Genomic DNA, 141,868 nt, shown 5'->3' on the forward strand with positions numbered 1-141,868 from the left:
ACTTCTGGTTGCATAAGACTTTTGACTGATTTTCTCTTTTCTTTTTACCTTGCACTGGTAAAATCAAATTTGATTCTAGTACTAGTAGTCTTTTGCCTTAGATTTGTACTTATATGCTTTGCATTAATAATAACATCTTTTGCCTTTCAGAAGAAGGAATAATGGATTGCATAAAATTGTGAAAGCATAATACTTCCAGTTTTATTGGGAAACTGCTGTTTGGTGACTTAACTTATAATTACTTTCGTGGAGTAATGAACTCCTAGATGTTGTTGCTTTCTGACCACTTTTCTAGGAAGATGACTGGTTTGAACACAATTTGGGTCCATTTGTGCACTCTACAACCATGAAAATTACAAAGTCCTCAAGGACAGTGACAGGTGGCCATCTGTTCGGCCACAGGATGGTCTAGTTGCCGGTTGGGCACATAGAATTGAGAAGTGCACCTGTTTCTAGGGAGCAGTTTACCCTGCCAATGTGGGTGGTGGCAACTGGGCAAGTAGTGTAAATGTGCAATGTATTTAACATTTTGTGAGGCTGGCGACAGTTCTCAGGCAGAGGCTCTGCCAAGTGCTGACCCCTCATTTTCTCCCGCCTAAACCTTAGCCAGGAAAATAGTATCGTAATATACTAGTAATATCGTTTAGGCGTGTGTCTCTTGTGGTCCATATTTTTCAGAATGCCTGACATGGCGTTCCTGAATCCTGATTTAAGTGTGCTGGTCCACAGCTATCACATTGTTCTGTGGTTGCCGTTGAATTGAATCAAGATACATTGAACAGTTTTCCATCAGCAAGAGCAAAGTATCTGAAGTCACTCAACTGCAACCAATAATTGAGAACTTTCTAGAAGAAATGTGATCATATGTATTACTGACTAGTGTTTCATGAATAGATTGCACTTGTTTTACTGTGAATCACAACATTCATGAATACTTTGAGGATTTTTGTACTTCCCATACCTTTCCCAAATGTAACTAGATTTACATTGAATCACACAGCAGTCTACCTTTTCTTTAGTCACAGTTATTATAATACCTCTGTATCAGCTCACATTTCACTATCATGCATATCTTTGTAGATTGCACTTGGTTGCCAAATAGTGGAATCCTGATCTTGCAGATATCTGATACCATGATTTCGCAGGACGGCAGGAACGACTTTCAGTTATGGAGTCGAACTTACTCCTTGTTTTGTTCATGATACGGTTGCTGATACGGTAAGCACATAAAGTTCCGTGCTGAAAGTTACGTGGAACTGCATGCCAACGTCGGTCCACAAACGAATCTGTCACCACATTGCATGCATCCCACAGGAACCTGTCATTGTTGTGGTGAGCTAATGCATTGAATCGGATGATACAGGAATCTGAAACTTGCCCGTCCTTTCCGGTTTCTTGTGGTCGGTTTTGGTTCTCCCGGGCCGTGTGGGCCTGCCCTATGAGATCAACTCTTAGCAATTTGCGAGTGGTAATATCTAGCTGGATTGAAATATTTGATGCGTTTACCTGGCACTGGCAGGTCGGTACAACAGATGTATCTGGCATAAAACTGCCAACGAATACATTCGCTGGCTTGTGAACCTACATAGCCCCTTTTGATAGGTTTATTTTCAACTTCTCTATTAAAAAAAGTCAAAACTATTCAAACTGCTAGCTTCTGACTCTGGCTTCTGCTGCTATTTAGCTATTTGTGGAAGTGATTGTGGTGACTCTGGCTTCTGCTGCTATTTAGCTATTTGTGGAAGTGATTGTGGTTGAAATAAATTAAAAGCTGAGAAGCCAATTTTAACTGGTTTTCTAACTTTTAGGTGTGCTGAGAAACTAAAATTTTATTTAAAGGACAACCATCAAAATTTAACATTTATAACAACTCTTAGTCAGAAGCTTCGAAACTATAGTCTATTCAAACGCAGCTATAGTGTCAAGTCCTTTTGGGCTGATGTCTGGATAGGAATTGGATAAAACGAGGCGATCAAACTAGCATTGTATCCACAGGATTTACGCCACTCGGACCGGAATTACATGATCTCCATTTTTCAGTGTAGTGGTATGCGCCAACGTGAGGCAATTTTCGACTTCTCTCTGGTGTAGACAACAAAAGCAGGGCAAACTCAGTGCTAAGGGGATTTTTTTAATAATAGTATTTTAATGGAAAATTATAAAAATAAAGTTCAAAAATACAAAAATACAAAAATAGGTGCTAGTCGGGTACTCCAAGTGTTGACTAGCCACTTTACGGCAATCGGAATGCCAACATCTCATGTAGCACACATGTGACCGTAGGGGAAAGAGAGCAGGGTAACAGAGGTGCCGATAGATCTCACTTTATAGGACAACAAAGGTGCCGACAAGCCTCCGCACATGGCTAATAGCCTATGTGGGGCTAAGTTGGCTACTTGTTGGTATTCCGAGTGCCGACAAAAGTCTAGTCGGTATTTTGAATGTCGACATGTATCTAGTCGGCACTCGAAGTGCTAATTAGCACTTGTTTTTGTAACTTTTCATTTTTAAACTTTATTATTATAATTTTTTATTAAAATACTATTATTCAAAAAAGATTCGGCTAGAAATTAGGCATTTGGAATGCAACCCTAGCCTGCCAAACATTTGGTCATCTTGTTTCATTCGTTGCCGTTTGGATTGATGTCAATTTTTTTGGTTGTCCATCTAACGCTACCCTCGCTAGCTATTTTCTTGCTAACACATGCAAAAAGCTACGCCAAAATTTTCAGTTATTTTTCGTCATCTGCTTTGTGGATCTCATATATCAGTGAAAGAAAAATTTAAAATTAGATATTTTGTTTTATTTCGAAATTCCCAAAATTTATAAAAATTTGACGCAATTTTAATCTCCAGACGTAATCCAAACAAGCCTTTGTACTTTCCCCTCTGATAGATTTTTCAACAGAAGGGTCATTTTGTAACTGCACAAAAAAGTGGGAAACCAGGAGGAAGGTACGTCGTACGTAGCACCGAGGCTTTATATCGAGGGTAGAAATGACATTTCCCTACTCATGCACGTGCGCATATACAGTTACCATCCAACATTCCGGGGTCCACTACCTATCCCTGACACAACAGCGACCTGACCTGTCCGACGGACCCGTCAGTCACCGACGCGCCGGTCCACACGCTCCTGGACAAGCCAGCCATTCAGCCAAGCAAGGGGGACGTGGCGCGAGCCCACGGCGGGCGCGACCTGACCGGACGAGGAGCCGTCCGCGTCCCCAGCCCCAAAAATATTAAATGCAGCACTGTTGTAGAGAAGACGTACAGAATAGTGTTTGGAGGGTCGTTATCGGTTCTTATTTGAACCTAAAAATCCTAATTAGTAATAAATATAGGATAATTTTTTATTAGATAAAATTCACTGCTTTAATATTTACATTAAGAACGTACGGCAACCATCTAACATGGTGTTTCAGGGTATGTACAATGCAAGGATGTTTAGATAGTCGTTTATAGAGAGAATAAGCTTAAGAGTCTCAGTGTGCAATGGAAACAATTATGTTGTAGCGCTTAGATATATAGTTTGATAAGTTTTAAGTCCATCAAGCTACCACCACAATGCATTCTCAACGATTTTTTTTACTCGGCTGAAGCGCTTGCTGCTCCGAAAACTGCTTCCCGCATGAGTTTTTTTTCCAAACGTCGAACGTCTCCCCAAACGGCCACTCAGAAATTCTGCATGACAGATAGGAGCGTTGTACGTGGCCTAAGGACAATAGAATTTTTTTTGGGACCCGCCCCAGGCCCGACACCGCGCCGCGATCCGAGGTATTTCTTGCGGCAAACCCGCAGGGAAACCGGGATCACCACACGCGCGCGCAGGAGCCCGACCCTCCCTCGCGGCGCCGGGCTGGTTGGCGAGGTGGCGTGACGAGCGGATCGCGCGACGCGACCGGCTCTGGGGCCCGGATCACCGATCAGCGTTTGCCGGTTCGGGTGTGGGGGTGATGGTTGGCTAGGCTGCATTTGCATGGGGAGGTGGTGATCCACGTAGCGGGCGCGCGCGCGCGTACGTACGTATGGCTGCGGGGATGAGTGAGAGACGGGTACGTGAGGATTGGTTGTCGGTTCTTTTTTTTCTTTCTTCTTTATCATATTTTTCTTTTTAGGCAGGCTAGTTTGGTTGTTGCTTTAGCTTGTAGAGTTTTTTTTACACGTCTCGACCGGTACACCTTTATATAAATATATACACATGTATCAACTCCTATATTTAGACATACACATAGACCTATACACTATACAATTTAGATAATTGGGTTCAATGAGATCGATAAAACCATAAAAAACTCCCCAAGCAATAGGCGATAAATTTTATGTTAAGGATGAGCTCAGTGAGTCATCTAGGTTGATCCATAAGACTGAAAAAAAACTTGAGACTCACAAGCTAACTCAGGCTCATGGAGGTTTGGCTCGGTTCAACTCGGCTCATTGTCCAAACGAGCCGAGCCTCAGCCACCATACTGGCTCGTTGTCCAAACCAAGTTGAGTCGAGTTAGCTCACGAGTTGCTCGCGAGGCCAAACGAGCCTATGCTCTTCTCCCTCCTCTGTCCCTACTCGGTTACTCCCCACGGGAAATGACACTCCCACCCTCGGCCTCACCTCATCTTCTCCCTCCCGAGCGGGTGGGCGACGGCGACGCTATCGCTAGGCGCCGGCGTGGTCACCATTGCCAACTACGAGGACCCCACCGCGACCCTCAAGATCTGCCCGCATGGTCGCACCTGTCATTGAGCAAATCTTCCGTGCTACCGCCCAAATCCGTTGAGTTGAGCATCGATCCACCCCGCCCAAGCCACGAGAGCCGAAGGGGAAAGATGCATGGGGCTTCTCTGACTGGATTCTGCCGCTCTCCCCGTCGAATCCAGCCACACAACCATTGAGAATGGATCTTCCGTGTCTCCAGCGTCTCCGTTGAGTTGAATATGGATCTTCCGTGTCTCCGGCGTCGAGCTCCACCCATAGGTGGCCGGTGGAGGCTACGCGTACGCGATCGAGACGGAGTTGGGAGCGTAGGCGGCCGATTGGGTGACCTCGCCGGAGAGGAGCTCGGAGAGGGGGATGTGGACCTCGCCGACGTTGCGATCGCCCAGGGTGCGCTTGACATGGAGGAGCATGTGGAGGGAGCCAGCACCGAAGGGAGCCCGTGCCATGCAGGCCGTCGTTGTTTGGCAAGCTCGTGAGCCCTTGTGAGCTAGCTCGAGTCAGCAAACAAGCCAAATTAAACTACCATTTTAACTTAATTTACAGATCAAGCCGAACCAACATTTCACCGAGCTTTTACGAGCGTCTCAGCTCGTTTACAACCCTACCTGAGTGGATAGGCTACCAACCGACAGCACTACCACTTGACTGAGCGCTCGTTCGCATAGCTTGTATAGTTGTTGTCCTGTTGAGATAAAAAAATTAGGACTACTCCGTAGTAGACACATTATATATAAATGCACCAAGCGGAAGATGATCCAGTGCTCCTATGCATATGCTTATCAGCCTGACGAGAAGTCCCAGATAGACGGCCATTTCCGTTTTTAAGATGCAAATATGCAATGCTGGTCTATTACGGGAACCAAAATATGATAAACATTTCAAAAGCTATGGCCCAATACAAGACGAACAGTGAAGGCAGCCGAATGTTCTCCCACTAGACCAGGTCATTTTTTGAGGAGAACTGGAGGGACCTGGTCATTGGCAGCAAGAGTTCCTACTTGGCTCGCTTAGCTCCCAGATAATATCTTAAAATAATATGTTATGTTCAGAATTACTGTTCAGGCTCGTGAACAGTACCACGCAGCCAGAAGTGTCCAGAGTCCGTTTAGATGACGAAGTCTAGCCGGTTTAGGAGATAAAATTAGTCCAGTTAGTTTAAATCATGATAAGAATTAGAGATAGAGTTTAGAGAAATAAATGAGTTCGAATTGGGACACGTAGGCCAGCTACGATACTCCTTAGCCAGTTATATATGTGGTATTGTGTTTAGATCAAATCAAACTAAACAAATTAATTTAATTCTTAGTTCTTTTCTCATATGTCTCTTTTATGGTACTAAGTTTTTCTAATTTATAGTTTAATTTCTCTCCTAACCGTTGATATTATCTAGCTATCCTCCCGATAGATATTTATTCTAATATAATATCTCATTTAGATACAATACACTCATCTGCTCTCCGACTTTTGAGCGTTGCGTCCCAACCAAACCATCAGGAGCAAAATTTATCCATCAGGAGCAACATTTATCTGGCATAATATAAGGTGCAGGTAAAGTAGTCAACGTGTTTCACATGCGCATGGCACAAGCAATTGGCTTGTTTTGGTGTTCTAGAATACACGACGGGATCCTTTGACATTGTGCAGTAGTTACTGACACGTGAATCTCATACGTCTGGATCCACGTACAATGACCACTGTCCTCGCTTCCCTAGAATACACACAGCCGCAGATGCTGAACCACGTCATGTTTCTCCAAGCTCTGCCGTGTTCATCCTACGTCCACGCGACACGTACGCCACGAGGCCCAGACGCCACTGTCTAGAACTTAAAACGAGTATGCTAATTAATTAATTTGGTTGGCTATTGCCTCTCGAGATTACAGTCCACATGCTCTGATCGACCATTTGGGAATCAAGGACATAGCTGGCCACACGTACGAGCGCCGTGCCTAACGAACTCATCACGTACACTATTTTCTCTTAGTTTGGATGGTGTCAGCCATGGCAGGGTGTCACCTCTCGCGCCCTCGACCTTCAGCAGGCTCCATTGCTAGATATTTTTGGCGTTCTTCGCCATGACGTAACTACAGAAAGAAGATGAACGAAGGCACGGCACCGTACGTAAGCATAAATTACCCGTCGATCGGATCTTCGAAGGTGATGTTATTTTAGTCATCTATTTTTTTTTAAAAAAAATATCGGATGATAAATATAAGCTGTCCGATCACGAACAAAGTTCTAAAGAGCATCTTAACCTTCCGACAGCTCCTCTAACATCGGCTCACCCCGATGTCTCCTGTGTTGTATAATATGCGATAAGAAGAGTATGGAGTCCAAAATTCCATAAATAAGTATATAAGAGTTTGATAGTGCAACAATAATACATATGATCTTAGTGAAATATGACAGAGAAACTGAAATAACACATATCATAAGTAAGACATAAATTAGACAGCAGATGTAAAAATTAACTAAAAGTGCTCTCAGAAATGAAGCAACAATTGGCCCCAGAACTTTTAATGTTCTGTTCCCAAATTGTTCTATAATAAACATCATGAATGGAGCAAAATTTCAGAGTGCCCCAATAGCAGGTAGAGTTTAATATAGTTCTCAAATATCTAGATCATCATACTGAAAAGGACTGTACAGATCAAAAGGAGTTCTCAGTATTTCTCAAAGCTAGCAGACTACTGCCGCACAACAGAAAGGCATGAACCAACTATCAAAAGACAGTACTACACCGCTAGCTCCTCAAGAATTAATGCCAGAGAGAATTAACAGAATTGAGAACATAAGAGCACACATACAGGGATCACACAGATATGATGTGCACTTAAATACAAAGCCAACAGATAACTTGAGGTACAGAAACAGAGTGTCAGCCACTCAAAATAACCTCCAGGTAAAGGCCTTGAATCACAGAACTAGATTTATCTCATATCACAGCTATAGAACTCAGAAATTTACTCTATGTCTACACATATTCATCATCATCGAGCAACAAAGCATGCACATCTGAGCTGTCCAATTTAACAGAGAAAGAGAGAGGAGATTTGGTATACTCACAGTGATATGCACTTAAACAGATCAATCAGAGAGGCAAGGCACGGCTTAAGTGCCGCTGTCCCAGAAATCCAACCACCCACCGTTGCCGCCGGAGTGAGGATGACGGAGATACAGTACCTCAACCGCACAGCCACCGCAGTGCGGGCGAGCCTCAGCTTTGCAGCACCGATCAACACCTAGAGCAGATGCTCCTCCACTTAATCCCCCAAATACCGAAGCACAAACTCCAGAGAGAAGAGATCTCGGTTCCAGATCAGGAAATCAAGCCAAATCAGAGAGATTAGTGAGGAAAAATCAGTGGAGAATACCCTTTTCCCTTCTCTATTCCAACGAGGGGAAGGCTGACCTTCAAGTAGGCACGAAGACGGCGCCCTCCAGCCTCCCGAGCCCGAAGGATCCAGAGACGGTTGCGGCGCCTCCCAGCATCTTCACCAGCCGAATGAACCCCGTGCCCAAACCCTAGCGCCTGCCGAGTCCTTGAACCCGTCAAGTAATGGGTCCGGGCCACAAAGAGAAGAAAGGCCAGCCGGTCCAAAACGAAAACATTAAAGTTCTCATTTTCCTCAACATCCTGCTCGTCTTAACTCGTCTCCGTCACTGGATCCACCGGCGACGCCCACCTCTGTCAGACCGTCTTCGCTCGCCACATCCCGACACCATCCATCGCCTGTCCTCCGCCGCTCGTGATCGGCGGCGTCCCCGTAACCTTGCCACTCCACCCCGTGCCCGTCTCCTTCAACGGACCGATCTCCTTTCTCAGAAGCTCTTCTCAGTTCGAAAGTCAAAAAACCGTCACCAAACAGTTGCATGATCATAAATGTCTAAATTTTAGAGAAAGTGTGATCTTCTAAAGAGGAGTAAACACCAGAATGAAGCAGATCGATCAGAGCTAGCTGCGCGCTGCTTGTTTCTCTGTAAAATACTGTTACAATTTACAAGTAAATAGAAGTGTGTTTACTCGATCCAATCCTAAAAAGAAAGGGATGAACACCCAAATAAATCAAGTGGCCAAGCTTTTATCCAGAAAAAAGTATGATCACGATCAAAAGGCGAGACTAGCTAGATAGATCGAGCCGAATGATCCGAACGCGGATAACATTTTCTAAGCAATAATTCAGGCGGGATCGAGATTCCCAAATGGGATAGGTTTAGAAACCGAAATAAATGGGGAGCCGGCTAACCTTCCAGGACAGGCGAAGGAGTAACAAAATCCCGGGGCCTTCGAGTGGACAGGGATATCGCTGCCTCCTCCCCAACCAACGGCTCGTGTTTGCCCTGGCCTCTCACCTTGATTATGCCACAAGTTAAGCGTACTTATTTATCCGTCGTTTAACCGTGGCCGCTTAGATAAATTCTAATCAAACTTTTAAAACTTCAACTATTAATAACTTTAAAAACACTTAATTTGAAAATATAAAAATCATAAATCATTTAGATATTATAAATATATTCTAATAAAAAGCAGTGATCAAATACAAACATTAGATACTATATCATATTCGAAAGGTCAATTTTTTTTTTACCGGAGTGAGCAAGGGCCATACGAAAAGTACACCTGAATGCCGGTGTGATGTCGCAAGTGACAATTTCTCAAAGGCCAAGGCTGGGAAAGGAAGGGGGACTGAATTGGATAAGCTCGAGAACCTCGAGATTTGTCATGTCGTCAACTGCAAGCACAAGCTACGATTTTTTTTTTTGCTGTTTTAAATGATTTATTCATACGACTGTACATACATACCAGCTCTGGTTTAGCTAGATCTTAGGCGGTTTACACATGGTATATGGGCTCAAAGTTTTAGCCATTGTACTGAGCAAATTGTTACCCATAATTGCATAGGTACCATGATATGATCATCGTAGCAGTTGGAAAAAAGAGCTCAGGAAGGAATTTTTTTAATATTACATTTATGTACGAATATTATAGAAATAGTATCGAGAACTAGAAAAGTTTAAAAGTAATACTTATTCACCGTACCATACGACGAAAATATAATTTTTACTGTATGATATGACGAAAATTGTTGATGTGGCGTCAATGGCAGCATAGAGGTGCATGGCTCTAGTTACGAGGCAGTTTTCGCTGTACGGTTTAACGAAAATTAGTTGTCGTCAAACCATACGGTGAATAGGTTTTTACGTCGTACGGTACGGCGAAAATAATATTTCGCCACATCGTACGACGAATAGGTATTTTGTTTTTAAAATTTTCTTGTTTTCGGTACTATTTTAAAAATTTCCGTAAAAAAGATAATATTAAAAAATAATTCGCTCAGGAAGTAGCTCGCCCTAGAAAAAGCAATCCTCCGTTCGCTGAAATATCGTACCACACACGGTGAATACGGTCACAAATGGAGACCACAACACAAAGTCACAAAGAAGCGTTCAACGTGCTGGACTACAGTCCAAATATCCCAGAACCACACTTGGCACATTCTTTCCATGTCCCAGGGAAAAAAAGAATAAAAGGTGAACGGAGAACTCCGGCAACGAAGCGAGAGAAAAGTCCAAGAGAAACTTGCAATTTGTACGTGTGGTGGCCGGTGACTGAACATGACTAGTACGGAGTAGTAGCAGTCAGTAGCTGTCTGGAGCTAGTAGCCTAGTATGACGGAAAATAATCATATGGACCTGTGTCGTGTATTTAGAATCAAACCTAATTTATAGGTGATATGTAATAAAAATTATTATAAAATTTATAATAAAAATAAAGAAAATTATATATGATAAAATATGAAAGAAAATAAATTATAACACATCATACTCACATTATGAATTATATCTACACCTAAAATACATAAAACTAGATCTCATACGATTATTTCCGTGTACAACCGCTCTTCGAGCCGGTGGTCGCGGGGCCTCTTTAAATACCGGCCATACGCGCGCCCAAGCCTCCAAGTCCAAAGCCCGCTTCCTCGCCTCCGCCGGTCGGTTTCCTCCTCCTGTGCCGCACCGCCCGCCGGTTTCCCTGAAACGCCTCGCAGTCGCCAGCGAAGACTTCTTTACAGCAGCGTCCGTCCCGGCCGGGAGGTGGTCATCATCCACTGGACGCCACCGTTGCGGAGGTCTTAGGCTACGACACGCGCCAAGGCTCCGGGGTCTCAGGAGAAGACTCGAGAGAGGAGGAAGGGAACAAAATGGGTGGTGGCGCGGTCGTCGACAAGTGCGGCACGTGGTGCGAGCTCTGCGGGGGCGCCGCCACCGTGCACTGCGCTGCGGACTCGGCGTTCCTCTGCCTGCGCTGCGACGCCAAGGTGCACGGCGCCAACTTCCTCGCGTCCAGGCACTTCCGCCGCCGCCTCGGCGCGGCCGCGGACGACGCGTCTCAGTCCGAGGCGTCGTCCGCGTCGAGTAGTTCTTGTGTGTCCACTGCCGACTCCGCGGAGTCGACTGCTGCGGCGCCAGCGCCGGCAACGGCCGAGGCGGCTGGGAGGGGGCTCAAGCGACGGGCGCGCGCGGAGGCCGTGCTCGAGGGGTGGGCCAAGCGGATGGGCTTCGCGGCCGGTGCTGCGCGCCGGCGTGCGGCCGCGGCCGCTATCGCGCTCCGGGCGCTGGGCCGGGGCGTCGCCGCGGCGCGCGTCCCGCTCCGCGTCGCGATGGCTGCCGCGCTCTGGACGGAAATCACCTCCACCGCCGCCGTCTCCGGCGGGGATGCCACGCTGCTCCGGCGGCTGGAGGCCACCGCGCACGTGCCGGCGAGGTTGGTCCTCACCGTGGCGTCGTGGATGGCGCGCGCCTCGAGCCGGCCGTCCTCCGACGACGCCGAGGAGGGCTGGGGTGAGTGCTCCTGATCCGGGCCCACGGCCGGTCCGGGTCCACTGCTCATCCATTGCTGTACACGAGCTGAACCAGTACCACCAAGCCTGAGATAGAATGCAACATGTGGGCAACGTTTGCTTGTTCTTTTCCTCCATAATTAAGCGATTAATTAGCTGCGAGTGGCCAAAGATGGTTCTGGTTAGGAAGGCCAAGAGAAGTCCAAATGGATGGTAGCCAGTGTAAGGTGGTGGCTGCACAAGTCTCTTCTGATTAACTATAGGTGATTGGGTTTAGACTCATGTGATATGAAATGATGTATGTTGTGGGGCAAGGCAACGAAATGGTTGGATATTTTCTTTTATTATTCTGTGACAAATGTGCGCCTGGACGTTCTTCGATTATATTTATTTTTTATTCTAATTATGAATTCTAATCTCAAAAGTAAAAACAAAAATAAATGATCACAACCTAAAAACCGAATCTTATAATTATAAGTCAAATTGTGCTATAAAATCTTATGATTCATAATTTGATAGGAATAAACTTCTCTATGAAATTTAGATATAACAATCTACGTAAAAAACAAATTGGGGTTAAATATCGTTAGTTGCCTTCAATGCAAGGGTCTTCCAAATGCTCTCTCATCCACGTTTTTTTAAAAGAAAAGGCATGCTGTCATAACGTAGCAGTGCAGGAGGACCCGCCAAGCCAAGCGCTGAGATGCTGCTGGCCGCCACGGTCCGTTCCGACTTCCGAGCACCTACCGCTCGAGTTCTTCCCCCTTCCGTTCCGCCAATCGCTGCCGAACCGTGCGCGCACGGGCACGGCGCACCTCCCCTCCGCTCCTGCTGAAAAAAGCATGCCGGCGGCTGGGAACCACACGACAAGAGACGGCAAAGTGGAAAACGCGTCGCCAGCTCGCCATCCCGGGCGTGCTTGACAGAGTCGCGTGCGCGAACGTATGGCAGACGGAGCGCGCGCGCCGTGGCTCGGTTCGACGTGTCGAGTCCGCACGATAACAAACTAGCAACAATTGGAGCTCGGTTAGACGGATGGGCGCACCTAAGCCGCATCCATTTTTTTACACAGAGTATAATAAAAGAAGATTAAAAAATTAAATTTACTAATTTTAAGTATCTCAATATTTATTTATAAATTTATCATGATTTAACATATTCATTTAATTATAGGAAAACAATGGCACTTTAATGTATGTACGTAATTTTAATATGTAAACAACAGTAATATAAATCTAACTAAATATTTTAAATAATTTTTTAGTTTTAGATATTTTACTATGCATCTTAGATTGTTTCAGCCGATTTATCAATATAACTATTATTCCTTTTGCTATTTTTCTGAAATTTCCTAAAAAAGTATATGTACACATGTGTATATATATGTATACATATATGTGTACATTATGTACATATACATATACACATACATATCTATATCTGTATTTATGTATGTACATAGAAGTGTGACCCACATAAACAGTAGCTATAATACCTTAACCTCTTAGAATCCCTCCGAATCTTGTCCCTTTAATATATGTGATAGATTCTCACCACAAGAATATCAGGTAGTAAAAAAGCTAAATGTATAATGTGTGGATCATGAAGTTAATAAAATATAGCTAGTTAGCTGTGAGAGTCAACTAAATAATTACAATATTATCTATAACATGACTAATCTTAGTCGTGGCAAATTTAGACGCAAACCAAATAGACCCTACATCGCTCGTGAGGGTTGACTGAATATAAGGCCACATGATGTAGAGGATGAGACCATATACTTGTATCTGTCGGACTAGACTGTAACAGTAGATATGAGCAAACAAATACGTTTTTTAAGATTATATGTATGCACTAAACCAAGCTAGAAAAGGTTCGATCAACTAGAAACACCCTTAGTTGCTACACGATTTTTTTTTTATATTTTTTGTTTCAAAATTTGCAAAATTATATGGCTATTTCAAAATATTACAACAATAAGCTATTGTTGCCTGTTCATCGGACGAGAGTAACATCTCACCCGTTCCTTGTGGGCCCCGCTAGTCAGAAGATTAAAAAACGTAGTGATGCCACGTGTCGCTCGATGAACGGGCGAGATCTTTGTGTCGCCCATTGAACGGAGGAGAGCAAGGTGTCGCCTGTGCTACCTTTTTTATTTACGGTAGAACTTGCATGCACTGTAATGTTTATATTTTAGATTTGTCCAGTGTTATTAGATGTTTACATAATATTTTGGATATCCGGATTTTACGGAAACGGAAAGGTGAACATAATGATTTTAATAGGAATTGCGACATACATGAACGATGGTATGTATGGTACACAATCGTTCTAACCTAAACAGGTATCACATCTGAACCTAACATAAATTAGAGAATGTAAATAAAATGATTACAGCATATGATCTATTGAGTGGTACATAGGTATTTTCTCTTCCTCGTCGCTTCTAGTCTTGCCTCACGCGTTTGACGTGCCATTTTGCGCTTCCTCTCCCTCTTCGTCTCATGCGCCTCCGTCATCTTGTGGTTATGCTCCTCCCTTATCTTTTGATGCTCCTCCTGAATGCGTTTGCCCGCAGCCTTCATCCTCTCGTCACCTTCATCTCATAGAAGTGTCTCCAAGTGGTGTGATACTAAGTGTGAAGGAGTAACACATCCACTTGCGACTACTCAATATCTAACCACTATGAAAAGTCACATAGTGGTGGTAGAGGCTACAACGGTGACAAAAATATTAAATGGTAATTCTTAGTTGTATTTGGAGTAGTTTGGTCATAATGGTTACTAGGCGGCGAGAGGCAATATTGTTGCTTTCCTGCGGTGGATCATAGTCGTAGTTGTGGCACATAAAGAACCTCCTTCCATAGGTGTCAGAGAACTCGGATGAGTTCATCACCCTATAAAGATCTTCACACCAACACATATGCACTTCAACCCCATCAGGCGCAGTATCCGATAAGTATTTTTTAGGGAAAAAATCAGATGCTATTTTTGTTGGAGTTGTGGAGGTTGCAAGATAGGAAAATAAAAGCATGCTCAATCCCTATCTACATATGTCTTTTTTGAGTTCATCACTCCCCACAAACATCAAGACCACAATCATCACAGGCATTTATAAATAATGATCACCAAATATCACCCTTCACACGAGAAAGAAAAGTATTCACATGAATGGTGCTTGTGCAACTTACCGCACAAGCGATGTTTTATACGTTGTTGCCAACATATTCACTTCTCGTACCATCGTCTTACGGGACACCCCATGTAATTGCCACATAGGTAGACGACCATAACCCATATCATATGGTAAATGACCATGACCCCAATCACATAGTAGATATTCATACATTATTGCTAACGTATTCACTTCCCGTACCATCGCCGTACGGGGCACACCAGACTCCTATCTCAACCTGGTTGAGCCCCCGATATCTATTACCATCGGGATGTATCCCTTACCTTCTTACCTTTCATCGATCGCTCGATACAACACAATGTAGAAACAACACAATATAAGTGCAACATACAACAATACATTACACTTAAGGGCATAGCATAGCTTACTTAATCGTTAAAAAGTTTGCGAAAGAAAACTACTTCTTATTACATATTCTTACTTCCACCGACTTAAAGCCACCCATGATACGGATCCCGAACAAAGTCCTCTAGAAATTCATACAAGAGGTGACATTTAGCAGAGCCTGTATCATCAATTGCATCGGGCTACGTGAGATGCTGCAATTCACCTAACAACATTTCCCTTGTAACGCCTGAATCGTGGAACTTAGGCACTTGCAATCCAAGGGATGCTCGTGCGCCTCGGCCACGTGGACGAGGTACTCGTATGCCTTGTACCATCGAAAAATGATGTTTGATATTTCCAAAACTTGTTCTTTGTATACATTCATCTTTGGATTATATGTGTACTTAGAACTTTAAATTTTGTCAAATATAATGATCTAGTGAGATTATCATCAATTACTAAAATAGGGGAGATTGAAAGTGCATCTAGCCCCTATGTGTGGTTTTGGTAATTAATAACAATACCTATGGACTAACAATGGTGTTGAGTTTGTTAGTAGGTTATTCCATAAGTGATGCATAGATGAAAGATATGCATGAGCTCTAGGTGAATATGGAGATTGAAAATGTATCAAGATGAATGAGCTCTAGGTGATGCTCAAGTAAGTTATGACAATGTCTATGGACTAACAATCATATTGATAATTGCTATTAGGTTATTCCATATGAGATGCATAAATGATGAAGCATGGATTCTTTGAGAAATACCATGAGTTCAAAGAATTGCATCAAAAGTCATTAAGATTTTAGTAATACTCATAAGAAGAAAAAGAAGCTCAATAAGAATAGCAATAAGCTTGAAGTTGTAGAGGTCAAGTAACTAAAGGTATGACTTGTTAATAGAGTTTTATGGACTAACCCATGTGCTATTTATTTAAGAATGAGTGGGGGTTAGATTCTATATGAAGATTGATAATATGCATGAAGGCTAATAAGTTACTTGTGAAGATCAAGTAACTTAAGGTATAAAAGTTGTCATTTAGGTTTTATGGACTAACCTTTGTGCTTTGTGCTTGAGAGTGAATTAGGGTTAGGATCCATAAGAAGGTATAAGTTGAATTGAAATCATATGTGCCAAAAGTGAAGAACAAGAGTGGACTCCATATTTGATAAAGTGAATTCCTTGAAGATGTCGAATACAAAATAGTTTCTATGGCAAGACGGTGAAGGGAAACCAAGACTCGACTGCGATGGACCATCCGTTGTGAAGGGCAAGCAAATGGCTTGACGCCGAAGGACAAGACAGTGGTGAGGAGCGAGTGAAGGCTTTGCACCGATGGACCGTGCCAGCCCATGAGAAGCTATGGATAATTCACATCAATCATATGAAGAATCAAAAAGAGATAAAGTGAAGAATATATAGAAGTTGGCAACCCTTAAGGTTTGAAAGAAAGAAGCGGTTCTTGAAAGTATTCAAATGCTCAAAGTGGTTCAAATGTATTTTATCTTTGAATTTGAGTATAGGTATGCCGCACTATTAAGATGGATACAACGTAAGCTAATTATCGTGTCTTAGTGCTCAAGAGTTTCTATCCAACCCAAAGTGAGACTTTGTTTTTAGAAATCTGAAGCGGGAAGTGTGGAAGTGTCTGAATTGAGTTTCAGAGTGTTCCTAATTTGATCATATATGTTTTAGGTTACGAATTCAGTTGGGATGTGTATCCCTCTTAATAAGCTTTCTATAGAGTCCAAAATCGTCGAAATCGGGCTCCATGATTAAAAGCTATCGTCGTTTTTCAGAAGTCAGTTGTGCTGAACCCGGATACTCCGGGGTAGGCCGGATACTCCGGGTTGTTCGGAGTCTTCGGGTGAGGCTCCGCCAGAGAGTCTCGGGTTGGGCTGTTTCAGTTGACCCGGATACTCCGGAGTACCTCGGATACTCCAGGTTAGGCCAGAAAGTCTCCAACGGCTAGTTTTTTGAAGTTGGGTATTTATATCCCCTGACCCCCCTCCTTTGGGGACGGCTAGAGCACGAAAAAGAACACTTCTTAGAGCCAAAAGAACCCCTTCCTACTCCATTTTAGTGAGAGATTTGAGAAGAAAAGTGAGTTGGGTTGTGAGATTGGAAGATTGAGTGCAAGTGAGCTAAATCCAATCTTGAGCACTTGAGTTTATCAGCAAGAAGTTTGTGAAGCATTTGTTACTTTTGGAGGTGAAGCCTCCTAGCCGGCTAGGTGTCGCCGGTGAGCTCCCGTACTTGTGGTGAGCCGCGGGAAAGTTTGTGAAGGTCGATCTCGCCTCCATAAGGGAAGCGATCAAGAGTGGATCGAGAAAAGCGGTTGAAAGAGATCCGTCTCGTTGGAGCTTCCTCAACGGAGATATAGGATTCACGGTGGTGAATCTGAACTTCGGAAAATAAATTTTGTGTCTCCTCTTTTGTTCCTCTACTTTTAAGTTCTTGCTCAATATTTGTGCATATTGTTCGATCTACTTGTTCGGGTGTATTTGATTGTAGGTTCTCCGTGGATCTACGTGGAATCGAACACACAATATCACTTGGTTTGAGCTAGAACTCTTTATCCGTACTTTAAATTCAGTTTCGAGCTCAGTTCTGTACAGAACCCGGAGAATCTGGATTTTCCTGGAGACTCCGAACCTGTACAACCTGGAGTATCCGGACTACCCCGGATGCTCCAGATTAACAGTGATTTCAGGCGTCTGAACAGTATTTTCAGCCCTTTTTCAATTTAAGTTTTATTGCATATCTCTCGCTAGATTAGAGTAATTTTTGTCACATTAGGATTGTAATTTCCACACTTATTTAGAGTGATTGTGCACTAGTTGAGCCTAGCATATTTAGGTTTTTTACTTGTAAAAAATCCATTAATTTATATTCCACTGCAAGTTTAGACCAACGGTAAAAGGGGACGAATTTTTGCAAAAACACCTATTCACCCTTCTCTAGGCGACATCATTGTCCTTTCAATAATGCTATTCAATTTGAAGTAAAACTAACAAGTACAAAGACTAACTCAAGATAGTAAACAAATTGCTCGAAGTTGCATAAGAGATAGAATAACCAAAGAGGAAGACACAACGAATTTGTTCCTGAAGTTCAGATCCTTGAGGGGATCGTACGTCTTCATTGAGGGGCTTGATCGCACTTGAGTCGGGTCTCTTTCAACTCTTTTTTCTCATAAGGTTGCACAAAGCACTCCTCAGCTCCACTTGGTACTTCTTTCCTTTTGGAGGCGGAATCCAGCCTTCACAAACTCCTCACGGCGCACCACAAGTGAATCGGTAGCTCGTGAGTGACCCATAGCCGTCTAGGAGACCTAAATCTCCAAGAGTAACAAATGCACATGAAACAAAGCTTGGAGATAAAACCTAGTGCTCAAAGATGAACTTGAAATTGCTTTCACTAGATCTCTCACTCAAATCCCTTTCTCAAGATGTAGCACAAAGCAAGGGAGAGGAGAGGTGAACTTTAGGGCTCTAGAGAGGTGTTTTCTTATCAAGGCAGCAACAGCTCAGAGAGGGTAAGGCAAAGGGGTATTTATAGGGTATCCTCCAAAAACTAGCCGTTATGTACTTTTCCAGCCCATATTGGAACTTCCGACCTTAAGATCAGAACTTCCGATCTATTCAAAGTAACTGTTATGCATTACTCTATCCAAACCGAAACTAGAAATATACACACATCGGAACTTCCGACTAAATACATCAGAACTTCCGATTCAACAGAGAACTTCCTGAGCGCTCAAAATTTTACACGCCGAACACTCTGATCAACATCGGAACTTTCGATCCAAAACATCAGAACTTCCGATTCAATATAGGACTTCCCAAACGCTCAAAATTTTAACACGCCGGACACTTTGACATATATCAGAACTTCCAATATGACCTATCGGAACTTTCGATATCAACAGAACGTTTTAAAAATAAGTATATATGTTGTGGATTGTGTATCTCATTCTAAGGAATAACTTTGAGCACTAAGATCATAACAAAGATTTGAACGTTGCATCCATCTTAATAGAACGGTATTTCTATACTAAAATTAAAGTAAAATACTATAACTATAGGAATAATCATGCACCATCTTCTTTATTCATTTTAAGGAATCATCAACGTCATTTAGCTTTTATTACCAGGACTTTTACCTATTCAAATACTCATTGAACATATTAGTTCCTTAATCGTTTATCATCAATCATTAAATATGATGCTTACGATACATGATTAAACTTATTAACATGATTACAAGTTTAGAACGTGACATTGCTCTCTTATCCTTCCTCCTGCTCTCCTCATACTAACTCCCTTCTTCATCAATAAATTCAGTGAACTTCTTGGCTGGACTCTTGCTAGGGGAGCTGTAAAGGGCCCTTAGCTTTTGAACATCTTTGCCATCAACACTTATGCCACCAGATAGAACTACATTGTCATCAAGGTTCCACGTCAAATATCTCCACATATAGTTCTACCACTCCAACTTAGATATGCAATCTGACACACACACACACTATATATATATATATATATATATATATATATATATATATATATATATAGGAAAACTAGTATGTACTCCTGGGTGTATGTACTCCCACCTCTCATATACCACTTTTACACATGTGTTATACTTCTTTATCACTTTAAATATACTTCATTAGTAATTATAAGATACTACAATACAAATCCCACGAAATTTTTTATGAAATTCCATGATTTTTATCTTAATTTGCGTATATACTTCTTTTATGTATAAAAAAGAGTATATAGCAAAAATGAAAGGCTAACATTGAATTTTTTTTCATACAACTCATATTGGAGTATCTTAGAATTAGTATTAGAATATACTAAAAATAATAAAAGAGTATAAAGTGTTTGTTTAGGTGGTATATTGCATGTGGGAGTACATACTTCTAGAAGTATAGAATAGGTGTCCTCTATATATATATATATATATATATATATATATATATATATATATATATATGCATATCTTGTCATCTGGCAATTTTCTCAATCCATTGCTAAGCTGAGCACGTGGAAACAACCACTGGAAATTCACTTCATCTTCTGTAGTCAGAGTGACATGATCAGCAAGATGACCTCTGACCTCAGGTAATGACAGCTTGTCCTTCTCCACATATGACATCTATGTACGACCTCTCACGTAGCACACTGGGTTAGCGATAAATAGTGGTTAGTGCACTGTTTCACAAAACCATAGGGGTTACGGGGTGGTTTTGTAGTTTAGGGGTAATCCGATCTCCAGGATTCCTTAGGGAGTAAAATGGGAAATAACTAGTCCAAAGCCCGTACCGTACATCAGAGTCCGGCCCACCTCTTCCTCCGCACCCAGCCACCGCCGACGACTCGGCCTCGAACCCGAACCCAAGCCGCCGTCTTCCCCCTCCCCTTCCTTCCTTGCTTCCCCGGCCGCACGCCGCGAGCGAAACTGTAATCCGCCACCGCAGCTCCGCCATGGACTCGCTCCTCGCCACCTACGCCTCTTCCGACGACGACGACGACGAAGCCCCACCGGCTCCCACCGCCGCGGCCCGGGCCGGCGCGAAGCCTCCCTCCACCACCTCCTCCGGCGGTGGGATCTTCTCCTTGCTCCCGCAGCCCAAGTCCACCCCGCTCTTCTCCTCCCTCCCGGCGCCCAAATCTGGCCCCACTTTCGCTGCCCTCCCGCCCCCCAAGTCATCAGCCTCCTCCGGAAACCCTAAGCGCGTCGTCCAGTACCGTCCGCAGCCGATCCGGCAGCCCACCGGCGACAGCTCCGACGAGGAGGAGGACGACGCCAAGAAGCGCCGCGCCAGCGCCGCCGACGCGCGCCCGCCCGTGGCTGCTGGCTCGGGACCCGTGTCCTCGTTCCTACCGCCGCCGAAGCACTCGCTCGGGCTCGGCGCCGGGGCCGGCGCCGGCGCCAGGAGGTCGGCTATAAATACAGCTGCGCCGGAGAGGTCAAATCTTGGCGCAGTTGTGCCTTCACGCTCGGCTGCCAACACAGGAGCGCCAGAAAGGCACGACAATGATGCTGCCGATGACAGCGATTCAGAGGATAGCGACAATGACGATATGCCTGTGCCTGAGCAGCAGGATGAGGGGCACGAAGAACAGCAGGGTTCTGATGCTGGAGCTGGACAGCAACAGCAGCAGCAACAAGGCTATGAGGCCTATGCGTGGGATCCAAACTACTATGCTCAATACGGCGCAAATTATGGCTGGGATCCGAATGGCAATGTGAATTATGCGACTGGAGCGCAGTATGAGGCATATGGAGGAGAGCAAGGTGGTGGGTATGTTCATTCACACGGAGGAGAGCATGGCGGTGGCTACGAGCATGTGGCGGGAGCACCATATGGAGTAGATTATATTGGAGGGTATGAGCATGAAATGGCAGCAACGACATTGCCACCGGTTCAAGAATCGGTACTGCCACCAGAGTTGGGTAGGATCGGAGGGAAGAGAGGTAGGAATGATATACCGGCGGAGATTGTAGAGGTAAACCAGGCTGAGCTGATGAAGAACCGACCAAAGCAGGATAAGTCCAAGCTCACTGGATTGGCCTTTGGTCCTAGTTACCAGGTACAGATCTATCACTCCATGCTAGGTATTACTTCTGCTGAGCACATATTAGGTCGCTATTAACTCATTATGCTTGAACAGTTTCACTAGCCTAGTATAAAATCCAGTAAATATATCATAAAAGTGGGATGTGTGTGCTAGATGGTTAACCATCTGCTCATTGCTCAAGACCTGAACACTACTGCTATGAATTATCAGCTGGCATTACATAATTGGGCTCCATGCTTAACTGACAGTCACACAATAGTATTTAAGCAACATCGTCAAGTGCGATACAGGGTCTGATGTTAGTCCACAAGCAATGATTCTTGGAAATACGTGCAAGCATGCCACGCTGTTTTCATTTTCCATTGCGAATTTAATTCTTCAGGAAACAAGCAATGTACTTTAGTAAATATATCTGTTGGGCTGTAAGTCATATTTCCAATGGTTTGGTTGCCAGATCTTTTGTGGAGCAAATGGCTATATTTTGTACTTTAATGAAGTGAACAGTCATTCTATTCCTCGCAAAAGAAAAAATAGTAATTCTATTCACAGTTAATTTTAGAAAATGACTTTCATGTAAATAGGTATGCTTGTTGAGCTTGCTTATAGTTCATACAGACAGATAGTGTCTGTTTATGGCTAACACTTTTTTTTTATGGGCAATGATACAGCTTCACGCTCAAGTAAGCTGTATCATCACAAAGAAAAAAAAAAGTGAATGATGATTCCATGCTGCACCTTTTCAATGGATTTGCACAAATTTGAAGCGTTGGAAGGGTTAAGTAGCTGGAATCCACCCTTGGTTTGTGTTTTACAATTTGTGCAACTCAAGAGGTGCACCTATTAGGTCTGACTGCGTTAAATAAAGTATCTGTTACTCCAGATCTAATGCTTTTGAGACCTTTCCTATGTGATTTTGGGTACATGGAGAAAACAGTGATGCATCAAGACAAGCTCGGTTTAGGCCATACAATAGAAGACAGTTGAAATAAGAACAAGCAAGACATGGTCCTAATTTTCTTTTATTTGGTCAGTGAACATAGGTTGGTCTTTGTTGTAGTATGAATGATGGTATTAGTGATAGGATGTAAGTAGGACTTCAGGTTCAGGTCATATCTATCTTGCCAGTTTCCAAATTTATATCGGAAGGACTTGATCGCCTTAATAATATACATGAACTGAAGTAAACTAGTGTAAATGGGACAGCATGTATCACTGTATGGTTACGCTGTTTTGGTAATATGGTATTTGTGAATTTAAAAAGTAAAGATTAATATAGGATCTCACGGTTCCCAGATGAGAACCATGTTTTGCAGATCCAGCATCCCCTAGTTCAACAGTAGGCTTGTTTTTACTGAATTTAGTTCACCAGCGCAAAATATTTCTGTTCATCAGTGTTCATTCACTATTTCTTTTTGCGTGAAAAATCTATTCTGCATCAATAAATCAATATGGTTATGGTACTTACCCAAGATTTCTACCTTGCGAACAGCCTGCCCCGTCAGCGAAGGGAAAGCCATCCAAGTTGCATAAAAGGAAGCATCAGATTGGTTCTCTATTTTATGACATGAAGTCAAAGGAGATGGAGCTGGCCGAGAGGCGCTCCAAGGGCATTCTTACGAAAGCAGAAACTCAAGCGAAATACGGCTGGTGAGCATGTCAAGGAAATTTCAGGATACCATTATGTAACGTGTCGGAATTGAAATGTTTACGAACGTTGTTGTGAAATTTTTTGTTGTAATAGTTATGTACGATGTAAACCCAATGTGGAATAGTTAAATGATATATCGATATTTTGGTTGTCCGGCTTTTCCTTTCAACTCTCGTCTCCAGCTTGTGGTTGTGTACATGTTGGTGAAATATCTGTTCCAAGTAGGTAGCGCCTAGGCGGAAATTCAGCAGCAGGATGTAGATACGCTGGCTGACTTATAAATTTGGAGCATTGCCTGCCTCACCTAGTCACCTCCAATTTCTATTTCTCAAGTGGCATACTGGCATAATGTTGCAAGAGGTACTTACAAATATTAGCGCACGCGAACCCCCATTGGATCGCAGAGTAAAGAGGTTATACATTGCCTTAAAATATTTCATAAGTGCACAAGAAAATCCGCAGCAACTTCAAAGTGAACAAAGAAAAAAGAGGCATACAACATCAACCAACGCACGATTGCAACCAAGAAAAAAATAGATGTCACAATGAGTCAGCAATGCAGCAAAATGGTACTGGAGTATTATATCGCAACGCACTTGTAATCTGTTACTGAAAACGTCTTTAATCACAATGCATGCACTTCTCAAGTTTGAAGTTGCTTATGATGAGATGCCGAGGAACATAACAATAAACTGGACAGTTTCCTGCTGTCTGAGTACAAAATAACCCATCAAATGAACATTGACTCCAGGAGCTCATCAGTAGAAGAAAATAGAAGCCATCAGCTTGCATGGACCCCAGATAAGCCACGAGTCCTGAAATACGTAGAAAGAAAGGGTGTCACAGAACCGCTTTTAATTGGAAGGTAGCTGAACCTTTAGATCAGCACCCTAGTGATGCATATTGTCATAGGCAATACACAAACGAACAGGTGCAGCTATCATCTGCTTGCACTGGAAATACCATATCTTGCCCAAAACTGCATTTTCACATCACCGAAATCTGGAATGCATCTCTCTAAAGTTGTAATAACAAATAATCATGCAGTTAATCTATCCTAAATAATGTTTACCAATCCCTTGTAATTCATTTTGTTTACACCACAAGATTCCAAAGCGGATCTTCTCAGAATGGGACTAAGATAGACATACACAATGGGAGCAGCAGCATTTAGGTCTCCTACACAAATCAGATACCTATTTTCTGCCAAAGCACCACACTAGGCTTTTGTGGCTATTACCCAGCAAGCTCTTAAGTTCAAAACAAACCTGTCTATGTACTCCATAAACAAATTTATTTTCTCATTTCAAAAGTGAACCAAATATTCTGCGAATGACTTGAGATAATTTTTGAGTGATTATAACACCAGTTCAACAAGGCAGTAAATCAGTTTGCAGATTCCGATCTTTCCATTTGAACAGCATATCTTTAACTCTTAGGCCCTGTTTGTTTCAGCTAGAGATTGTGGATTGTAGGTTTTACAATCTCTAGCTCAACCAAACAGGCAGCTTCTTGCCACAGATTGTAGCAATCTAGATTCTAGATTGTCACAATCCAGCAATCCATCTCCCACCGGATTGTGAAGTGCGAAAAGACACCTCTGCCCCCCACCCCACCCCCAGCCTGCTCTCGTTTTCCTGCCGCTCTTCGGGCAACGACGACGATGCTCACCGTCGGATGTGGGAGACTGTCCCCGAAGTCGATGGTTAGGTGCTCCTGCCAGTGACCGAGTTGGCATGGACAAGGAGGCGGCGCGGTTGAGGATGATGAAGATGGAGGTGTGCGCGCGTGGGCTTCGGGATGTAGGGTGAGGCTCTCCCGAGCCGAGGTTGTGCCTGAGCGGGCTGTCAGTGAGGAGGGTAGTGGTGGCGAAGCTCAGCTCTGGTCGGCGGGGAAAACACGCATGAGCAAGGGGCTGAGAGGAGAGATGAGGTGATGGAGGCCAGGTAGAGGAGCCCATGGCAGCTCCTTTGCGGTGGATTTGATGAGCTGGGGAGGGGGGGAGCTGCCACAGCTGCTGCTCTGTGCCTGGCTGAGAGAGAAAGAGATGGTGAGCAGAGAGAGTGGCGGGGTGAGGAGGCAAGGATAAGGACAGGAGAGGAGAGAGGTGATGTAGAAGATGACAGATGGGTCCCACTCGATCCTACACAAGAGCAATAATGCAACCTCTTCCCTCTCTGCTAGAACAGTGCTAGAACAGCAACTATAAATAGCAGAGAACCCATTTGAAAAGGTTGCACCCTAAAAGCCTATGAAGAAATCGTGTTTTTCATAAATATTCTACGAGTCCGACCGAATGTGAAATGTGTCACAGAGGATAAACAGGGCACCCAAAACAGATGAAGGCATTACAGACTTTTAACATCCAAAAGCAGCAATCAAACACCGCCCCCCCCCCCCCCCCCTTAAAATCCAAGTTGCCAAACAGCTATCACAGCTTTTTGACCCTTAGCTTTTTAAGGGTCCACAATCTACAAGCTACTTCGCACAATCCCCAGCTGAAACAAACTAGGCCTTAACCTAGCCCACAATCATACTCAACAAGATGAGTAGAGCTAGTAAACTTACATCCACAGTAGAGCACACAATGCAAGATGCAACTACCATCTACTGAATAGTTGACCAATTAAGCAGGACCTATTGATGTGATATGAAGAGGTAGTCAGAGAGCTAAGTTTCCTGAACAATTACACAATATAGATACGCAAAAAGAGAACACCATGATTAAGGAAAGATGTGATGCTAGTAAATCCAATGAATGCCAAATTTAAATATGTATCGGCATTCATCAACTAACACAACCTTTCCACCCTAAACTAGCGGAAGGGGAAGAAGAGCTAACACATTAAAATAGCTTACAAATTCGGGGTTATGGGGCATTGTCCCATTTCGCAGTCCTCGCTCTCGCATCTCACACGGACATAGAGAGAAACATCGCACTATCACAATCAGTCGAGCACAAACGCAGGCAAACAATCATCGCAATCACTAGCCAGCCCAGGCAATCACGTCTCACAACAAACACCCGAATCTATAACCAGCAGGAATCCGCATCTAGGTCTACCAACCGCCAAATATATGACCCTAAGCTCCTCCACGATCCATCCATATGCGAAATGCGATTATCCGCGACAAAACGTATTGGAAAGATCCACCTCGCACATGATAAAATCGGATCAGACTAGATGAGACGCGGAGCCGCGGGCTCACCTCGGGCGCGGCCGGCGACGGATCTAGTGCTTCCCGCCGTGCTTCTCGAGCTCCTCAAGGTGGGCGAGGTGGGCGCGCTCCCAGGGCAGGTTGACGAGGTAGGAGAAGGCCATCCCGCCGAAGCAGACGTGGAAGAGCGGCTCCGGCGACCCCGTCTCGATGTACTTCTCGATGTAGCGGTCCACGGCCTGGTCGGTGCTCTTCTTGACGTTCTCCCAGGTGAGCCGCGGCTTCAGGTGGCCCGGTACCTCGCGCACCTTCATGCCCCGGATCTCGTTGTACAGGGCTCGCAGCGCCATGGGTGGGTGACACGATCTCCCGCTCGCTCTCGCGCTAGGGTTCGCTCGTCGGCGTGGGCGGGTAGGTGGGGAGGAGGATGGGACGGGTAGGGAATTTGTTCGGGTAGTGGGACTGGTTTTGGGCCGGGCCGGGCCTGGATTGACTCGTGCGGTGCGAGGAATCGGCTTTATGGGCCCATGAGTGGCATGCGAGGGCCCACCTGGCAGGGAGGGTGGAGGGCATCTTCGTCGTCGTCCTCCTCCCGCGCATGCGGGCAGATACAAATGGCGGCAACACCTCCCTCTCTCTCGGCTCCAACACCGACCGCAGGCTAAAATTAGCGAGAGACGTGTGGTGGGTGAAGCAGGGGGCGTGGCGGCGATGTGGCATTCTCGATTGGGAGGAGGGGGAGGAGAGAAGAGAGGAGGAGGGAGAGAGGGTGCAAAGTGGGTTGGGTGATCACGACCTGATGGGGTCGTGGCGCAAGGCCTACGGCGCCCTCAAGGACTCTACCAAGGTCGGTCTCGCCAAGGTCAACAGCGACTTCAAGGTGAGCCATGGCGACGAGAGCGATCGCGGGGGAATGATGCATCATTTCCCCTTTCCTCGCTCTCTTTGATACTGATTTTAGACAACGTAGGAATGAACAGAATGAGGAATTTTGGCTGGTTTATTGTTGTTGGTTTCTATCGTACTTGATTTCCGATTGCTGTAACCTTGATCGTCGTTATTAATTTTTGCATTTTTCTTTATTATTTGGTTCATTAGTGCGTTTATTTATTGTGCCTAGGGATTAAAATATCAGGAATAGCGGGAATTTCGAAGATAAACGAAATATCTTATTTTGAAATTTTCTGTCACTAATATGTGGGGCCCACATGACCGAAATTTTACAAATTTTGATCTTTTCGTCGGTGAGCGAAAAAATTGTAAAACGAAATTGAAATCCCTATTTGTGACTATGACTCTGTGTCCTGAATGATTTGTGTGGATTCTGAATTCTCCACCGATTTACGTAAAACTGATATCAACATTCTCTTCGATAAATTATCATTGATTGTTTGATTGGTCATTGTTTGTCTCAAACAAAAGGAATTGGATATTGCGATTGTGAAGGCGACCAACCATGTCGAATGCCCTCCCAAGGAACGGCACGTCAGAAGTGAGTGCTCATCCTGTACCTTAATTCCGCTCGTACCTTGAATTTGTCAATCTATTCCCCCGGCGCAATTCCTGTACTAGTCTTGTAATTCCGCTTTGCGTCGCAGAAATATTCTTCGCAACCTCAGTAAATCGCCCTCGCGCAGACGTTTCGTACTGCATATATGCATTGGCAAGAAGATTGTCCAAGACAAAGAATTGGATAGTGGGTGTTGTCCCTCTTTCCTCTTCAATCTCCATGTGTAGAATTTGTACCGTGGACCTTCGTTTCATTTCCTTCACACATATTTGATGGCGTCTTACAGGTTGCTTTGAAGACATTGATAGTGGTACATAGGCTTCTGAGAGAAGGTGATCCTACATTCAAAGAAGAATTCCTTGCCTATTCATACAGGGGAAACATTTTGCATATAGCCAATTTCAAGGATGAGTCGAGCCCATTAGGTTGGTTCTGCGTCCTGCTGGATTACAAGGGTGGATCTGATTCAAGGTTTCCTCCCAGCAAATGATGTCAATTCACCTGTCTCTAATTTGGCAGCTTGGGATTGCTCTGCATGGGTTCGCACCTACGCGCTCTTCCTGGAGGAACGGCTCGAGTGCTTTAGGGTTCTAAAATACGACATCGAAACCGAGCGCTTGGTGAAATCTCCCCAGTGTTCTAGCAAGGTAGTTTTGTCTTTATCAATTTTGCTAATCAACATTTTAACGATATAGATACTTTACCCCTTTTCAAAAAAAAAAAATCTCATGAATGTGCTTTAATCCTGACACAAATACAGGCACATACTAAAACAAGGACCTTACCTTGCCCTGATCTTTTGGAGCAGTTGCCTGCACTGCAGCAGCTGCTTTTCAGGCTTATAGGCGTCCAGGTTTGACACGCCCATGCCCTACTGCTAAGCTCTTGAAAGTTGCAAGCTTGTTGAATGCATGTTGTTCACTAGTTGCATCCCTGTTTTCACCATTGAAGCCTGAAGGTGCTGCCTGCTCAAATTACCTTATTCAATATGCACTAGCCCTGGTAAGCTGCAAACATCTTTCTTTTCTTGCAAAGGTTGTTCCCATTTTGCAAGAGATATTTTTTGTTCTTATAGATCATATGAACGTCTTTCATTTCTTAGGTTTTGAAGGAGAGCTTCAAGATCTACTGTGTAATTAATGATGGCATCATCAATCTTGTTGATATGGTAAAGTAGCAATTCTTCATGGCATCCTACCACATGAACCATGGTTTTCATTGTCGATGAATCATAACCATAGTTTTTTTGTTCCAACCCATCCGGTGCAGTTCTTCGAGATGCCAAAGTATGATGCTATCAAGGCTCTGGCTGTTTATAAACGAGCAGGCCTGCAGGTGTGTCAATTTTGGTAGCCGACTGTTCTACTGCATTTAAGCTTAGCATAGCAAGCTCACCAAATTCTTGTCACAAGAAAATGGTATTGATTTTTCGAATTCACAGGCAGAAAACCTTGCTGAATTCTATGACTTGTGCAAACATCTTGAGCTTGCCAGGACATTCCAGTTTCCTACTCTCAGGCAGGTTAGTACTTCTCTACATTTTTCCATCTTGATTTAGAGCTGATGCGAGGCTTAACGCTTAAAAGTCTCAATCGGCACAAAACGAAAACCTCAATCGGCACGAGATGTCGAAAATATTCATGGGACAGGCTAAGGCATATGAACTGCAAAAATCTCAGTGATTTGTGGAGTTCTAATGTGCATTCATCATAACTGTTCTGCAGCCACCCCCATCATTCCTAGCAACAATGGAAGAGTACATCAGAGAAGCACCCCGTCTCTCAGTTAAGAGTGTGGTGAGTGCAGCTCTTTTTGAGAGAAGAGTACTAGAGCAGTTCTTTGTGCTATCGTGTTTGTAACTCTTAATGCTGCCAAAGCAGGAGAGTGAGGAGAGGAAGCTACTGACCTATAACCAAGAAGCTCCAAAGGAGCCCGAAAAGCCGGCGGAAGAGGAGAAAGAAGAGCCTGCAGAGCCTGAACAAGAACCAGAACCTCAACCTGAGCCAGAATCAGAACCCCAGCCACTGGAAACAACTGGAGATCTACTAGTATTCTCCTGGCTTTTACCGGATCCGTTTCTGCTCAACACTAGTGTATGTTTATCTGAATCTTGTCCCTTTATGTTCTTGGGTTTGTGCTGTATGCAGAACTTGGATGCAGAGGTGAATCCTTTGGTCGCGGAACTCGAAGAAAGCAATGCATTGGCACTTGCCATTGTGGCTCCAGGTATACTAGATCACTTGGATCAATTAGATCCTTATGCTAGCTGTTCCTTCTAATAGCATCACAAGTAGTATTGTTGGCACATTGGATACCTAATTTTTCAATAAATTTTGGTCTTCATTGCTGCTATCAAGTGATGCAATGAGAACGAAATGTCATCAGTTGCTCTGGTTTTGCAAGTAGGTGATCAAAACAAGGCCTCAACATCTAAAAATCTGTTTGATGGCAACACATCTGGATGGGAGCTGGCACTGGTCAATGCTCCAAGCACCCATACTAGCCAAGCAGCCGAGACTAACTTGGTATGTACAATCCTTACTCCATTAGCTGCTTTTCATTATCAATCTGGAGGAAATTTAGAGACATTGCTCATGAGTCATGATCAACAGGCTGGAGGCTTTGACAAGCTATTACTCGACAGCCTCTACGAAGACGAGGCAAGGAGGCAACAGATCACCAGCGTGACCTACACCGGTAGCCTTGGAGCATCCAACCCGTTCGACACCAAGGATCCATTTGCCATGTCCAGCAGCTTTGCGCCACCGTCTAATGTTCAGTTAGCAATGTTGTCTCAACAGCAGCAGTACTACCAGGCACAGCAGAATCAGCAGTATTTCCAGCCACAGCAACAGTATTTTCAGGCACAACAGCAGCAACTGAACCAGCGGCAGCCAAATATGTACCAGCAGCAGCATCAGTATTCTGCACCTCCCTACGGACCTTCAAATCCATTTGGTGATCCTTTCAGTGACCTTGTAGCAATGGCTGCTCCAGGAAAACAAGGCAACTCAAGTTTTATCTGAGCTGGTCACTCCTTTCTGGTCATTATCACTTGAGTAGAGCAACAACCTGTACAGCTTGAGTTTATTTGCTGGATTAAGATGTTGTATATTAATATTTTTTTGCAGCATCCACATTTGGATATAACATGACAAGTACACGTTCTATAGTATCATATTTTACTACATTGAAACTTATGCATGAACAAGAGGCTCACTGTATACTGAAACCATGCAGCGATACAGGAAAGAAATTGCACAAAGTAATGGTACACTCACCATGATCCAAAGTTACTGCACACGTTCATATCAATGGCTTCAGAGTGTTATGAAGAACATTCCCCGGCAGAGGTGGACAAAAGACGCAAGCTAGAAATGTAAATGTCGACAAAACTCAAAACAAGATCAGGTTAAACTATAAGGTGGTACTCATTTCATAATCACTTCGTGTCTACAAAAGAATGGATCATATAATAACAGTTCAAATTGACAAAACCCCTGTTACTCAATAAACAGGAATCTAAGAAGATGGGACCGAGGAGGGAAAGTGAAGTGAAGAGCTAACAGAAACATACAGAAGGCACAAGAATTACAAGGAGGGCAGTGTCAATACTACGTAGCACCTCAGCCCTACCTAGGGACTCAGAATTACAAGACGTCACTATTGCTGCAGCAACGGCCTATATCTGGCCCTGGATCTGTGTTAACCGGCTAAGTATCAATTTCACAATTTACATGAAACAGGAAAAAAAATCCTAGGGGAATACTAGGCCAAAGGCAAAGAATCATGTAGAATTCAAGCGTATGTGTAACTGGAGAATAGCTTCAGTAGGTTGTTCTGAGCTTCTGGGTAAAACTTTCTAGCAAAAAGGTAGCACGGTCTTTTTGTTCCGTTCCACATACATGGGGTCATTGTCACAACTTTCTGCAATATAGATAAAGGAACACGTCAGCATTCCACATGCTACAACACCATATATTCAATTTGAAAATTTGTTGAATTATTTGAGTGGAATATTCTGCAGAATGCCAGCTAATGATTGGGATCAGGTATTAACGCATCATCCAAAAAGAGTAGTCACATGCATTTATTTCGAAATAAGTCACCTTTGCCTCTCACTTAACTACCCAAAGACTAAGGCCAAGTTTGATTCCTTGAGTGCATAGCACACCCAAAAAAATGCGAAAACAAAATACTTTCAGGTGTTCTTAGATAAATACAGTACCACAATAACCATCACCAAATCCTGGTAATAGCAAATTCCTATGTTATGCTTGGGAGATAAGGAAGATTTGATATGGTTACCTTATCATCACTTGTGATGTGGAAATTCTCATTGACAGACTGCACAGAGTAAAGCAAACAAATCAGTATGGAACATAAAGAGGACAATTGGCAGAAACATGTCCATTTAGCACGATAAAAGCATACCATTAAGTTCTTTAAGAGTTCAAAAGTAACATCTGCAGCTCTATATGACCTTGGATGCCATTTTCCTTCAGACCAATCAACATGAGTCACTGACCAATTAGCAATTCCAGCAGGATCTACCATCTGAAGATAAAAGTGCAACTACATCAGGACCCGGGAAAAAATGAAAGGTAAATGTCAATTTAAAAAGAAGTACTGACATTGAAGAGGGTTGGCAAATAATGCTCATCAGCAATACAGTTGCGTCCCTCTGCTGGCTGCAAATCACAAAAGGAAGACATTGCTTAGTTAAGTTTTAAGAAACTGTAGGTTCTAGAAACAGCTATCATGTAGCATGGGCAAAAATGCTGCCAGCCTGTCATGTGGTTATGGAACTAAGCAGCAGAAGTCTTTTACCCAATTTTCCTAATATCAGGTTATTATCCAACTGAAGTTTCCTGATAATACTTCTAGATTACAGATAAAAAAAAACGTCCTAGCTCTGTTATCAACTTCTTTTTACAGTTAGCATACAACATGTATTAGAAATGGCATAATATGCATCTGGTTTCATTCTATTGGCAAAATCCTTGAAGGAAGGGAACATACCTTGCAATATAGCTTGAACTTATTGTAATAAAGGTTGTCTGCCAGGATCACTAAAGCATGTCTTCGTGTTACAGCAAACCACTGCAGCAAGCACAAAAAATTACTCAGCAAAGCATGAAAAAATGTAGGTGATCATCACATATCAATACAACTACCATGTCCTGGTTCCTGAACTGGTTGGCTTTTATGGCAGAATAGAAATTATGAAAATATGTAAACGAGTGGACTTTGCCACTTTGGAGCAGCAACATTATGTAAAATACTGAGCTATTATAGCAAACATGTACCTGGGCACCCTTCCTGAAGTCCCTCTGTTCTATTTCAGGAAGCATTTCTGTGGAATACCTTCCACTTCCATGTGGACCAGGATCCAGGAAGCTGATAACATGGACAAATCAGAAGAAACACACGTGGACATTTTTTCACTCTCAGTCAATGAAGTTATTTAAAACTGGGCAGTGATCATAACTCCTTGTTCTGATCTTTTAGATCAAAATATACAGCTATGTTTTCTAGACTATCCTCTGATATCATATATTCATTTCTTTTAGTAACAAATGCCGGTGAAAAATTAATTGTGAAATACAATGTGCATGATGCAATGGAACTATTCCTGGTTACCGAATTCACAACAATTCCCATATTAAGATTCCAAGTGTATTTGGTTATTTGAAATAGAGGTGTGAATACATGGGGGATTTAAGCAGAACTATGTCCTCCGATGCTAGTTTTTATATATCTGTATTTTCGTCTTCACATAAGGATACATTATGCGTGGTGGTTCTCTTACCAATCAATGAAGCTGACATTTGATCCCATCAGATAATTATATATGTAATCAAATGTATGCAGTGGAACACAGCTGTCACTCAAAGAAAATGTTCATTAAAATATTAGCAAAACAAATGAAAAAATAACTCTTTTGTGTGTAAAATAATTCAAAACCTGTCAGAAAGCAATACGAAAAACTGATTATCAACATCTTCCAATGCATTTGCTAATAGCCTCTTCTCTGCGTCAACCATCGAAATCCTCCCCCATACTACCTGAAATTCAAAGACATCGTAGTGTTTCAGTTCTGCGAAAATAGATAAGATGTAGCACAAATGACTAGAATGATGTGTAAGAAAAAGGGGAGTTGGATGCAGAAGAAATGACAAGGATCATTCGTATTAGTGAAATTTTAGAAGTTGAATCTTAGTTCTTTTGCTGCAAAAGGATACTATGGTCTTCTTATCTTAGGAGAACCAACCCCATAAAGCCTATAACAAGTCAAAGACAGATTAAAAGGTTCCCTTGCATTACGTTCATTCATTGTAAAAGTAATGCCGCTTACAGCTTGAAAACTAATTCAGTTGCTATTAGATATTTCGGATCTCTAATTAGTTCACTTTAATCCTACTGTAGCTCCGAAAAGCATGTGAGACAAACTCCAAATGGTCCATACATCAAAATCTTTACTCTATACATGTCATAATATAGTTTATGGTCAGACTAGACTTGGCTACCAAGCAAGATGGACAGCATAACTGAGCTCTTTTTTCCTAGTACCTCGGAACAGTTCAAATTATACCTACGATAGTTATCTTGACTCAAGATTTTGCGTGAACCATCTGGTTAGTTTATGTTGTGTTGATCCTCCATTATCAAAATGGGAAATAGTCAGTCTGTTGAAATCAAAAGAAATTTAATCTGGAGTGACTGTAAAGAGTGTGATTGTTTCAGATAAGTATTATCCATGTCCTGCCCAATAGAAGCCCAAAACTAACAGCTAGACCCTAAGAAAAGTTTCTTGCTACCACATGATGGATTTATATTGTTTGGTAAGTTCTTAATAAAATACGCACTCAAAACAAAAACAATAACAATTTTCTTCTTTTTCAACAGCCGCAAGAGCTGTAAAGATACGATGATACTTTTTATTGATTGTCACCTACTAATAGCATGAAATAAGATAAAGAAAAATAAAACATATCCAAAGTAGTAAGTTAGTACCTTTTCACTGTGAATTTCACGGCCAACAAACAGAGAACTGGAATGTACGGGTTTCTCATGTGATGCATGGATGTAAATGGAATATCGCCCATCATGACCCTGTATACAGAAGTCCAATCAAATTTAAATTGACTATTTGATAACTAGAAGATGGTACAGGCAGACATGAGACAAAGCTTCATGTCCATTAAACAAAAAAGCAGGTGATGAGTATATATGCACCAAACCTGTAAAAATTTCTCCCACAGTTTCTCAAAAGGCAATGAACCTGGTGTCAAGAACATAAAGGCAATCTTTGGATTCTTTGACACAGCCATAGGCATGGAAAGGAGATCCCTAATAACCACAGATGAAACAATCTCTTCATCAGTTCGCTCCCGGGCCACAGTAGGGAGCCAATCCTTGAACGGAGTACAGACACTCGAAGCAAAGAAGTAGCACGCGGTGTAGCGCCGTGGAGGGTATACATAGGCCCCCATAAGAGCAACGCAAACCAATGACAATAGCACAATGATCCACATGGGCTTCTTAGCTGTGCCTCGGTGGCGCAGAGGGGGCATGGCTGTCATGTCCTTGCTGCTCCTCTGCCACATCTGCGATACTTTCATCTCCTTGCCATTGGCAAATCAGAACCAATACCTTGTGATGACAGCCTCCACCAATACTCCAAGACTACATGCCACGCAGCAACCTCCAAACAGGGTGAATAACACTAAGCCCCAGAGTGGCCACCTTCCTGCAATGCAAGGTATCCACATCATTGATCCATGGATCAAGAAAGCTCTAAATCACACATCTGATACGTACAGTAAGGCAACTGAACAAGATGCAAAGCTATAAGCGTACAGCAAAACCACCTCTACTTATCTTAAGGTTGTTCTACGAGATCTGCTACTTGTCTTACTTCTGTTACTGCTCTGACGGTCCTACTTGCTTGGCTTGAGACTAGATACGGCGCGGTTTAACAAGATTTGGACGGCTCCAAATAAATAATTCTAAACAGTTCGGTTGTCTCGTCGATCAGAACAACAAAAACATTAGGCGATCCCCCTTGCCCAAATCAAATCACGCCCACCAAAGGCGGTGGAAGAGTCCAAACAGGTGTCTCTCAAAAGTCAACTCCTAACCAAATCCCACGCCCCCCACCGCAACCCGCACCGCATTCCGAATCCAAGCCCAATCACGACAACCCCAAACGCACCAAATCACACGCCCACACCAAAATCGCCTCAAAATTCACGAGGAAAATCGAAACTCCACGACCACAACAACACAAGCAAGCGTTAGAACGCAGCAGGGTGGACCCATCCCCGGAGCAACCCGCCCCAATGCGAGGAGGCGAGCAGGGAGGCCCGGGGCAAGCTCAACCGGCGCGGCGACTTACACTGGTCCGGGCTGGAGCACGAGGAGCGGCGAATCCGGCGGGGCGCGTCCCGGGGCGACGCGGGCGGCGGGATCTGGGGCCTAGCGCCGGCGAGATCGGGCTAGGGCTCGCGCGCGGCGGAGGTGGGAGACGAGGAGGAGGTGGTGGTGGAAGGGGAGGAAGAGGGGAGGAAGGAGAGGGATTTAAGCAGCGGGATTAATTAACGGCGGAGTGGAGTTAATAATTTGTTAAGGCCTTAACACTCAACAGGGTGGGTTTCGCTTTCCACTTCCAACACGGCCGCTCAAGACCGGAGAACAGCGACTGCAGGAAGACAACGACAGTAACTAGTGCTAGCCAAGGGCCAATACAGAATAAAAATGTAGTTAGGACAGAGATATTAACTACATTCTTTTTCACTTATCATTTAGAACACCGATACGATCTTTAATATATATATATTAATATTACTTTTTATAATTATTTTTTAATAAAATTTATTAAACATGTAAGCATATAAAAGTATTTTTGTGGTAACTCATATCATTTATATATATCAAATCTTAACAATTTTATGTCTATTAATAATCAAAGTTTTTAAAATTTAACTGCACATATTCTAAATCATCATGAGCAAACTAAACATGTATTTATCAGGTAGTAAGCAGCCCGTACGTGTCATTGGATACTTGGTTGTGCTCGGATAGCTATGACACTGTAGTCTATCGATAACCTAGACTATTTGTAATGTTTTAGTGTCACAAAAGGTTTATAGAAAAAATAGCGATTTTACTAGAGATGTTTTCTTGGTTGTTATTGTCCTTTTGTACAGACCATGTTGGGTTTGTCATAAGATTAAGTACACTAAAAACAATCTGATATGTCCAAAGTTGTAAGGAGAATTTTGTAAGGCCGCAAACTATTTAGTTGAAAGTGGAATGAGAACACGTCGGACATGAAATTTATCTAGGAGGAAAGACATGATGGATGTGAGAAATACTAATAAGAGTTATTCTATTTTTTATGAAAAAGATTTATTCTAAAGGTATGGTCCTGTGATAGTATAAATTTGGGGTCAAGCTTATGAGTATGTGTAACACAGTGGGAATAGAATTTTGTTTTCTTTTAACCGTTCTTGTCCTTGGCTAGAGTACTTGATAGTTGAATCATTTGATGCGCCTACGCCTTGCCGTGGACGATGAATCATGGCACGGCCTAAAATAAGGATTACCGTTTCTCCTAACATGCTGAGATCAAGCATCCTAGAATTGAGTACTTAAGCACTCAGATCCTAATGCCCGGCAAGTGTCGTGTATGCATGCATGAGTCCAAACTCCGAACATTATTTCGATTCGGGGTTTTTCGGGAAATAGCAAAATAGGTGCTCTGTTTGGTGAACAAAATAGCAAGAAACAAAAGGCGATCTCAGTTCATCAGTCCTCACATACGTCAAAAGAAGCATCCAACCAAACGTGAAGGATTCAAGGAATGTACGTGCGTACAAATATAGAATTGTCGATCGAGGTAAGGTCGGATAACGAAGCTATCTCTCACTTGACAGTTCTAAGAGGGATCTCAATAGTTTCCCTTCTATATATTTGATGCGCGTTGAGGGAATTCTTGTGGAATGGAAACCCTCCTCTACTTGGATCTAGTCCAATAACCTGTCGATCCAAATAATAACACGGCAGAACAGGTCGAACATGCACAATTGCCCATGTACACGGTATTAAAAATGCACAATGGTTAGGCATACTAAAGAGTAAAGATACTTTCTGAAAGAAGACAGGTCATCTTGGTTAGCCACTCAACTCAAGTCTTGCCCTATTTTGACCCAGCCAGGAAGAGAGAGAAAATGTACAATATGAATTCAGTAATTGACATGGATTGTGAGTTGTTTTGCAAGTCAAGCACTCAGATTAAGTTTACTTGTATTGTATTGTATTTTGTAAGATAAGGGATTGAAAACTCCAAGATCAAGTGGCGCTATTGGATGATGATGCAGGTCAGTGGATACGTTATCTTCTTTCGAGTAAAGTGGATTCAAAATTCTGTACACGGGTGACAAAAAGTTCAACAGAGGACACCGATCAAAAAGTTAGAACAATCCAGAGTCCAGGATAGAGTGGGAAACATCTTCCAAAACAAGGGAACCAACATTTTTGTTGCAAAATGTACAGACGGTTTGTCTCCACGCGATTCGCATATGTTTGGCAGTACCTAGTGTCGTTCCAATACTAACAAAAAAAAATAAAGATGATATTCATGTTTAAATACATGGACTTATTACAATGATGGTAGCAATAAATGATACATCGAAAGAAATGGTGTGTCCATCGAGCACTGGTGACCAAAACAGAGGAATGACAAAACGCTGGCGCAGCGGTGGAGAAATTCTCTTACATAGTCTCAACCTACAACTTCCGTGTCCTTTGAAACATCTGGCAGTCCTTATCGTTTACACAAAATATACAACAGTTCACCGTGCCTCATCTTCTAGATTGCGGAACCCTGTGGTAAGGTCATCGTACAATTTCTTAAATTTGGCGACTAGAGCCTCTTCGCCTTCCACAGGATCCTCAAACTTTTGGGATCTGTAATATATATAAAGGATTGTTAATGATGATGCCGTCAAGATTAGTTTTGAAAATAGAGTAGAAATACTTACACTAAGCGATAAAATAGATCACCCAAGCGATGCTTTATGACACTGTAAGTTATCTTTTGGCCATCGACACCAGCTGCCCGCTCCACAGCCTACAAATGATACAAACATATATAACATATAAGAAACTACAAAAGCTTATCTCGCATGCTATTTGTTAATTCAGCTCACTCCAAAGCTTTATCATTTCCTAACCATCCATTATAATGGTGTCATGAAACACTTGAAAAGTAGATGTCAGGATTGGGTTTTCCCTATAAAACTCATAAACTTGTGATTGAAGATCTTATTTAAGCGAAAAAGAGTTCAAAGCTTGTTAACACCCAGAAATCACAATTGGGTCCAGCATGAACAAGTGTGGTTCCTATGGTGCATCTTATTTCCAGGCCAGTTCTGCGCCAATGTATGTCCAGGGACTTGCCCCCCCCCCCCCCCAAGGGACCAGAGATGAAGTTTTGTGCAATAACCATAATCTGTTATGGTTCCTCCTTCATGCACTCAAATGTATTTTTCTCATTTAAGTCTTGACATAAATAAAATTTGAGAATACTGGGAGGTGGAACAATATTAATTTATGTATACGCTTGCATGCATCAGCGACAATAAATGGATACAAATTGTTCAGAAGTTTGCCATTATTTTCTAGGTTATGTCAAAGCCACATAGCTTCAATCAGGAAAAAAAAATACTCAAAAACCATAGAATTACTGGCACAATCAGTAGAGAGCTTACCTGATTTGCCAATGTGTTGAAGTGAATAATGTTGCGCATCATCCAAACAGATTTGTAGAATGGGCAGAACTTATCATATCTGTATTAAGCAGCATATTTGCATGGTCAGAATTAATATGGAGACAAACAGGGCAGTAAAATGTGTCAAACTAATTAGGGCAACACTCACGGTGTAAATGCATTTTGCGCCAGATAATCTTCTCTCAGAAGCTTTGCCGTCTCCAGTGTAATCTTGTCGGTTTCTGCCAATGCATCTTTACCAACAAGCTGAATATATAGAATAGGAAGTCAACAATCAAAATCGAGGGCAAGTGCTAGTACGAAGGCTTTAGGACACAGAATTATCTGTAGGCTTTAGGGCACAAAATTAATGTGTGAAGGCATATAGAATTTTAGTCAGTAGTAGACTGCATGACACTATGACAGAACACCATGCGCAAACAAGGCAACATAATAAAGATCCGAAGGTTAAAATAGCATGAAATTCTGTGAGAGTAAATGATCTATGACGCAAAAAAAATACCTGCACAATTTCATTTAGATCATCCTCCCTCTGCAACACTTCACGTGCTTTTGTTCTAATATCGATAAAATCTGAATCGAATTTCTCATAGAAGGACTCAAGGGCCTGCAAGACAGATAATTGTATGGTCACATAACATCAGCACTGGAGTCATGCACAGCAAACACTAACACAAGGAAATGCAGCACCACAGATATCTGAGAGAAAAAAGAAGCATTATGGTAAATAAACATGTTCGCGACAGAAATGCAACCAATAGATCACCCTTGCCCACTCAATAGATAACCAACAACGTGATCAGTGGTTTGTTTGTTTCTTCTCTTGTGATCCATATTTGCATGAAACTTTTAGAGATAACTGTAAACTATGAACAGTTTAAACAAATTAGGGAATAAACCTTGGAGTATTTCGAATAGGAAATGAGCCAATTTACTGATGGGAAATGCTTCCTTTGAGCAAGCTTTTTATCTAAACCCCAGAAGACCTGCAAACCAGAGCAAAACATGGTTTAACAATTCTGAAACAATAAACACTGTAAATCATGTTTGACCAAAGGATTGGAGTAATTTGGCAACTTCCTTACCTGAACAATACTGAGGGTTGCGGAGGTAACAGGGTCTGAAAAATCACCACCAGGAGGAGAGACAGCCCCAACAATTGTGACACTGCCGGTCCTATCTGGACTCCCAAGACATTTCACCTTACCAGCACGTTCATAAAAGGATGCCAATCGTGCAGCCAAATATGCTGGGTAACCACTATCGGCAGGCATTTCAGCCTGGACCAAAGAAAGAGCGCCATTAGTTAAATAGTCAAATAGAAAGGATGTGAAAAATAATTAACACAAACAAAACAATAGTCCAAAGTATTTCCATATGGTATCTAACTGCTTTACTAGTTATATAGGTTTTTCCCAACTTAACATGCGGCCATCATAATCATTCTTATCTCTTAATTTAGTACCACTATGTAAGCTTGAATCACCAATTAATCGCATAGCATTTACGTTTGAACTATGTACTGATGTTCCTATAAGTTATTTTACAGATCAAACTCGGTACATGGTTAAATAATGGTACCATAAATAAGGTATCATAATGAATTGTGACAACAGACTATCATAGTGGGGGGGGGGGGGGGGGAGGGGGGAACTAAATAAATGTTTTGCTAGTGACAAATGAAAGATCATGTTGGCACAACACTTGATGAACTGAGAAATTCTATTTTACTTTCCATTCCCGAGATTCTGTAATTTTGAAAGATAACACTTTGAAGAAAAATGGCATGTAGCATAGGAGATGAGCAACATACCAAACGCCCTGAGATCTCACGCAATGCCTCGGCCCATCGGGAGGTGGAGTCAGCCATCATACTGACGTTGTAGCCCATGTCACGGAAATACTCAGCTATCGTAATTCCTGAGGGAAAAAGATACCATATAAGACTGTTATAGAAACTCTACACTGAACAACAACAAACAGAGATACAGCTGACGGCCTGACACAGAGGCACCTGTACCATCAAGACTTTCTCCTAAAATTTACGTGTAATACATAGATCTCATGAATACATGGACAAATTGCCATGAAGTCATATTTCCGATAATTAATACATTTGTTACTGAAATACTGTATGCCAAAACCACAAACTGGCAAGATCAAAATGCGCTGCAGTGTCACAGTCTCACAGATGCCTACATGGCCAAGTGTATATCAAGGCAATTGGGGCATTACCTGTATAAATGGAGGCTTCACGAGCAGCAACAGGCATGTTAGATGTGTTAGCCACCAGTGTTGTTCTCTTCATGACTGACTCTTCACGGCCATCAGGCAATGTCATTGTCAACTGGGGGAAGTCCATGAGAACCTCAGCCATCTCATTTCCTCTTTCACCACAGCCCACATAAACCACAGCTTCGGAATTGGAGTACTGTAGATGTCATTTGGCTCAATATAAAGATGTGGCCATCAAGACAATAAAAGGAGTATCTCCTTCATCTATGACAGCAGGAGCAGTAGAACAACAACAAAGCCTTAGTCCCAAGCAAGTTGGGGTAGGCTAGAGATGAAATCCAGAAGATCCAACTAAAAATATGATGAGAAAATAATAATGATAATAAAGGTACTAGTAATAGTAAAACATAAAGCACGAGCAGTAGAAAATAATGGAAAAACAATTATCACCTTGGAAAGTGCCTGACTAATGACAGTTTTCCCACAACCAAACGCTCCTGGAATAGCACATGTTCCTCCCAAAACTGAGGGGAACAACGCATCGAGTACACGCTGGAATCATTTGAAAGTAGACAAGACTTAAGATTTAGAGGGGCAGGATAAGAATGGAAAGGCATCTGAAAATGTTTAGTGATTTCAAATTTTGAACAAAGACATATTGATAAAAATATATTAAACATTTAGTGATAGAAATAAAGCTCAGGGCAACTTCTATACAAACCTGCCCTGTTAGAAGAGGTGTATCTGCAGCAAGCTTCGACGCAACAGGCCTTGGTGAACGCACAGGCCATGTCTGGAAGGAAAATGAGTTAAACATATTAAACTAATGCGTCAACCCTCAGAGAGTTCCATTCACAAAGCAATTAACTTTTTTACCTGAAGCATGGTAAATTGCTTTTTGATGCCCTGAAATTCCAACTCTAGCACTGTATCCTGCACAAAAAGTAATAGCAAGGTTCCAGATAAAGTTGAGCAAAGATAGAACACACCAAATCAATAGGACTTAGCATTCGGCAAACAGCATCAACTAACCTGCAGGCTGTACTGACCAGCTGGTGCAATGTAGCTTACTTTCCCCATGGAACCAGGTGGAAGAGCAACGTGGTGCTGCATCAATGTGTTCTCAAAGACAATCTGCAATACAGTCAACAAGCATTAGCATGTAAACATGTGTCAATAACTTGCATCTATATACCGCAAACTGCTAGCATTCTGCAGAATAATAGCCATAAAATGGAATTCAACATCACAAGAACTTACAGCATATAGATCTCCACCCGTGATGACATCTCCAACACCTTGACACAAAACGAGAGAACATGTGTTCAGATAGCATCACAGAGCACATACAACTTAAAAGTAACATAAACAGCATGCCCCCATTTGGAGAATTGCAGGTGCTAGTGTGCTACAATAATGCATTACCTAGCTTCTTTGGCTGAAATTCCCACAACACATCTTTGTCAAGGGCAGGAACTGAAACACCACGAGGAATGTAAACATCCCCTGATTTAATAGCAATGGTTTTTAGAGGGCGCTGCAAACATAACAGAGGAGGGGTGAGGACAATAGATAAGAAGTAACAAGAGTTAACGACCGGAAAAAATGAGCCTTATCATGTTCAGCTTACCTGGATACCATCAAAAATGTTTCCGAGAATTCCAGGTCCCAACTCAACCGAAAGAGGCTGCATGGGAATAGCTATTTTGTGTTAAAAACAGCAAGACGAGGACCTTTTAAGATAAAGTAAGATCAGAACATAACAAAATTGCACCTTTCTTGTTCTCAAAACAGGGTCATTAACCATCAGTCCAGCAGTTTCCTCATAAACTGTAACACATAAGTGACAGCATTTGTGAAGTTTATGTATGATATATTGTTCAACTGGGAAGAAGCTATTATCACATCTCATGAGTGAATAATTTACAAGATAGATGCGTCCTGATGCATACCTTGGATCGTAGCTGAATCACCCTCAAGACGGATAATTTCTCCTATGAGATTATCGTACCCAACACGAACAAGCTCATACATGGCAGCACCGCCCATTCCATCAGCCACGACCACAGGTCCAGAGACCTACAACAACCCGGCATAAGGGTCAATAAACACATCATGAACAAAGTAAGACTATCTACACATGTAACTGAAAGCAGAATATCCCAACCCTGCCAAACAGATAGTGGAGAGCTAAGTTCAGAAGTAGGATATACAAAAACTACAGCAAAGTACAAGCAGGCGCATTATGGCATCAGAAGCTCAAAAACGCGTGTAATTTCTATCGAAACAGCAAAGTTGTGCGCATCTCCCACTAATTCAGCTCCGACAGTTCGTAAGTGTGGAAGTGGTCAAAACCCATGAGACGACTCCTAATCACAGCAGCCATAATCCGCACACCACAGACCAAACAATAGCACACTAGCGATCAAAATATCACCACACAAATCTCCAAACCCATTGGACCAAGCTAACTCCACACCAATGCGGGCTAGATCCCACCACCCCTTCCAAATCGCCAGCTGCGCGTGAGAGATCCACAAAATCAGTTGTCGCCGCCACCCGAATCCCAACGAGACCTCGCAACTAAATCAAATCTGGCAGCAATTCAGCTCGATCCGATCACACCACATGCCGCACACGTAATCCAGAGATCGCGCGGAACAAGCAGCCGGATCTAAGCGGGAGCAATGCGAGCAGCAGGAGGGGATGAGGGGGAGGGAGGAGCCGAGGAGGAGGCGCGGACCTTGCGGACGTAGCCGTACTCGCTCTCCTTCTCGGAGTCCTCGAAGGTGGTGACGCGGTCGCCGTACGCCATGGCCGGCGGCGGCGAGGGGGTCGTCGGCGTTCGGATCGCGCGGTGTCGCGATCTGGACGTGGAGGGGGAGACGAGGGACGCGGACGAGGTGGATTTCGCCTTAAATAGATGTCGTCGCCAATTTTTATTTTGTTGTGTTTTTTATGGAGTATCGTGTTGTGATCGGATCATGATCCGACAAGGACTTTGGTACGGTTACTCTGTGTTGCAGCTGGAGTGGCTGATTCGGGACGCTGGCATGTGGGCCATGGGATTTTATTGTTTAATCGTTTTAAAATTTGTTTGAAATGTACAAGAAAAAAATCATGTGAATTTCATATCGCTGTATTAGATTGATGTTCTGGTATCTAAATTATTCTTTTATTTTCTTAAGCGTCATTCCAAGTTGTATTTTGCATATACCCTCTCCAGTCATAAACACATGTCATTTTAGATAAGACACGATCTTCGATATATAACTTTTACTAGTATTTAATATTAAAATATATTTATAAAATACATTAAATTTATGATATTATTGTAAAATTACAAATTTAAGTAATAGTTTCACAAAACTATAAATTTAGTGCCAATTTTATCGCAAAACAACATATATTTGGTAAAATTATCGCAAAACTACAGATTTAAACAATATTTTCACAAAACTATAGACTTAGCATCGATTTTATCCCAAAATTGCAGATTCTAGAGGAACTATTCTCAACCCCGTTACCATGACGATCGGGCCCTGCTTGCAGTCTCATAACTGCTTACAGCTCATGAAACGGACTGTTTGTGAGCTCATGTGACTGCAAGCGGGGCTCATTCGTCAGGTTAGCAGGTCTGTGATAGAATATATAGTTCTACGATACAATCGGTGCTAAATTTGTAGTTTTTCAAACTATTGCTTAAATATGTAATTTTACGATTTGCGATAATTTTGCTAAAATATATGTAGTTTCATGAGCTTCCGGACGGTCCGTTTCATAAGCTAGCAGCTGCTATGAAACTGCAAACAGGGTCTGATCATTATGGTAACGAGGCTGGAAATAGCTCCTCTAGAATATGTAGTTTTGTGATAAAATCGACGTTAAATCTGTAGTTCTGTGAAATTATTGCTTAAATATGTAGTTTTACGATAATTTTACCAAAATATATGTAGTTTTGCGATAATATCGACACTAAATCTGTAGTTTTATCAAAATATTTGTAGTTTTACAATAAAATTGGCACTAAATCTGTAGTATTGTAAAACTATTATTTAAATTGTAGTTTTACAATAATTTTATCACAGTAGCTATAGTTTTGTGAAATTTTATGAAAATGAACCTTGTGGAAACAACATGATTTCACTATCCTTTGAAAACTACATAGAATACAAATTGTTTGGAAATAAATAATGAGACAGTGTTATTCACTTATCCTCGTTCATTGACAGAACTCATGTTTATTGTTCAAAAAAGGTGAAATTGCATGAGTCTCTTCTTATTGAAAATTGATTTTATACCTTGTCATCATGTATAAGTTAGAATATCTCCTATTGTAACACCAGCTGTTTGAATTTTAGACCTGATGCCCGTGATGCGTACCTTAGGATTTGTGATGTCCTCCGCGAACTTATATATAATGTAAGATGTGAAAAAAATATAAATTGATACTTTTTTTGAGAGAGAGGAATTGATACTTCAGTGTGACATGACAGGACCGCAGGGGTACCTTTCATGATTTTTCTGTAGCAAAACCACATGGGAACTGTCAAAACGACACATGCAGCTGGCGACATCAGGACCAGTTTCATAAATTTTTATAGAAGTGTCTAGTTGAGTATCTAATTATAGTAAATTATATTTTGTTAGTTTTTACGATATATTCAGTTTTTAATTAATTTTATCACACTTATAATTAAAAATTTATTAACCATATTTGATTAATTCTAAACGTGACAAATATAATTGTAATCCAAACAGACCCTTTGTTTCATCGCCACGAGGTTGCAAACAAGTTCTCGAGTCTAACAACGAAAGCGATACTAATTCACTGTCCCCTTTGCTAAAAAGCTAGGCTAATCCAAGCCCACAACACTGCTAGAAACGCCGGCTACATTTACAGCAGGCGAAGGTTACTGGTGATTTCTTACCGGAGGCGTGCTACATGAGTGCCATGGGAAAAGGCCTGGCGTGAGAGGACGAGAGCAAAATGTAGCCATAGACAGACTCGCCGGCACCAATACGACCAGCACTCAGATCAAGATCCCTTAAAGTTGAAGTCATCGTAACATCGTCGTTTACGTGTGAGATCTAACGTCGTTGCTAACATATGAGTCTGATCTCACACGTCAACAACAACGCGCGACGTTAGAGGATCCTAGTCCCGGTCACTCTCAAGTCTCAAACAACGGAGCTTCGCATACAAACTTCTCTCTGAGACGCGCGGTGGACCGGCAACTCATCCTTGGTTGCATTCCGCTCTCTGTCTCGTTTTCACACGCGGCGATCCACGGCCAGCCCTCATCTGACAGGGCTAAGAGCATCCTAGCGGCATCTCTATCCCGCCCGCCATCTGGCTCGTCGTACGAAGAAAATGAGTCTTCAACAGTCTCATCATTTCACTCGACATCCCTATTCACTAGCCATCCAGTCGGAATGGATCTACAACATGTGCACTTCGGTGGGAGGAGAGAAGACAACAGGTTAGTCAAATGCTTCAAAACTCTATTCATTCTCTCCTCTTTTATAAATTCAAAAAATAACTTTATAAAGCTTCTAAAATCACGCTAATTTTTATACTAATAGAATAAATAACAAGAACGCATTTTAACTGGTTCCAATTAAAAATCTCTTACAAATTTTAAATGAAAATTCCCTAAATTTGACTATTTTTTTACTTTGCTTGAATTTTTAGGTATAAATTTAGTTCCTAAAAATCATGAAAAAAATCATAAATATTCATCTAAACTATTGTACTAATTTATAGCTATTGCAAAGAAAAAATAGCCATTTAAAAAAACTAGCCGCTACGAATAAAATATAAGGTAAATGAGATATGCAAAGTGTGATTTGGCTAGTCTGCTATAGTGTGCAGAAACATAAAAAGGGAATTTTTTGAAATAGATAGCTAAATAAAAATATAAATGATAAATTGTGACTAGTCTACTAGAGATGTCTAAGTCGTCAAAGCTAGAGGCAAGCAAAGGGTTCACGGTCAGCCCAAGGCTGATCTTAAAGCTATGGATGAGATCTAATCAACGCTAATCATATATGTCTAGTAATGAGTATATATAATAATATTTTATTTGAATAAAATTCACTGTCTTACGATTCATATTGAGAACATGTGACGACCATACAAACGTTGTTGTAGGAGGAGGTGACTGTAGCAACATTGCATATATTTTTTTCTAATTATTAAGCTTGTCAAAGAGGTAGTGTGAGATCTCAATTTGCTGCTTCTACTTATATGATCCAGAGACCTGGTGCACTCTACGTTCACGTGTGTGTCTATATAAGAAGTATGTACTCTTGAGAGTATATTTTTTTATTTAATTCATAGTTGATTCTGCTATAACTGAAATATATACTACGATACATATACTATATTTTAAGATGCATATACTTATTTATAAATAAATTATATAATTTTCTAAATATATATATATATATATACTATTTTTTTAAGATGTACATACTTTTTTTCTAAATATTCATTGGAGAAAAGGTATGTATACCAGGAGTACGGAAAAGGCTTCCGGTACCAACTGTCTCAAAGATGATGCATGGACGTATAATGTATGAGAGATTTTACATTGTCACAAACCGCTATGATTTTTTCATTGGACAAAATATTATGTGTTGGGAGCAAAAGATTACCTCCAAAATTCTATTTGACTTAGCAATGACAGCAGGGCACATTTTGGAAAGAATACACCTAAAACATTCCTATTGGAATATTAGTAGATATGGTTTCAACTTGAGCTCACCAAAATCCCTTTTGGTTTCCTGCAACTGCAAGATTCTGAAATCCATACCAATTTTTGCTATGGCGGCATGGCTCGAAACAAATTAGTGACGAATAATCTTCTTCCACGAATCACCCATTTTATATAGGCAAATACTTTGCATATCTACCATGCATGCCACTCAATAGGTCACTCTTCCAAACGAAGGAATTCACGCATGATAAAGGAGAGCGTGATGGCCGCTGCTCAGGGACTCGGATTTTTTATTTTTATTTTTATTTTTTTTTATTTTTGCGGCGGTGTGGAAGGTTAAGGAGAGCGAGCGGCGCGGGAGGGGCACGATGGCGAGGCGAGCAGCTTCGGCCAGCGCCAGCGTGGAAGGGAAAGGAGACGGGGCGGCGCGGTAATGGCGGTAGGCGCGCGACAGCAAGGAGGATGGAGGAGGCTGGGTTGGGAAGAGAGGGCGTGGAATTGTTGTATCATACTGACAACTGGGCCCATATCAATTTGGGAGATTGTGTTATAGCTGGATTGTTGGAGGAGTAATCTATAGTATTGCCTATACGTGACATGAACTTTTTTATAGATAGCATGCTAGCTTCATTGCTGGAGATATCCTAAGAGGAGAGGATAATTAAGTTGTCCAGGTTGATGATGGAGAGGCTATCTAGGGGAGAACTGTCGCACTGTAAGGGGGTGGGGATGGCCGAGCTACTTGTTGTCGTTAACTCCACCCCTCCCCTTCCTTTGTAACCCTACGGTCCGACTGCACTAGGATGCTAGACATCGGAGATGAAGAAGAACATCCGTTTGAAGCAGGCAACGAGTCTACCAATGATGGAAGGAGCTTGGGGCATGGGGAGCGATGGTCAGTTGGGCTTTGGCCTTTTATGAATTGGTGGGTGCCGAAGGGGTATGCTCAGCCTCTCTCGAGTCTTGATAGTTGCTGTTCTGCGTGGTTGCGGATGTTGTTTGGCCTTCAACGCCTTTTGTTAAACTAAAACGATATTTATTTTGGATTGGATGGAGTATTTGTTTAATTGAGGGGTGTTAGCATGTAGTGTAGCATGTTGTTTTTATATCTTTTAGTGCACGTCAAATTACACGGTGAAAACATGTTATTTAATCATCATATGGGAAATATCAACTTGAATATTCTACTGTGCTGTTGATTTACTATTTCTACACTAATTTCTATGGTTCAAATATAAATATGGTATGCGTATGCTGTTTGTCGTCTCCGTCCCAGTTAAAATTTTAAGTTGGTTCATCACTGAGACTATCTGGATTTAATTTTTTAATTTCACGGTTAAAATTAGATTTCTTCTCTTTTCGGGACGTAAATTTATTTGAAGCAGGCATTTAGATTCCCGTTGAATCATTCGGTCCAGAATTTTACTGCTCTTTAATCAAGGGTTCAGAACTCAAAAACCTTTTTATTTTATCACAATCTAGTAAATCACTCTTTCCTTTTCTCCTTGATAACTTGGTGTCCTAATTCGTAGCAAGATTGAAATTCACCAAAGTATCAATTCCATAGTTCTTTTTCTTGATTATCATTGCACAAGCATATAAGAAAGAAGTAGTACGAAGGAAGTAACATCAAGATTCCTCGTAGCTTAAGAGTTTGTTGTGATTGGGATCACAACCAGTGAACAATGCAATAACGGTTAATGTAATAATTGTTTCATATTTTTACAAGGGGTGAGTGAGGTATTGATAGGCGTATCTTAACTATTCTTATTGTTATTACATATTTGTTCATTATCCATAGGAATATTTATACAAACGGTAGGGAATATTCTATAGTATCATTAAGGGTGTTACGGTCTTTGTCTACATGCATTGCTCTAAGTAATAGAATATTGAAACATGTCTTGGGGTCCCCTATGGGACCCTTATCATTGGGACTGCTAGCGATTTCTCCTTGAGCCACCCACTCGTCAGGTTCCGTCTGGCTTGTGGGTCCCTTTCTAAGCTAGCTTTCTCTCTGTTACTAAAGGGTCATGCGCTGCCTCCCTTCGGTCTTAGGATCTATACCAGATCCTTCGTCCTTCGAGCTTCATCGTAACCCTTCGACCCTAGGGCTTCGCTATATTCTTTACCCTTCAGGCTTAGTCGCACCCCTTCAGTCTTGAGGCCTCACCACGCTCCTTACCCTTCGGAGTTCATCACACCCCTTTGGTCGCTTGGGCTTCGCCTCTGAGCTATGTTTCTTGAGTTGCTACATCTTATCAAATATAACTTCTGCAAAACACTAAGAGAACTATCCTACTTGATCTGAGTCTCTCTATTATGGTTTTTAGGATTTGATCATTATGATCAAAGTCAATGAACAGAGACGACGGGGAATGGTTCCCCATTAGAGTTCTTTATATTTCCCTACCTCATCATTGAAGTGCAGAATCTGATAAATCTTCCATTATTTGTAATGCACAAGTCAGAAAAGAGCTCTTAATAAGCAAGCACTTTCAGTTACCTCAACCAAGAAATGTTCTTTTCTTCATAACCCTTTCCAAATGGCCCAATACCTGATCCATATGCATCAGATACAGAAAGAACCATCACTGCCAGTTTCTCATCTTGTTCCTGCTCCGATTCAGGAGGAGCAAGCTGCTGCAATGGGCTGCTCGTCGTCGAAGCTTGACGAGGAGGAGGCCGTGATGGCCTGCCATGATCGGAAGAGCTTCATCAAGAAGGCGATCATGCAGCGGAGCCTCCTGGCCTCCTCCAACGTCGCCTACGTCCAGTCGCTTCGCCGCGTCTCGATGGCCGTCTTCTACTACTTCACCGAGGACAAGCACCTCTACTTCCTGTAGGAATCATTATGCGTGCATCACCCAGGCTCGCCTAATAAAGTTCTTGTCATCAACTGCCTGAGTTCCTGAGGGGCTCTGGTGCATCCGTTGGAGCAATGGGAGCTTGAAGCCGATGAAACTGCCACGGTTGACAGATTCCTCAAGCTGGATCACCAAATTTTCCACCCTTCGTCTATCGATTCGGTGAACGACACGGCGATATCGCCGTAGCCGGCAAGATGGGACTTCTTTGGGACCCTTTCTCTTCACTGACCAATCATCACCGGTATGCAAATTACGACATCGAAGGCATAAAAGTTGATCAGGAAGATGATGAGCAGATATTAGAGCTGGAGGAAGAGAGCGGTGACGATGGCGATGATGATCGGGAAGGCAAAGCAGAGGGAAAATAGGAGAAGGGTGAGCAGGCAGAAGCAGCAACACCGAAAGTGGAGCCGCCAAGGAAGGATGAGAAGGTGGATCATGTGAACAATGAGCTAAGAGTGCTGGCCAGTGCTGAGATTGAGCAGCAGGGCACTCCCGGTTTCACCATGTACCTCAATCGGCCCCCGACGAGCATGGTAGAGGCCATGAGGGACATCCAGGGCCATTTCATGAAGATTGTGGACACTGCCAATGACATCTCGGTGTTGCGGGAGGTAGTCCCCTATCAGAAAAGAGGTGATGGATCAGAAAGATGCCCAACACAAACCCACGCACGCGCACCGGTGCACAACTGCACAGAAGAAGTCCGGAGAGGATGAAACAACTAGCAATATTTTCGTGACATGGAACAACTGCTTGCTGGTCTGTTTTTCTTATATTTATAAGCTTAAGAGAATGTCTAACTGGTTACATCTCAACTGAACGAGAGTCTTCTACTCTTGGTATAGCTCATGCGTACTCTGTTCTTAGTCTCCACAAGTCACTCTGCTTGCACCAGGTTTCACACCCTATTTTACTACAGCTAGTACTAGCTACTTTGACTTAAGTTGGCAACACCAAGACTGATAATAAATACAACATGTTACATGATAATAACTAGAGGTAACAAGATTATTCTAACAATCACCTCCCTAATCTTATTCTTTTCTTCTACACATCACACAGTCCCACCTTATTCCTCATCTCTAGGAGCTTTACTCGTCCCAAAGGCTTTGTCAATATGTCAGCAAGCTGCTCATCTGAATCCACATGTTCTGCTGCTATCTTATTCTCCTCAACATAGCTCTTGATGAAATGATACCGAGTACCAATATGCTTGCTTCTCTCATGATACACAGGATTTTTGCAGAGAGAGAGAGAGAGAGAGAGAGAGAGAGAGAGAGAGAGAGAGAGAGAGAGAGAGAGAGAGAGAGAGAGAGAGAGAGAGAGAGAGAGAGAGCAGACTTGTTGTCAACTCTCAGTTGAATTTTATCGGGTCCTTTCTTCATCAAATCTCCTAAGAGCCGGCTGAGTCAAATGCCTTGGCAAGCCGCTGAGGTAGCTACTATGTATTCGGCTTCACAAGATGATAGCGCCACCACTTTCTGCTTTTGAGAGAGCCAAGTGATCAGGTTTAAGCCAAGAAAAAACACCACTCTAGTAGTGCTTTTTCTATCATCAACATCCCTAGCCATATCACTATCACTATAACCGATCAACTCAGCTTCACCTTTCTTCGTTCTCACGTAGAAACAATCGAGATTCAATGTTCCTTTGATGTACCTATGCAGCTGCTTTACTACTTCCATGTGTTCAGAAGTAGGCTTCTCCATAAACCTGCTAAGTATGCCAACTTCATATGCTATATCTGGCCTGGTATTCACCAAGTATCTCAAACTACCTATCATGCTTCCGTACATTGTTGGATCCACAAGTGGATTTTGACTGAATTTACTCAACTTCAGTCTTTCTTCCATGAGGGTTTGTGCTGAGTTGCATTCCACCGTTCCAACATTCTCAAGTATCTTTGTAGCAAAAGATGACTGACACAAGAAAATACCATATGAATTTTGATGTACCTCAATACCAGATAGTAGGTCAGCTTTCCAATGTCACTCATGCTGAAAAGATTTTTCATCTGCTACTTGAACTTGATTATTTCAGCAATACAAGTTCTTGTGACAATTAAGTCATCAACATATACACCAGCCAACAGTAGTGAGTTACCATCTCTTGTTTTGTACAAAGCATGCTCAAGTGGACTCTTCTCAAACCCGAGAGAAATCAAAGTTCTGTCCAGTTTGAAGTTCCATGCTCTTGAAGAATGTCGCAACCCATGCAGTGTTTTTTTTTCAGTTTCATCACCTTGTCTTCCTCTTGCTCAAAACCATGTGGTTGTGTAACGTACACCTCTATGGCTAAATCTCCATTGAGAAAGGTCGACTTAATATCTAGATGATGAACTTCCCAGACTTCCTATGCAGCTAGAGCTAAGAGAAACCGTTGTCTCAAGTCGTGCAACAGGCACAAATACTTCCTCAAAATCTATCCCTTGATTTTGCACATACCCTTTTACAACCAAACAGGTTTTGTATTTCACAACTTCACCTTGAGTATTCTTCTTCAATTTGAACACTCATTTTAATCCAATTGATTGATGTCCTTGAGGCAGATTTATGAACTCCCATGTTCCATTTCTCTGAATTGAATCAAGCTCTTCAATTATTGTTGTGCGTCAGCTCTCTTGCTTCACTACCTTAGCAAAATTTTGAGGCTCTTCTATCTCCATAAAACAGGGCCAGAGTGATCTGTCCCCACCTCACTTGTGACATAGATGTCTTGGAGGGGATGATAACCTTGTGGTCCCTTTGTTGAGGATGCTGAGGTAGGAGTTGCTGCTGCTTTGATAGGAGTTGCCGGTGTAGCTATTATTGGAGATGCAGGTTCGCCTACCGAGATAGACATTCCTACTGATGCAGTTTCTATGGACGACGATGGTTAATTCACAGCGATAGATGTGCCCGGCTCTGTTCGCTATGGCATCCTTGGGCATATACTTAGGCATCCACCAGCGATTTCATCGTCGCTAGACCTTGTTCTAGTTACCAAATGATGGATCAGAAAGATGCTCAACACAAACCCACGTGCACACACACCGGAGCACAACCGCAGAGCTTGTCAGTCTATTTTTCTTATATTTATAAGCTTGAGAGAATGCCCAACTGATTACATCTCAACTGAAATAGAGCCTTTAAATCTTGGTACAACTCATGCATGCTCCGTTCTTAGTCTTAGTAAGTCACTATGCTTGTAGTAGATTTCACACCCTATTTAATTATAGCTAGTACTTAGCTACTTTAACTTTAGTAATAATAGGATTGATAATAAATATACCATGTTACATGACATGACAGTAAACTGAGGTAACAAGATTATTCTAACTAGAGGTACGTGCTCTTTTTCTGCACCTTCTCCCAGCAGTGAGTTAGGACATGGAGGACCGTTGCATTGACCATTGTTATCTCCTAGACAGTTCAACCACCTTCTCCCAGGGATGACGGCGACGAGCAAGGCACCGCCGAGGTCCCGCCTGAGCCATTCGAGCTCTTCCAAATCCACAAGGAAAGCCTTGACAGGCTCGACGAATAGGGGAAGAGGTTATACGAAGAAGTCAGGGTACGTCCACACTTCTCCCTCGATTCAACTCTTGTGCTGATCAATGAGCATGAGCTGAGAATTTCTTGACGCGAACGAAAGGCAGGGGAGCGACTCCGGCTGGCGTACGAGAAGAAATGCGCGCTGCTGAGGAGTCAGGACGCCGATGGCGCCGAGCCGTTCGCCATTGAGAGGACGAAGGCTGCCATCAGGGACCTCCGCACCAAGCTGAACAAGGCTATCTCGCACCGGGTGATGAAGCGCACGGCCGACGAGGCCAGGGCGCTGATCTCGTCCTCGTCCTCGGCCGCCGCCGCCGCAATCGCTCGGCTGGACTCGGGCTGCGACGGAGGTTTCAGGGGTCCGGCTCCGCCTCCGGGCCCGACGCGCGCGGCCTCGGCCGCGGGCGCGCTCGGCACGGAGCTCCGCGGCTGGCGCGCGGCGATGGAGGCGGAGAGTGCGTACGCGGCCGCGCTCTGGGGCTGGGCGCGGAGCTGCGTCAAGGACGGCGAGGACATACCGCGCATGATCGTCTGCTGGGCGCGGGCGGTGGAGTCCGTGGACGTGGAGGCGGCGACCAGGGCCATCGCGGCCGAGGCGTCCGCCATCGCGTCGGCCGCGAAAAGGCAGCGGGGCGGCGAGGAGTGGTTGAACGAGGAGGTGGGAAAGAAGAAGGTCTGTGTCGGGCTCGCCGCGGCACTGGCGGCCATTGCCGAGGCCGGCGGCATGGCCTCTGCTGCTTACAACGAGTTGGTGGTGGAGATGGAGGAGAGGGAACGAGAGAGAGATGGCGGGAAGGGACCGGAGAAGAGTCGATCCAAAACTAAACCTGAAGTAGTAAGACGGTAAATGCAACTTCGTAATACAGTGCGCACGTATGTTTCGTCTCAGCCGTCCACCTCTCAACTCATACTCATTTATCTATTTATTCTCACATATTTAATGAATTTTTTCACCTAAATCTTTAGCACCAATCTTAATATAAATAAATATTTCTGATTTTTTACCGTACCTCACGTTACGGAATTTTCCCTCCCGTAGTAACACGTGCCAAGGATGTCCATGACAAACTGTAAACAGAACTTACCATTCAAGAATCACAATTACTTGACGCAATGGAGAATGATGCTTCAGCCATAGAATGTATATATACAGCAATCAAATTGTGGATGGATAACTATGGTCACTTACCTGAGCTTGTCATCAGTGAATCTGCCCCTGATTGTCAGATGAATCTGAACACAGACAAGCCATCAGGAAACCTACTGAAATCAGATTAGAGAAGTGCATATAATAACCCCAATACTAAATAATGCTTCAGGGTTCAGTCTCTAAGCATATATGTATAGCTAGTCAGTTCTATTACAGAAATAATCAAAATATACCGACACGAGGACTCTGGAAAACTCAAGTCCGTTCAGTTCATACATTTTCAGATTATACTGCCACATATATGCATATATATATAGACTATAGAGAAAGCGGCAGCTTTGAGCTGCCGGTGTCACGGTTCAGCTTCTTCACTTGGACAAGCCGCCGTTAGAGTGGGAGTCCCACCCCCAGACGTCCACGCCGGCGCCGCTGCAACTCGTCACCTCACTGGGCATCCGATTCTCCAGGCTCTCGAAGCTCGCCATGCTCTGCAGCGACGAGTTCTGGACATGCTCCGTCTGGGACAGCCCCGTGAAGCACTCGTCGTCACCGGGGAAGTCCAGGCCGTCCAGCACATCGGGGCCCCGGCACGCCTGCCGCGGGTTCAGCACCGTCGACAGCCCGAGGCTGCCCAGCCCGCACGACAGCGCGCCGCGCGCCACCATGTCCTCCGCCAGCTTCACCTGCGCGGCAGAGACGGATCAGCTTCAGAGAACTGGAACGGAGTAATCACCACGGTTCTGCGACGAACAATACGTATCATTTCTGCGATGAACAATGATCACCTTGACTCTGAGGACCTCGACATCTGATTTCAAGATCCTGTTGTCCGTGACAGCGGTCGTGAATTGCTGGTTGGCGTCTGTCAGCTGCTTGAAGAGTGACGCACTTTCGCCCCGGAGCTGGTCAACCTGTTTCCAAGGACATAGCTTGTAAGTCAGAATGAAACTCAAGGAACTACCACAAATTGTGTCGGGTTATCGGTTCAGATTAGCGTACACGGACACTAACCATTTGCACCAACATTATGAGACTACCGATACAAATAGTGCACATTGTAGTGTTACCTGGGTCTCGAGCTCTGCTAAGTGAGCCTGCTTCCTCTTCCTCGACCGTCGAGCAGATTCACGGTTTGACACCATCCTGCAATTGAGACGGGCAATTGGATTATCGTAGTGCTTCATGTGCTCTTTCGTTCAACATTCATTGCAGAAAAAAAATCAATTGAAAGTTTGCTTGTATATATGATAGTATAATGCAAAGAAATAGTAACAAAAGGCTGAAGATAACATTGTTCATGTTTTTGCTATACCGTCGCATTCTCTTCACGTCCAATGGGTTTGTGCTTTGCTCGCATGGACCACCCTCGATATCTAGCAACGAATCGCTATCAGAATCTGAACCACTTGAGCCCCCCAGAGCTTGGCTCTCTTTCAGATTAAGGTTGGTCGCTGATGTTGGACTTGCTGCTGCTGCTGCCAATGATTGAATGGGGTGTGAGATAGAATAGTGAAACAACTGATTATTATGTCGGACGACAATTAGTTACGGAAATCTCCAATTGTCCAAGATCTTTCTGTATAACTGGTTGATTGTAAAAAGTCTAAGTTGCATGCCAACTGCAAATGATCTGAATCAGGTGGCAAATTGCACAGTCTAGCAGAAAAGCATTGCACACAGTTCTGAATGATTTTCTTGCTTTGCACTACTATTGCAGTCTTACTAACTGATGGGAAATGTGGAAGAGAGAGTATGCGAGGCAATACCGCAGATTGAAGATTGCGACTCGATTGTCGTCGAGAGTGCAGGAAGCCTCACGTTGTGGTTATGGGACCATAGGTGATTGTGAATGCTTCCATTGAGGGTGTTCTGCTCGGACAAAACAAAAGCAAACTTAATGGAGTCATCTTCATCCACGCGTATCAAGGTCCACAACTATGTAAAATATGGTAGCGCTCTGTGTGACTGTTTCGTGTTCGAAGAAACGTATAACTTCTGTTGCCTAAAGCTTTCAAAGATCCCTTGCTGATTTTCCGAGCAAAATTCAGAACGAAGTGCGTATATTAGTTCTTATAATCTTGTCACAAGAAGTATGCTAACTTGCTAGGCCTCCTGCTTTCTTTTAACATGCTTAGGATTCAAGATTCTCTTTTGATCAAAGTTTATAGCATTGCTAAGAACGTTAAGTATGTTGCTAACAAAACAAAACTAAGCAGAAATCAGTTTGTGTCAAGCGGTGTATCAATGAAAATTGAAAATTTCACCCTAAACAAGATTTCATTCACACTTCACAAGGCAAGAGATAAATATTAGTACTATATACAAATTCTGCAACGCCAACTCGCAATCGCTAGATCACTGAAATTTAAACACCTCCGATGCCTTGACTTCTTTCACACAACGTCAAATTCCTCTGCGTTCTACTCACCGAGTCCGCGAAGCTGAAGCTGGAGAGATCGCCCCCTCCGGCGGGGAACACGCCGGAGCTGAACGGCGCCTGCGCGCCAGCGGCGTGCCCTGGCTTCTGCTCGGCCGCCGCCGCGGCGTCCTCCCGGCAGCGGATGAAGGCCTCCAGCTCCAGCTCTGACGGGCACTTCTTCATCTGCCACCCCACCCCACCGCTCTCTTCGCTCCTCTCCTTCCTTCGCTGCAGCTCCGGTGCTCCCGTGCGTGGCGTCGGCGTCAACTAAGGCTTTTAGAGACGGGCGCCCCAGTGAAGCCGAACACCGAGGGAGATGAAAAAGAAAGGTCTTTTGGTGATCGGAAGCGAAAGGAGACGGAGGAGGGAGGAAAGGTGGCTGACCGGCCGGAACGGAGTCCGGCGTGGAAAGCAGATTGCTCCATCTTCCGGACCTGCTTTCGCAAGATATCTACGAATTTGCCACTCTGCAACGCCCGTAATGCCGCCTGTGCGGCGGTAGTGCGATCCGTGCTGGTTGCGTAGCAGAGAGACAGAAAAGACGCGAGGGACGGCCAACGCTGTCGCCTGTGGCAACACAAAGCCAGAAATCATAGGTATGTCGATTCGGAACGTAAATATTTGTGATTGGTGTAACAGTCACGTATATATAAAGAAATATGATGCCAGTGAAAGTAAAATAGAAACTCACAGGTGGTACCAATGCAAAGTCTTCACATTCGTGGTCCAGTTAATGAATGTTCACTAGGTGACTAAATAGCTAACAATTACAAAACGTAGCAAAAGATGAATCAGGATTAGAGTCAGTTCACCGCGATGACGATTGTAGATGGAGGAAGAGGCGATAACAGATCATCAGTTATGACAATAGTTACTGTTTTCAACCGTGGGTAATAGAGAAGATGATGGACGGTATTAGAGGGAGGGTGGGGTGTGGGTAAGAGGTGTAAAGTGATTAGAGCAATAGGACATGCAGTCGTGCAGATAGTAGGAAGGTTGGTTCGTTGAGCGAAGACGGTGATAGAAACAGGTGGGGGAGGAAAAGAGTTACTAAGCTGATAAAAAGAAGGTGAGGAGAGGAAGACAAATGAGTATTCACAAGTCACTCATCTAATAAAAGCTCATAAATTATGGATGTGATGAAAGAAAAAAGTTGCATTGAGGTAAATATGTCTCTAAAATGAAAGGGATTGCATATCATATATTTTAATTTGGTGGGTATAAAGACAACACACATTATTTTGATTACTTATATAACCAATACCATTATCCAGGCTCACTGCTAAAAGTAGAGAGAGTTGATGGGATTTTCGGAAGGATAAAAGTAAAAAACTACACATTGAATTAAATATTTTAAATTATCAATAGTACCCCGAAAAATAAAAGCACAAACCTTAACACTTAAGAAAGCAAGTAGAACGGACCAGATTAACTCGTTGTCCACTTTTAGTCCATGCACGAAAATGAGCCTCAACAAGAAAATAACTTCTTAACTGAGTAGAGTTGATTTTGAATTCATCCGACTCGATCGTCAAGTAGAAGGGAATGATATGCTCTAATCTAATTCGCTCAAGGCGTGTTTAGCAATCTAACTCGACTCAAATTCAATTGCTCCTGTTCTAAGCCGAGCTTGAGACCCGGAAGGCATCTCTGGAAGCATCTCCATCCATCGAAGGAGAGATCGGGGGGCATTTCCGGTAACATGCAGCGTAGGCAATCGAATTCTGCGGTCTCTCGTTCCCAGAATTCTGCGGTCTCTCGCACCAGCCTCACGAGGGCATTTCGGACAAGTTGCCGCTCTCCTCTCAGCTGTGGCAGCTGATTCGGATCCGCACCGATCTCTGGCGACACGCCACCCGCGGAAAGCGAGGTCTGCGTCAGCGTATCAAGATCCTCTACGGCGACGCGGCTCGCGGGCATTTCCTGCGTCGCCCACGTGTTGCGATCCCAGTGGCCATCTCCTCGCGCGGTGGGAACGAGCGTGCGGCGCTTGGCGCAGAGGATCAGGCGGGGAGAACGAAATGGCGGTCCTGCCCCTGGGACAGGAGGGGCGTCCGAGTTGGCGGCGGTGTCCTCTTGCGCGCGCTGTCTTTTTTTTTTCCTGGCCGCACCACCCACTATCTCATTGAACCTCTCTTTGTTTATTGGTTATTACGTTTTCTTTTGCCGCCTAAACTGCGTGTCACTCTGCAAAAATCCTGCTCATCGTTCAAAAAATAACGACTCTGCAGAAAAGACTGAATCCAACTCGACTACCAGAGGTGAGACAATGCATGGCAGTGACGAGTCTAAATTTATAACTTATGTACATACTATATTAATATATTATATATAGCTAAGTTTTTTTGATAATAATAAATATTAGAGTAAATTTTATAAAACTATAATTATTTGTATCATTGTAACATAGAACTATAATTTTTGAAATATATTTTACAAATTACAACTACTTCAATAATTGGTAACAAAAAAACTACAATTTTTTATCTAATCTCACCCGTCAGCCACACATGTGTCATATGATCTGGTCTTATCTGTCAATCACATATATGCCAAAAAGTTATAGTTTCCTGTTAACAAGGATTGAAATAGTTGTAGTTTTGTAAAATAAACTCCAAAAGTTATAATTATAGATTACAAGATATAAATAGTTATAGTTTTATAAAAATTACTTTAAATATTAAATATTAATCTGCAATGAATCCTACCCCTAATTGAATATCACTTACCTTACCAGTAGGTTTTAACAAAACCTAATCTAAAGTAAAACGCAAACCCTAATCAAAATTTTTGCAAACAATGAAAGCCAAAAACCCAACCAAAAGTTCAAAGTTAGGGATCACATTTTAAAAAAAAGAGTTCGTGTAAGGAGTTCTCCTAGCGCTACGGGCATTGTTCGTGACTGTCAGCATCAGAGAGGCAGTCGAAGCTGTCGCAGTCACTAGCACCATCTCGGTCGAAGACGAGCCCAAGCTGTTGCGCCCCACCAGCGCCGCCCTGCCATGCTGGCACTGCGGAGGCTTGCGTTGTCGCCACCACTCTCCATCTTAACTCTTTGCGAGGGGCGTGCGTTAGCTGATTGGGTCGGTGACGAGTGTCGACATGTAGGTCGAGTAGTGTTCTGGTGACCGATGAAGTTCTAGATGTTACCTTGGCCATTTGGGCTGGCTCTAGCCGTGTCTTGGGCTGTTGGGCTTGTTGTCAATCAGAGGTTGTAGAATACAATGTATACTAATGTTTTTGCCAAAAAATAATTAGATGTATATATGTACACCCATGACTTTTGCTAGGCCCACCACTGATGCATGCAAGCACACACCGACAACTTCGTTCAGCCATCAACTTTTATCAGGCATGAAGCTCAGGATAGCAACCAAGCAAACCCTAAATATTCTCTCTGATAAAAAATACATGACTTTGTTGATTTTTTACAGTCTTCAATGTACCACTGTAACAGCTATTTTCTATTAAAATATAGTTACATATATAATAAAATTATGATAATATGAAAGGATTTTTTCAACATAAATCTATACATATAATTTTATATTTTCAAATTAAATATTTTTAAAAAATATTGATAGCTAAAATTTTAAAAGTTTAACTAAACATTGGTCAATGCGTCAAATATTTGTGACCGAGGGGAGTATTAGGCCATCTCCAACTGTTTTTCTTTCATTCCGTTCTCTTTCTAATTCCCCTCCATACTCTTATTTCTTTTTTTCTTTTTTTCTCATCTCCAACAGTTTTTTTAAAGAGATTCGCGAAAGTCTCGCGAGAGAATTACATGGTGAAAGGAATGAACTTGAAAATCATTTTATGAAGAGAACTATGAAGAGAAATTATTAGAGCGCTAAAGTAAACGAAAATCTCTTCGCTAATAGAATATAACTTGCGAAGGAAATCCCGAAGAAAGTTTTAGAGAGTGCTGTGTAGCTTGGTTTGGTCAGAAACATTCCAGATTCTGTGAGGAAACGTACTATTTTTTTTATACATGGTATTTCTCGCAAGCTTCTATCTAGATTCTAGTTATAGAAATTAGAATCTGGGTTTGGGGAGCTGCAGGAGCCTGATGAGACGGAAACTGGGAGATGAAGATGTCAGGGAACGAGAAGATGCAAATTGGCAAGAAACCCAGTAGCAGTGGCAACTTACGATTCAATTGACTCAACATTCCAGATTATGTGAGGAAACGTACTATTTTTTTTATACATGGTATTTCTCGCAAGCTTCTATCTAGATTCTAGTTCTACAAATTAGAATCTGGGTTTGGGGAGCTGCAGGAGTCTGATGAGACGGAAACTGGGAGATGAAGATGTCAGGGAACGAGAAGATGGCAAATTGGCAAGAAGCCCAATAGCAGTGGAGGTGTTCTGACAGAAGCGGGACAGAATGAACGGGCCAGGCTAGAAATTCCTGAACGGCTCGGAGACTTGGGCCAATCGATTGGACATAGGCGAACCACTCCTGGCTCGTGGAGAAACCGAATTGGCTTGAGAGCCCATCATGCACCAGCTCAAGCAAAAAATAAAAATAAAAATAAAAATGGTGTGTTTGTTTACTAGAACGATGTTTAGTCGTATCGTATAATTAGTTTGAGTAAAGTTATATTTATTTAAAATAAGAATGTTTAATTAGTTGTATATATCTGAATAGGTTAAGCTAAGATTTTATTTGGTTAACTGAATTTAAAATCATACGAGTGATACAAGAGTTAAGATTATGATTAGTTATTCATATGACGATGATTTTGTGACATCGACAAATAGATCTATCTGTATGAATAGATATAAAGTTTGTATTCCTTAGAAGCTTAAATTAAGTTTCACTCCTAAATCAGAATGAAGCCCTATATTTACGTTCGCCAGATATAATCAAAGGGTTGTTTTCGATACGAGTAAATTTAAAAAATCTACATCTATTTTGACATATATTATAAAAATACTATAATTTTTATTGTTTATTTTAAAACCTATAGCTATTTTGACACATATTGTAAAAAACTATAATTTTCTCACTGTGGGTCCACCTGTCATCCTCGGACAACAGGTAAGTCTACAATTAATTCTCTTATTATATGCCATGGAGGATGATAGGTGGGTCAACGATGAGAAAGTTGTAGTTTTTACAGCATGTGTCAAAATAGTTATAGGTTTATGAAATAGACACTATAAATTTAGTTTTTTAAATATATATCAAAATAGTTATAGATTTTTAAAATTTACTACCGCTTCTGTTCCATATTATAGGGCGTCTAATTTTTTTACAGCTACCAAGGAGGTGATGAGTAGGAGTTTTATTCCCTGATTTGCCCCTAATTAATCAGACATCAGTTAAGTCGGTGCGTCACCTCGTCTCGCGCCGCGTCGTCTCATCTCACGCTCAAGTCCCGTGCGCTCTAGTCTCACGCTCCAATCCTGCGCTCTTGCATGTGGTCACGCCTGCATTTTGCTCTAGACATGCTCCTGCGTTTAGCTACTGTCTTGCGTGCACCCACGCTTTGCTCTATCCCTCTCCCGCCTTTACCTGCAGCATTCGCGCGTGCTCTGGCTTTGCTCCAGCCCTCTCTCGCATTAAGCTTCTTCCCCGCGCGCGTATTGCTTTGACGATTTGCACCTCATGTCCGCCGCTGCTGCATGGCCCATGCATGGAAGATTGATTTGGTAGTTTGATTGAGATATTAAGTGAAGGAAAATTTGGCAGAATCATTAAAACTTCAGAAACTTGCTACTCTCTCTCTGCTCTCCTCCCTTCATACAAGTACTGATGAGCACCAACGCTTAACATGAGTATTGATTAGCTTCAATGGCTAGGTTAGACCTTAATACTCCTACTATCCTGATCAATTGGGAAGAGGTTGATGAGTTTAAAGGATCGGTGATTGACTTGAACTATGATCTCGAGTGGGATGACGATGCGCGCGGAGTACACAAAGGTGGTGCTACTGGGGATGGTGCAAGCGACTGTGTGCAGGCAGCGAAGGAGGTGGTGCCTCGGATGATGGTGCGTGCGACCATGTGCACGAATATAGGGAAAATGGCTTTATTATGTCATGTTTGTGATTTTAGCGATTAATGACAACATAGTCAATGAGACTAACATGTTTGCCTAGAATATATGTTAGTAGGTCTCATGGATGCATTACATGAAGAAGCCACCGAAGCTAGGATAAATTTTGGTTGAATTGAAATAGTTCCATGAGAAATAAACTCAGCGGATGGTCCAGTGTTCACATAGATGAACACACTGGAGTATTGCGTCCAGAGGCATTTGACCTCACCGGAAAGTTCGGTGCCAAGTGTTTGCTAAACACTGGGGTATTTCTTAGTGATATGTGTGCAGAATGGACATAAGTACTACACTGGATGGTCCGATGTTATGGATGTGCACACACCGGACAATGAATAGTGCAAAGAGGAAGAAGAAGTAGAAGACCTCACCGGATAGTCTGGTGATTGATTTGAACACACCGGAGGCAAGCACTAGAGATTGTTGAAAAAGGGGAGAATGCAGTGACCTCACCGGAAGGTTCGATGCTCTGAAGATCATCTCACCGGAGTAGTATTTCCAGAGAGTGTTGCATTGGGTCGGTTGGCCGAAGACAACCCACCGGATAGTTCGGTGATGAAGATGTGCACATCGGAGGCTTCACCGGAGCAATTTGTACAGAGGAGATGCAGAGGCTCGGATGGCTCAGATAACACACCGTAAAGTCTGGTGATGATGTTGTAGTATACACCAGAGTGTCCGGTGTTCACAATGACTTAAGTGGGGTTTCAATGGCTAGTTTGTGAGAGTGTACTCACTGAATGATCCGGTGTTAGTACTATTGTTCTCACCGGATCATCCGATGTTAATATATTTTCAGAGCCATTGGGTTAACGGCTAGTACACGGGTTTGAGGCTATAAATACCCCTCCACTTATTCATTTGAATGTGTGACGTGCATTTGGATTCTAGAGAAGTTCATATACATCTGAAAAGATATCCAAGCCACCAAAGTGCTTAAAGTGATCATCCAAGGCAGCTAAACACAAGATTAAAGAGTGATTAGTGATTATAGTCCTAAAGAGTGGAACAAGGAGCGATCCAAGCTTGTACCTCTTGGTACGTCAACGTCTTGGAGTCTTGGTGACTCATCGGTAACTTGAGCCGGAGTTGTTCAAACTTGTTGACCCTCCAACTTGGTGTGGAGTGACGACGAGAAGCGTGTACGGGGATGCGGAGACCCTTGCCTAGGTGGTTTAAGCTTCGAAGTGATCATGGTGGCGAGGAATAGGAAGAGAGGCTAGTGGTAAGACTTTACATTGGTGGCTTGGTGGCTCATCCGGGTAGAGGCATTGTCTCTGTGACTTGGTGGCTCAAGAGTCATGACCGAATACTGACCGGGAGCATATCCTTTGTGAAGCTCCAACGTAGATTAAGGGTGTGGCATTCATATCATTGATACCATAGAAAAAATCCTTATGCTGAGTTTGCTCTCTCTACCTTATTTACGTTTTCGTATTTACTTACTTGCAATTTACCTTCTTAGATAGGTTGCAAGCGCTTTGATAGGTAGAGTAAACACACTAGATAAACCTAGAACACATTTAGATAGAAATTTATATAGGTTTATCTTGTGTTGTTTTTGGAGCTAAAATAGTTCTAAGTGTCATAATTCACTCCCTCTTAGAATGTCACCGATCCCTACAACGAAGACACCGTCCACGACCATGGCAAGCTCGGGCTCGCCAGGCGAGGTCACGTTGGGCGTTGGCACTCCATGCACGATCACACCGTCCACGACCACGGCATGCGCAGACACGGAGATGATGAAGGAGGTGGTGTTGTTGCCGACCATGCGCAAGGAGAGGAGGTTGGTCGAGTTGCTGGCGTGAGTCACGTCATCCATGAGCACACCTATTGTCATAGGCTTGGCACGCTCGTCTCACCGGTCGCAAGCATGCCATGCTTGGACTCGGGCTAACTGTCCATGGACATGGTGTCGAGGACCAAGGTGACGAGCATGGAGACTGCGAAGGAGGTGGTGCCTCAGATGGTGGTGTTGTTTGCTGACCATGCGCAAGGAGAGGAGGTTGGTCGAGTCGCTGGCAATAGTCTCGTCGGCCACGGCCACTCCTGCCGCCGTATGTTGGGCAGGCTCAGGATCACTGGTCGTAGGGTCACCATGCATAGGCTCGGGCTCACGGCCATGGAGACTGTGTAGAGGACCACGGTGAGGAGCATAGTTACAGCGAGGGAGAGGAGGTTGGTCACGTGGGCCACATGCACGTGCATGGTGATGCTCACACCGTCGAGATCGGGCTCACCGGCCACGATGCCGAGGACCATGGTGACGAACGCAGCCATGGACACGGTGCCTAGGACGACAGTGCGCATCACATCCACAAACATGAGCACCCTCATGAAACGAGTAAGGCTATTCCATTCACATTTTTTGCTTTCATACGTGTTCCAGTAAATTGTGCTTGTTCTTAAACATGAGACCATTAAAGAAGTGTCGTTGCGTAAGAGAACGACACTCCAAGATCTAGCCGAACAACTACATATGTCGAAGACTACGTTGTTTAGGTCATTGAAAGAAGGCAAGTTTAGGCAGCACACGAATGCCATCAAATTTACATTGACTGAAGGGAACAAGAGACTCAATGCTAGACAACATCAGCTTGCCACAAGAACAACTTTTTGTGGAATATACAACATCGTGTACATAGACGAGAAGTGGTTTTATCACACGTGGTAGACTCAGAACTACTACCTGGTGCCCGACGAGGAGGATACAGAAAGAACCACACAAAGAAAGAATTTTATAGAGAAGGTGATGTTCCTCGCGGCTGTTGCAAGGCCTAGGTTTGATGGTGATGGTAATGTGACATTCTCAGGAAAGATAGGCATATTTCCTTTCACTTTCGTGGAGACTGCGAAAAGAAGTAGCACGAATAGGCATGCTGGTACCTTAGTAACGAAGGTGATGCCGTCGGATACCAAGGAAGTAAGTCGTGAGTACCTTGTTAACAAGGTTTTGCCCGCAAATCAAGGAGAAATGGCTAGCAGAGGAATATGGTACCCCCGTATACATCTAGCAGGACAATGCTAGGACGCACATTGCAGTCGATGATGTCGAGTTTTGTCATGTCGCAGTTGCTGATGGTTTTGACATAAAGATGATTTGCTAGCAACCCAACTCTCCTGATCTCAATGTGTTAGACCTAGGTTTTTTTGCCGCTCTTCAAGCCATGTTTCAAAAGTCATGTCCGGGTAATGTTGAAGACATCGTCGCCAAGGTTGTCCAAGCTTTTAAGGAGTATCCAGTTGATAGGAGCAATCATATTTTTCTCACTCACCAATCATGTATGGGAGAGATTTTACGTCAAGAAGGAGGGCAACACTACCATATTCCACATTTGAAGAAGCAATCACTAGAGAGGAATGACATTCTTCCCGTTAGTTTGCAGTGTGATCCAGAAATTGTAAACCAAGCAATTGAGTATCTCAATTAGAATGACATGTCCTAGTTTGTTTTTTTACATTACATCATGGTTGTTTCATTGCACGGTTTGAGCTGCTGTTCGTCAGTGAACGAAGTATTCGCTGCTGATAGCTGCGATGATATGATAACTGATATTGCTGTCTTGTAGACTCTGATGACAGATCAGGGTTCATAAAAAATGAAATGGCATGTCATCTATGGATTTCAGTTTCTTCCCACATAAATTAACAACAACAAAACATTCTTAATTTTAACTTCACCATTCACCGATACAAAAAAGTACTCAAATTCAACAAAGCATCACTTAGAAAGGTTTTGTAGGAACAACAACGAAACAATCTTAATTTGAATTTCACTATTCACCAAGGGTGTCCGGGACATAACTATCGTCTGTTAAGGAGTCTGGGATGATGTCCATGGATTCCAGCACTGAATCATCGAGGTTGTCGACTTCAAGATGGTGTTTTTCTCGTGTCTAGCCAACCATTCCATGTCGATACGCCAAGCGCGAAGATAAGCTCTGTTGGGTAGGATTACCGTGCAATCTAATTGGTCAAAGCCATAAATCCTCGCAGTCCACATGTAGTCATCGTTGTAGCGCCGGCAGCGAGGGCACCGTTGCCGTCTTCGCCACCTTGGGTGGTCTATAGGGAGCACGCGCAGCTCCATGTCTTCATCGTCATCGCCGTCGTCAAGTAGCAACAAGCTGTCACCGTCAGCGTGCGCCCAGGACGTCGTCGTAGGTGCCACGCTACTGCATGTCGCCATCGTCGCTACCGCCGAGCGCGCGCTCCGCCTGGCCGTATTCCTCCTCGAGACGAAGTGCTCGTTCCATCGAGCTGTCGCCGTTGCCGCTGCCGGCGAGCGCGCGCTTCATGTGGGCGGGTTCCTCATCAAGACCTGCAAGCAGACGCTCCATCGAGCTGTCATCGTCGTCGCTGCCGGTGAGCGCACGCTTCACGTGGGCGTGTTCCTTGTCGAGACCTGCAAGCAGACACTCCATCGAGCTGTCACCGTCGTCGCTACTGGCGAGCAAGCGCTTCGCGAGGGCGTGTTCGGCGTCGAGACCTGGTAGCAAATGCTCCATCGAACTGTCGCCGTCGTCGCTGCCGGCGAACACACGCTCCGCCTGGACGTCTCCGACGAAATGGAGTTGGATGGACTCACGAAACTTATGTACACGAAGCACTCATAGCTAACAGCCGCGCCCATAGCATGCAGCAGCGCCTAAATGCATGCAACAACTATCGAGGCGTCGCCCATGCATGGGAGAAAGCAGAATTTAAGGGCAGTTTTGAGAGAACGTGTTGGCTTGTTGCTTGTTCTGAGAGAACGTATTGATTTGTTGCTTTGGCGCCTGTATTCTAGAACGCACAAGAAAAAATTAGACGTCCTGTAATATGGAATGGAGGGAGTAATTCGATATTCTACGCATCCACGGGGGAGATCTGGCGAAACAAACACATCCAAAAGTTTCCACCTGCTCCTGCCCCGCCGCTTCGTGTTTGCCGCTGACAAATTCCTCGACGCCCGATCCTCCGCCGACGATTTCTCCGTCGCATCCGCCTCGCCAAATGCATATGTAAGTTCTGTGAACTCGTCTGGTTATGTTTTTTTTTGTTTGGTTGAAAAATGCCCTGGCTCGTCCGATAATCTGATGGTTAATCATCTCGTTTCGGTGTTTGCTCGATCGCTATGCGGCAGTGGTTGCTCGGACTGGAAGAGATTGCCTAGGTTAGCACATTGATCTAGTTTATCGTGGGATGATGGCTGATGTTCGCTAGGCTATTATTCACGCGTCGAATTGAATGATCATATAGTTGAAAGAGCCTTTCCATCTCTTTATAGTTTTTGGTAAGGGTCTCGCTTTGCCTAGTGTCCACTAGATTTTTGCTGACTTCTGATTTTATTTTGGAAACTGAATAATGATATCTGAATGTATATATAGAGGTAGACATGGGTGAGCCTTTTGGTACTGCATCGGTTGATGCTGTACCGAGACTGAAAATTTTGATGTCCTCAAGATCTCAAGTGGGCTGGCGTTGATATAGGCAACCATTTGATACTCATAATTTAATCCTCTCATTGAAAATATAGACTGGTCTGAGGCATGGATCATAGAGATAGAATACCTTCATCGATATGTATTTGGCCAGCCAGGTCGGTGCTCCCCTTCTTTAAGACAAAGCCAGGGGATGTCATCTCCCCGTGGTCGAGTTTTTTTTTTAATGTATCTGCTGAACCCCTGCTGGTGTGCGTCTATTAGTTCGTTTATTGTCTTCTATATTAACTTTGTACTACAACAAGGTGAAAATAGAATTTTGGGAAGGCAAAGAGACAATGCTGACAGGCACCTGCCATCTTTGTTATGCACTCATGCTACGTTAGGGTCTCATATTACAGCTGCTGCTCGTTGTGCAGTGTATACCTGGCTCACAACATAATATGCAGTGATGGAATTTTGGTTCCACGCATGATTGATGCTATCTAAGCTTCCAAGCTCTCCCGCCCTTCATATTGAATGCTTTAAGCCTCCCGAAAATCATGACAATGATTAGAATTACTTTCCCCTTGCCACTCCATTTTCCAACAAACCCATATGACGCATCCTTGCAGTGTACGTCATGATTTCGTAGCCTCTTGCAACTGTAACCAACAGAGAAACCCACATTCCCGTATGCACTGCATCAATTTGTCACCAGAACTAGAAGTTAGTTATGGTAATCATGAGAGCATCTGAAGATTACAGTTAATTTCACAGACTTGCCTGACAACTTCAAACAGTATGCTGAAAACATTGAAGTTGAGTGGATCTGTGGTCATTGCTTCCCTCTCAGTAATACAGATTAGCATTACAAAGATAGCCAAATAAGACAACTGGGAGAAGATCCAATTCTCCAATAGCCTTCTCCTTTTGTCTTTCATACCTGATTTAGAATGGTGCTCATCATCTTTAGGTAAAAATGAAGTGTAACCAGGGAGGTACCTGTGATATATTGGTGCAAATATGCAATAAAAGTGCAGCTTAATAATAGTTTGATGTCTCTGAATGATATAATAGAATTGTATTATCGGATGACTCAGTAGGTTAGTGAAGGAACTTACATCATTATAGTGTACAGGACTAGGATTACTGAAGAGAGGCTTGACAGATCAACAATGGATTCGCCAGCATGCCTTGCGTTGGCTGACTGAAAGAGAGCGCCTACTATCTTTTGATAGCTGCTCATTTCCTGCAAAGCCTCCGAGCTCCATTCCAAAGAGCAAAACAATATGGTTTGCGTAATGATGAAGCTGAAAACAGTTAATATCAAATAGACACACTCCCTACCACTCATAAGATGCTTGTATCCGATGGCCTCCGGATGTTTAAGAATGAAATGGTATTCTTCTTTTCCAGTAATCTTCTTGAGTGACCACACCATTAATCTCAAGCATGGGGCGAATAATGTATTTCCTGCCAGTATCTGAGGAATAATTATCAATAACAGAATGGTGTTCTTTTGAAAGATGACCATGTTCTCATTTACTGGAATGAAGCCACAATTCCCAACTGAGGAGATGGCTGTAAATACAGAGAAAATGACAGACCCAATGCCCTTTCTTTCCAGAACTCCCTGTGCATCTGGTACGAGTATAAGGTAAAGGTAAATAACCAGGGAGCTGCCTAAATTTGTTACAAGAAAATAGACCAACAATGCATAACTTAAAGATTCAATTGTCTTGGGCTCAACATGATTTTTTCCTTCCAAGTGGAGTTCAGACAGTGGCACTGTAACTTTGGTGCCCTGGGTACTGTTGGGACCAGACTTTGTAGAATTAATAGATTCAATATCAACATAAACTGAGTTGCCAAATTGGGACCTCGTCAAGTAAAGACCAAGCATTGATATGAATACCTCTCCACCAACCAGCATTAAAATAGTCAACAACCAGAGCTGAGTGCTAGAAAAATCCTCCATTTCAGCAGTTGCCATGCTTGAGACAGTTGATGCAGATACAGAGGTAAATAATAAGTCTAAGTCACTCAGAATATCTGACTTGTCTCGTTGTTTGAGGACCTTTAGAGCTGCATATCCAGCAAATGAAATAGAGGTGAAATAAATGACTTGGACAAAGAGTGGATTATTTTGACAGATGAACTGTAAGGAGTATTTCATGGACTGCCGTGCAGATTTGGTAAAAGAAAACAACTTGGTGGCTAAATATGTACAGAAGGTTCGGAGTTTTTTAAGGACTACTAAAAGACTATGAACCATCTTTGAGTACTTGTGTGGAGCGAACCACAATGTTTTCAGGGGGCTCTTGGATTGCATAATGTACTGATGAGCGTGCATTTATACAAGAAAAAAAATTCTCCCTTCAACAAGCTCCTATGATGTGGGCCATGACGACTGAAGAATCTTGATTGTTTCACAGATTCCAGATATCTTGTTAGAGCGTATCATAAGGTAAAGTGCTGGGGAATTTATTCTTTACTTTATTTAAGCCAGTATATGTTCACACACTGAAAAGCTTACATGCTAATGCTAGTACATAATGTAAAATGAAGAATCAGCACATCACTACGAAGATGTTAGACGTTTCTTTTTGTGCTCTGCATTATGCTCTTTATATGAAACATGCTCTTTCTTCTCCAGTTTCAAACCATATTTTTCATTTAAGCATCAAACATATTTTCATCTTAATAAATATATCTATGTATTTACAAATTACTGGTACAAATTGGTCTTATGAAATATGGGTATTTGATATGTCATCTCAATTAACCGCAGATATTCCTGGAGTTAGTTTTGCTTTTGGTGGTATGCAGTACACTAAGCTACTCACAGTGATTGCTGTCCGCTTATCAAAATTTATCTTTCTCTTTTTCATGTGCAACACAAAGTTTTTTAGTTGAATTGAACCATCCTTACTCCAAGATCCCCTTATGACCAGCTATATTGAACACAATAGCGGAGCATGAAAAAAAGGGGGGGGGGGGTGCAAATTGTCACGCCAATCAATACAGAAGCAAAATCAACAAAGTACTCTAGAGCAAAACATAGTAAAGCGACTGTAATGTATAAAGTACTCTAAGAGCAAAGAAAGAGGACATTGGGTATGAAATATGAGCAGTGATAGGTATATAAGATCATAGAAAAATTCAAGAACTACTGTACATGCACAAGCACACATACAACTAATTGGCCTATTTAGTACTCCTTGGGTTAGAAGTACCTTTATTATCATTATTGTTTTCTCATCATCTTTTTAGTTGGATCTGGTGGGTTTCATCTTTAGTCTACCCTAACTTGCTTGTGACAAAGGCTTTGTTGTTGTTGTTGGGTTAGAATTAGTAACTACTAAGTAACAATGTTTTTGTTAGGATAAACACCGCCGAGAGAATAGCCTGACGACGTCGGCTGATAAGGGCGGGACTAGACTATAGATTGGAGAAACTTAGAATATTAGGAGAGATTTAGATTAATTCTTCTCTTGCTTGATTACAATGATGTGCGGCTGCTCCTTTATATAGAGAAGGAAAATTACAACTCTAACTTATTTCTTACCAAACTTAGCTCTAAACAAATCAACTCAAATCATAACATACCAAACTTATCTCCTAAATGCTATCTAATCTTTCCAAATAACTAACTAAAATATAAAGTAGACGCATTGACACAGTATGGGGTCAGAAAAACTCGACATTTTTGGCAACTTGTGTCTCTAGGCAGGCTGAAGATGGCATCGTCAGCATCAAGGCCGAAGAGAGGCTGATGGTGGTGCTCTCTACCAAACACAGCGAGGCGTGCCTAGAGGGAGCGACTGCGGTGCCGCCGAGTACCCCGCCTGTTGAGGTCATCATCTAGGTCGCCGTTTCTATCTCGACAACCACCATCCCCGCGGCAACAGCTCCTGGTCAGTGAGACATGATCTGGTTGCACTCCTCCATCCGGGACTCCATATTGCCAGTCAAGGGTGGCTCCCAGCGCCTGTTGCTATGCCGATGATCTGGAGGGTTGTTAGAAAGGAAAGCAAGATCTTGAATCACCTCTTGGTGGATAAATAACCAGTACATATGTCCTCTTTTGACATCCAAAGGCTGGTCGTAGTGGATCTCCACCATGGCATAGGGGTGGATGTAGGGGGGAGCTCGCGATCGACATCAGAGATGGTGAGCCAGACGATCTTGGGGACCTCGCTTGGATTGCTGTACCAGGCCCACATGCACCTTGAATGCTCTTTGACATAGTGGATGGTGCATTGCCAGCCGATCACAAGGGCCACCACCTCCTCGAAACAGGCGTGCGCTGGTAGACCTTTGATCCTGAGACAAACATGGAGATCTAAAACTGTGGATTCTGCATACCTTTTCTTGATCCAAGCTGCAAATCTGATGTCACGGATGCGGTATGGCAGGCGGTTGTGCGGACAACCTCATCTTTGATGCATTAACTGTTGAAAATGATGAGCCAATCTTTGGGATGATGCTTTTCAAGATGATGAGCCAATCTTCAGGATGATGCTTCACCACCTGATATTCATGAACCCTCACTCCGAATTCTTGAGAGAGGGCGTCGCCAAGGATGTAAGTCTCATTGCCAGGCCGGTTGCCTGCGAGCCAACAGACATCTGCCCTGTTGACGAGGTGCTCCCGGCGGTGCTCGACATCCCCCATCGCTGAAACAACAGCAAAATCCTCCACTGGGCATGCCGCTGGGTCGCCAGGGAAACTGGCCATCGACTCAGGTGCAAGTTTGATGGAGGAGAAAGGGTGATGGGAAGCTTGGTGGGGGTTGAGGGTAGAACTGCGTTGTGAGAAGACCTGGTTGTGGGAGGGAGCTCTCAGCTTGCAAATAGAGGAGCGTGGATAAATTTATTGCAAAACCAACATCTTGTAGGGTCTCGACACTCAGCTACTCTATGGTCTGAAGCGAAGTAGTTCAGGCATCTTCCTTTAATTTTCCTTAGATAGGCCATAGGTCTCGGCTTGCTCTGTCTCGTCTGCAACGTGCCATGGGCTAAAGCCTGCTTTGAATGCACTCTGTCCCTCCTCCACCAAAATATTGGCTTCACTGTGTTCCATTTGTCCTCAGTAACTGCTTTGGTTATAGCTTTGTGTTCTGTCGCAATGGAGGATTTTGCAAAAGGTGGAGATATGCCAGTGATGGCGCTACGAGCTGGTAGGTGCCTCTGGTGATTGATGCAGTCGGTCTGTTGATATCTTGTGCTTCCATGTTGAATGGCTGAAGAGGATTGGACATGGCGAGACCGTTGATGGAGGTGGCGTCGCTTGTTGTGGCGTGCAGGAACCCCTGGCTAATTGAAGGAGCCTGGCGGGTCTGCTGATCACATTTGGCTTGAGGAGTTGTTGTTAATGCAGGCAGCTATGCACTCTTCCCTACTCTTCAGATGCACCACAAAATTTACCGGAAGCGAATACTCGCTGTCCCCAAGGACTGGACAAGAGGGAGAGAAGGTTGTCGCTGATTTACCTCCTTCATTGAAGGCTCTTGACTCTTGACTTGAATGTGGTGAATGAATTGTTGGGCGACGTGCTGGAAGGGGATCGGTTGCAGCGAGATCTGGCTGACGAATCCCCCTCTTTACTTCCTTCGCGTATCTTTGCGTACCGATCCGCTTGCTCCTTGGCCTCTGCTCGGTGGATCCGGCACCGGCAACTTTGAAATTACTGCTTGCATACTCTAGCGGATTTGATGGATCAAACCTTAGGTTGTCGCTTGCATTTTGTTTGGGTGCTTGGAACCCTTGCTCTAACTGTGCTCTGCAAGACTACTTATCGAAGAAGAAATTGGGACTAGGGCGAGTGGATCTATTGGAGAGAAGGGGAGGGAGGTGGAGATCTGGGTTGGATTTGTGGAATTTTAGTGGATTTTGCAGGAAGGCTGCTGGAGTCGCCGTAGCGCTATTCACGAGAGCGGCCCAACGGCTCCATTCTTTTTTTTTTCAGAAGTAGTTTTATATGAGTGTTGTTTATTCTTGTGATGGATGTTTTAAACTCGCTGATATCCCGAGCATGCTTACAAGTTTTTATCAAGCCTCTCTCGGTATCGGGGCTGCAACATATGGTCTCTCTTTATGCATATGATGTGGTGATGTTCCTTCACCCTTCAGCTTTGGATATGAGTTTGATAAAGCAATTGCTTGACATTTTTGGCGATGCTTCTGGATTAAGGACCAACATTCTCAAATGTTTCGTAGCTCCAATCATGTGCCAAGGGCATGATTTGGCTCTTATCAGGGACCATATGCCGTGTGAGATCAAGAACTTCCCTTGTCACTTATTTGGGCATTCCTCTTTCTATTAAGAAACCATCCAAGGCTGACCTTCAACCCTTGGTGGATAAAGTAGCTGATCATTTGCCAGATTGGAAGGCTTCTCTCCTAAATAAAGCTGGAAGACTAACTTTGGTTCATGTGGTCCTCACCGTAACTCCGATTTATCGTATGATAGCCTTGGACCTTCCTAAATGGGCTCTCAATTCTATTGATAAGAAGCGACGAGGTTTTCTATGGAAAGGGAAGGATAAAGCTACATGTGGGACTGCATGGTTTCATGGAGCCGTGTGTGTCGGCCAATCCATCTTGGGGTTTGGGTATTCATGATCTAGCCTCTCGGTTGGGCCCTTAGATCAGATGGCTTTGGCTTAGAAAAACTGAGCCTTCTCGTCCTTGGATAGGCATGCAGCTGCAAGTGCATCCTAATGCCAAGGCTTTATTTGATATGACCACCATTTCTATTATTGGAGATGGGTATAACACTAAATTTTGGGTGGATAGATGGCTGCAGGGCAAGTCTATTTTCTGAATTGGCCCCTTCTCTAGTCTCTCTGATTCCCCTGTGAGCCATTAATCATAGGACCATGAGTCAGACCCTTGATCATCGACAGTGGGTGTTGGATATCAAAGGTGCACTATATGTTAATGCTCTTGTGGATTATCTCCATCTTTGGGATCTTTTGGAGGATATTGATCTACCACAGGGTGTGGATGACAATCACATTTGAAGATTATCTCTGTGTGGAATTTATTCAAGTAAATCTGCATATAATGCTTTATTTGTTGGATCAATCACTTTTGCTCCCTAGAAAAGAATTTGGAAGAGTTGAGCTCCACTTTGATGCAAGCTTTTCCTTTGGCTTGCGGTCCTTAATAGATGCTGGATTGCCGACTATTTGGCTAAGTGGGGGCTCCCTCATCTGGCCTCTTGCCCCTTTTGTGATCAAGTTGATGAGACAATTCAGCACATCTTAATCTCCTGCGCGTTTTCCCGCCAAGTATGGCTTGTGATCCTATCTAAGCTTGGTCTGCATGCTGTAACACCCCAGCTGGATGTGACTACCTTCTTAGGGTGGTTGTGCCATGCAATCAAGCATGTGGGTAATCAATTCAGAAAAGGGCTTAACTCCCTCATCATTCTAGTGGCTTGGGAGTTACAGAAGCATCATAATGATTGTCTTTAACAATTCCACTCCTAATGTAGGCATGGTGTTTCGATCGGTTGCTGCTGAGAGGGCCCTTTGGTGTGTTGCTGGAGCTGATCACCTTCATGTCTTTTTAGCTGCTCTTTAGTTGTTCGTTAGTTGTTTTGTTTGTTTCCTTTTTCCTATTTTTAGGCTCTTTTGTCTAGTTTGTGTTGTTATTTTTTCCTTTTGTTATGTTAGACTGTTGTACTGTTGTTGTTTTTTCTTCTTGTATAATGATATGACACGCAGCTCTCCTGCGTTCGATTAAGAAAAATACACTGGCATTAACAGCATGCACTTTTTTGTGGTACATATATTTTCATTTCATATAGTTTCATAGACAATAATACACAGTCCACATGTTGGCAAATAAGATAATGTTTACTTTTGTTAGAACAAAAGACAAAGCATTCAGTGGAGCCAAATCACTTCTTCATTTTCTGTGGTCAAGACTGGTCGAGTAGATTTAAATATTTAATTTTTCTAGCTGGATATGGAATAAATTCTTTGGAATGCTTTATGCAGGTGCTCCACACTAGCATATACTTGTTATGAATCCATTGGCAGCATCATATCCCAGAAATTGAATGCAACTTTATAGATATTGAAAAGAAGTAATTTGCTGCTGCCAGGAATCTGTAATACTCACCCATGACAGAATGCAACACGAAATGTTAGGCAAACCACACATTCAATTAAACTAGCATATTTGCTGAACTTATTCAAGAAATAAGATTCTCCAGTGCTTCAGAGACTCTTAACGTTTCCTGCATGCAATGTTCAAGTGTCATCAATAATCAATCTGCGCTACTTTTGCCTTATGCATGTTAATGGCACAAAATTATTCCACATACTATTATTTTTTTCTTCTTAGCACAACGATAGCTGCTTGATTCCCGTGATTATGCATTTCATATTATCTATTATCTTGCATGCCCAAAAGAAAAGATATGTGAAGCATCATTCTGCAGAAAACAACTTTAAGTACAGCCAAAAGGACTACTAGTCATCTCCACGGTTAGAATGCATCCTTTTCTTCCTATAAAGTGGCTTTCTGTTTTGGACTCCCCCTCTCCCTTGGATCAGCATTATAGAAATGCATACAATAAAATAGGTAATTTGCTATATTATGTAGATTAATGGATATTAGGTGCCTTCAATGGACTCTTCTTTAGAAAAAAAAAAAGAAAACATTTACCTAGAACTTGTCTCTCTACCTGTTGCCCGAACCCAGTACGCTACTTCTTCCAAATTACACAGTTTTGCGGACTGCATGCTGTGAAGAGGCTGAGTTTTGTAGGAAAGGATGTCCTTACCTGCTCTTGCCAGAATGCCAGACCTTGTGGTCCTTGATTCGTCCCTGATTGAATAAAACATATTGAAAGTTGGAGGTATGGAAGTACATAAGTGGCAACATGCCACCATGTGAACACATAATATGTGAAGAAATCTGCAGAGTGGTGTTCTGTTTTTTCATGCAAAAATTTGTGCATTCACGTTGAGCTGTCATGCAGGCCCTCTTTTATGTTAGGAATGGTATTGGAAACTCCTCTTACTACCTCCCAGTGCTAAGCTGGGACATTTTAAACTCTCCAGCTTGGAGCTTATTTGCTTTACTCTCATTATTTGTTCGTGTTTTTAGCCATCATTCAAACAATAGTAAATGCAGGCTTCATTTAATATTCCACTACGAGTGATGAAATTTGATATTTCCATATCCATCAGTTGATATGTTCCAAAAGAAAATATCTATCCACAGATCTACCATGCCAGAAGGACACGCATAACGAACATATTTAGCCTGCAGAAGAGCATGGCATATGGCAGTCATAACGTCTTCCCTTCATTTGTTCATTAATCCCATAAGTGAATTGATGTGTCATGGTATGAGTTGCCTTTTAGAGCAAGCCACTTAGAAGTTTAATGTAACAGTTTCTGTATATATTGTGTATAACGTTTTTAACCGTTGACCTCATGAGCTGTTTTTTGCTCCACTTTTTAGTCTGACTGAATTCATTACGTGCAGCAATGATGATGATCCTGAAGAATTATTCAGATATTTGTCCTCCTTTATGCTGATAGAAATCCTCAAGATATATATAACTGAAGCAAATTGTGCCATACTCTGCTCTCATGTTGGTACTGAACATCTGCTTGTCGAGGAAGGTAGATTGAGATTCAGAGCGAGACGGTCATGTTGGAAATTACGATAGTAGAATTTAGTTAAGCAGGTTGCATGCTGATATTATGCTGCTCATCTAGTCCATCCAATAAGCTACTCTACACGAGTTTTTTTTTGTCGCAGATCAGTATGAAAGCAGCCTATCTAGAATTGGTATACTTTCTGCTCAGACGTTAAAATTTTTGAGTACGCCATTGTCATTATAGCTATCAGAATTCTTACTACTGAATAAAAAAAATATTTTATCAAAACTGTGCCTGGTCAATGCATAAACACCATTGGAAACATGGGCAAGAAAGTTGAACAGAACAGATCAATATGATACATCAGAGTTATGAACCACTTCTTATTTGGATAGATTGAGAAATGTACTCATAATGTTTACCTTCATTATACTTGAGTGTACAATTTGGAGTTTTGCCTCTAAAAATAAGATTTTGTTGTAATTTACCACGGTAACCTGGAAGTTGAACTGGTTACCCAGAAATCATGCCATCCATTAAATCAAATTTGATTGAGGACCTGGAAATCTACCTGAAGCAATTAAGCATTTAACACACAACAAACTACTGTTTCTGGAACTTTAGAAGAGGACAGGTTTTAACTTTTTTTTCTTCTCTCGAACCATAATGTCACTGAAGTGATAGGATATCAAATTTCTTAGCCAATCAGCTCCACTTCATACATAAAAATGCAAGCACACTCAGAATTGCTTAACATCTTACAGTGAGCATAATCTAAAAAATATGTTCCTCTCTTTTATTCATATCATAGTTAAGAAGCATTTTAGAGATTACTCTATGTTCCATCCACTTAAATGGCCTGTTCGATCTCTATATTCTTTGCTAACACAGACTTGAGAAGCAGCTCAATGGCATTATGAAAATTATAAACTAGGACGCTGCGACACTGGGTGAGAAGGCCATCGGGGCAGAGCATGGCGATGCTGAGTAGTTGCTGGCCCTGAGGGCTTCAGATCCACAGTTCTCAGCACGGTCGTCCATAAGGATCTGGTGGCATCGGCACTCGGAACTGCAGAAGGCTTTCTCCCCCCTACAATTTGAGGTCAAGAACAAACAGGCATTCAGGATTTAAGAAACTAATCTTGTCAACTGTTGCTTTTAACAAAATCTTGAAAAAAATTGAAGTACGATGACTAAAGGTATGTTTGCCAGACGAAAACACGATTTAAATCCCTGTTGAATTGAGCTAAAAGGAAAAATAATCTTTTCAGGCTAACCAGTTGAGAGGACACAGTCGATGGCAGTTACTCACACAAGCAACAAATAGGAATTTGAATTATAACTCTAATGAACGTTAAACCACTTCCGAAACTTGGAAAAAATATACAATAGATGGAAACTTTGTCTTGTTCTTGTAAAAAAAATAATCAATGGAATGGTTACTGACCTGTACATGTAGATGTCGAGCCCATCAAGCCTCATGTCACAGAGGCAGCACCGGCTCAAGAAGTCAGCAGCCGGCGCTGGCTCCTCATCGGCTTCCACAAGATAGCCGCCGCCGTCACCGAAACCGAAGTACACGCGCTTCCGGACGCTGCGGCCGGCGCCGTCGTTGCCGGTCACGTGCGTGATGACGCACGTGTAGCTCTCGGAGAGCTCGGCCTCCTCGCGCGCACGGCGCCCCGCCGCGGCGCCAATCGCGATCGGCTCGGCCCCGGTCAGGCACGCGTGGCTCATGGCCGCGACGATGCCCAGCCCAACGCCGTCGGCATCGAAGCCCCGCCTCGGCCTCGGCTCCGACGGGGAGTTGTTGGCCCCGAGGAAGACGGAGAGGAGGTTGGCCAAGGAAGAGGAGGCGGTCTTTAGCTTGGCAACCGAGCTGCGCCGAGCCGGCGAAGCCTTCCGCTCGTCTGCCGGCTCACGAGACATCATCGTCCTCTTGCCTAGTTCAGTTTAAGCTTGTGGATGTGCTTGAGTGAATTTTTGGTCAAGTTTAGAGTTGAACTGCCAGTGAGTAGTAGTAGTAGTAGTAGGGGAGAGAGAGAGAGAGGTTCACTCTCTCATCACTCCTCTCCACTCCCCTCTCTTGCTAGAACACTAACGGTGAGATCTAGAGAGAGATTATGGTGGTGATGGTGGGAGGATTTTTTTAAAGGAGAAAATGGGGAAGTGGGGGAGTTAGAAAATGGTTTTATGAAAGATTAGCAATAGTGGGGTTTTGCATGTGGGAGCTAGCTCATTTCTTCATAATTGCAGAATATTTCATTATTTTTTTATCTAACGATAATCAGGACCTGTCCTTGTTTAATGTTCCGGAGAATTGTTTAAGATACTAAATGTTTTAAAAAAATGATCGGTTGATCGTTGTCTCTTTGTTAGCCAGAGTATATAACTTTAAATATCGATCGACCAATGCTTGTGAGGTTTAGTTCCTCGTGATTTTTAATAGATCTACCATTTGTATGATTTGTGGTTGTGTGTATAGTAGGGATGGCTGAATGTGATGTGCAAGAAAGTGTTCTGCATAACTTGTTTGTTCAGCCGTTGCTGCCATGTTCAACTATACATCCAAACTTGCTTTTAGGCAGTTCGCCTAAACTTTTGTCTGGTTGCATATTTGCAGAATAAATAGTACATCATTCGTTTCATCTTTGTTTGCTCCTCTTCATATGGTTAGTCACTTTGTTCTACAGATTTCATGGTCGTTTGTTTGCTCCTTTTTGAATGGTTAGGGTACGCACGCGCACACACAAAAACATTAAGTGATCTTTTAGTGCAAAAAGTTACTTCGTCTGATCTCAAATATAAATAGACTTATATTTGGATCGGAGGGAGTAATAAAATTTGTTACTATGCACCTTATATGCATTCTTATGTATGCTATTATCTCTCCAACCACCTCTCGTTTAATTTATCGATTTGGAAGAAAAAAATGACCACTATTTGTTGGTACATAATGATGTATTCTACCACTGGCACAGTATTTCTTTGCACTTCATATAAAAGACTAACAACTTTCTAAAAGCACTTGGTAGAACTAAGAAACCATATCTTCGTGTGATCGATCCAATGTGGACCGGTTCTCTATTTCTGTGTCACGATCGTTATGAAAAGAATAGAGGCAGATTTTAATTCATGTCACTTGCAGATGTTATCATCAATCAAAGAAAAGTATAGCTGTAATCGCAGCCGGAACCCAATGCTTCAAGTCCCCATCACCGTGATATGAGCACTCAAAACCAAAAAAGTAATGCGTATTATATGGAAATTCTTTTATGCATCACAGTGTCCCCTACTAACATACATGCCCACAAGTTCTACTTAAGAGTGGAATTTGTGGACTCTCATTCTTTCCGACAGATTTGACTATTAGCCACTAGTTCATTGCCCGCTATATTATTTACCATTTGCTTCAGCCTCCATGTATCCTGACTTTTAGGTTTTTAATCAACTGTGCCACCGGTAGAAACAAAAGTGTGCCATTTAAATCGAACTATATAGATGAGCCTATTTTCAGTCATTACCTGACCAGTGGAGCATTTGAGAGATATCTTTGGATGAAAGATGGTATTTAGTTTTTTAACTGTTTGTGTTTGGTTAGAGGATAGGTTGAATGGGACGACCATCTATGTGTAGCCTCTAGAGTGGCAAATCCTCAAGCGCCATTTTCTACTATGGCAAATTTCAGAGTTTAGGAATGGAGCCACTGGCATGGTGCTGCGGGGTGACAGTGGAGCGTTTCGTGGTGACACTTAATGCACTCTCAATGGAGCCACAAGCTTGCAAAGACGAGCTGCGGAGTAGTTTGCTTGCTGATCTTGGAGACGGACTGCGATGTACTGGTGGCCTGGTGGGGCTTTGGGCTGAACGGAAGAACCAAAGATCAGAAATATCCCAGTTCTAGCTGACATTGAGGAACTTAGAGGGAACTATATCAAGTTTAAACTTATTTGTTTTGTCCCTCGTTCTTGTAATAAAGTTGCGCTAAACAAGTATCTAGTACCATGGATAGGGGTGAATCATTGTGTTCCGGGTATCCCAAAAAAATTTATATGTCACTAATGAGTAGTTTAATATTTAGTATAAATTTGTATAGCATTAGTCTGATTGTATGTGGTCAGTTATATTGTTATACTTGTGTATATCTACTAGGTTGATTGACGCGTCTACGCGCGTCCGTGGGATTTTAGTACTTGGTCAGAGCAGAGAAGATAATACCTGGGTAGTACGTTTACGGTAATGTTGTCCGACAAAATAAGATTTAAAAATAGGGACGGAAGGCGCGCTATGCCACACCCATCGTGTATTTCATGATTGAACTTTTTTTTCTCCTGTACAGAGCATGAAAAAAGAAATATAAAAAAATTGTGTTCACTAATTTTGGATATCTCAGGATTTAGATATGAATTTTTTAATATTTAATACATTCAGTTAATTATAGGAAAAGCAGTATCAATTTCATACATGCACATAATTTTGAAATGTAGACGACAAAAATTCAAACCCAACAAAATTAGTTTAATTTTTTTTTAGTTCTAGATGTTTATTTATGGATATTAGATTATTTCATTCAATTTATCAATATAACTAATATTTCTTTAGGCATTTACTGGGATTTCTCAAACATCAGAATACTCTAAAATACTTTTTTTTTCTCATGATCCACCTAGTTACAGTCTGAATTGATGGGTTCAGGACCCGGATCAGGTCAATATATTTGTTCTAATCAAACGGTAGTGTTTGAGATGTTTTTTAACAGTAGAAAATATTATATGTAACGAAATCAAAGGTTAAAACATAAGACGCATATTATTTTGTTATCTAACTATGCAATTTTGCATGAAACAGGGGGGCTTATGTAAACTTGGAGCAACCTGCCTCCACGTGCCGAATGGGTCAAGGCAACCTAAGCTTAGGCTGTTATACTTTGTTCAATTTGTTCGATCGGTTATGGATGTAAGATCTTATAGTGTATTATATGATTATGTATATGTGTTGTAATTGTATGTATGTTATTTTGTTTATATGTTGTAAATTTATCATAGGTTAGGGAGAATCCAATACTTATGCTATATCTCATAAAATCCCCTTTGATATGGTGCTGCACATATGCCACACAAAACAACGACCTCTTTTGTTAGTGAGTCAGTGACTCGCGGATGGTACGCAAACAGTGTGTTGATGTCCGAGAATATCATATGAAATAATAAAAATGTATATAAATAGTGCATTACAAAGTAAGTCATTTTTTAACAAATAACCTAGGATTGAAAATATTTTTAAAAATTAGTATATCACATGGGAAGAATATTAGTGAATTTTTTTTAAAAATTTGGAATTTATTTGAGGCATTAAAAATAGCCAGAAGTTATAAAAATAGATTTTTTTAGAGAATTTTAATTAAATATTAGCGTATGTTTTTGATCAAACTAATTAAAATGAGTCGCCAATAAGATCTAATTAATTCATGAAAACGTTTAGAATTTTTAAATCACTCTGGTACTCGTAAATAAAATCAAGAGGTAAATAAAAAAACATGAATGTACACGTATTCTCATCGGCCTCTCTTGCTAGCTAGTGAACCGCCGTCCAGACGTGCGCCACGCGCCGCACTGCGAGACGTTAGTGGCCGGTCGGAAGGCAAGAACCACCAATCGACAGGGGCCACGCGGTGTGCAACGTGGAAGCACGAGGACTCTGACGACGGATTCCATTGCATCGGTATTGGACGGTGGAGCTTCGTCGCTACAGTAGCTACAGTGATCTGAGTGTTTTCTAGCTCCACCACTGGGGTGAGTGGTTCTCTGAGGCACCTCTTCCGGTACTTGAGAACTTGACGCTCGATCGTTATCCTGCTTCTAATTACGTAATGAAGCTCCTGGTCTAAAAAAGATGATACAATTATACCCCTTTTCAACATCCGTCGTTGTCGTTCACGATCTTCTCATGGCCGGCCGGCACACCTAACAACTTAATCAACGGCCTGTATCGTGCTTGTCCATTACACTTGGTTTACGGTTCAGAAAGGTTTCCTGTGATGCAGGTCACTGCATCAAGGACCTTTTTCCCTGTCCACCAGACAAGGTGCATGACGTCGACATGCACATTTGTGCTTTACACAGCAATGATCGCAGCTGAGCAAGAATCATGGACAAATTAAGGGATTGGTTGTTTTAGCTTTGTATGGTAAGAATGTAATCTAGTTTGTAGAATCTATAGGAACTTCTTTTTATTAGATTTGTGGATTGCAAGATTTCGCAGTATAATTTATTTTGTGGATTATAAAAATCAGCTTTTATATCGTGATCATTTTTTTTCTTTTGAGACTAGAATATATAATCAGAATAAAAAACAAATATGACCTCAGTGATGTTGTATGGTGCTTAACCTTACAATAAGAAGGATTGAAGACAATTTATTTTATTTTCATTAAATTTATCTAGTATAATATTAGAATTTACAATATGCACATATGCAACAACCTACCTATATATGCAGTGACGGAGCTTGAGTCAAAGTTTAGAGGGGGCTACTAGCAAAAAAAAAAAGATTAATTATGCAACTAGGGGTGGCATTTTATGCCAATTTAATCAAATATAGCAGCACACATATTTATTTTTGCATGTTAGAGAAGCAAACACATGAGAGGCCATGCTGGCCTCTATGAAGCCCGCTCCTGTATATATGTGTTAGTTGGTGGTCGAATAAAGTCTGCAACTAGACAATATGGAACCGACAATAATTGATCTCTTATACAATAATACTAATAAATTGTTTATTTGGTAAAATAGAAAATTCAAAAAGCATCATATATATCACACTCGAGTCAATAAAACTAGAATGTGTATCTTTTTTATTTTTAAAAAAACTTGAATAGTTATATTTTATAGAACTGTGTCACTTAAAAGTATGAATATTTACTATATAAAAACGAGTTAGCTCTTGCGTCACCTCTTCTACTCTCTTTATATCTAATAAAACCTTCTAAAGTTTGAATAATTATGTACTTTTGTTATCCACCCTAATTCACCCTAATTCTCTAGCCTCCCCCTACTGTTACCGACTACGGATATATGACATATTTTACTAATAAAAAGAAATAAAGAAACTAGAATATAAATTAGCAAATAATCTCCTCCTTTTTCAGAACATCATCTAAAATCAAGCTATTGTATTGCTCTTGACTTATTCGTTCGGCAGTGCTCAGATGGTGTATCCACATCTGCACATATTGATTTTGTATTTGATGTTACCATATTTAATATTTGTGTTTTAGTTTTGCAACACACGGATATTTTTAGCTAGTCTTAATCTATATTGAAGTCGACTATGGAGTGCAAAGGAATTAAAACAAACGAATCGCACCATCATATACTCTTCTAGTCAAAAATATATAATGTTTTTTATTTTGTTACGGTCTTTGATGTATAAATTTGACAACTATTTTTAAAAAATATAATTATAATATCTAATAAAATATAAAATATAAAAATAAATTTCAAAATAAATTTACACATATAAATTTTATATTTACAAACTAAATATTTTAAAAATTATTTGACGATCAAAATTTTAAAAGGACCTTGATATCACACGTCTCGTCTCGTCTCGTCTCGTCTCGATGGAGGTCGTCGATCTGTTCTCCGCAACCAAAAAGCTTCTGTTGGGCCCAATCCGGGATCTGCTAAGCTTGGCCCAATAGCATTCCATCACTTTTCGGTTATGGGCCGAGCCTACACAGAAGCAACCTCAATCGATTCAACTGTGGGCTGTCATTCAGTTATATACTATATACACATAGTTTTTTAAATTTCAGAAAACTAGCAAAATGAATAATAGTTATATTGATAATCGGTTGAATAATCTAAAATGCATAGAAAAATATGTAAAACTCAAAAAAAATATGAAACAAATTTAGTTAGGTTTGTATTACTGTCTTCTACATGTTAAAATTATGTGCATATATGAAAGTACCACTATTTCTTTATAATTAAATGAATATATTAAATATTGATAAATTTATAAATAAATATTGAGATATCTAAAAATAGTGAATCCAATTTTTTTTAAGTCCCTTCTATCATGCTCTGTGTAAAAAAAATAAGGGCATTGTACATGTGCCAATCCGTCTAGTTACATATATTAAAGGACCAAGAATCGAAGATCAACCAAAGGACATATTATTATAGCTACTGTTTATGTGAGTTCCCCGTATGTGCATATATATGTATATGTATATGCATATGCATATATATACATATACATATACATATATATATACACATATACATATACATATAATTTTTATTTTCAGAAAATTCTAGAAAAATGTTAAAATGAATATTAGTTATATTGATAAATCAGCTAAAATAATCTAAAATGCAAATAAAAATATCTAAAACTCAAAAAAGTATAAAATTTGTTAGGTTCGTATTATTGTTGTCTACATATTAAAATTATGTACATGCATAAAGTACTACTATTTTACTTATAATTAAATGAATGTGTTAAATATAAATATTAAGATGTTTAAAATTAGAGAACTCAATTTTTTCAACCTACTTTTTGTCATGCTTTGTGTAAAAAAACAGACGTGGAGTAGACGCGTTAATCCACCTAGTTATTTTGAACACGACTACAAATTACTACACCCATGACCATTATGTGTCTGAAAGTTGGTTATACTACTTACAAGCGAGTCATACGTGCTTAAAAATTAGTTAGATTACATTCCCTCCTTTCCCAAATAGGTGTCAGTTTAAAAATGTCTGCATGTCTTTCGCGGTTGAGGCATCCCCACACCCTAGTGGCGAAGACAGGCCCCGTACTGCCTGTGCTCGAGCTCTACTTCTGGGCCCAAAAAGAAAAGAAAAAGTTAATTTAAAAAATGTACATTAACTGGTTCAGTCCGGGGCCCAGCCTATTTGTAAGAGGAAAAATTTTACTAGTCCTGACAGACAAATGAACTATTAAGATCGTTTATTTACGTTAAAAATAGATAAAAAGATTATGATATGTGTAAGAGAATCAATAGATATATGGGTACCAAGTGGAAGAGATTAATAGACCAAATAACTCGTATGTTTCCACCTCATACGGAGTTGCCTTTCTCATTTGTGGCTCTGCCCTTAGCCGCTCCCTCCTCTACAAAGTCTACGCATGTGTTGGAAATGAAGTTTATAATTCTCTTACTGTTAATGGATGTAAGAGTGGCAAGCAAATCATGTTTCAAGTCTGTGTCCCCCTTTTATATTTCTGTTAATTGCCTGCAATCACCGAGAAACACACCATGCCGAGTAGCAGCTCTTTGAGCAAGAGAAAAGAAAAACTAACATTCCTCTCTGCTCTGTTGCCCATCCTTCTTACAAGCACAGCTCACGAATTATGAGCAGGGGCGAAACTAAGTAGCCGACCCGAGTGCACTGGCACCAGAAAAAAAAATCTTTATTGTTAGCAATTTAATTTTATCTCTCGTACACTATATAGTCTCAAATATATGCACAATCTAAGCTCAAATATATTGAAGTGTGCACTCAAATTTTTGAGGCTCTAGATTCGCTCCAGATTACGAGCTTCCTTCTCCCTGCAGTTCAGTTAACAGGAAGTGTGTGTGCTCTCCATGCAGGAACTGAACCTAGTAGTTAGCAGTAGTACTTGGAGGGTTTTGGTCATCTCGAAGGCTTGAAGCCAGCATACACCAATGCTTTCCATCAAAGTTGCTCCTGGAGGCTTTTTCCACGCATGCAGTCTGGTTTACCGAGCTAGCTAGGATGTACTGTATTACGTTAGTCAAAACCAGGCAAGCTGCCAATAATTTGACGCATGAATTGGACACTGAGCATTCGTTCAAACATGGAATCTATGCCGCCTGTGTGGAGTGGTACGGTGGACACACCTGTTTGGAAAGATCCTAGTCCATGGGATCTCAGTGGAATCAGTAAAAAAATGTTTTTACAGTCAGCTCTAAAGGCACATTTACTATTATTTTTGAAGTTGACAGTAGACAACGGATAATGATAATTCATAACTATCACTGTGAGCTTAGGAATTGACAATGAAAGTGTTATCACTACTGGCTAAAAGCTTCAGTCGATAATGATAGTTTAAATGACTTTTACTGTTAAATTTAGAGTCGACAGTGAGCAACAGACAGTGATAATCTTTAACTATCACTATCAGTCTAAGGAACGGTAGTAAATGTGTTATCACTGCCGACTGAAAGCTTCAGCCGATAATGATAGTCTAAATAACTTTTACTGTCAAATTTAGAGCCGACAGTGAGCAACAGACAGTAATAATCCTTAACTATTACTGTCAATCCAGGGATCGGAAGTAAATGTATTATCACTACCGACTGAAGCGTTCAGCCGACAGTGATAATACCTTCACTATCGATTCCTAGACTGACAATGATAGTCGACTATCATTGCCTGTTGAAACTTCAGTCGGCAGTGATAGTTCAACCCTCCAGGTCCCTAAATTGATATTTTTAGCTTGAAAAAAATATTTGTCGACCAGTCACCTGACCAGCCACAAGTCGGTCGATTTATCACGCGTGTGTGGATTAGGACACGAACTCACGACATCTAAATGATCTTAAATGAAAAGGTTATCAATTATAAAGGTATACATATTGTCGAGTTCTACAATGTTCATATAAATTTTGTTTCCATCCGACTCCGTATGTAAGAGTTTGTGTCAAATTCGTGTAGTGTTCGGTAAAACAACTATAACTTTTGTATAAGGAGTCCGATTTCAACGTTCGACATCTACTTTCTCCAATTTGCCTGATAATTTTTGAAGACATAGTGCTACATCTGAAAGTCAATGCTGTATAGACGTTTCATCAATCCAAGTTAGGAAACTTGCGATAAAAATATTTGAATTTGCAGTTTTTAACTTTGTGACCTTATGTGTGGCTTTTTCAATGATTTCTACTAGTTTTATACTAGATCTAAGTAAAAAATATACGGTCAAGTATAAGGCTCCCTTTATACTAGTTTTAGATATTTATTTATGTATATATGGTTTCAAATAAAAATAGTCTACTATAAAGTTGTAGATCTCGTCGAAAGCTATAATTTTCATATAAAGTTTGTTTTCATCTGACTTTGTATGAAAAAATTGTGAATTTTTTAAGATTAGCTGTCATCAACCACAGCTAAAACTTTGTTAAGATTATTTGGGTATTTAAATGACCTCAAATTAAAAAAAAATTAACTACAAAGTTATAGATCTAGTCGAGGACTTTGTATAAAAACTGTATAAATTTTTAAAGATATGCTATCATCTATTATCATTGTTGACTCGTCACACGAGCCGGCAGTGATATTTATTATTACTGTCAGTTCATAACACGAACCAGCAGTGATACTTGACGAACTATCACTGCTGTTTTGTGGCTAGAATCGGCAGTAATAGTTCAGGTATTACTGTCGGTCAGTACCCTTACCCGATAGTGAAGTATCACTGTCGGCTCAGACCTTCATCACTACCGATTTATAAGCCATATTGATTAATTCTTCTCGTACAATTTTTGAATCGGTAGTGATGTCTTATCATTATTGACTCATTAGATACTGATAGTGATATACGGACATATATGATCCGTTCTATAAGTAATGAATCTTCAGGGGATCCACGTTGCCGGCTCAGGGTCTGTTTGGAAAGGTGGTTTTCAGATACACATCCCTGGAATTTAGTACAAATTTAACTAAATCATGAAAATTTGAGGTCAGAGGGTTGTCTTATTGGCTGCTGATTTAAATGTACTTATGCCGTCAAAGTATACAATGGGTTACGGCATACAATTTGAGGCGGCCAGGGGTAGAAGTCGGAAAATAAAAAACAAGAAGTGGCCGACTAGTAACATATTTATAATGGAGGGGGCAGAATATTGGTTTCCTAACCATTTTAGATAGAAATCTTATATGTATACACGGGTGGCGAGTGTACATGAAACATGAGGGGGAGCCCCTAGAATCCCTAGCTCGATCTGCCACTGCAGGGGGCAACTCTACTTGCTGACGCTCAAGCAAGGAAGAAGTTTTTTTTTTTCCTGAAATCTAACTAGGAAGAGATCAAATCACGGTAGTTTTCTAGCCTCGCATGGCTCGGCCGGTAGGTTGTGCATCGATCACGAGCAGGGGAGCTCGGGGAAAACTTACGTGCAGATCACCGGGGCAGCTGAGTGCAAGAGGCGGCGTGGGCGAATAGGCAGACGGGCAAGGCCCTCTCCACCTCTTCCTTGCAGTACCCCGCGCCACACCTCGGTCTTCCTTCCCACTCACATCCTGCCCCCATCCTCGTCGCTGCACCCCGCGCTGCGCCTCTCCTCACCGTCCATCGCGCCACCTCTCCCCGCCGTCCACCGGCATCCTCTTCCGTTGGTGACTCCTCCGACCGTGAGGAGGGCACGACCTTCCCACCAGACACTGGTGGACCCAGGCTTATAGCGACCCTAGACACCTGTTCGGGCTCCTATACAGGTGGGGCGGAGCGGGGTGGGCGTGGGTACTGGGTGGGCAAGGTTTTGGGTTTCGGGTGACACCCACGGGTGAAAAAACAGACCCGAACCCGGACCCGACCTGAGTTAAGATCCGATCCAACCCGACACGATAGCTTCGCGGGGGTTTTTTTTACACCCAAACCCGCCCCCGTCGGGTCTAAAACCCGCGGGGACCCAGCCTGACGGGGGAAATTGCCACCCTTAGATAAGAGGCTAGCCGACGCGGTGATATTAGCCGGAGATGGATGGGCCGAACATCCTATAATTTTATCCTGTCTCTATCAAATCGCTGAGTCCGCTACTGCCACTAGAATAGATCACCATACCGCAAGGTTTATAAAATTCATTTTGTAGTTGAAAAGTGGGATCCACCGAATTTCTAAAATTCACAAATATAAAAAATCACTCAAAATTCGGTGAGAATTCAGCCAAATTCACTCAGTCAAATTTCTAAAATGCGGTAAGAATTCGACCAAATCGACCATTTAGTAACGGCTCGAATTTAACCAAAAACTGACCACATTTTCAGCATTAAATGCATTTTGAAACAATTATTCGAAAGCCGTTCGATTTTTCCGATTTATTAAGTGTATTTTCTAAATTGAAGTGAAATTTAAAAAAACTAAAAAATAGTTGAACCTTATAAAATCAATAACTAATTCATCTGAGCTTCAAATCAAATGAAATTTTTTTTGTTGATTTTCTTGTAACATTATCTACATGATAAAAATATTTATACTCATAAAAATTTGAATATTTTATGTGAGAAAATGTATTTGCTAAACCTAGTTAAATACATATATAGTTAATTCTTTGCTAATCCAAAAATCATGAAACCAATTTTTTTAGTCTTCTTCTTGCATGATCATATATCTTTTAAAAATATGTAAACTTATAAAATAGTTATTGTAACATGCATGATTGTGTAAATATATTGTAACTAGATTAATTCATAACTCACCCATCACACCTCCAAAATTAGTGAAACCACTTTTATTACTTTACTTATACTATGCTTTATGTAGGAAAAATAATGGTAGACATGAAAAAGTTAATTACAGTGTTGTTTTGTAACATGTTCACTTTATGCTTGTGACCTTTGTAAAAATCATTGACAAATTAATAAAACTCTAAATGAAGTAAAAAACCAATTTTAAAGATACTCTTAAGATATGTTCTACATAAAAATATATATTTTTGCATGTTAAGTTTTTTCTTAACATGATAGGCCAAATCATCCTATTCATACGACCCATTTCAGTATTTTTCTTTTTTTTTTCAAACTTCCTCTCCATAAAATATGTTGCAAATGATATTATTTTTTAAAAAAATTCATAAAATGTCTTATAATTGTCTCTAGTATTTTTAGTATTTTTTATTTTATTTTTATGATTTTTTTAAAATTTAAATTTGAAAACTGTTTCAGAATACGGTGCGGACTGAAATGGCCGAATATCGCATATACCGTACTGTTTTCAATGAATTTTCAAACCTTTCTGCATCGTGATGTGACCGCTGTCACATAAGCTAACTCTCGATAGACCTAAGACCTGCGTGTCAACGTTGAAGTCGCTCCATACATGCAGTTAGAGGAACCGCTTCCCCTTCCCAACCATGTCCTGCCCTCGATCCTCCTCACCCCGCGCCGCGCCCCTCCTCCATAGACACCCCAGTCCATCTTTGCTTTTGAATATGCCGCGCTAGCCATCCTTCTCCACGACTTGAAGCGGACCGCGACGAGATCAAATCGACTCAATGTCTTCGTCTCCATCGTCATCTTCAAGCGAACCTCCCTGACATCGACGTCTTCATCTCCACCGGCGACCCAGATAAGGTAAGACTGAATGGTTTCTACATATCTCTTTAAATGCCACTGATGTGTCTGATGATCTTTTCTTCCAAATCTTTTCTGTGCAATTTTGTCTTTTATAAGTTTCAACATGTCCTGATTTGTATGCCTTCCTGATTTTTTTCCGTGAGCCTTTTATCATGGCCATCAGAATCGAAGAAGGTGTAGTTTGTGTGGGATCCTTCTCCAGTTGATTCGTGTCGGACTGTGTTTAAATGCACTGATTATGCTCTGTGTGTGTTCTGACATATATTCTAAGTGTGTAATTTAACTAATATGGGTCACTAATTTTATTGGTTTCGGCTCACATTCCACTGCACCTGTACCCCTTATTGAATGCTAACAGCTTGTGAGTCATCGGTGCTCCTGTCAAGGTAATTCGTTCTTGCAAGTTTACATGAACTAGCAAATCCATTATACTGCCCCCAAGGCTAGATAGGTATATCAGTACACATGACATGTACTTGTGATTCCAATACTTGGGTTTGATATATGCATGTTGTGAAAACATATCAAATTTCTTGATGTGTTGATATATGCATGTTGTGATATTTTGTCCAGCTTATGATCTTGATTGCTTCTCTCTGATCGCAATGTTACTGATTCTCTAATGAACTATAAAATTTCATGCAAATGCAGAATATTTTTAGTAGTTATATATAGTTAAATTGACAAGATTTGTTATTAGTACATGTTTGACGGTCATAGTTGTCCCCTCTCTTTTTATTAGTATATATAGTTTTTTATTTGACGGTTATTTATTTTTGCAAAGTTTTTTTCCCTTGGTTTACGCATATTGCCAACTGAATTATGATAATGTATGTATCTATCCAATCCGAGACATCCTTGTTAGTGCAGTGTATTATTCCCAATGAAATGTTTGATTAGCTGCACTGCTCTCTCGACAATGAAATTCAGCTCATGAAATTCGTCACGGCCGTACGGCCGTACGTTCTCAATATTCTGAAACCTCCATTGGCTAGGATTTTTTTTTTCAGTGCGAATGATCTTTTGCCTGGCTGGTCTTGTGATTTTGCAACATTGTTTGGTGATGTCATTACGAAATCTGCACATAATTGTGTTGTTATCGTCATCCTGCTGTTAACTTCATGAACAATTATTTTGTTTCTCCCTGTTTCAGACTGTTGTAAATTGTAATATCTCACATTTTATTAAATTTTCAATTTGATTCATGGAAGCTATTCACTGATTTGCTACTTGATTCTGCTAAAAATATTGATGCTTTTTTTCAGATTACTAAACCAAAATTGTGTGTAGTGGTTAAAAAAAACTGTTAATCAGTGACATACATGACAAGTTGAGATTAGGTGTTCCTTTGTTTCAGACCTTGTTCACATAATTCAAATTTTGAGTGTCCCATATATACGGAAAGTTCCATCTTTCTTCCTTTTGTTTTGCTCATATTGTGTCCACAGCTGATTTTGGGTTTATTTCATTGTGCTGGTGAAGGTCTGCATGGTAAGTGTTCTTTCATTGCCTCATGTCTCCTTGGGATATCCATTGCTCCTCCAAAATACGTGCAAGTAAGGCCCTTCGCCTTTAAGCTTTGTGGCTTCATGTAAGGAATGGCTACAACTGATGATGAATGGATTGATAAAATATGATCAACCCTTTCTTTACCAAAAATCCATTGAGATTGCTCTTTATCAGTTTCTGTGTAAGATGGCTGAGCCAACTCTTTACCTGGACAATTATCCAGTTTCATGACTGGTCTTTGTTATGAAACTTTCAGACACGTGTAAAATGTGCAGACCTATTTAACGTAGCTAATGGTGGATTTGCATCACCAATGTTTGGTTCAACGATGAATCCTATATTCCTATTGGCTGATTGCTTAGAGGGCCCATTTGAGATTTTCTTTTTTATGTTTGTTGGAAATTACCTTGTTAAAAACATCAAGGAATGGAGAACCTGTGAAAAACAAGTGTGGAAATTTTCAGAGAAAAAGAAAAAAAGATCCGGTCAAACTCATTCGCATTTGCAATATATGAAAAACATAACATGTATAGTTACTGATAATTGTTCATCCAAAATCTGTCTTTTTCATATCTCACGAAAATATTATTTCATAGAGGTCTCGGTTACTATTTGTAAGAAGTTATCTATTTTACAGCATGGGCTATGAACACTCTGAATAAACATAGCAACTTGATAGGCATAGGCTCATATGTTTGATTGATATTTTCTTTGCCTTCGAGGCTAATTTAATTAATTGAGTATAGTATAATATTGGTATTATTTTAAAAATGACCAATTGAACATAACGGTATATAGCTTGATACATTCATCGCCGAATTTCACTTGCTAACTATACATCATAGTAACTTACTAGATCAAATAGTATCTCTTCTTCATATTTGTGTCAACACCTAACTTTGTTTCCTTTAAGTAATCTCTAGATTGGATACTTGATTGGGTAGAAGTATAAATTTTTGGCCCCGTTGTAATGCACGGGGGCTTTATTCTCCAGTCTACTCCAAAACTGGACGGACCATATAAGTTTCCATTTCATAGCACACGGCTTTGCTAGGCCCATCGCACTAACCAGAATCAGTTTACCTAGAGGTAACAGACTTCGAAGTACAAGAAGAGTTCATTTTACACTCTCATCTCACTCCTCTGTCCGAATCTAGGCAGATTGAGGTCTTCTTGATCCTCTTCAAATCTAACGTTGTTCACTCAGCTTTTTGAGACACCAAGACCTCATCTCCTTCATCACTTCCTGCTCTCCGTTTTACTCTTATTAGGTGTGAAAATTCGGCTTGACCATGAACCGGAGTTAAATTCTCCATTCGTGTTTGAATCCAAGTATATGAGCTTGGAAAAATTTGTGCATCAGGGGTTCGATATTGATACGTGGGTTAAAATTCAAATTGTGTACACAAAATTAATGTCTTTTCTTTTGAGCTCGCAAATGAAACCACACTGGCACAAGAAAAAAAAAGGATTCCTCGGAGATTATACAACAACCATCTACACACTACTACAGAGTATAATCTAACAGCATTTTCCAGTATAACAAGTAATGATTTGTACGAATAAAAGGCAGAAAATAAGACAAACGAATTAAAATAAAGTACCTTACACACTAGCACCTTTTTTCCTTTGAAAAATTAAGCTAAACCAATTTACACGATCGAAATTCCCCACGAACCATATCAGAAACCGTATTGCCATGATCTATCCCATCACAAACGTATGTGTTCATCAAATCGATCAGTCGATCGACGCATCCAAATTTAGTTCAGGAACCAATAATCCACCCATGCATGCATGTGCCCGCCACGTAAATCCTCTTCTCCGTTGTACCTCGTACATGCATGCAAGACGCTGATCGATCAGTGTGATTTGCTTGGTTAATTACGCGGGGTGTATGTGGTGGTGTGATTAGGATCGGTGCTCGCCATCGCTCGCCAAGGACGACGACGAGTCGCCGTCGGCGGGTTCGGGTTCACGGATCTCGTCGATGCGCGCGATGACCGTCTTGAGGTCCCACCTCCGGTCGACGTCGGCCTCGCAGCATCCCAGACCGACCTGAAGCAGCTTGACCATGTCGGCCTCGGCGCCCCTGGCCCCCGTGATGTCCTTGTCGAACACCTCGCCGGTAAGCTCCTCCGTGACGACCGCGTGAACCCACCCGGCGAGGTCGGTGCCCTGCCGCCCCTGCCGGAGGTAGTTCGCGGGGAACTTGCCGGTGAGCACCTCAAGGATGAGGATCCCGAGGCTCCACACGTCGCTCTTCTTGGACGGCTTCCCCTGCGGCGCGATGCACTCGGGCGCCTTGTACGCCACCATCACCTGCGCCACGTGGTGCGCCGTCACCACCGGCACCAGCGCGTAGTCCGCCAGCACCGCCTCGAACGCGCCGTCGAGCAGCACGTTCGACGACTTGAGGTGCCCGTGCGGCACCGTCAGCATCGGCAGCTCGTCGTACAGGTGCGCCACCCCACGCGCCGTCCCCTTGATGATCCGCAGCCGCTTCCCCCAGTCTAAGATCGATCCGCGGTTACCTAATTAAATATAAAATACATCGACTAATCCATCATTTCTTTTTTTTTCTATCCAAGAACAGATTTTTTTTATTTCTGTTTTTTATTGTTGTTTACCATGGAGGAGCTGGGCGAGGCTGCCATTGACCATATAGTCGGTGATGAGGAGCTTCTCCTCCTTTTTGTAGAGGTAGGCGACGAGGGGGAGGAGGTTGGGGTGGGCAAGGCGGCCGAGGCGGCGCATGTGCTCCGAGAAGTCCTCCCGCCCGACGCCGTTCATGTCCTTGAACCGCTTCACCACCACCGCCGGGCCCTCACAGAGCGTCGCCTTGTACGACGACCCGAAGTTGCCGCTGCCCAGCACCTCGGCCGACGCCCGGAGCAGGTCCTCGATCTCGAACCGGGGGCGGCCCTCCTGGATGAACACCAGCCTCCCGTGCTCGTCGCGGCGCGGCCGCTTCGCTGCGCCGCCGGCCCCGGCTGCGGCAGCTGCGCCAGCGCGCGGCTGGCTAGTGCTGGCGGCCTGGTCGATGTTGACGGCCGGCGCGGTGTGGAGTTTCGGGTTGGAGGGCGTCTGGTCGGCGCTGCCCAGCGTCTCGGCGGCCGCGCGCCTCGGCGTGCGCTGGCGGCCGAGGACGCCCGTGGTGACGCCCGCGGCAGCGAGAAGTACTCCGAGGATGATGAGCACGATGGCAATGATCATTATGGTCGACATGCCGGAGCGCGGCGACCCCGCGGTGTCGCAGGCGACGTCTAGTGGTTTGCCACAGAGGAGCTTGTTACCTGTCGATCGATGCACAGATTTTGCGATTAATCAAGAACGTTCTCGAGTTTTTCACTCGGAAAATTGCATGCAAGATTAGGCAAGAATCGATGTGCTAATGCTACCTGAGAACATGCTTGCGTTGAAGCGACTGAGGCCCTCTGGGATGGGGCCGGAGAGATTGTTGTTGGAGACGTCGACAAACCTCAGCTCTGGCTGCGAGAAGTCCGGCAGCGGGCCATCGAAGCGATTGTTGGCGAGCGACAGCTCCAGCAGCCGCGGCGACGTGATGGAGCTGGGCACCGGCCCGGAGAAGTCGTTGCTGGCGAGGTGCAGCTTCCGGAGGCCGCGCATGGGCCCGAACGTGACGTCCGGGATGACGCCGGACAGCCGGTTCCGCGACAGGTAGAGCATCTTGAGCACGGCGAGCGCGGACACGTTGGGGAACGCGCCCGTGAGCGCGTTGTCGGCGAGGCTGAGCGCGCGCAGGCCCGGGAGCACGGCGAGCGCGCCCAGGTCCGGGGCCGCCCCCGCCAGGCCGAGCCGCTCCAGCTGCAGCCCCTGCACGCTGCCGTTGCCGTGGCACGATACGCCGTACCAGGAGGAGATGTTGCCCCGGCACGGGCCCGGGGTGCCCCAGCTCCGCAGCGGGCCCGGCGGCGCGCCGTCCGACCCTCGCAAAGTGTCGCGGAACGCGATCAGCACGTCGCCCTCCGTGCCGCCCCCATCGTCGTCGTCGGCGGCGGCCACGGAACCAAGACCATGCAAAGCGACGACGACAACAGCGAGGAAGGCGACGCGGAGATGGCCGGGCGGCCGCGGCCGCGCCATGGGGACGCGCACGGTGGCCGAGTCGTTCGACGGGCGGGCGTTCTTGCGCCGCGGTGATGGTGGAGGTGACCGCGCGCAGCACGCGCACGTACGTTGGCGTCGTGGGAGGAGGCGAGGGCGAAGCTACGCGTTCCGCATGTGCATGGGTGAAGAAATGGAGGGGAGGGAGGAGGTGGCGGGGAGGAAATGCGGTGAGGGGTCGCGACGCTGTGGGGTGCTAAGAATAGGCGGGAGAAAACACAGCAGCGGCGACGTCTGTTGCTGCGGTTTTTGTGTCATTCTTGGTTGGATGGGAGAGGAGGTTTTAGGGATCAGGTTGACGGTTAATTTTGAGCTGTGCCAGCGAAAACATTGTGTAGCTGCCAGGTCTCTCAAGACACCAACCAACATTCTTGTTTGGTTCTCGAAAGATTGGCGCCAATGTTACTCTGATGATGAAACCTGACATCATACTCGATGTTACTCTCCTACTTGCATCGCATTCCTGATAAGATCATGATATCGCACGAATACTTACTTCTAGGTGTAAGGCATCATATCTCTCACCCTCTGATATTCAGGGGTGGGGAGTCGAAATGAACATGTTGTATTTGTTTTGTATATGTGTACATGATTAGTTACAAATAGATTTAAGTTATAATTAAATGAGATTAAGAATATAGTGGTAATCAAACTTTTATTTTTAAACCTATAAATATTAGGCATCATCGTATAACAGTATCAACAGAAATAAAATATAGTAAGAAGCGTCCGTAATCATACCCCGAGGATATAGGTAAAATAATCAAACCTTAGTAATAAAAATCATGTCTTTATATGTTGATCTTGTATTTGGCTTGTCAATTCTAGTGATACTTCTGTTAAAACCCTAACAGAACTCTCAGACAACATCTGATCTCGCCAGTGGCACACAACATATACCAAGGTCACGGAGCATGAGCAATAACGATTTCAATGCACCTAACAGGGGCGGACCCACCAGGATGCAAGGGTATTCAGTTGAATACCTAACTTTTTTGCAAAAAAAAAAAAAAAAAGTATATAGCAGCTATACTATATATATATATATATATATATATATATATATATATATATATATATATATATATATATATATATATATATATATATATCTAGTTAAGCCAACTTGCTTGTTTACTGCTTCAATCCATCAGACCATCCAGCAAAACGTGAGTCCAAACTATCATCCATTCTCCACTCAACCTATTAACTGAAAAAAGTCCACCTTCTCATATCACAGCAGCAAGCATCAGGAGCTCATGATCTTCATGATGTGACTGTCCAGTTCAGCAATCGGCAGTTGAGCGTGATTTTTTTTGCAACTTAAGGATAATAACATCATTAAACGCTTTCAAACCACGTAGGAACGTAGAATTAAATTATAATTTTCTTTAAGTACTTTATAATTTCTCTTAATTAGTTGAAACTTCTCAACATAAATAATTTATACTTTAAAATTTTAGCTACTATAGACTTCTCGTATTTTGGATTGAACAATTTTTTTTTAATACTAAATACCCAATCGCCAAATCTGAGTCCGCCACTGGCACCAAACAATGCCATTACAAAGATGGAGGGCATGGAGAAACTACACTGATGAAAAATAAGCAGTCATGATCTAATCCTTACAAGGAAACCTGCCTCTCATACATCAACTCATACCGATGACATTCTCGAACCCTGTTTCCTTGATCAGCTCTGTGAACTGGTTCAAGTAGCTGACAAGCCCGCCTAGTGATTTGATGAGTTCATCGGCTTTTTGGCGGGTGGTCTCCATGGCATCAGGTGGCATCGAACCGGCAAGAGCATGGTTCTGGCCAGCATTTCTGTCGGCCTCTTCGCTCAGTATGGTATGGATATGCTGCGCATTCTCATGTAACTTGTGGGCCAGCTCCCATGCATTGTTTTGGCTTTTCTCGGGTTTGCTATTTGCTCCCATCTCACTACCTTCTACACAAACATATTATGAAGAAAGTAAGGCAGCAGCAGAATTTGATAATACAAAAGGAACACGACACAAGCTGGTAGTACAAGATACGAATCAGAATTGCAAATTTAGGCAACATGTTTGGGCATTGGCTCATTGTAACACATACTATCATCCTGTTCATATCAGGATCAGTAAAGCAGGCCTTAAAGCAGAAAATCTGTCTAACAACCATTGTGCATAATGCAAACGACGCAATACTTTCTTGCTTGATGGTTGATGCTCATTTGCTAGCAATGCTTGTGCTAAATTTTACATTTTTACTATATACCATCTAATGAGAAAATGGAAAAATGATATTATTCTTCATTATATGATACCTTGTTGTCTGAATACGAAATGATATTTATGCTAAAAGTTTCCTTCAAATACAGAACCAAAAGGCATCACGCAGATCCCTAAAACTTGACAGTTTTGAATGTAACATGAATAATTCCAGCACCTTTAAGCTAGAAATAAGTAGTACAATACAACCATGAATTATCTTTTTTATCAGAACAAACAGCTTTCAGTTAGGAATCACCTCATCGTGGCATTGAAAGTTCCTCAGGTAAATTATGAACTGACTACAGAAAATTGCTTCATGACAGTATAGACCGCAAGATGATAACAAGGGATTTTCTATAGGACACAAAGAATTAAAGGATGTGTATCTTGATGTCATAATACCTGAAAGGTAGCAAGTCTAGGGAAAACCAGCTAAATGTTGAAAATCTATATATATAAAAAAAAAAGGTGGTAAAGATTTCATCTCCTGCCAATGTGGTTGAGTTTGAACTTGAATTTTGCACAGATACAGAACATGCCCTCCCCGAGAATTTTGAAAACCTTCCATGACTGGTTATCATTGTCTGTCAACATTTGGCTGATTTCTGTAGATATTTTGCATACATGAAAATTTGAAAAACTTAATAGATCAAGAAGCTACATGCACTGGATTATGGATAAGGCTAATCCAGGATCTGAGCTAAGTATGAAGAGCAGCTATGGAGTGAAAATGACAAGACAGAAAAAAGCTGTTGTAATTGGGCACTATATTGGATCATGAGAAGAAGAATGTGAGCCTCCTCATTTCCACAATAACTAGTACAGCAGAAAATATGTTCTCTGAAGTTCTGTCAGCTTAGGCTCATTTCCTAACATTGGTATTGGCATATTTGCCTGCTGCCAAATTTCAAAACCAAACCATATTTGGCCAGTCACCGAATAGCAAATGCAATACCAAGATTCATATACTCCTATTGCCAAGATTCATATCCACATTTGCATCCTTGTAACGGCACATCATCACAGGCTTGCATGAGCCTCGCCAAATTATCATGATCATAAGCACAAGACTACTGAATCTAAACATGCAAAGAGAAAAGAGTGATGATTCGCACGTACCCAAGTCATTCGAAGCATCAGCATTGGCACCATCCACCTGCATTTCCTCCCTATCATCCTTGTCCTCCTCCTCCGCTTCCTCCGCTGATTCATTCTCCTGGACCTCGTCTTCTCCAACCTCACGGTCGTCACCGCTGTCCTCTGCTCCCACCTCAACTCCGGCACCACCGCCAACCAACCCCTCCACCTCCTCCCCTCCCGCGCCACCGCCAGCCGCATCCGCAAGAAGCGCCTCCTCGACCCGTATGAGCGCGTCCATGGCACCATACACCTCGGCGTCGAACTCCGCCGGGAGCCCGGCTTTCCTCCGCGCGGCGGCGCCCATCTCCCAGTACCCGCCCCCCGTGCGCACCTCCCACCGCCGCACGGCCCCGTACTCCGTCGTCAGCGCCTCCCACCGCCGCCTGCACTCGCCGGCCGCCCTCTTATTCCCCTGCCCCCGCCGTTTCGCGGACCCCGAGGCGAAGGCCTCGGAGGCGGCGAGGTTCTCTGCGACCATGGCCCACTTCTGGAACGCGGAGACGGAGCGGGACCAGCCGTCGTCCACGGCCGCGACCTCGGCGACGAGCGCGAGCGTCTCGGCGGCCGTCCACTCGGGCGCGCCGCCCGAGCGGGTGCGGCGGGGGCTCGGGGGTGTGGGACCGGGCGGGGGCGAGGGATGGGCTTGCGGAGGCCGGCGTCTGGGTGGCCGGGAGGGGGAGGAGAAGGAGGAGGCTGGGGTGGCGGCTGAAGCCGAGGCAGTTGGGTGGTCTTTGGCTGGGGAGTGGAGGGCCGGGAGGGCCTGGACTAGGGGCGGGGGCGGGAGGGTGTTGGAGGACGGGGAGTGGGCTGGGAGAGCCTGGATGACGCACGGCTGGTCGGCGGCGGCGGGATCCATCGAGTTGGGGGCGGTGCGGGCGGCGAGGCGACACGCGGGGAGAAGGGAGGCGAGTGAGCTCGAGACTCGAGTGGGTGTGGTCACTGTTCTGGTCTGTCGTCGAGTGTGAGACTGTGAGTGCGGCAGTACTGGAAAGGTGATCCCGCCCCGCCGTTGGGAAGAGAAGGAAATGGTAAACTGGCAGAGCATTTTGTGAGGGCAATTTTAGTGTTCGGTTTTTATTACCGTAATATAGATATATAAGAGAAATAAGTGCGGTGAAGATGAAGCTAATGTGAAGATAAATCTTGTTTATATGGAGGAGAATTTTATAAACTAACCGAAAAGGAAATAAAAAATAACTCTAAGGATTATAAAATATGAAAAATTAAGAATAATTTTTTAAAAAAAATATGTTACGAGAAATAAGAGATAATAGTTATAGATAAAACTAGAGATATCCTCATGTGCCACCGCAGCGCAAAGCGACGAGCATCGTGCTGCGGTCCCTTGCCGTGGTAGCATCGTTCGCGAAGCGACGACCGCCGCGGGACTCCCGCCGAGTCGCTTGCCGCCTTGCTGGTGGCTGTGGGGGGCGAGGCCAACCGCTAGCACGTTCCATCGACGCATGGCATGGTCGCGCGGGCCGGTTCTTCTCTTCCCCACCCGTTGCTGCTGCCCCGTCCGGTGCGCGCTCGGCAAATCGCGCCGTGTTCCACCACGTTCGTTCCGACCAGTCTTGGGCACCACCCGCGTCAGCCGTGGCTTGCCACCCCCGACCTACATGGCTCCAAATGCGGCCGGCTGGCGGTGCCAACCGGCCAAATAACAAGCTTCCCTGCCCTACCCACCATTCCCATGATCTCATCGACGGCAGTCGGCGGTGCTGGTTGTAAACAATAATAGAGTAGATTGATTCGAGGAGAAGATGCTCAATCACCAGACGTGGTGTGGCATCGTTTCTTTATATACTTCAAAACAGAATCAGTTGTAGATAGATTTACATATATACGTGATACTCGGTTGGTTAGGAATAGATACAATCTAATCATTCCAAACTAACAATAGCATATTCTATCAGCCTCCCTCAATCTCAACGATCGACAGCATGTTGAGGTTGCGCTTACACTCCTGGAACAAAGGAAGTGACAATGGTTTGGTGAAGATATCCGCAAGCTGATCCTTGGAAGAGATAAATCTGATGTGAAGTAACTTCTGAGCAACACGTTCTCGAACAAAGTGATAGTCAACTTCAATATGTTTTTGTACGGGTACGAAAGACTGGATTAGACGATAAGACCGTAGCACCAATATTATCACACCATAGTGTAGGAGGTGAGTTTTGCCGAATACCAAGCTCTTGCATCAAAGCTTCAACCCATATAAGTTCTGCCGTGGCATTAGCAATAGCTTTATATTCAGACTCCGTACTCAAGCGAGAAACAGTAGCTTGCTTCTTGGCACTCCAGGCGATTAAGTTTGAACCATAAAAGATGGCATGTCCCCCGGTTGATCGCCTGTCATCAACGTTCCCAGCCCAATCAGCATCAGAATAGACCGACAAAGAGCTAGAGATTGACGGTAAAATACGAAGGCCATGGCCAAGAGTGTACTGAACATAGCGAAGGATACGCTTAACAGCAGACCAGTGGACATCTCGAGGAGAATGAAGGTATTGGCAAACCTTGTTAACAGCAAACGACAGATCCAGGCGAGTCAGCGTATAGTACTGTAGACCACCAATAATACTACGATAAGTAGTGGCATCATCCGAACTAAGAGGAACACCATCAGCACTAGACAACTTTTCAGCAGACGCCATTGGAGTAAGAGCCGGCTTACACTTGAGCATACCAGCACGACGGAGAAGATCAAGAGCATATTTGCGTTGAGTAAGACTGAGCCCTGTCTGATACTTAGCTACCTCAATACCAAGAAAATAGTGCAAAACTCCCAGGTCTTTGACAGCAAACTGATCACGAAGACCAAGAATTAATCGATCAATAGCAGTGGAAGAGGAACTAATGACAATAATGTTGTCCACATAAACAAGCAGATAGGTGGTCACTTCTGGCCGACAGCACATGAACAAGGATGAATCAGCTGAGGAGGATTGAAAACCATGAGTAGCAAGAACAGATGCAAGGCGAGCATGCCAAGCCTGAGGAGCCTGCTTTAGACCATAAAGCACTTTAACAAGTCGACAGAGATGCTGTGGCCGGGCAGGGTCTTCAAATCCAGGGGGTTGGCGCATATAAACCTCCTCTTCTAACACGCCATTAAGAAAGGCATTCTGAACATCCAACTGCCGAAGATACCAGCCACGATTAACTGCCAATGAGAGAAGCAAACGAATGGTAATAGGCTTCACAACTGGACTAAAGGTATCTTCATAATCCAGACCATAACGTTGTTTGAAGCCCTTAGCAACAAGGCGAGCCTTGTATCGCTCAATAGAGCCATCTGCATGACGTTTGACTTTGAATACCCATTTGGAGTCAATGATATTCACACCCGGACGAGGAGGGACAATCTGCCAGGTGTTATTACGGATTAAAGCATCATACTCTTGCTCCATAGCCATGCACCAATGAGGGATAGACAGAGCAGCACAGAAGTGACGCGGCTCAGACGTCGGATCGGAGGTTGTCTGTGCCAGGCAGGCAGCAAGCCATGCAATGGTGCCATCCGTGCGGACTTTGGGCACAGAAATCCCACGCATGTGCCAAGTAATCGGCCGCTAAGAATCCCCATCAGAAGCCGGCTCAGCGGTAGGTGATGAAGCGTGAGGCGGAGAAGCAGCCACGTCGTCAGGTGGAGGGGAAGTCGTACAAGGTGGAGAAGCTGGCTCAGCGGGATTGGCTCCAGGCAATGACGCGTCGGGCGGCTCAGCAGAATCAGGTATAGCCGCTCCTACATGATCGGCGTGCGCACCGTGAACAGCGCCATGCAGAGGATCAACGTGATCATGCAAGATAGGCGCACTTGCTGACGTACCATCCGGAAGAAGCTCAAGTCGGGCACCGCGGCCAATACATGCACCATGGTTAGCAAGCAATAACGGAGCATATGCATGATCTTCAAATTGGTCAAGGGAAAAGGGGGAATTATGAAAAGATGGAGAGGAATCGGAGGAAGGGGAGTTGGCAAAGGGAAAAACATTCTCATCGAAGATAACATCGCGACTAATATAGACACGATTGGTGGGAACATGAAGACATTTGTAGCCTTTGTGTAGGGAGCTATAACCTAAAAAGACACACTTTTTCGATCGGAATTGAAGCTTATGGGAATTGTAAGGGCGGAGATGTGGCCAGCAAGCACAACCAAATACCTTAAAAAAGGTGTAATCTGGTACCTCACCTAACAGACGCTCAAGAGGAGTTTGCATAGCAATAACACGAGAAGGCAAGCGATTAATGAGAAAGCAAGCCGTAGAAAAAGCATCATTCCAATAAGGAAAGGGGACCGAAGCATGTGCTAGCAAGGTGAGGCCGGTCTCAACTATATGGCGATGTTTACGTTCAGCAGTACCATTTTGTTGATGTGTGTGTGGACACGAGACACGGTGGAGAATACCAAGGTTCTGAAAGAAGGCGTCCAGCTTAACATACTCACCGCCCCAATCAGATTGGACACACAGAATTTTGTGTTTGAGAAGGCGTTCAACATGAGTTTGAAATTTGAGGAAAACATCAAAGACATCACGCTTGCGTTTGAGCAAATAAAGCCAAGTAAAACGACTATAAGCATCGATGAAGCTGACATAGTAATTATGACCACTAACAGAAGTTTGGGCAGGGCCCCATACATCCGAAAAAACAAGCTCAAGAGGAGCATGAGTTACAATATTGGAAATAGGAAAAGGCAGTTGATGACTTTTGCCTTGTTGGCAAGCATCACAAACCGCATCTAATTTATTAAACACGGATGGAAGTTCATTGCGACGCAAAACATGTTGGACGACTTGTGACGCGGGGTGACCTAGACGAGCATGCCACTGGGTAGAGGACGCCTTAAGAGTGCTGAAAACTTGTTTGATAAGCGGCACATCAAGAGAGTACAGGCCACCACGACAACGATCTCTAAGGAGTGTGACCCGAGAATCCAGATCCTTCACAAAAAGAGTGTTAGGATGGAACTCAACAAGAACATTATTATCTTTGGTGAGCTTATGAACGGATAACAGATTTTTGGTGACTTCAGGAACATGAAGGACATTTGTGAGATGAAGTGGTTTGAACGAAGGAGTGGGTAAAAGGGCTTGACCAACATGAAGAATGCACATACCTGAACCGTTGGCAGCGTGAACTTGCTCCTGTCCCTTGTATTGTTCCTTCATATGCATCTTGTCAAGCTCCGAAGTGAGGTGATCGGAGGCCCCCGTATCCATGTACCAGCTTGCATCAACAGGGTAGGAAGATGTCTGGCCTTGCGGTGCCTGATACACCACATTAGCCATGGCAAGTTAACGTTGTGTGTAGCGCCCATCATTGCCAACGCCGAGGAAGTTCTTGTCGAAGCATTTGAAGCATCGCGGCGCCACATGCCCCGCCTCATCACAAAGCTGGCAGATGGGGCGATTGCCAGTGTGGCGCCCAGCCGGAGCACCAGCCCCGCCAGATGTAGGCGGCTTCGAGTTGAAGTTGGACTTAGCCGGAGCAGACTTGTTGGAGCGATAGGGCGCCGGAGAAGCAGTGTTGGAGCAGTATTTGCCACCAAACTTGACTGCATTGGCCGAGTGAACATGGCCAATGTCAAGAGCACGACGACCCTCAAGACGCTGCTCGGTTGATAGGAGCCGAGCGTAGAGATCACGCAGGGGCATAGGAGTATCGCGCCCCAGCACCATCTCGACAAGGGAGTCATACTCCTCATCGAGGCCATTCAGCAGGTAGGAGGTAAATTCCTCCGGCCGAAGTGGTTGCCCAATGGACGTAAGAGTGTCCGAGAGGGCCTTGACCTGGTTGAAGAAGACGGCGGCCGAAGAGTCGCGCTTCCGCAACTCACCAAGCTGAGTCCGGATCTGCATAGACCGGGCAGTAGATTGAGATGCAAAACTGCTCTCAAGTGTAGTCCAAGCCTCCCTGGAAGTTGAGGCAAATAGGACCATGCCAAGGACCTCCACCGTCATGGAAGAAAGAACGGCGGATAGGATTGCTTGATCCTGTTGAATCCAGGCGCCATGCTGCGGATTAGGAGTGGGAGTGGGAGAACCGCCGTCAGGCGTGACAAGAATTGTGGCAGCAGGACAAGGATTGGTGCCATCAACATAGCCCATGAGAAGATTGCTACGCAGGAGAGGGACAACTTGTGCGCGCCAGAAGAGGTAGTTCTCAGATGTGAGTTTGATGGTGATGAGGTGACCGAAGTAAAATGGAGAGGACGACAAAGAGACGAGGGAGGGTGTCGCCGTGGAAACGAGCGCGCCGGTGGTGGAGCCGTCAGAAAGAGCAGCGGAAGACATTGCTGAAGGATCGAACAAAGCTGATACCATGTAAACAATAATAGAGTAGATTGATTTGAGGAGAAGATGCTCAATCACCAGACGTGGTGTGGCATCGTTTCTTTATATACTTCAAAACAGAATTAGTTGTAGATAGATTTACATATATACGTGGTACTCGGTTGGTTAGGAATAGATACAATCTAAACATTCCAAACTAACAATAGCATATTCTATCACTGGTAGTAGCCCAGCTGCACTCCTCATCCTACGCACGCACGCGTGTACCTGTCAACGACGACCAAGTCGTGGTGGCGTGTCGCTGCGTCCAGACCCAGCGAACGGACGAGCAAACAGCGTGCTGTGCCGCTGCATAGTTTTGCTGCTGCCGTCCCTGACCGAGACTTACTTGGGATCTTGTGAACATGCCAGCTGAACACTTTTGTTGCCTGGCCGATTGCCCCGGTTGACTATGAACAGCACGCGAAAGCAACACCTCGCGTCGCGCTCGCGTGAACCGTACGATGCCTGCCTCTTGAATCCGCGGCGCCAGGGATTTCCCACTCTTCTTTTCTAAACAAAGAAAGTACCACCGCTAAGGGAACAGAGGTTTTACCGGTCAACAAAAGCGCAACATTACGGAAAATAGAGGTTTTACGATTGGTGATCACGGTATTATTCTCTCGTTTGTTTTCCAATTTATATTAGAGTTTTGTTACCGGCCTTAAAAAATATAGACATCTCAACTAATCCCATTACTACTGATAGTGACACCTTCTCGACAAAGATAAGGGGACGTCATTCTCATGATCTTATTATAAGAAAAAAACAACAATATATCACGAGTGTAACCATATAATGATGATGTACCGTGACAGTATAAAACGTATAATGGTTGAGGTAATGAGTCCAAATCCATCTTTTATTATTTTCATTTCTTATAAAATATTCTTAAGTTATGCAACACTTATTTTCTCAGAAAAATAGTAGTTGCTTTGTTTTTCAACTTTTACATGATTGTAATATATTTTCATCGCAACTTAGCACGGTTCCTCAAATTTTGTTATTTTGCATTTTCAATAAGATGGTGATTCTCATGTAGCGTCTTCATTTGGGTGTCCCTATAATTTTTCTTTCTCTCTGGTGGTTAATGCACCACAATAGTTAAGTAATATGCATCCTAATAATATTTTCCATATTGGATAAATGGATTTTGTTTGTTAGCACAGGGAAAAATGGAAAATACCAAATTGTGCAAACCAAAAGGGTAAAATGGGAAGAGCAAGAAAGAAACACAGCTATTTCTTCTTCATCTTATGTCATATCCTTTTTCACCACCTTCACCTTGCTCTCTTGTCTCCACTCCTATCTCCATAAATAAAACGCAAGCAAGAAAACTACCCACCAACCCATATTTCTTTTTTCGTCTACCTAGAGTATATTTGGTTATCTGAATTCTCTCAATCTAACTTGGTGAATGCATATAATATCAATAAGAAGCATGTTTGATTATATGCATCTATTATTCTCGTCTGCATGAGCGGATACAAATATACAGTCACATCCTGACTGATGAGTGAAGCTCTCGTCCTGACTGAGCGGATGCAGGTCTCATCCTGACTGAGGTTCTGCATCTGCTCATGCAGGCGGTTTCACTTGTCATTGTCACAAAATCATCTTCATATGAGTAACAAATCAAAATCTCAACTCTTGCATCCGTTCATATGACATCAGATTCAATCAACAAAACAGAAAATCATCTCAGTCTGTTCAGACAAATACAACTAACCAAACACTCATCTTTTTAGCACATATGACTTCACTCAGTCTGCTTCTCCTTAACATGCTTATCTTTACTACTTAAAAAGTACCAAAAGAGTCTTGTGCGGGACTCATGAGTCCCTCGCCCACCCCATCCCCCTCTCTCACATAGGGGTCACGTTTGCTCGCCCCTTCATCCATCCATCCGCACGCCTGCCCCTTCGTCCACTAGTTCCCCTCACGCGTTGAGGCCCACGTGATCCACAGTGTCATCCTGCCTGCCAAATCCAGCACCCAGCCATCCCCTGGGCCCTCTCCCCCTCCCTCTGTTCCTCCTCCCCGCACCCTCCCCTGGTCTCCCTCCCCCGACCGCCCACCCCCGCGGCTCCACACCCTGTCTACAGATCTGATGGAGATAAACTCTGTCGCGTGTCTCGGTGGCCGGCGCGCCTCCACCATGCCCTCGTCATCTAAGAGGGACAACCACTTTTCATTCACCCACTGGCCCCACAATGGACGACGTCTCCGGCCCCATCGTCGGCCTACCACGGCGCTTCGTTCCCTCTCCGCCCCCGCAATGGTCGCCACGACGCTCCGTTCCCTTGCCACCGTGCGTCGCATCGAGCACCACCACCTCCTCCTAGAGAGCCACTCCGTCGACTTCACCCTTGCCGACATCGTAGCCGCCCGCGTGCACCACCTCACTGTCTCCTGGGACCTCAGGTAGGCAGGCAAGCCATGAGTTTGAGGTGGGAGCTAACGGCGTCGCTGTCATCACCATCTGCAACCCGCCCATCAACTCACTCTCCATTGATGGTGTGGTACACAGTCCCTCCCTGCCCTCCCCCAAATATGTTTTCTTGATCTTTTTTTTTTTGTGGCTGGCCATTTGAAGCAAGATTGGGTGTTTGCAGTTCACGAGTGGTTTAATTCGATCAAGGGAGATATGAAAAGTGTCTCCTTTTGTGGATTGTTCCTGTCGCTTGGCTTCACCTTTCAGCACCCACACCATGGCGAGTTCGTCGGCTGCTTGTGATCCTGTGCCTTCTAGGATGTGGATGCTCTCACTTCCTCATGCTCTTCTTCCCAAGCCACTGGAGAGGAAGGTGATGATGAACAGGAAACTGTTGCGGATGAGAAGCTGCGTCAAGGGGGTGAGCCTCACCGGAGGTCACACATATCACCAACCTGAAGAGGACTAGAAACATGCACAAGGTTCGAAGTCCAAACTACTCACATTTCATCTTAATTCGTCTCTATTTGCGATCCTATCTGTGGAGATTTGATGACGGTGATCCTGTGCTAGGGTATGGATGCTCTCGCTTCCTCGTGCTCATCCCATGGAAAGGATTATGACCAAGGAGTAGCCGGGGATGAGAGCACCAGTCTAGTGAGGGTCCAAAAGGTCGGTTGCAAAACAAAACAAATGTTTCATTCGCAAGATTGATGATCAGTGGCTGAGTTTTGATTGGATTTGTGGTTGAATCTGCAGCTGTCGGTTTCCATGGCGGATAGGGCCACTATGCTCGAGAGGGAGTTGAACAACATCCTGTCTAAGCTGCATTTGATGCTAGAGAGGTGTGCGTTGCTCGAGGAGGAGAACAGGATGCTCACAGATAAGGGTGGGCTTGCCCCCGAAGAAGATGATATGGTAATAATCTTATTTCACCACAAGCACATCTTGTTCTGAAAGGTTTGGTAGGAGCTCTGCCCATTTATTATAGAAGAGAGGAATAAGTTCAGGTTTCATCATCATCGTAGCGCGATAAAAAGGTTAACAAATTACAAGGGTATCACACAGATGAGTAACAACTAACAACTTGGGGGCGAAAGAAATAATCCAACTAACTAATTTGTGCTACAGATTGGTGAGTAGTAACCGTTTTCTACATGCATATATTCTTGCCGCAATTTGTGCTACAGATTGTAGATGTTTGACAAGTTGATTTTGCAATTGTTAGAAACAAGGATGATGTATGGAAACATTACCAATCATGAGGCATTTCTGCGGAGGAAGCTCAAAGAGCAGCAGTAGGTAGCCGAGCTGCAGCAAGCCATCGATTGCAGGGCCGCCAATTCATGGGGCTGTAGCTTCTCGACCTCAAGAGCAGGGGTCACCATCTCAGCTCCCCTGTTGGTTCACCCATGTTTCTGGGACAAACAGATGGCAAAGGCAGCGTTAATGGAAATGGCAATGCCGTCCACTTGGAGGATGTCACCATCCAAGGTCCAGTCTTTGATCTTGACTCTTGCATTAATGAGATGCTTGTAGGTTCAGAGGTCGTAACTTCATGGTTTCTTGTTGTAGATAACAGGCTAAAAAGCCTTGCCATGAGTGCGTCTGCATCTGCTGTTGTCTCTGCAACTGCTGCAGAAGGCAAGCAAGAGGAGCAGCATAAAGATAATGGTCCAGATGCCTTCTATTATATGTTTTTCTGGGTGAGATGAGCTTTCTCAGTTTTTTCTACAATCATGCTTGAACAATTGATTAGAACCACGACTGCAATATGCAGATAGCTAAAAAGTTGAGGTTTTGAGAGGAATAGAATCTCATTAATGGTTGTCTGGTTGGAATTATTCAAATTAAGATCATATTTCATCATTAGTTTTTCTAGCATTAATTAAGTAATCATCTCATGCTCTGTTCCTCCATCATGATCGCTCAAAGGTCATATTTTATCATTAGTTTTTTCAGTATTACATTAATACCAAGTAATATTTGGGTTTCTTGTTATATTTCACGTTAAATTATTAATTATTGAGCTGTAAGTTAGTTATAATAGCGAATCACTCTTAGATCGTCTACTGATATAAACAATAGCTTTTACATGTACTTGATATTATTTTATATAATTTTTATTTCTATTGCAACGTAAAAACACTCAACTAATATGATATAACTTTATAAAATCCTATTACAGCAACTAAACACAACCCTAGTGTTTCTTGGTGCGCTCGCGTCCCCAGCCAACATCCTGTATGCGCTTCCCTCCCCCGACGTAAGTTGCACCTCACTGGTACTGAATTTCGTCTGTAATTTATTCAGTATAGTTTTCCTCAATTTGTTCGGTTTACTGCCACACGATTTTGTTTGGCTAATACCATCTTTTATTATTTACCAAACATTTGGTTGCGCTAATTTTTGCCGGATTGTTGAGCCTTATCGTGCGATTACAGAGGGAGAGTGCAGTCAAAGATACAGAACTTCGCAGAGAAGGATTCGATATTTGAATATACTTGATTTTATTCTTTCTGCGGTGTTCCTTTACGCAGGCAGGCGGTACGACCACTGTTATGCAATAATGGAGTATGATTTTTATTTGCGGTAATCGCACAGAATTCTGGCAAAGCCAGGCAACCAATCGGCGAGGCGTGGATGCAAGCAACCGTCCTGCCACGAGCCTCCTCTAAAAAGTCACAGACCTTGACTACCAACGAGGCAGCTCAGCCGACCACGAGGCCGCCGGTCCCTCCCTCCCTTCCCCTTCTTCTCCGCCGGATCCTCCACCCGCCGCTCCTCGCTCCGCCGCTGGTCTCTCGGTCTAGTGCGGTGGAGATCCATCGGGGGGCGTGGATTGGTTTCTTCTCCTTGTCGGTGGTAAAGTAATTCTACCTTGCCTGGATGGGTTGCCCTGTTTTAGGAGTCGGTCTTTGTTCTCAATCAAGCCCAAATCTTTCTCTCTCTCGCCACTCAATTTGCTGCGGATTTGCGTGCTGCGTGGTGCGCTGCTTACCATCCATCCATCCATCCATGGTTCGATTAGGTTATTGTTCTTCTTCTTCTTCAGCGCGCGCACAAGATAGACGTTAGTTACGCGATAGGCCTTCTTGGCACCTAATTAAGGTGCGGGCGCGGTTTATTTTTCTGAAATTTTGGGGGTTCAACTGAACCCCCATGCCTCACGCCGACTCGCCGAGTCCGCCCTCGGAGGAGCGAGCAGGGACTTGGGAAGGGTTTGGGGAAAGCGTCATATTTTCAGGAGGAATTGAGGAAAGGCTTAAATCTTGGGTGTAAATATGGGTTTTAGCCCCGCAAATGAGGAAAGTTCTTATTTTTAGTAGAGACGTTGCATCTGTTTTTATGGAAAATTCACGGGTTTCTTGGTTGTAGAAGATGTAATTGCTTTAGTTTTAAGTTGGAATTGCATGTTGTTTGGTGGCCAGCTCATTTCATAAAAAAATTCATCCTGTTGTAGAGCTGGTTAGGGAGCAGAAGAGAGCAATTCTCGCGTGAGGATGGGCAGTCTGCAACAGCTTTACCATTAGCATTTGATCTTTTGACATGACTGAGGGGGCGAAGTTTCACGGTATGATAGGCAGCGGGGGCAAGGGGATGCAAGACAATGAGATCAATGGCTTCTACAACATGTCCTACTACCATAAGTTTGGCGAGGGCTCCCACATGTCTGTGGACAGCGCCGACGGCTTCAACCTGGCCAATTGCGCCGGTGGTTCTGTTGCCATGTCAGTGGACAACAGCAGTGTGGGCTCGAATGAGTCTCGCACGGTCATACTTAAGCACCCAGGCCTCCGTGATGCCCCTACTGCAAGCTATTCAGTTGGCAATAGTGTCTTCCGCCCCAACCGTGTGGCTGCACACACGCTGAATGAGGATGCATTGGCTCGGGTTTTGATGGACCCGAATCATCCGACTGAGATACTAAGTAATTACGAGCAGTGGACCATTGATTTGGGGAGGTTGGACATGGGGGATCCTTTTGCTCAAGGAGCCTTTGGGAAGCTGTACAGGGGAACATATAGTGGAGAAGATGTTGCCATTAAGCTGTTGGAGAAGCCTGAGAATGACCTGGAAAGAGCGCATTTGATGGAACAGCAATTTGTGCAAGAAGTTATGATGTTGTCAAGGCTGAGTCATCCAAATATTGTAAGGTTTATAGGGGCATGTAGGAAATCAATCGTTTGGTGCATTGTTACAGAGTATGCAAAAGGTGGCTCAGTCCGGCAGTTCCTGGCGAGAAGGCAGAACAAGTCAGTGCCTTTGAGATTGGCTGTCAAACAGGCATTGGATGTAGCTCGGGGAATGGCTTATGTGCATGCCTTGGGATTTATTCACAGAGATCTGAAGTCAGATAACCTTCTAATTGCAGCAGACAAATCCATTAAGATTGCTGACTTCGGAGTTGCTCGTATCGAGGTGAAAACTGAAGGGATGACACCAGAGACAGGAACCTACCGCTGGATGGCTCCGTAAGTTATAAATTTCCCCTTGCTGATGATTTTCCTTTTTAAAAATTTCTTCCATAATGTTTGGCATTTAGTTTATTTCGATGTGCAGCTCTTGTATGGCTCATAAATTGCCAGGCCTTCACTTGATAAAATTGGACTGTCGGTCAATAATATTTAATTTAAGTAGTCACACTTACAACTTCTGACATGTAGGATTTCAAGTTCTTTCTCTCAATTTACGTGGATACTCTGACTGTACATACCAACTTTTCATAATTTTTTTTGGAAGCTCAAGGACTCAAACCATACATGCTGCATAGTAGTCTTCTTGGATTACTTGAGCTCTATTAAAGCTATCAATTATGCAACACCCTCCTAATTTTTCATTTGATTAAATATTTCTATTGCATGCCAAACCAATCAAATCACGTTAGTGGGATTGACTTACATGCTTATCAATGAGGTAGGCCCGGTGCACCACAAATTCAATCTTTTGGCTCTATAGAGTATGGATCCGTCCTAGTTCAAATTGAAATATTGCTGAGGCTGCACCTATTTTCTCCACACCGGGGTAGGATGAGTGGGTGACTATACACAGCAACAAGTATAACAGGAAAATGTTCCATTTTTGCATGTATAATCCAAATTGTCTTCGCTTACATGGACAAATGGTAGATAAATGTTTGACTTACTATTGATGCACCAGTAGTCACTAGTCAGTTGCTTGTGTAATTTGTGTTTTCTCAACAACAGTTCAGCGTTATACTATACTATGCTTATAGTAGATGAGCTAGTGTTTTGCCTTTTTTTCCCTTTTCAGGGAAATGATCCAGCACAGGCCCTATGATCATAAAGTTGATGTCTACAGCTTTGGGATTGTCTTGTGGGAGCTTATAACTGGCATGCTTCCCTTCACAAATATGACGGCCGTTCAGGCAGCTTTTGCTGTTGTAAATAAGGGTGCTCGTCCAGTAATCCCACAAGATTGCCTGCCTGCTTTAAGCCATATCATGACTCGTTGCTGGGATGCGAACCCTGAAGTTCGCCCACCATTTACTGAGATTGTCTGCATGCTTGAGAGTGCTGAGACGGAGATTGTGAGCAATGTCCGTAAAGCACGCTTCCGCTGCTGTATATCCGAGCCCATGACCACCGACTGAAGTGGAAGCAGGGTGGATGACCACAAAGAGGGAAATAAGAGAAGGGGAAGAAAGGAGAAAGAACCAGTCTCAATGTATTCACCGTATCGGTGCTAGGGGTCCCTAGGATTTGAGCTTCTGTGTTGTTCTATCTTGTGTAAGTTGCACAGCTGAAGTAATCTCTTATGAAAGTATAGATGATGTTGCCTTGTATGTTAACAAGATCTAATGGAGCTTTCCTATGTTAATAACATCTGTTTGTTCTTGTACTCGCACCAGTTTGCTCTGTAGCGTTTCCGATGCCATTTCTCGGTGTTGACCTAAGTTCAAGACTGTATTGATATTTCTGCACTTAGATTGAGATGACTCTCGTTTGGTTATCATCTTTTGTATGCGTCACTATCTGTTGCCCAGTCAAATACATGACTTGGTCATATTTGTGTACAGTGTGTGCCGGCCATGGAGAAATCTTGACATCTGAGCAATTGGGCAGGTGGTTCCTATTTGGAAACCAGAACATGCCATGTTGTGTGGTTTTGCATGTCTGACTGCTTGCACTGAGAACATGAGATTTTAGCCACATACTCATGTGGGTCAGGCAGACTTGTATGGGGAAAATTGTGATGGTGACTAGGTTCTGAATCCATGTCCCAAGTAACTATTTGATTATCTTTTCTGAGACCAAGTAGCTGTTTGTTTTGTTTGCTTTGAGTTTGAGGAGACAAGATTGATTTCTTTACTTGGAATTGTATGATTAAATTATTTATTGATGATATCAGTCACCGAAATAGGGTATGTGGCGGCACGTTCTAGATAAGAAAAATATAATTTAAGTGGAGGATTAGTCAGAAAATCTGTTCTCTTCTCTCTGCACGACATGCTAGTTTGGGTTTTTCATTTTGCATAACTATCAATAATCATCAGATTATAAGCACGCCTCAGCTGTTGTGTGCTGCATTGGCAGTCGTTACCTTCTGAAGGTACAAGTGCGATGCCATGTCCGGGAGAAAAAAAAAAAAATCTAAGGCACGAGTTGAAGCACTCAAATGTTTTAATCATGTTTCTATTGAAGCACCAATTAATTTTCTACTTTTAAAAAACATTGGAGTATGAACAACTATACACACAAAAAAAACATGTCCAGATTCATCAAGAACAGTTTCAAAGAGATCCGGCAGATGACAGTTGGTTGTACAAGTGAAAAATAATAATGTCGCACGTAAAAATTTCAAGTAGGCACATCAAGGGGAAAAACAACAGAAAAAATGGGTCAGTCACAGGCCGGAACTCATACTCTGACACAAAAGCTGGCCTACGCTCGTTCAACTTAGTTCAGGGATGGCCAATAAATATGTAGATAACATTAACTGAGAGATTTTGCACTCCAGTAGTTGATTGAAGTAGTTCTTGCATAAGCCCTGGCCCATCTTCATGGCTATTTATCCAAATGATCAGGAGGCATGTGTCGTTCACACCTTAATTGATCTGGTTTGAACCGAAGTAAGTGGACTCATAGCCATTGCTGCCGGCATCCATGGTAAAACGAACCAGCTGAGACTGCCGTGCTATATGCTGTTCATCAGCGCATGAGACTGGAGCAGAGTTCTCTCCATGTGATGAATGAAGGTCACTGCTATTCTCGCTGGCTCTGGTGAACTGAATAAGACAAGATGGTTGCTGTACAGGATCAGGTATTCCACAAGAGCCAGCTGACAGAAGAGAGAGAGCACGCTGAAGATCCGGTGCTCCATCGAATTTTGAAGCAGTTAAAGATGTGTCCGGACCTGCAGATCCAATTGTTCAAAGCATGTTATTTTCCCACTGAAGTCAGGGCAGCAAAAACATCCAGATAGAGATGTCTTTGGAATGGCAAATGAAATCATGTGGCTTATATGCATTTGAGACTTATATGCATTTGAGATGTATTTCGATGAACTAGCATGGGAAATGAGCAGGTACTGCCAACAGTTGTAGTGCGTGCATATTTTCTGCAAAATTAACTAGTTCCTCAGTATTTATGAGCTTGGAGCCTTGGAGAAAAGACATCCAATGTGATGCTTTAGATTTCCTAAGTTGATTTCTGCATATTATTGTAACTGTTGCCCCAACATTGTTTTGTCAGATATGGGCCATTTCTCAATCCAAAAGGTCTATGGCTATCTGGTACCACACAACATGCATTATATAGCTACACTCTACAACACTATCAAACATAATTTTATATGATGTTGTATAACATTGTGGTATAAGAATAAGGATTGCTACTTCTGATGCTCTGACTTGTTAGTTGTCACTCACGCATGGATCCATATATATCAGGCTATCAGACATACTAAACCCAAGCATCCAAAACAACATATGTGCAAGTTGTTAAAAAAAAAGACCTGTTGTAGTGTTGTCTTAGTCATATGTTGTAAGAAGACTGAAGCTTATATGCTAGGATAGACAACAAGGACTAGTTTGTGTATTAGTGATCAAAAACTTTAATCACCTACTAAACAAACCAAAAGTATTACCACATAGGATACTGGGAAAAAAAGAAATTTCTTGTTTCCTTGAGATTCAACGTCCTCATCAGCAATGATAAAAGTTCCATAGTACTCTACTTTTCTTAAATCTAATGCAATCAAGTGTTGCGAACTTGGGATCCTAGACTCACAATCGACAAATACATCTGACAGCCTAGTTAGAATAGTTTATTTCTTGCAATGTATTTTTATTTTTCTCTCTTGGAGTAGCATTTACAGATAAAAGAATCCTGCATCCTCCAATTAACATCCAAGAGCCCATTATGAAGAGAGTGATGACAACACATTCTTTGTTCCACCATACGCTCTAGTGAAGATAGGCCAAATCCTATGAGAAACTATAAACTTCGACAACACGAATTCACATTAGTCCTGAAACCATCAGCTTCCCATCACTGAAAGACTTCGTAGAGACGAGGGAATGGTCAAAAGGTTCCTTTCTACATGCTAATTGTCCAATATTGTTATGTACCCCTTAATGCACTGGACCACTTAACAAAGAAAATAACAGCTTCGTACACGATAACTAAGAATATTGTTTGGAAAATCATACCTTCCGGCAACAGCTCGTATTTGCCATGGCTAAGTGTTGGAATCACATTCGACAGGTGAGATTTATCCAAATGAACTTGTCCAATGATTGTCCCAACTTTTGTCGATATCTCTCTTGTTTCTTTCACATGTGGGAGCTTGAAGTCAGATGAACTATCCCATGGAGAAGTGAAAGGTCTTACATGGCTAAGAGGAGCTCTGTTCCAGACAAAACTTATTTGCCGCCTATCATCTGCAGTTGCAGATAAGTTTGGTGATAAGAACATTGGATTCCATAAAACGGAGGTGAGATAGTAGAAAAAATATAACTGAAACTTGATCATTCTATATGTTGCATAATACAAAACATATAATGGTGTTCTCAACTCTCACACCTTGTTCATATTTCATAACTTCATTTTTATTTCCATCAAGAAACTCAATACATAGGCTATTATCAAGCATACAAGATCGGAAAGCTCAGTGTCATTTATTTGTAAACTTTTTTATCTTACAGAATAAGCTTTAATAATCTAATTGTACACTTTACTTGCAGAGAACTTGCAGAGAAATTAAAATCTGAATCTTCCCAGAAATAGCATGGTGGCATAGTATTTGTTTGTTATATACCAATTTAAGAGATGAACAAATTACCAAATAATGATGATGGTATCCTTGCAGAGGAAAAGGCGAACGCATCTGGCTGAGGCTTTCGTCGACGGGCATTGTGATCAGACAGACGCCTCCTGCAGCTCCTCTTCTTCTGATCAAACTCCGACAGCGCATGGAACCTTGATTGCCAAAACCCAAGCAATCAGCAAAAAGCACACACACATTCTTGGAGCCACTTATCATTAATTACCATCTAAAAGTCATATAGAAGAGAAGTCACAGTAATTGAATCACAGTAGACACCACCAAAACAAAGCTTCATCCCAAAAATATACAAGAGCCATACCAAAACTGGAAAGTGGAAACAAGCATCGCACAGCCATTTACCCATGCGTACGATTCTCCACACGTACACAATACTAATTGTGGAAAGGTAACATCTTTCCTTCCCAGATTAGAAAAAAACGCAGCTCCGTACCAAAACCACAGCCGCACACGCAGTCTTACACTCTTACACGCCGTACTGCACATCATAGCCACAAAACTAAGAGAAGCACCAAGGTTTAATCGAAAGACGAACGGTGGACAAGTAAAAAACAAGCTTACGCAAATTAATCAACTAATCACGCAATTATAGCATAATAACGCGACGCATCCATGCAGAAAGTAATCAAAGAAAGAAAGACGCAAGCTTGCGGAAAGCACTCGCATATAGGTGCAAGATTGCAGCTTTGCATAGGCCAATCAGCTTGACCGAAGCCAGAGCAGGGCTCCGGCGAGCAACCGAATGCAAGAGCACGACACCGGCGACAAAACCAACCGGCTGCACTGCTGGCAGAAGCGGCGCTCCTGGCCGGCGACGACGACGCGTGGGCACTTGGTGTGGGCCTCGCAGACGCGGTGCTTCCGGTGGTACTCCTTGGCGGAGGCGAGCTCCACCCCGCACCCCTCGACCTGGCACCTCACCTCCCCTCCTACACCCTCCTCTCCCTTGGCACGCTTCCGCTCCCGCTCCTTGCTGCCCCGCCGTGCCGGCACCTCGCCGGAGGAGCCTGAGGCCGCGGCAGCAGCGGCGTCGCCCCAGTCCCAGAGGAGCGGAGGTGAGGAGGAGGAGGCGGCGGGCTTCGGGACCGTCCACTCCATGCCGGGCGCCGATTTGGGTTGGTCAATTCAGGATTTGGGGATCGAAGAGAGAGGGGAGAAGAGGTGAACAGTGTGGACTGTGGAGAAGAAGAGATGGGGGAAGAGAATTTGGAATAGGAAAAGGTAAGCTTTTTTTTTATATATTTGGGTCTTCTTTTCTTTTTTCTTTTTGCACATAAAATAGCTTTTCTGTTCATGTTTTTCTCTTTTTGTGTGCTTTTCTTGCAATGGTTTCTCCTTTTCGTGTATGGGTTCATCTAAAAGTGGGTATTTTCATACAAGGTTTTCGCCTTAAGGCTAATTTGGAAGGTAGGACTCATAAAAGAACGTAGGAGAATGTGAATTGATTGGTGTACAATCATCGTGAAACTCATGCGTTCTAAATACTGTCTAAAATACTTGTTGCATCTGTTTTAAACAAAAAAAATGAAATGAGATAAATAGGTTTACAAGATAACTAAAATTAGGCGAGGAATCACTCGTATGCATAAAAGAAGCAATATAGAAATAAAATGAAGAAGAAACAAACAAAAAGAAGGTTAACGTTGGTGCAATTCTTTCATTTCGCTGTAGCTGCATATTTTTTTCCTCAACTGATAACTAAAAAAATGGTTACTTAGCTACTAAGAGCCTGTATAATTGGATGGTCAGAGGAGGTGTTTATATGGGAAAGATAAGTTTTTTTATCTCACCTGTATCGACGCGCATGTACTTAGACAGAGACTGATGTACTTACTTAAATATTGCTACTCATATTAGTGTTAGCAAGATAGTTAATCATGTTTGATCACATATAATCTTTATTTGCATTAGACATTATAATTTTTATATAAATATTTAACACTCTATTTTATTAAGCATCTAGTGTTATTCATGCTCTAATAATACTAATTGTTGTCCTAAGCTGCTAGTGGGGCACTTAATTGATTAAATTTGTTTAGTTGAGACGTGAGGTGCTGTGGAAGTGTGGAGTGCTGCATCTTTTTCTGCATAAAGAAACGGAGAGGTCAGAGGTCGTTTTCCAACCTCCTTTTATTTATTTGCCTTCTTCAAATTATTATTTTCATTCCTTTTTTATTGATGGAAAAAGATGGGTGATGGTATGGATGATGCGATATCGAGGTGCCTGTGACTCCTGACTCTACCCCCATTTTATTCACGAGCTAGCTATTCGCGTTACCTTGTCGCTCACTGCATTTTTTTTCAATATCATGGGGTTTATGCAAAAAAAGTCAATGTGACAGTCTGACTAATGGTGCCGCACGACGAAAATGGGCGATGTAAGTGTGCAATTTCGTTCTCATATGAAACGCTGATATATTAAATGCCTGTGTTTTGACATGAGTTCTATGTTAGTCTTGTAGAAGTTTCAAATAAATAGAGTAACAAGGAATCTTACGGGAAAGATTACTATACACATAAGGAGGAAGAGAAGTTTCTGCGTTCTTAACAGACCCAAATATATGGCATTGTTCAATTGTAGGTTAGAAGCCAAAATTCAATATTCCAGGGAACAAGCAGGATTTCTCCGTGAACCTGCCGCAAACCACAGGATCCATGCTAAGAATTTGTCGGCAAATTACTACCCAACATCAAATAGGTAGGCGAAGGAATTATTTATATGTTAGTTATATGCTTATACGTCGCAACGAGAAATAAATATTTTTTAATGATATAGCATGTGTTGCTGTCAACTTAATTAGCACAGTGATAATACCATAACTCACATTGACCATACTAGGAATATTCCTCTATAGGCTTGTACCGCTACAGTTGAGGATTGCAAGATAAGAGGAGGGGTGCAAAGGTTGGTTGACAAGTGTTAGTGGAGGGCGGCGATGCATGGTGGGAGAGTGGTAACGTCCTCAAAACCCTAGCCTGTGTAGAACCTCTCTCGATCCAGGACAGGTCGACGCCTCACCAGATCCGCTTGAGGAATGGAAGGATGAAGGGTGACAATATGAGGGATATTTTGCAGGAAAGGACACTTCAAGCGGAGGTGTTCACAAAAACATGTTTGTGCCGAGGGACGAAGCATGCCCTTTAGATCGTGAATGATTGGTGCTAGTTAAATACCCATACATTATAACGAGAGCTAAAATTTTTTATGAGATAATATAGGTTGTCTGGTGAGAGACATATAAAGTAGTATTCAATTTCCGAGACCAACTAATTGGCCGATTAATCCAATCAAAACTTGTTGGCCCATCTAAGTTAGTAAGTTGGTAAAAAATGATATAGCATTTACATTACTTGGATTCAAGGAGTGAACATTGAATCTATATGCTTTGAACAATATCATAGTAATCCCCCTCTGAAAAAACATCTATTAAAGTATCACTTCCGTTAATGCAGTAATTAACAAGCAATTAACAATGATCAATTCTATTGAAATCCCATAACTAAGGAGATGTTATACACAATATATACTTTACCATTTCCAAATACTACCTTCAATACCTAAAATCCTTCATAGCCTTACAAGTAGATAATACAAAAGAAAGGTGGATCAAGATGCCTACTTTGTAGCCTCGTAGATGACGATTTCCCAAAATAAAAAAATATGAACTCATATGATGGAGCAAAATGTATACCTACAAAGGATCTCAGACAAAAGTTTGGTCCTGCTGCAACATAATAAACATGATTCCCATTCCTAATTGCTATGTAAATGACCAAAAGCACAAGATCAAACTGAAGATTGAAACAAACTTCACCTTGCCAAAAATCTCCATATCAGATTAGGAAATATTTTATTACAACTTGAGATCAGAGTAGAAATATATTTCCGCGAAACCATTAGAAGAGGCAAGCTGAAGATCAAGTGAGTGACCTGTCCAAAAATCCGCATATCAGATTAAGAAACATTTTGTTACAACTTGAGACAAACCATTAGAAGAGACATGTTCCATTTGCAAAAGACAAAGTAAAGTTTAAAAATAACAGCCCAAAGATAACAGAAAGATTGCATGCTACATTATCTATAAGAGTCCATTGAATTTGATTAATAATAATAACATGCCAGATGCATATGCAGTAGTTTTGACTTCAGAAGCTGCAGCACAACTTGAATCCTGGCCTTATACCTAAACACTTATGTACATGACGTGCTAAAGGTCTAGTATCCTACATGAAAGGAAACAAGGACAACAAATGAGAAAACTTGAGATATACACTTCTTGCTCTTAACTGACACACAAATTTTTCTTCCTCGCCCATGAGATTTGTACATGCTATTTTTGGATCTTCTTCAGATCTGACAGGACTAACACTAACAAATTCTTCACCTTTCTCAGAACAAATGCTCCCTTGATAGTTGACTCCAGCTATCATATTTGTACTTACAAATTCTTCACCTTTCACAGGAATACTGGTTGTTTATTGCGGGTAGGAGTAACAAACCTTTTGGAATCCAGAGTCCATGCTTGTAGATAGAACTGCCACAACCGGCGACTCGGTCCCTATTATGACCATCAATCCTTTCCATATGATCAATGCCGAAGTGAGAATCATCCTATCAAATGGGGTCTTTGAGACACATGAGACATCATTAACTACAAAAAAAAAAATCCTAGTCACAATACAGTAGAAAAACCCAGCTGAAAACACACGACCAAATATGAATGAATACAATAGTAGATAAACTCTAATTTACTTCTCTAAAGGGTATGTGTGCATATCCAATGCAAATTTTCCACCAAGAAAAACAATTTTGGTATAAATACCGAATCAAGATTCTATCTCCATTAATTTATAAGGACCCCTCATTAGCATGTTATTCATTAAAATTCATAGACAAAGAGCATCATCAGGCACAAAGAGAGCTCTGGCCATGTTATATGTGAACCCCCCCCCCCCCCCCAAAAAAAACTCCTCTCTTGCATAAAAATCCTACTAGAAACGGGTAGAAAAGCCCTAGCTACCCCAAAGAAAAAAGGAAGACATACCCTAAATTACGTCTACTCACCGATATAGTCTCACATTACAAGGAAAGTTTTAACTTCTCAATAACCAAAGTTCAAAACGCATATCTTCTGATCATCCAAGCACAAGAATAATTAATATGACACAGTTACTCCAAAGGCTAGCCAACTAATATAGGAGGTTACTACTAGAGATTAGTACTTCACAAAAGCAAGTACAATCAGTACATGTTTGCCTCCATGAACTCCATCAAGATGTCTGGGTTATTTTGCCCAAGAATCAATGTGCTGCACAATAACAGAACAAGAAAAACCCAACTCAATCTCAACGGACTAAATAGATCAGGCAAAGATGGATGCAAACCCGAGGAGTGCCCGTGTAATAACGTGGGAACGGTTAGAGAGGGGTGGAGGGGACTAACAATGTGAACTAATAATGCAAAGAATACCTGCTTAAGATTAGAAAACATACTTAGCAGCTAATATGGTTCCATATAGCTATCTTGTGCCAGAATCACCTACAAATTTAATAAACATGAACATCTTCGGCATGCGAGAATCATGATTCAACTGAATATGAGTTGAGAGCTGTGACTTACCAAGACCCTACCATTTCAGTAAAACTTTCATAGTAAGCTATGAATAAATCTGATTTATATCATTTAAAGTTTTCTTGCACAATTATAAATAGAACAAGCAATTTTTCTTGCAAAAAGGCAAAAGAGAACATATCTATCTAAACCAAATATGTTGTAAAAAAATTGCAGAGGTATTGGATAGTTAATATGCTGCAACAAGAAACCAAATATTATTCGTGCATGATTATGAACAACCAACAACAGTGTTTAAGTAAAAAAAGAAATACTATCTTAATTCATATAAAGGGATGGATGCTTTCAGGGAACATACATTGCCATTCCATAATAGCATAGCACAAAAATATAATAGATCACACGCAAGAAGATATTCAAAATCAATTGGGCAATACTGAGCATGGGGAAAATAATACATCGATAAAGCTTTGACCTGAATTTTAAATGTTACAGAACATACATTACCGTTCCATGTTTGTGACCATTTCATCCAAGGATCCCTGCATACAAATAGCACAACATGAGTCACCAGGTTACATGTTTGTGTGCAAACCAGTTAGTAGATGGTTCTTGTATGAAACTTTATTATTAAAAAAAAAGACACAATATGAAGGAGGGTAATCCTTCTAGTGCGAACAAAAGGACAGTTCGAATGCAAGCATGGTATTTCCTTGTATAAAATGGATAGAGAAATTGATAACAGTTGCATATTAAAAAATTAAGTACTACATTCAAATCACAACAACAAACATACAAATGAGCTGCATAATTGACATGTTTAAGCAAGTGACAGGCAAATGATGTAGCAAATAATCAATATATCCACCTATGAATGTAAACATCTCTAGTTTCATTTTGTTCAGCAAAAAGCTGGGCCAGACTCACAGGTATGCCTGTTTAGCTACTTCATATGTAATGGTTTAGACCTAATATTCTAGATAGCGTGAGGAAATAGGATGTAACAGTATTTTATACATTGAATTACTTTGGAACTTGTAAGAGAAATATAAATGAGGCTGAAACCTGACTACAACAGATTCTGCTAATCATTTGTACATGCATGTCACAATCAAATATGAAACAAACATGCAAGCTAGAATATAGCAAGAGGCTATGAGCAGTGCTCCATATAGCCTACCAAGATAATGGGGAGTAAAATGATCCTAAATGCTAGAATTACCTTGGTCATCTTTACACGACTACTACTGCTGAGCCAAATCAGCAAAAATTTCAATGTATACCACATTATGAGTGCTATCAATATGCTCAGTAGGGTTATTCTCAATCAGAACATGGAGACGATTAGGTGATCGATGTTGCACATGATAATGTGACTTAGAGCTGCCCCTGTGAAAAGACTAGGCTATCATGTGAATCTAAGGTGCACTCTATCAAAGCTGATGCAATGACCATAAAATGTACGGAAAATAGTGTAGGATGATTCCAATAAACCAATGAAACATCAAGCAAAAAAAAAAAAAAATTGCGCAGGATGTAGCTAGCATATTAGGAGGAGCAAGCAAACATGATTACATCATTTCAATGAAAGAAACCATATATCGGAAGTTGATGTAAGATGTAAGCTGATATTTGCTGCTCATCTAGAATAAAATATTGGCATATAGTATAATCATTTCGTGTATTAGATACTCCGAAAACCAAGACGTGAAATAATTTACTTGTATAATAGAGATTTTCCAATTAATTGTTGCAACCATTGGCAGCTGTTGTAAGATGAAAGTTGATATTTGTAGATCATCTAGAAACAAAAACTGACATATAGACATATAGTATCAATTAGTGTATCACTTCAAAGATCATGAAGTGAAAATTTTATTTTATAACATGGATCAGTCCATTTAACTATAGAAATTGCAGGTTGTCAACCATACTCTATTAATCTATTAACGAGCTTTCCCATTACTTGAACATGTTTATGAGCAAAACAATGCAAGGAGATGAACCTAGATGTCTGATGCCTCTGTATATTAGAAGAAATGACTACTTCTCAAGTCGATTCTTGCTAAAATTCTAAGAAAAGAAAATAGAGATGCACACACCACAAATTGATTGAGTACCTGGCTGATGATGACGTGCTGGTGCAGCAGGGTAGCACAAATGACAGCCGAAACTTGGAAGGATGGTACGGGCTGTGTAAGCACACCACGGGACGGACTGGCGGTGAGAAACCTTAGCAAACACCCCTAACAGTAACCGCTACACAACACACCCAAATCAGTGGAGGAGCAGGGGGAAAACCACAAGGAGGGGTGCCGTCGTTGGTAGGGGGTGCTGGGTGGAGGTGTTGTCCATGTAGATCTGACTTATAAAGCAGCCCGTGCCTCTTGAATCTTCATAGCCTGTGCTACAGCAGCGATGCACGGTCACGAGGGGGTGCCGTGGATTGGCGATTAGCAATTGGAGCTTGGAAGTCACCTGAGGCATGTTTCTTGGAGGTGCGATGCTTTGCTCTTGGGAGAAGTGCACAGGGGACGCTGTTGGGAGCAGCGCAGGGAGATCTTGACATCTGTGTCCCAATCTCGATCTGCGGTGGCACGAGGGTGATCCCGATGTTGGCGTCCTGATCTGGATCGGCGGCGTCTGAGGGCCATCCCTGACGGAGGAGCATGGTGGCGGCGGATGCTGTTGGGAGCAGCGCACGGGGATACGGGGTAGGCGCAAGTCGTGGAGCGGTTCAGGAGAGGAGAGAGAAAAGTGGACAGGGAGTGGAGCGGGAGTAGCCGATCGGGTGAAGGAGATGCTGGCGACTGATTGGAGGTGCTCGTGGCGGCATCCTATGCGCGAGCGAGGGAGATGCTGGCGGCGATGTATCGCAGGCAAGGGAAGCATGGGTCATTTTGGTGGCGACGCCTTGCATGGGAGGAAGGGGCATAGCCGTCGGATGAAAATGTGAGGTGGGAGCGTGGATGGATTTAGGAGGTGGGCGTGTGATTCATTAGAGATTTTTTTAAGTATTATATATATATATATATATCTATATATACTATATATATTATGTGTCTAGGCTCAATTCTAGTTATTGTTGTATCACCTCTAGTTACAATCTAAAAAATAGTAGAGTTATAAACCACAAGACAAGACAGAGAGTTGCAACAAGATGTAAATAAAAAAATTTTGAGTTGCAATTGTGTTATGGATGAATGTAACTCTTAACGAATTCCTTTGCGTAATGATATACAACCTAAGGAATACGATTGTAATCGTAGTACAATCTAAAACTTAACTCGTGCGCTTCTTGTGTTGCAACTATGTACTTCTAGACGTGCGATTGTAACTGGTCTACGTAGCGGATAGTAACTAACAGTTGATTAAGTTGTAACTGGAGGGTGGCATAACAATATACACAAACACACACAAACACACAAAATTATATGGTAGTTTCAAAAAATTACAACAAGCTATCATTGCCCGTTCATGAGATGAAATCAAGGTCTTGCCCCCATAAATGAGTGACACCTTATGGGCCCCGCCAACAAGAAATAAATAATTACAGTGACATGAAGTCTCGCCCGATAGGTGAGACTTTGCTCACAGCAACGCTTGGTGTCACCCACTGTTTGGGCGAGACATTTTGGGTATAAAAAGCTCTTCATTTCTTTCCAACCGAGCTGGGAGAGAGGGAGGAGAGGAGGGGGGTGGGGGGGGGGGGGGAATTGGAGGGGAAGCTCGGCTGGAGGAAGGATGTAATGTTTTTTTTAACTTTTTTAAAACCTGATAGCCACTAGTGCTAGGTTTTGGTATAGGTTAGATGTTAGATCTAGGATTTTTTTACAAACTCTATAGGATAGCCACTAGATATAGGTTATAACATAGATATATGTTTAGAATTATGGTTAGATATAGTTTAATAATTAGATCATGCTTGTACGCATATTTTAGCAATTATATGTAGTATTTAGACATATGTTAGGTATTAGATATAGGATTTAGACATAGGGTAGACATAACCGATGTAGTAGATGTATGAGTTAGAGGTGTTTGATGTAGCGAGACGGTGATACTTTGTTGCAATGTACACTAACTGTTTGGCCATGTTTTTAATGAATGTTGTATTATTGTTGATGTAATTTTTTATGTTCCGTCGCAATAATGTTACGTTTTTTTTATCAATGGTTAGCATGTAAGTCGGATAAGTGATAGTTTATTATTTTTATGGGGACAATGGAATTTTATATGGTCTAAAAGGGGTAGTACTGTCCGTATTTGAGTCAATAGATAAGAGTATCTCCAAACCTATGCATAAGTGTGTCGAACACTTGTATGCCTGGTTAATACAGGGTTGCAAAATAGACCCGAGGTTCAAGAGATGACCGTTAGTATTGTGGGCAACCATGTGAGAGATATTGTGTACTGAGAGGTGTACCCGCTTAGAAAAGATCAAGTCCGGAGGATGTACCTGTGGGATATTGTGCAAAGAGGTTGGCCACTTATGTTGCTTGAGCAACAAAAGAATAAGTACTCAGTTGGGGAGATGCCGGGTGAGGGTACACGAAGGAGGCGGGTGATGAGGAAGAGTACGATGAGGATGAGGATGAGGTTAATAAGGATGTCGATTCAGATGCTGCACATTCATCTGATTACCTGACTAAACCGATTGGTGAGGCATACGAAGGGGAATAATCTCTTCTTTAATTGAATAGATGAAGCGCGATGATCTTGAGGCTGACGAATCTCCTAAGTATGACATGTCATATAATGAAGATGGTGCTCCTGTTCCCGTGAATTGGAACAATCCCAACTTTAACAACCTAATAGTGAATGAGGGGAATCAGGTGGCTTAGGAATATACGCAGAATGAGGTGACCGAATGTGCTAGATATCCTACCAGTCAGGCCATAAAGAATTTTATAACTCAATGAGCGACATTGCTTCGACGATAGTTTTATGTTGTCAAGTCAAGCAAGAAGGAATATGATGTCAAGTGCGTGAAGGAGGATTACCTGTGGTGGGTGCACGGCTTCAGGGGAAGTGGGTTTAGTATTGGGAGATGTCGATTATGGTGAACCATACTTGTTTGATGGATGAACTTGAGCCCAACCACATGATCATCACATCAGCCTTTGTCACAAATGTGATGTACGCCCAGATTGTGAACAACATGAACTACGAACCAGGATCCATAATCAGACAAATTGAGGAGGAGCAAAAGTATATTATCAGTTACAGCAAGGCATGAAGGGTGAAGAAGAAGACAATTAAGATGATGTTCAGGACCTACAAAGAGTCATATAACAATCTTCCACCCTTGATGCAGACCATTGCTCGAAGGAACCCAGAGACATATTACGACATTGGTAAGTACCCATTGTTGTTCCAACCTGGTAAGTATTTTCTGAAGCGATGCTTCTTCGTATTAGGGCCATGTATCAAAGCTTTTGAGTGTTGTCGGCATATCCTTTACATCGATGATACTTTCCTTACCGGCATATACAAGGGACAGATCCTAACTACTATTGGGGTTGATGGGAATAACCAAGTGCTACCGCTGGCCTTTGCATTTGTGGAGAGCAAAAACACCAGCAGTTGGTATTGGTTCATGTACCGTGTCAGGATGATAATTGTGGATGCTTGGTTGAACACGTGCCTTATACATGATTGGTATGTAGGGATCCTCAGAATCTGTAGAATGGAATGGACGATGGCATGATGGACCCGTGTGGCTAGATTTGCAGAGTAGGTGGTGCATGAGGAATTTGGATGCAAACTTCTTCTGCCAATTCAAGAGCAAGAACTTCATGAACATGTTCAAGAGGATGTGCGGTCATAACCAGCAACAGAAGTTTGATGCTCTTTGAAAAATATTGGATGAATTGACAGAGAAGCAAACACAAGAGCATGGACGGAGGCCCGTGAGGGGACCGAAGGATGAACCAATACCTCTTGAGCCCCTACCAACGGACAATGAAGCTAGCATAACGCGGAGGACCGGGTCATCTACCAAGCCATTTAGTGAGTAGATTGAGAATGAGCCAAAGGAGAAGTGTGCTCTCCTTTACGACACAAACGAGGCTAGGTACGACATTATGACTACAAATTTAGTAGAGGTTTACAACTGAGTGATGACAGGTGTGGGGGGTTGCCTCTGGTGGGGATTATAGAGTTTATACTTCAAAGGACTTGTAAGTATTTTAGAGAGAGCTATGCAATAGCGCACTTGACACTAAATGATGCTCGTCTGATTTATAGGACAAAGGTGACTAAGTACACGAAATACTAGATGGAGAAGGTAAAGATGTACTGGGTGAATGACATAGGAACTGCACATCACATATACAAAGTTCTATGCAAGGACAAAGGAAGGAGGAGGGGCGGGGGAGGGCAAGCATGAGAGGGTTATCCAAGAGTGCACCCTCTTCGATGACAAGTGCGTTTGTAGCTACTACAAGCCGATGCTACTGCATAAGCCATGCTCACATGTGATTGCCGCATATGTTGTGATGAGGATGAGGACTCGAAGATACATCTCTGACTACTTCCAGAAGGAAGCTCCATTCAACATCTTGAATCATGAGGTCTATGGTTTCGGGATTTATGGTTCCTTCATGAAGAAACATGTCTCTGATTGTGTGTTCATCCCTGATCTCGAGAAGATGAAGCAGAAGAAGGGATGACGTAGGTATACGAGGTTCCGTAATGATATGGACGAAGCAGAAGCTGACCGCCATGTCAAATGGTGTAGCAAGTGCAATGGAACATGGCACACTTACAAGAAATGCACCGTTAATGTTCCAAATGTCAACCCAGTGGAAGCATGTCCTTTTGGCTCAGTTGCAGATGGGAGATGTGCTCATTGATCGTTGGCTTCGTCGATTCAATGAGTTCAATTAATGTTGTAATTCATGTTGTGATGGTTATTCATGTGCACAACATTGTAGTTTACTGTTGTAGTAATAAGACTGTCACTATGTTTCAAGTTGCAATGTGTTAAGTTGTGATTCATTAAATATTTATGTACTCTTTGAACAATCTATTATCTCATTTTATATGTTGCATGCTTACTTGTTACTCTGTATTTGTAAACTTGCAGGTATGGTTCAACTGGAGTTGTTTGACCCTCAGCTGGACGTTAGACACCATTTGTACTGCATCGTTGTGCAGGCTGAGGAGCTCATGGTACTACAACCCTGTGTGTTGGATGAGCTCATGAGGGTTGACACGCACTAGATCTCGATGTTTGTACCATTTGAATGCTACATTTTATATGGCTTGTTACCGGAATTGCAGGTTGTATGCTGCAGGGCTACTCCTGTTGTGTCGGCTGGTGGAGATGGACGTCTTGGTGGGGGGCTTAGAGGCGCCCACGCGATTCATCTATGATAAGGCCCTACTCGTGGCCCTTGTCGATAGGTGGCATCCCAAGACACACACGTTCCACCTCCCGTGCGACGAGATGACACCCACACTCAAGGACGTCTCCGTGCTAATGGGCCTACCTTGCATGGGTGGTGCTGTTGGAGCAAGGGACATGGGTGTGGTATTACGTGATGAGTTGCTGGGATACTTCTTTGTCATTCAACAGAGGGGCGACCTAGCCCCATTCAGGGCTTTTCCATGACCCAAGAAGTGCGGCCAAACGAAGGCCTTTTACATTCAGTTTGTTGTACATCCTTCTTGTATTGTTTTATCATATCATATACGTTACTAACTGATGAACATATTTGTAATTATTTCTTCTTTAACAGGTGGACAACAACCACCCACTGGCAGGCGACGATGATGTCTCCCGCCACTTGGAGGCGTACTTATTGTGGTTGTTCAGGTGGATCATGTTCATTGAGACTCACGACAACACGGTCCCCTACACCAGAGAGGTTGCAGATGTTGACCCGAGGAGGTCTCACAGTACAGCTGGGCTTCTGCTGTGGTGGCTGTGACATACCATGACCTGTGCGATGCTTGCACGAAGATCGATGGCAACACAATTCTCATTGGGTGTCCCCAATTGCTTCAGATGTGGTCGTACGAGCGCTTCACCATCGGCAGTCTCCTTGTTGACCATAGCATGTTCCAGTACCCTACAGATGGCATTGACCGCCTGACCATGGGCTCGTTGTGGTGTAGACGAAGGGTATGAGCTCTAATTTTTTGCACGCATTTGTTCATTACTCCCATTTCTTGTTTCTCTAACTTAGTTTGTTTGCATAGCCGACTTGGTCCAGTGTGCAGACAAACTACGCATACCCAGACTTCGTTCACCAGTTCGATGAGTTGATAGTAAACGATGTTCGTTGGAGGCTGTACATGGAGGAGATACTTCAACACACTCTGCTTGGAGTTTTAGTGCTGTGCTTACGGGACCAGGAGTACAGGCTCACGTGGTGCGCCCTCGTCTGCGGCATCTACGTCAAGAAGTACTCTCTGCATCGCATGATGCTGCAATTTGGGAAGTATCAGTCATTCCCACTCCTGATGAGTAGGACGATGCCTAGCAACATACACATGTGCATAACTTTGTAATTACCTTTTCATCGGAGACACTGTTGCATCATTTTTCATGTGCTTAAGTTTTTGAAGGCGGCTCACAGCACAAGCACGTTTGCATCTCCTGTGCACAGAGTTGGCAAATGGGACCAAATTGTCGAGGACGAGGAGCAGACACACTCTAAGGAGGTGTACGCGGAGTACCAATCCTGGTTCATGGCTCAGATGTGAATCCAGGTCATGTACACACCAACCGAGCTTCCGCTGCATGTGCCGAACATTTGTGACACGTACCTGACGCACCGGGACCAGGCGTGTTCTCTTGAGGTACATAGAGCACTACGCTACTCCTAATTTACTACACTTGCTGGCACAAAAATTATCTAGTCAAATGAAACTTTCCTTTGCAAAGGGACATACTGCACTAGGTTGAGGTCGAGGCATGGCGACAAAGTTGTAGATCGATAGTGGCTTTGAGGTCCCGAGGGCCGAGGTGAGCACGACATTAGGTCGGATTATCTAGCAGGTGAACAAGGTTTTCAAGTCACTCAGCCGCAGGTCGTCCTCGGATGTTACGATGGGACCACGAGTGTTGGTCCTCTCCCACCACACCCATCAGCCAAGTTCACCAAGGCACCACACCCACCAGTACACCCGATCTTCATCGTTGAGCCATCGAGGCCGTCTTCCACCCTGGCATCTGACCCTACTACGGCGGTGCCTCCATGAAGCAATCCTTCTCTGGGGCCAGTGACCCACTTAGAGTGGCGCCTGGGCTATGCATTCTTTCTCCAGCGCCGGTGACCCCTGCTACAGCATCATAGCGTCTAGGCCGGCCTTCACTAGTGCCGACGACCACTTTTTCACGGGCAGTGGGTCCACACAGCCTTCCTCCATGGACCTGGGTCCTTTGAGTTCTTGCGTCCCCGGCTCAGGTATGACGCTCACTTCTTTAATAACCAATTATTACGTATGTCACGCTTTATCGGTGCTAATATATTTTCTTCGTTGTTCCATGTGCAGAGATTGACGATCTCATGGATGTAGAGGCGCAGGGTACTTACATGGAGTTTATTAATAGGGACGGTAGTCAAGTCACTTGGTACTCCTACATCTTCAAACAGAGTGACGAGATCAGTGCGTCGTAGCTACCTGGCGCACCACTGACGGGGACACAACCCTCCTAGGATAACCACACCACTCCACTGCCCACTGGATGGCCTGCGTGAGCTATTGTTCCACTGGACCCGCTGGCGTACTCAGTTGGCTAGATGAGAGTGCAAAGGTGCAGAGTCTCAAGGGCGGATGTGACCAGGGGGTCGTCCCTAAGAGGGGACATAAACTATGGGCTACTATGTTATTGTTAGTTTCATGGTGTTATGTTATTATCGGTGATATGGTACTATGTTAATATCACTATAATGTTACTTTCTTCATGCTACTATGTTACTGTTAATGTCATAATATCTTTCGTATACTGTGTTTTTGTTTTTTTATTCTATTCGGACCATAGAGTCATACCATGAGCATTCCATAACAATCATAATAAACATGTCAACCTAATGTACAATGGCATGCACGATACCCTTAATGGTGTAGCAGAGTTTTATCTAACATGCCTTAGAGAATGTAAAAGGACGAAGATCGATGGGACAATACAAAAATTATAATGCCGTCCTAACAGTGGTTCTAATCGTAATGACTTAAAGTGAACTACAAGGAGGCTTCTGAGTCCTAATAATCTCCAGCACCATATTGCGTTGACGGAGGAGGAGGTGGAGCACGCGGTGGAGGAGGAGCATCCCTATTGTGGTACAAGCAGATGCACCATGGATCGATGCATACAGAAGGGTCCTCTAGATGTATTACAGGAGGACTTGACATATTCTCCACCCCCCCTCTGCAAGTCAAATATTTGATCTCGCATGTAGTGGACATAATCTTGGATATGTTGTAGAATAGGAGGATCAACCCATCTCGTGTACTAGCAGTTGTCGGAGTCATCGTCGTTGGTCTACAGAAATGTTAAGGTCACAATGTATAATGTTTCGAAAAAAGGATACTGATGATCATGGTGATATAGTTTTCACCCTACCAAGAGGACATCAGAAGAATTGACGCCCCCATGAATGCTCCTGTCATACATCTAACGATGCAATTGTAGCCATGTGAGCACTTGGCCATGACTCATTTGGGTGCTCGTAAATTTTTAGATGACTTGGAGGACGAAAATCACTTCTGTCATGCAAATGGAAGTTATAGAGTGGCTCTTCGTACTCAGTTGAACCAAACGAATCCTCCCATCTCATCGCCAACCGCCCCTCCCCCCTTCTTCCTCTCCCCTCCCACCCTTATCCTCTATTGATCGATGTGGCTTCAGTTTCTAGATACATGAGCCTTTTATAGATGTTTTGTAGCAGCATATGTCCTTTTACCATAGTGTAATATTACCGTCAAATTTGTGTTACCCGCATGCATCAAACGTGATAATAAAATATGTACCCCATTTTCTAACATACCATTTTCAGAATTAGCCTTCTCATCAGTAGCCTTTTCCGACCATCCTTTTTAGATGTAGCCTTTTTAGATGTAGGTTTTTTAGAAGTTATCTTTTCAGATGTAGACTTTTTAGAAGTAGCTTTTTCAGTTGATATGACAATACCTTACTGCAAAATCAACTGCTTTTCGAGGGCCGATTTATGTGGATTTAGTCTATGCACCAGCACGAATTTGCTGCATAAATAGATGATCTCCTATCCACATGTTGAACCAAACCACCGGCCTCAACTTCCATAACTCTGGCGAAAATGACATCTGATACTTTCCCTAAGAAATACTTGCTGGATACTACGCCTGATAGGGTCTAAGTGTCCATGTGCTGACCTTTGTAGGATCATAAAGTCCTCTGAGTTCTCATACACCTACATGAAGGAGGTTCTTCATGTGCCGTAACTTCGAGTACGATCCACCATAGGGAAGCACTAATGTTGGCTTTTGCCGCTAGGTAATAACTTCTGGCCAAACTACTCCAAAACATCTACGATTTACCACTTAACACTTTAGACTTCATAGCAATCATCACCACCACTATGTGGCTTCTCACAGTGGCTGTATACTGAGCAATCGGAAGTGTATGTGTTCCTCCTTCATACTCAGTATCGCACTGCTTGGAGACGCTTCCATGAGATGGAAGCCGACGAGAGGAGGGAGGCTACGCGCAAGCGCATTCAGGAAGAGGAGCAGCAGAAGATGAGGGATGAGCATAACTACATGATGGCGGAGGCCCGTGAGGTGGAGAGGGAGAGGAAGCGCGAGAGGGTATGTCGGGCGCATGAGGCAGTACCAGAAGCGCTAGGGAAGGAAGTACCCACGTTGCACTTAGTAGACCAAATGTTATAATCATATTGTTTACATTTTCTAAGGTATGTTAGGTTTACATGCGGTACTTATTTAGGTTAAAATGATTGTACACCGTACATGCCACCGTTCGTGTATGTCGCAATTCCCATTAAAATCACTATGTTCAACTTTCTATTTTCGTTAAATAAAAGTATCCAAAATTCGCACAAACATATAATGGCACTGGATGAATCAACAACAAAAAATTGCAGCGCACAGACGCTTATTCTGCCGTAAATAAAATTAAATTCGACCACAACAAGGTATCACCTGTTTATTGGGTGAGAGCTTGCTGTCACCTGTTCACTAGATGAGACTAAGGCATCACTCATTCACCGAACGACAGCAAGGTCTCACCTGGTGAACAGGCAACACATGCCACATCACCATAATTCTTTATTTTGGACTGGTAGGACCCACAAGGTATCGCCCATTCATGGGGTGAGACCATGTTCTCGCCCAATGAACAAACGATGAGAGCCTATTTTTAAAACCATCGTGTAATGTATGTATATATATATATATGTGTATATATATATATATATGTATGTATATATATATGGCGAGGCTATTCTGCGCCTATGTGCAGTTGCTATTCGCACTGCACACATCCCCCAGTTACAACCTGAAACACTGTGAGTTACAACTTGTTAGGTAGAACAGTTACAATTTCACGTCCAGAAATGTATAATTGCAACACGAAAAGCTAACACTGTGAGTTACAACTTGTTATTTGCACTGCGCATATCCCTCAGTTACATTTTGAAATACTATGAGTTACAACTTGTTAGGTAGACCAGTTATAATCCGAAACACTATGAGTTACAACTTGTTAGGTAGACCAGTTATAACGTTACGCCCAGAAATGCATAATTGCACCATGAGAAGCTAACACTGTGAGTTACAACTTGTTATTCGCACTGCGCATATCCTCTAGTTACAATTTGAAATACTGTAAGTTACAAGTTGTTAGGTAGATCAGTTACAACTTCACGTCCATAAATGCATAATTGCAATACAAGAAGCTAACACTGTGAGTTAGAACTTGCGAGGTGTGCGCAGATATGAACTACAGTGAGCATACCAGCAGAATATATATACAATATATATATATATATATATATATATATATATATATATTTATTTATTTACGTGAAGGACCGGCGAATTGTCGCCGGAGCAATTGCAGCCGGCGATGGAGCCCGACTGAGCTGTGAGAAGAGCCTCACGATCGGGCCATGCACTGTCGTCGTCGCTGGTACCGGCCCAAGTCCCCGCGACAGTTACCACAACAGAGCATTTCGTTCTCCATCAATCGCAACACAACAAATCTCAAATATAAATGTGAGCACCCGTGCTGAGTTTGAGATTTAGATCCGGTAGGTGGGTTCCACCACAAGAACCCTAATCAACTGATTTGAGCCTAACAGTTGCAACTTTGTAATAATTAACAGTCTGATATCTCCAATAGATACTGAAGCCGGGATTTTAGTTCCATTGTTAAAAAACTGTGATCCCTGTCCGCTGAAGCAGAACTGAATTCCATAATTTGGTTTCCTAACAGATCACATGGCATCAATGTACTTCAGGCTACCGTGTCCTCCCCGGTCCAAGTGTATATACACTTCGGTTGGTCTCAATAAGTTTTTTTTAATATTTTCTAACTTAAAAAATTAAATAAGTAACTCCCGAATAAAAAAATTTACAGAAATAAACGCCTACCACTTTCTAAAAAATTACAACCCTTTAATAAAACGGTAAGAATGTCACGATGCCAAGCTCAGAGGGCGGTTAGCCCCGCGGGTAGTACGGTTCCCGCGATGAATAGTACTCAGCGTTCTATTTTCTGTTCTCATCTTCTCTATTTAAAATAGTAGTCTTTTGTTGCTCCAAAAATTTTAATTTTTTTTAAATGTCCCATAATACATGTGCAACCCGTTTTAATTAGATTCACTTAAACATCATGTGTATAATTTAAACTAAAATTCTCTAAAAAAGGGTACTTTTATAACTTCTAGAAATTGTTAGGGGTATCAAATAAATTCTCAAAAATCTAGAAAAATTCACTAATATTTTTCTTATATGATGGAATAATTTCTAAAATTATTTTCAGACTTAGATTATATGGTAAAAATGTGAGTTCCTTTGTAATGCTCCATTTATATGTATTTTTATAATTTCATGTGATATTCTTCTTTTAACTCTATTTGAATTCAAACATATAAAAACCTAGGACTGAAAATAATTTTAGAAATTAGTCCATCATATAAGAAGAATAATAGTAAAATGTTTTAAATTTTTGGGAATTTATTTGATACCCTAACAATTTCTAGAAGTTATAAAAGTACATTTTAAAGAGAATTTTAGTTTAAATTATACACATATTTTTTAAGTGAATCCAATTAAAATAGGTTGCACATGGATTATGGAACATATATAAAAGTTTTTAAGATTTTTGAAGCAACAGAATACCACTATTTTAAATAGAGGAGATGAGAAAAAAATTGAGCGGTGAGTACTGTTCATCACGGGAACAGTACTACCCGCCTCTGCAACGGCTAACCTCGCTGTAAAGGGTGGTAAGACCTATATTTATTATCATAGTATCCTTACCGTTATTTAAAAGGGTTGTAGTTTTTTAAGGGCGGTAGATGTCTATTCTGTAAATATTTTCATCCGAAAACTATTTATTTAATTTTTTAAGTTAGAAAATGTAAAAATAAAAAAACTCTGGTCTCAATTGTTTAGATTTTTGGGCTGAAGCCCATGCAATACCCTTGTGCCACTCGGTCATTTCTCCTCTGGGGTGAGGCCCAATGCAAATCATTTCATCCAAACCTTTTCTTCCCTCCATTTCCTTTCTTTTTTCCGTTGGCAGCGGACCCAAGTTCAGCTGCGGCAAGGGAACGAAAAGTGCAGGCATGTCACTTCACGGAGGAAACTTTTTAAATATTTAAGGTGATCCATACTACCTATACTATTTATAGGTAAGAGATAGTACAGATTTAATTATATCATTCATATGATTATATATTTTAGTAATTATCACGTAATAGCGATACGTGCATAACGACGACAGACCTCTCGACGGCACGACGTTCGGATGTATGCATATGATAGCTCAACAC

At 42.7% G+C, this 141,868-nt stretch overlaps 12 protein-coding genes and 1 pseudogene across 17 annotated transcripts; 4 read left to right on the top strand and 9 right to left on the bottom strand.

The window, feature by feature from the left end:
• The first annotated feature begins 10,662 nt into the window (after positions 1-10,662).
• On the top strand, positions 10,663-11,902 carry LOC133922570 (B-box zinc finger protein 32-like). The gene has a single exon (XM_062367950.1). It carries the CDS (start codon positions 10,917-10,919, stop codon positions 11,568-11,570), a length of 654 nt encoding a protein of 217 aa, XP_062223934.1. The 5' UTR covers positions 10,663-10,916; the 3' UTR covers positions 11,571-11,902.
• Positions 11,903-23,875: 11,973 nt separating this feature from the next.
• Positions 23,876-26,909, bottom strand: LOC133922573 (uncharacterized). Its single transcript, XM_062367954.1, has 2 exons — positions 26,529-26,909; positions 23,876-24,133 (listed from the first exon to the last, which is right to left on the bottom strand). Exon 1 carries the CDS (start codon positions 26,825-26,827, stop codon positions 26,552-26,554), a length of 276 nt encoding a protein of 91 aa, XP_062223938.1. The 5' UTR covers positions 26,828-26,909; the 3' UTR covers positions 23,876-24,133; positions 26,529-26,551.
• Positions 26,910-27,085: 176 nt separating this feature from the next.
• On the top strand, positions 27,086-31,323 carry LOC133922571 (putative clathrin assembly protein At5g57200). The gene is made up of 15 exons (XM_062367952.1): positions 27,086-27,357; positions 27,900-27,969; positions 28,076-28,173; positions 28,274-28,412; positions 28,507-28,634; positions 28,748-28,840; positions 28,939-28,989; positions 29,090-29,155; positions 29,257-29,322; positions 29,429-29,509; positions 29,712-29,783; positions 29,868-30,035; positions 30,135-30,213; positions 30,394-30,512; positions 30,600-31,323. The coding sequence occupies exons 1-15, from the start codon at positions 27,277-27,279 to the stop codon at positions 31,011-31,013; spliced, it is 1,725 nt and encodes a 574-aa protein (XP_062223936.1). The 5' UTR covers positions 27,086-27,276; the 3' UTR covers positions 31,014-31,323.
• A 57-nt stretch (positions 31,324-31,380) lies between these two features.
• LOC133922572 (glycosyltransferase BC10-like) lies at positions 31,381-36,603 on the bottom strand. Its single transcript, XM_062367953.1, has 11 exons — positions 36,389-36,603; positions 35,232-35,740; positions 35,005-35,103; positions 33,955-34,055; positions 33,800-33,871; positions 33,297-33,387; positions 33,010-33,090; positions 32,622-32,678; positions 32,422-32,544; positions 32,296-32,334; positions 31,381-31,914 (listed from the first exon to the last, which is right to left on the bottom strand). Exons 2-11 carry the CDS (start codon positions 35,610-35,612, stop codon positions 31,786-31,788), a joined length of 1,173 nt encoding a protein of 390 aa, XP_062223937.1. The 5' UTR covers positions 35,613-35,740; positions 36,389-36,603; the 3' UTR covers positions 31,381-31,785.
• A 1,862-nt stretch (positions 36,604-38,465) lies between these two features.
• LOC133922574 (V-type proton ATPase catalytic subunit A) lies at positions 38,466-44,952 on the bottom strand. Of its 2 annotated transcripts, XM_062367955.1 has the most exons (19): positions 44,764-44,951; positions 43,973-44,099; positions 43,795-43,850; positions 43,651-43,707; positions 43,446-43,557; positions 43,281-43,318; positions 43,053-43,154; positions 42,897-42,953; positions 42,742-42,813; positions 42,471-42,572; positions 42,021-42,216; positions 41,599-41,705; positions 40,871-41,065; positions 40,685-40,771; positions 40,288-40,392; positions 39,934-40,031; positions 39,765-39,843; positions 39,036-39,124; positions 38,466-38,961 (listed from the first exon to the last, which is right to left on the bottom strand). In XM_062367955.1, the coding sequence occupies exons 1-19, from the start codon at positions 44,833-44,835 to the stop codon at positions 38,847-38,849; spliced, it is 1,866 nt and encodes a 621-aa protein (XP_062223939.1). In that variant the 5' UTR covers positions 44,836-44,951; the 3' UTR covers positions 38,466-38,846. The 2 variants fall into 2 exon arrangements, with proteins under 2 accessions (XP_062223939.1, XP_062223940.1); XM_062367956.1 differs by lacking the exon at positions 40,685-40,771 and having other exon boundaries at positions 44,764-44,952.
• Positions 44,834-55,995, top strand: LOC133923242 (uncharacterized; annotated as a pseudogene).
• A 404-nt stretch (positions 55,996-56,399) lies between these two features.
• LOC133922575 (bZIP transcription factor RISBZ4-like) lies at positions 56,400-59,117 on the bottom strand. 3 transcript variants are annotated; one of them, XM_062367957.1, is made up of 6 exons: positions 58,727-59,117; positions 58,065-58,167; positions 57,611-57,773; positions 57,366-57,441; positions 57,084-57,209; positions 56,400-56,981 (listed from the first exon to the last, which is right to left on the bottom strand). In XM_062367957.1, exons 1-6 carry the CDS (start codon positions 58,898-58,900, stop codon positions 56,667-56,669), a joined length of 957 nt encoding a protein of 318 aa, XP_062223941.1. In that variant the 5' UTR covers positions 58,901-59,117; the 3' UTR covers positions 56,400-56,666. The 3 variants fall into 3 exon arrangements, with proteins under 3 accessions (XP_062223941.1, XP_062223943.1, XP_062223942.1); XM_062367959.1 differs by having other exon boundaries at positions 57,611-57,767; positions 58,727-59,116; XM_062367958.1 differs by having other exon boundaries at positions 57,611-57,770; positions 58,727-59,114.
• A 10,959-nt stretch (positions 59,118-70,076) lies between these two features.
• LOC133922579 (cation transporter HKT1;3-like) lies at positions 70,077-72,506 on the bottom strand. Its single transcript, XM_062367960.1, has 3 exons — positions 71,316-72,506; positions 70,978-71,196; positions 70,077-70,892 (listed from the first exon to the last, which is right to left on the bottom strand). Exons 1-3 carry the CDS (start codon positions 72,467-72,469, stop codon positions 70,694-70,696), a joined length of 1,572 nt encoding a protein of 523 aa, XP_062223944.1. The 5' UTR covers positions 72,470-72,506; the 3' UTR covers positions 70,077-70,693.
• Positions 72,507-80,498: 7,992 nt separating this feature from the next.
• Positions 80,499-81,980, bottom strand: LOC133920691 (FCS-Like Zinc finger 13-like). Its single transcript, XM_062365292.1, has 2 exons — positions 81,273-81,980; positions 80,499-80,915 (listed from the first exon to the last, which is right to left on the bottom strand). Exons 1-2 carry the CDS (start codon positions 81,755-81,757, stop codon positions 80,756-80,758), a joined length of 645 nt encoding a protein of 214 aa, XP_062221276.1. The 5' UTR covers positions 81,758-81,980; the 3' UTR covers positions 80,499-80,755.
• A 15,610-nt stretch (positions 81,981-97,590) lies between these two features.
• Positions 97,591-99,786, bottom strand: LOC133923243 (pollen receptor-like kinase 4). Its single transcript, XM_062368661.1, has 3 exons — positions 99,081-99,786; positions 98,310-98,975; positions 97,591-98,213 (listed from the first exon to the last, which is right to left on the bottom strand). The coding sequence occupies exons 1-3, from the start codon at positions 99,784-99,786 to the stop codon at positions 97,591-97,593; spliced, it is 1,995 nt and encodes a 664-aa protein (XP_062224645.1).
• Positions 99,787-101,286: 1,500 nt separating this feature from the next.
• Positions 101,287-104,227, bottom strand: LOC133922580 (uncharacterized). 2 transcript variants are annotated; one of them, XM_062367962.1, is made up of 2 exons: positions 103,181-104,227; positions 101,287-101,754 (listed from the first exon to the last, which is right to left on the bottom strand). In XM_062367962.1, the coding sequence occupies exons 1-2, from the start codon at positions 104,055-104,057 to the stop codon at positions 101,459-101,461; spliced, it is 1,173 nt and encodes a 390-aa protein (XP_062223946.1). In that variant the 5' UTR covers positions 104,058-104,227; the 3' UTR covers positions 101,287-101,458. The 2 variants fall into 2 exon arrangements, with proteins under 2 accessions (XP_062223946.1, XP_062223945.1); XM_062367961.1 differs by having other exon boundaries at positions 101,287-101,757; positions 103,181-104,221.
• A 10,377-nt stretch (positions 104,228-114,604) lies between these two features.
• LOC133922581 (serine/threonine-protein kinase STY13-like) lies at positions 114,605-117,838 on the top strand. Of its 2 annotated transcripts, none has more exons than XM_062367964.1 (3): positions 114,605-114,846; positions 115,440-116,451; positions 117,251-117,838. In XM_062367964.1, exons 2-3 carry the CDS (start codon positions 115,526-115,528, stop codon positions 117,588-117,590), a joined length of 1,266 nt encoding a protein of 421 aa, XP_062223948.1. In that variant the 5' UTR covers positions 114,605-114,846; positions 115,440-115,525; the 3' UTR covers positions 117,591-117,838. The 2 variants fall into 2 exon arrangements, with proteins under 2 accessions (XP_062223948.1, XP_062223947.1); XM_062367963.1 differs by having other exon boundaries at positions 114,606-114,841.
• An 876-nt stretch (positions 117,839-118,714) lies between these two features.
• On the bottom strand, positions 118,715-122,503 carry LOC133922582 (squamosa promoter-binding-like protein 4). The gene is made up of 4 exons (XM_062367965.1): positions 122,061-122,503; positions 121,283-121,419; positions 120,651-120,881; positions 118,715-119,353 (listed from the first exon to the last, which is right to left on the bottom strand). Exons 1-4 carry the CDS (start codon positions 122,381-122,383, stop codon positions 119,046-119,048), a joined length of 999 nt encoding a protein of 332 aa, XP_062223949.1. The 5' UTR covers positions 122,384-122,503; the 3' UTR covers positions 118,715-119,045.
• Between the last annotated feature and the right edge of the window lie 19,365 nt (positions 122,504-141,868).

This window comes from Phragmites australis, chromosome 6 (assembly GCF_958298935.1).
Source record: "Phragmites australis chromosome 6, lpPhrAust1.1, whole genome shotgun sequence".
Taxonomy (NCBI): domain Eukaryota; kingdom Viridiplantae; phylum Streptophyta; class Magnoliopsida; order Poales; family Poaceae; genus Phragmites; species Phragmites australis.

What these genes read in the sequence shown, in the direction of transcription:
- LOC133922570 (XM_062367950.1), top strand. Translation starts at nt 10,917, where the DNA reads ATGGGTGGTGGCGCGGTCGTCGACAAGTGCGGCACGTGGTGCGAGCTC.
- LOC133922573 (XM_062367954.1), bottom strand. Translation starts at nt 26,827, where the DNA reads ATGGCGCTGCGAGCCCTGTACAACGAGATCCGGGGCATGAAGGTGCGC.
- LOC133922571 (XM_062367952.1), top strand. Translation starts at nt 27,277, where the DNA reads ATGGGGTCGTGGCGCAAGGCCTACGGCGCCCTCAAGGACTCTACCAAG. An exon ending in TCAGGCTTATAGGCGTCCAG is followed by an intron (nt 28,841 to 28,938) that starts GTTTGACACGCC and finishes TCACCATTGAAG; the next exon opens with CCTGAAGGTGCTGCCTGCTC. An exon ending in ATAAACGAGCAGGCCTGCAG is followed by an intron (nt 29,323 to 29,428) that starts GTGTGTCAATTT and finishes TCGAATTCACAG; the next exon opens with GCAGAAAACCTTGCTGAATT.
- LOC133922572 (XM_062367953.1), bottom strand. Translation starts at nt 35,612, where the DNA reads ATGAAAGTATCGCAGATGTGGCAGAGGAGCAGCAAGGACATGACAGCC. An exon ending in GTGAAATTCACAGTGAAAAG is followed by an intron (nt 34,056 to 35,004) that starts GTACTAACTTAC and finishes TTTGAATTTCAG; the next exon opens with GTAGTATGGGGGAGGATTTC. An exon ending in TTCGTATTGCTTTCTGACAG is followed by an intron (nt 33,872 to 33,954) that starts GTTTTGAATTAT and finishes TTTGAGTGACAG; the next exon opens with CTGTGTTCCACTGCATACAT.
- LOC133922574 (XM_062367955.1), bottom strand. Translation starts at nt 44,835, where the DNA reads ATGGCGTACGGCGACCGCGTCACCACCTTCGAGGACTCCGAGAAGGAG. An exon ending in CTGGTCAGTACAGCCTGCAG is followed by an intron (nt 42,954 to 43,052) that starts GTTAGTTGATGC and finishes CTTTTTGTGCAG; the next exon opens with GATACAGTGCTAGAGTTGGA. An exon ending in TCAACACATTGGCAAATCAG is followed by an intron (nt 39,125 to 39,764) that starts GTAAGCTCTCTA and finishes TATCATTTGTAG; the next exon opens with GCTGTGGAGCGGGCAGCTGG.
- LOC133922575 (XM_062367957.1), bottom strand. Translation starts at nt 58,900, where the DNA reads ATGAAGAAGTGCCCGTCAGAGCTGGAGCTGGAGGCCTTCATCCGCTGC. An exon ending in GCTTCAGCTTCGCGGACTCG is followed by an intron (nt 58,168 to 58,726) that starts GTGAGTAGAACG and finishes TTGTCCGAGCAG; the next exon opens with AACACCCTCAATGGAAGCAT. An exon ending in GACGTGAAGAGAATGCGACG is followed by an intron (nt 57,442 to 57,610) that starts GTATAGCAAAAA and finishes TCTCAATTGCAG; the next exon opens with GATGGTGTCAAACCGTGAAT.
- LOC133922579 (XM_062367960.1), bottom strand. Translation starts at nt 72,469, where the DNA reads ATGGTTCATAGTCTTTTAGTAGTCCTTAAAAAACTCCGAACCTTCTGT. An exon ending in GTCCTGTACACTATAATGAT is followed by an intron (nt 71,197 to 71,315) that starts GTAAGTTCCTTC and finishes AATATATCACAG; the next exon opens with GTACCTCCCTGGTTACACTT. An exon ending in ATACTGTTTGAAGTTGTCAG is followed by an intron (nt 70,893 to 70,977) that starts GCAAGTCTGTGA and finishes AAATTGATGCAG; the next exon opens with TGCATACGGGAATGTGGGTT.
- LOC133920691 (XM_062365292.1), bottom strand. Translation starts at nt 81,757, where the DNA reads ATGATGTCTCGTGAGCCGGCAGACGAGCGGAAGGCTTCGCCGGCTCGG. An exon ending in CTCGACATCTACATGTACAG is followed by an intron (nt 80,916 to 81,272) that starts GTCAGTAACCAT and finishes CTCAAATTGTAG; the next exon opens with GGGGGAGAAAGCCTTCTGCA.
- LOC133923243 (XM_062368661.1), bottom strand. Translation starts at nt 99,786, where the DNA reads ATGGCGCGGCCGCGGCCGCCCGGCCATCTCCGCGTCGCCTTCCTCGCT. An exon ending in CAACGCAAGCATGTTCTCAG is followed by an intron (nt 98,976 to 99,080) that starts GTAGCATTAGCA and finishes ATCGATCGACAG; the next exon opens with GTAACAAGCTCCTCTGTGGC. An exon ending in CCTCGCCCAGCTCCTCCATG is followed by an intron (nt 98,214 to 98,309) that starts GTAAACAACAAT and finishes ATATTTAATTAG; the next exon opens with GTAACCGCGGATCGATCTTA.
- LOC133922580 (XM_062367961.1), bottom strand. Translation starts at nt 104,057, where the DNA reads ATGGATCCCGCCGCCGCCGACCAGCCGTGCGTCATCCAGGCTCTCCCA. An exon ending in TGATGCTTCGAATGACTTGG is followed by an intron (nt 101,758 to 103,180) that starts GTACGTGCGAAT and finishes ATGTTTGTGTAG; the next exon opens with AAGGTAGTGAGATGGGAGCA.
- LOC133922581 (XM_062367964.1), top strand. Translation starts at nt 115,526, where the DNA reads ATGACTGAGGGGGCGAAGTTTCACGGTATGATAGGCAGCGGGGGCAAG. An exon ending in ACCTACCGCTGGATGGCTCC is followed by an intron (nt 116,452 to 117,250) that starts GTAAGTTATAAA and finishes TTCCCTTTTCAG; the next exon opens with GGAAATGATCCAGCACAGGC.
- LOC133922582 (XM_062367965.1), bottom strand. Translation starts at nt 122,383, where the DNA reads ATGGAGTGGACGGTCCCGAAGCCCGCCGCCTCCTCCTCCTCACCTCCG. An exon ending in GATACCATCATCATTATTTG is followed by an intron (nt 120,882 to 121,282) that starts GTAATTTGTTCA and finishes CTGCAACTGCAG; the next exon opens with ATGATAGGCGGCAAATAAGT. An exon ending in ATACGAGCTGTTGCCGGAAG is followed by an intron (nt 119,354 to 120,650) that starts GTATGATTTTCC and finishes TTGGATCTGCAG; the next exon opens with GTCCGGACACATCTTTAACT.